The sequence below is a fragment of the Nycticebus coucang genome, chromosome 22, assembly GCF_027406575.1.
Source record: "Nycticebus coucang isolate mNycCou1 chromosome 22, mNycCou1.pri, whole genome shotgun sequence".
In the NCBI taxonomy this organism is placed as follows: domain Eukaryota; kingdom Metazoa; phylum Chordata; class Mammalia; order Primates; family Lorisidae; genus Nycticebus; species Nycticebus coucang.
Genome location: NC_069801.1, coordinates 18,880,192 through 19,024,370, shown reverse-complemented (window position 1 = coordinate 19,024,370; position 144,179 = coordinate 18,880,192). Strand labels below are relative to the sequence as shown.

The 144,179-nt window shown below is 43.1% G+C and overlaps 1 protein-coding gene and 1 pseudogene across 1 annotated transcript; both read right to left on the bottom strand.

The window, feature by feature from the left end:
• Positions 1 to 38,319: 38,319 nt before the first annotated feature.
• CLIC4 (chloride intracellular channel 4) lies at positions 38,320 to 125,195 on the bottom strand. Its single transcript, XM_053576133.1, has 6 exons — positions 124,866 to 125,195; positions 78,902 to 79,011; positions 66,281 to 66,406; positions 55,465 to 55,571; positions 42,565 to 42,746; positions 38,320 to 41,833 (listed from the first exon to the last, which is right to left on the bottom strand). The coding sequence occupies exons 1-6, from the start codon at positions 124,935 to 124,937 to the stop codon at positions 41,669 to 41,671; spliced, it is 762 nt and encodes a 253-aa protein (XP_053432108.1). The 5' UTR covers positions 124,938 to 125,195; the 3' UTR covers positions 38,320 to 41,668.
• LOC128574982 (voltage-dependent anion-selective channel protein 1-like) lies at positions 63,164 to 66,250 on the bottom strand (annotated as a pseudogene).
• Positions 125,196 to 144,179: the final 18,984 nt, after the last annotated feature.

The window sequence follows — 144,179 nt, the reverse complement described above, 5'->3', positions numbered from 1 at the left end:
CCCCTCCTGAGATTTTTATCTAAGGCTGCTCTGCCTGGCTTTGGATCCACTTCATTGGTGATTCTGCTTCCGGCCACCTCCCTTGCCTGGGACCCAGGGCAGGTCTCAGCCAGGTCCCTCCTGCCACTCCCTGCTGATTCCTGGGATTCAGGCCTTTGCCCCCAGCGGATTGTGGGGAGGTAAGGCGGCCAGAATCAAGTCTCAGAACGGATCTTCCTGAGGTCTCCGAAGAGTCACATAAAGACACAGTTAACCCTGCAGAGCTCATGCAAAGCCACTTGGCACTGTTATCTCATTTGTACCTGTGACTTTTGCAGAAAATGACTTTTCCCAGGACAGCCAGGCAGGCAGCTTCAGAACAAAGCTTCCCCCTTCCTGGCCTTTTATCTGCTCATTCATTCAAGTACTGACTGGGTGTTCGCTCCCATGGCAGAGGCATGTTGGGCTTTGGGAAAACAAGCGTGATTAAAACACTGTGGAAGAAGCTCATGGTCAGGCTGGGAAGGCAGTGCTGCCTCTGGGACAGTCAGCACAGAGGGGTGCCCGAGGTACGACCCTGAAGGCCACCTTGAAGGGTTCCCAGAGGGCACAAGCCCAGTCTCCACCTGCACCCGGGAGAGGCTGTCCAGAGCACCCCGATGTGGAAGCTGAGGCTCCTCCCAGCAGCCAGACTGGGGCCAGGAATGGTAACACGCGACTGACCCACCCGAGAAGCGGGCAGACTCCACCTGTGTGGACCTGTGATGACCCATGAGACTGCTGGCTGCAGGGACGTCCAGGCCCATCTGATTTCTGGGCCTTCGCCACCAAGATAAGCTGCTTCTCACAGGAAAGCCCCTCTAAAGAAGATGTTTAAAAAATGAATATACTGTATTTCGGTGATTCTAAGAAGTACGCTTTTTCACATTTTCATATCTCTGAAATCGGGGTGTGTCTTACAATAACTGCTGGCCAGGGACGTTCTGGAGGGAGTTGTCACTGCCTGCTCATGCCCAACGTGAAATCTACTGGGATTCTGTGGCTTGGAAGAAAGTCCTGGGAACAATAGAGGAGTATTCCACCCTCTTGGAACCAATCGGCTGCAGGTGTGGGGTGGGGAAGGTGGTCAGCCAGACACGTTTAGCAGCATTCCTCACATGGGAGCCAAAAGTGGGCCAGCACTGCACGGTGGCAGAGCCAGCACAAGAGCCCAACGCAGTGGCTGGTAGCCACCGGCAGATTCCTTTAAGAAATGCCACTTCAAGTCATGCCTCCCTTGGTGGAAGGGTTGGGAGACCACAAAGGCACCTTCCGAGAAGCTGGAAATCTCTCTGGATGGGTAGTGACACTCAGTGGTGTGTTGGTAAAGCAGATCTCTTAAGGGGGGAGGGGAAGCCCTGAACTGTAGCATCTCCTGATGGCCAAGACGCAAATTCTCCCATTACCATAGATTTTAAGTGGCCAATAGTTTAGAAACTAGTTTGCCAAATTTCTGAGATATTTAATAATCCTAATGTCACACCTATAATCCTAGCACTCTGGGAGGCTGAGGCGGGTAGATTGCCTGAGCTCAGGAGTTCAAGACCAGCTTGAGCAAGAGCGAGACTCCATCTCTACTAAAAATAGAAAAATTAGCCAGGTGTTGTGGTGGGCACCCAGCTACTCGGGAGGCTAAGGCAGGAGAATCACTTGAGCCCAGGAGTTTGAGACTCTTTTTAGAGCGACAGACTCTGTGTCAAAAAAAGAAAAAAAAATCCATCAAGTATACTTACCGTGTGTAAGCTATCCCTCAATAAAATATTTTTAAAGAGAGAGAGAGAAATTTTTATTACCAACACTTGCTGGCACAGAGGACACTACTGTATGAAAAATCATGGACTTCAGGGGCGGTGCCTGTGGCTCAACAGAGTAAGGTGCCAGCCCCATATGCTGAACGTGGCAGGTTCAAACCCAGCCCCGGCCAAAAACTACAAAAAAAAAAAAAGAAAAGAAAAGAAAAATCATGGACTTCAACTACTCTGAGTCAAATTTTAAATGTGAAATTTATTTTCATATAAAATTCATTTCATAGGTCAGGAGCAGTGGCTCACACCTGTAATCCTAGCACTCTGGGAGGCTGAGGGAGGTGGATCGCTTGAGCTCAGGAGTTTGAGACCAGCGTGAGCAAAGTGAGACCCTGGCTCTACTAAAAATAGAAAAACTAGCCAGGTGTCGTGGTAAGCACCCGTAGCCCCAGCTACTCAGGAGGCTGAGCCAGGAGGATCACTTGAGCCCAAGAGTTTAAGGTTACTGCGAGCTATGATGACACCATGGCACTCTACTCAGGGCACAGAGTGAGATTCTGTCTCAAAAATAAAATTAAATTAAATTAAATTAAATTCATTTCATATAAATTTTTCTTTTATGCATAGACAGCATGATATATATATGATGCATATACATACAAAAGATTCTTTTAATAAGTATAAAATAAAAAATGCTGAGTGATAAGCAAGTATTGCATCTTATATCCTTAGGTATATAAAATAGTGCTATATCTATATTCAATGATGTCACAGATTTGAACTATAGTAATATATATTGTTAAGTTTTATGGTTGTTCTCAAGAGTTGGTTAGAACATTGAACCAACAATCAAGACTAACAGATGAGTTCTAGGTCTGAATTTGCCACTGTGTGACCTTGGGCAAGTCAATTGTCCTCTCTGAGCCTCAGTTTCCCTACTTCCAGAATACAGATAACAATAATAACAACACCTACCTGATTGGGGCTGTCATGAAGAGTGACACACCGTGGGCAGAGTGGTTTATTGCCATGCTTCAGCAAGGTGTGTGGAGAGCTCCACAAAGGCAGCTTGTGTCATCACTGTCGTGACTTAGCCTCTCTGAGCTTCCGTCAATCAAATAGACCCAGGTCCCAGGTTTGTTGGGAAGGTGCACTGAGCTAAGGCATGTACCTAGTGCGCTACATGCTAGAAAGTGCTCTGCTGGTGAAAAGGGCTATTGAGGGCAGTCTAAAGAGTGTACACAACAGCCATGGGGACACATGGCTGGACATGAGACCATGAGTGGACACCATCCAAAGGGAACCACAGAAACGGTGCATCACGTTTGCCCCCCACTTCCACATGTGGAAACATCTGCCAATCTGTGGTCAGATCTGCTCTCCCAGCCTGGACTCTTGGCCATTTCAGAATGAAGACATGGCGGTGGGAATGGGCACCTTGTCTGCAAGGGGCTGATGCAGAGCCTTGGACAGACTATGGAGTCAAGGGACCAGACGCTGACCTGGAGACATTCCCAGTGAGGCATCTCACACAATTCCCACCCTGCTGTCGGCTATACTGTGGCAAGACCCTGTTGCCCTGTGGCCAGGAAAGTGGCCTTCACAGCCAGAAGAGGCTAGGACCTACTGGCCAAGTGGTCCTGGGCATCTTCCTCTCTGAACTTCAGGTTCCCCGGTGGATAAATGTAGATACCATATCTACTTTGGGGGTTGTTAGGAGAATTAAATTAGGTAATGCATACCAGGCATTTAAGAGACCTGGTGGCAGACATCTTTAACTTAGTGCCTGCGCCGGGAGGGCAAAGTCAGGTTCGCCAAGTCTGTACCCCGATGACTAGGTGGAACAAACAGGGAAATTCATGTTGAACATCATGTAAACTACATCAGGCTAAGTGGAGAAGAGAGCACAGGTGCCATGGAAGGACACAAGGGTACTGTCACTCAACATGGGGGTGCAGGAAGGCTTCCTGGGAGAACCGAGCCTTGGCAGGTGAGGGGGGGGGGTGACAGCAACACACAAAGGGCTCCTTCTCCAAAAACAAAGCCCTGCTCTTCAGGTTGGGAGTCACAGGAAACCAACGTTTCTTCCTTATTTTGAGCCAAACACTCATACTCAGCTGGCAGCAAAACAGGCCGTTGCCACCACCATCATAGTTAGAGTGAGCTCCCCGGCACCCAAAGCATTTAAAACACAAATAGTCACAGGGCCAACCCTGGTCCTCTAACCTCAAATACATTCTCTCTGTGCTGTGAGGCCAATGTCTGCAGGCTGCAGTGCCCAGGCTCTCTTGCCAGCCAGTTTCCAGTGGGTTCTGCCGATGAGGAGTGCTGGAGGACATGAAGGAGGGGTGGGCATGAAGACAGAAGCTGGGGTGCCCCCTTCCCCAACTGCCTTGGTGAGCTCACCGGTAGCGATCATGTCTCCTCTGTGCTCCACCCACTCCAGTAATCCCCCTGCTGACCCAGCAGCCCTAGATCCTGAGCTTTGCTAACCCCACACCTCCTGGCCTCTCCATCCTGGGGTATTGACAGCTTCTTGTAGTGGCTAATCTCTGGGTCAACCCAACACTCTCTCTTTGGCTTCTGAGCTTCACCATGACCGGTGTGACTCGCTCCTTGTACTAAGTCCCTCTCTCTGCCATACCTAGAATGTTTCTGCTTTCTTGTTGGACCCTGAGGGACACAAGTCCTTCCTGTTGCTGCATGACAGGCGTTCAAGTTGTGGACAGGAGGCTGATCTGGAGGGTCCTCTGCAAGACGGAGAGTCTGGGCTCAGCTTTGGGTCACCCAGGCATCCACGGCCCCCTCCCGTCCCATCCAACTTCCTTCTGAGGGAGCAATGGACGGATGAGCTCCACCCGTTCAGGCAAAAGTTCAGGAGCAGAAACTGCAACCCCCACCCTAAACTGCTAGAACAGCCCATTAGCCTTCTCATGGTTTCCTGGTACAGAGACAGCTGGTCCTGACAGCAGAGAGAAAGGGCACAGAGAGCTGGGCAGTGCCTTGCCCCGTGGCTTTGGGTAATAGATGGGTGTCCCACTTGCAAGCCAGAGAAGGCTTCTGGTCCCCTCTGGACCAGCATTCCCATTTGAGGGTGACGAAACTGAGCTTCAGACGAAGGAAGTGACTTTGTCAAGGACTCCAGACGGTGAGTGTCAGAGCTGTGGCTGGAGTCCAGGCCTCTGGCAGGGCAGGGCTGTTTTTTGCCTCCTGGCTCATCCTATCCCTGGCACAGCTTTACAGGAAACAAGGGTTCTCAGGTGACACTGCACATCAGACAGCAACTCTGAAGGTCCTGCCAGACTAATCTTAGGGGCTGCTGTGTCACATTGAGCTCCTTTGGGGGCTGCGATGGGCACCACCTTCTTTTAAGAATAGTTAATAACGTTGCTTTCAAAATTTGATTTTAAAAGTAAGAATGCAGTTGTGTGTGTGTGCTGCCATGGAGTGTGTCCTTGATAGATAAGCCATCAACGTGTGTTTTGGCAGGAGCTTTACAGTGTGGATGCGCAGATAGAGACACCCCGGAAGGAGCTGCCTCAAACTAAGAGGGGCAGAGGTGAAAAGCAGTCTCACCTTTTCCTCTACACATTTCTGATTCATTTCACATGTTTACAATGAACTTCTTTTTTGAATTAAAATAGACTTTTTATTTTTCAGAAAAATCCCCATGGTTTGCTGGGGTTACCTCTGATCCAGCCTGACCCTCTTCAGCTAAGGTAGGGAGGCCAGAGCCCCACCTTTGCACTGGGGGCAGCTGGGGCTGTGCTTATAGGAAGCTCAGAGAATAGGGAGAGACAGAGAGCGAGGCTGGAAGCTGGCGACAGCCATGGAAGCAGATAAATCCACCCTGTGCTGTAGAACCAGGAAGCCAAAGGCCCCGCCAACATATCTGCATTCTGTACCCAGACTCTTTGTCAAACCCCACATGGAAGAAGGATATGGATGAACAAGAGGGTTAAGAAGCGGGAGGTGCAAATATCTTTGTTATGATGTGATTTTTGGTCTTCTGGGTACATGCCCAGTAGAGGAATTACAGGATTGAATGGCAGATCTATTTTTAGATCTCTAAGTGTTCTCCATATATCTTTCCAAAAGGAATGTATTAATTTGCAATTCCACCAGCAGTGCAAAAGTGTTCCCTTTTCTCCACATCCACGCCAACATCTCTGGTCTTGGGATTTTGTTTATTGCAGCCCTATTCATAATTGCTAAGTCATGGAATAAGCCCAAATGCCCATCGATCCACAAATGGATCAATAAATTGTGGTGTATGTACACCATGGAATACTATGCAGCCTTAAAGAAAGATGGAGACCTTACCTCTTTCATGTTTACATGGATGGAGCTGGAACATATTCTTCTTAGTAAAGTGTCTCAAGAATGGAAGAAAAAGTACCCAACGTACTCACCCTTACTATGAAACTAATCTAGGACCTTCATATGAAAGCTATAACCCAGTTACAACCTAAGAATAGGGAGAAGGGGGAAAGGGAGGGGAGGGAGGAGGGAGGGAGGTGAAGGGAGGGGGATTAATGGGATTACACCTGTGGTGCATCTTACAAGGGTATATGTGAATCTTAGTGAATGTGGAATGTAAAGATCTTAGCAAAATAACTAAAAACATGCCAGGAAGGCTATGTTAACTAGTGTGATGAAAATGTGTCAAACGGTCTATGAACCAAGTGTATGGTGCCCCATGATCATACTAATGTACACAGCTATAATTTAATAAAAAAAATAATTAATTAATTAAAAAATCCCACCAAAAAAAAAAAAAAAGAAGCAGGAGGTGAGGAGGGTGAGGGCTGGAGCATCACATGGGGAAGGGCAGGAGGCCCAGGGAGCTGTACTTGCAAGTGGATCAGGTGTGTGATGGGCTCCATGCAGTCCCAAGAGAAAGGACATGGACCTGTGGGAGGAGGCCACCAATATATGAGTTTGAGCTCTGTGCCAGGATGAGCTGCTAATACATCTGCCCCGGATGGGACGAGCTGTCTTGAGAGGTATGGGAGTGAGTGCCCCGTTATCAGAAGATACCAAGTTAAAGCTGGGCGCTGCCCGGGATGCTATAGAGGTGAGTCCGTCACAGGATGTAGGAGTGGATCCTTTGACCTCTAGAGGCTCTTTCACTTCAACAGTCTATGATTCCATGACTCAAGGACCCAGGACAGGGTCAATGAAGGTAAAGGCCCTCATCTGCCAAGTCCTCACTATAGGTCACGCACTATGCTGGAGGTAGGGGAAGGAGTGCTGCAACTCTCCACATGCCACAGATGAGGAAAGAGGGTGTCAGAGTGACACTGATTCCCACCTGGTCCTTCCAGACGGATTCCACTGCCTGCAGGGGAAGTGGGGGGGTCTAATCACACTCCTGAAATGTCACACGGTCATTCCTGTCTAGAAAGGCAAATGCCTTGTGCTGAAATTTTTTAGTATTCTAACTTTGAAAAATATTTTAAGCCTTCAGAAAGTGACCAGAGGCTGGGTGCGATGGCTCATGCCTGTCATCCTAGCATTTTGGGAGGCCAAGGCAGAAGGATCACTTGAAGGCAGGAGTTTTGAGGTTACAGTGAGCTATGATGATGCCACTACATTCAAGCTGGGGTGACAGAGCTCTGACTCAAAAAAAACCCAACAACAACAACAAGAAAAACACAAAAAACTAGAATATCCCTTTCACCCCAGCTGGCGATTATCAACATTCTGCTCCACTAGTGCTCCATCTTGGAAAAGCTACATGCAAGTTGTTTGTGGAGCCATGTGGAAGTATAGTGCACATCTCAGGACCTTGTTCCCCAGGCCTCCTAAGAACAAGGCCCTGTTACATACCTGGAGCAATGATCATGTTCAGGATAGTTCATGTCAACACAATATGACTGCCATTGCACCAACCATCACAACACTCTCCTTGCCACATACATGTTTTCAATATGCATCAACAGCTTTAGGCTGGGTTCTTGTTCTCCCTCCTATTTCTACCTGCCTGCATTTCCTGGTCCTTGCACATCCCTGTGGTGCACAGTATGCCTTGCTCTGCTGTATTTTTTCACCACAGACAAGGCTATGACGAGCCTAGCTCGCAAGTGCCCAGCCCAGCTCTGCTCAGACTTACTCCGCACCCAGTCACCTGCAGCTCATGAGAAAATGCGGAGTCTGGCTCATGGCTCACAACTGCTGGGGGGCCTGGCCCAACCCTGAGAGGTGCTGACACTTTAGTCCACGGACCATACTTTGAGCTATGAAATCCTTGTGGGTAAACTTGTACAGAGAGATAGATGGTAATGACAGATAGATGATAGATAGATAGTTTTTTGGATGGTGGGAGTGGGGAGTGGGTTGGACCCAGTTGCCATTTCTTATAGCTCAGGACCTTAATGTCACTGAGTAGGGCCAGTCTGAGCCCCACAACGGCTGCCCTATGTGTCCACACAACCATGAGGACCCAGGCTATGTGCCCCAGCCAGACTCCCCTTCCTTACTTTCCACAACATGATCAAAGCTGAAGCAGCAGCTCCCCGTGGTGAGCACAGGTCTCTTCCGTTTTCCAGCCACAAGCAGCAACCAGAGGTCCTTTCAGACCAGCCCTCCAGACAGGCTCCAGACACCTCTTGGAGAAAGGGATCTGGTGCCTGGAGGAACATTCCCAAGTGGAGCACCACTGTCACAGACCGGCAGCCTGTCCTCAACTCAACCCTGTTTGTAGCCAAAGAGATGGAGACGCAGAGAGGTTAGGTGACCTGTCCAGCTCCCACCAGCCAGAGGGATGGAAAGACTAGAGCCCACTACCCGGGAATGGTAGGCATGAAGCCAGCCGTCCAGGGGGTTGAGAAGGTAAGAAAGCGCCCGTCAAACCAATTGCACTGGGGAGGAAATGGCATTTTTGGAAAGATCCGTCTTGTGAAGATCATGATTGTCTGGGCCTGGAACTGGCCATGTCTCCGGCCCCGGCTTATCTATTGTCCTGATGCGGACTGCTGTGCTACCTTGCTTGGGATCAACTCCCCTTAGGTGCCTGAGGGCTTTTTGTCTTAGCAGAAGGGAGAGAGAGAGAGAAACAGTCTTAGTAGGAGGAATCTTAGCAGTCTTCTTAGAGCAGGACGCTGGGCAGACACCCCGGAGGCAGGAGAAGCAAGGGTCAGAGTGAGCAAGCCCGTAAAAGAATGAGAACTGACCCCGGACTAACCGCTCCTGCTCCTGCAGCTACTTACAGACGTGATCTTGTGGCTATTTGCACCACAGGTGTAGAGACTGCCAAGCACTGATGTTCTCGTCTCGCGTGCTCTTGTTAAGGAAAGCCGAATCTCTTCCCCATGCCCTTATCACCAGGGTGTTGTCTTACCGAGCTGTTGTATCACAGGTGTTTCTTATATTTACAGAGTATTCCGAGCTTAACTCTCACTTCTCCTTTATATGGTCTGCTGCACACAATTAGTGAATGGATCTTAGATATTGGGATATTTTAAAGGTGTGGGAACGTCAGGCCAAGCAGTCTAAACTCCCACCTCTGCTAGCGAGAGGCGCTTCCAGGATTCTCCCAAAATACATTCCTTAGCCTCTTGGGAGTGGCAGCAGCCCCTGGCAGTGTGATCTCAACCCCTCTCTGGCCTGTCAGTGTCTTCCTGAATCTCTGGACACAGAGGCACAGATTCCACGGGGCCCTGGCTCTGCCCTTTAATCCTGCTGGATAGGGCGGGGGAGAGATTCAGAGCAGGTGCCCCACCCTCCTGCCTGCTGGGGGACCTGCCTGACAGCACCTTCCTCCCCTGTTCCAAGCAAAGAACACCCGGACTCTTGAGTCCCTGCACGCAGGCTTCCTCACCTGCACCAGCTCCCACCTGCCTCAGGGAGAAGAGCTGTACAATGCTGACCTCCACCGCTCGGCCTCTGTGCCAATGTCACCTCATCAGAGAGGCCCTGGCATTTGGCTCAGCAGCCTGCTCCATCAGGCCATCCCCTGTCCTGTTCTGGGTCTTCATCGCCCCTTGAACTGTCCCACTGGTTTACCCGCCGATCACCTGCTCCAGTCACTCAAAAGTAACCTCCAGGGTCTGGGCACGGTGGCTCACACCTGTAATCCTAGCAGTCTGGGAGGTGAAGGTGGGTCGATTGCCTGAGCTCAGGGTTTTGAGACTAGCCTGAACAACAGTGTGACCCCATCTCTACTAAAATAGAAAAACTAGCCAGGCATAGTGGTGGGCTCCTGTAAACCCAGCTACTCAAGGGGTTGAGACAAGAAGATTGCTTGAGCCCAAGAATTGGAGGTTGCTGTGAGCTATGACACGGTAGCACTCTACTCAGGGTAACAGAGTGAGACTCTGTCTTAAAAAAAAAAAAAAAAAAGCAACCTACAGGGACTAGGACCTCATCTGTTGTGTTTGCTGCTATATCCTCAGATCCTAGAAAAGGGCCTGGCATGACTTGTATTATAAATGCCCATTTCAGGAGTGAACAAACAGTATTTACAATTCACATGGCGTTTTCACAGCTGTAACATCCTTGATTCACTCAAGCCCACAAGGTAGGCGACTTCTCATCCACTTTGCAAATGAACAAATTGAGGCTCAGAGAAGTGAAAGGATTTTCCTGAAGTCACACAGCCAGAAAGTGGCAGAGCTAGGACACAAGCCCAGGTCCAAACCCTTTGTTCTCCCTCAAGATGGCATGAACTCTGTTCCTGGTAGCATGTGGCGTGGACAGTGTCTCCCCCTGAGTTAGGAGTCTGTTCTGAGTCCCTTGTCCTCCCTTGACCAGTTGTTGCAATCAATGTCCATTTAGGGACTAATCATACTCCCCCACGGTCAGTCACACTCGGGTTCGCCATCTGCTTCTTCCTTTCCTGGCGGTGTGAGACTGGGCAAGTCACTTCACCTCTGTGGACTTTAGTTTCCTGATCTGTAAAAGGAGTAAAATCACCACCCACAAAGGCTGCTACAGGGTAAGAGCTTAATAAATGGGGACTGTTGTTAATTTTATTTTATTCATATACATACATTAGAATATTTTCAATACAAAAGTAGATACTCAGTACCAACTAGTTACAAAAGTTTAAAATAAAAGCTAACAAGCTCCTGGCTACCACTATTGGTAGGACTATTTTGGTAGGACTGTTCCAGGGCTGTTTTTGCCTCATCTAGAGAGAAAGAGAAGGGTATTAAAACCCTAAACATCATATCCTGTATCGCTCAGTCCTGACTTGATTTGGTCTCAGGAGCGTCCACATTCTTTATCTTTTAAGGATGGTTCTGCCAGCCAGGCGAGGTGGCTCACACCTGTAATCCTAGCACTCTGGGAGGATCACTTGAGTTCACGAGTTCAAGACCAGTCTGAGCAAGAATGAGATCCCCATCTCTACTAAAAATAAAAAACTGAGCCAGGAGGATTACTTGAGCCCAAGCGTTTGAGGTTGCTGTGAGCTGTGATGCCACAACACTCTACCAAGAGTGACAAAGTAAGACTCTGTCTCAAAAAAAAAAAAAAAAACAAGGATGGTTTTGTGCCTCCCACCTTCTGCTTTGACCTCCACATGTCTGTGACATGAACTGGGCAGGCAATATCCTCATTTTGTAGATGGTAAAATTGAAGTTCCCAAAAGTAAATTGACATCTGCCCAAGGTCATGCAGGGAAGAAAGGGCCACATACCAAATCCAGAGCTCCAGATGGCTGAAGATGTGTCCTCTGGGAGACAGACTGCTCAGCACAGTTTTGTTTTCATTCATTCATTCTACCTTTGCAAAGGGCACCCTAAGCTGGGCCTCCAGCTGGGATAAAAATAAAATTGCAGTAGTGACCTATGCAATTTGCATTTCAGCAGGGAGCTGAGAAGCCCACAGCGGCTCCGCACACAGATTTCACAGAGATGAAATCTTCACTTCTATACAGTTTATAGTGTAAGAGACTGCAATAAAAAATAAAATAACAAACCAGTAGCATCCACAGGCAGAGGTGAGCCCAGGGAGAAGCCAAATGACAACGTGTGTGTGGGCTCTGCCCTTAACCTTGCCGAATGGCCCTGTCAGGCAGCCTGGGACACTTGGGACCTGAGACGCCACTCCCAGGCCAAGTCTCAGAATGTAAAATAGTAAAATGGGGGAAGCGTGGAGCTGTCAGCAGTGCTCAGGCCCCATTAAGAAGGCCTCAAAACCCCTGAAGGTCATTTCCTCCTGCACAGTGGGTGTATTTATTTTTTATAACTGGCCAAATGCAGGGGGGAAAGCCAGACTCCAGAGCGGAGAGGCCGAGAGAGAAAGGGGAGAAAAGAAAACAGAATGTGAAGTGGTGTTTTATGAACAGCATTAAATCCCCCTCACACAATGAATCACGGGGCCACTAACGAGGACGACTCCGCAAAGTCTAGGGAAGGGAGTCAGGGGACACTCGGGAGAATCGGATCAATGGGGAGGAAAATGCACGTGTGCTTGGGCACGTACAAACACACACACAGCTGTTCAGAGAAGAAAGGGTGGGGAGAGACCCTGTACCCTACAAGGTTAAAACTGGGAACTGTCCCAAGATGAATCCCTGCGTGTGGACCCTTCCTGGTCAGGCCACAGGCAGCAAGGGCCTGTCAATACTCAGCTTAGCTCCCAAGGGCCCCTGGCATCATCCTCACCAGCAGGAAGCACGGGTCTCACATTGTCCCCACTGTCCCTTCCCATAGAGCCCAGGACTTGGGCCTGCCACAGATGTGATCTCTCTCTCTCACGCACCAGCTCATTTACATGCATGCCACTTTAACTCCTTTTTCTCTGGTTGGGGGGCAACTTGACCAACCACCAAAAGTTCCCTTGTGTCTTCTCCAAGCTTTGCACAAGTGTCAGCCCTCAGCCCTGGGCCACAGTAGGAGGCAGCTCCCCTTCCACACCCGTGGTGATGTTTTGGGCCTTGGGGAAACTCACGGAGACTCTGGCACAGTGCCTGGTTCAGAGCCCCAGTAAATGGGCAGCTGCCTTTCAGCATCACTGTTACCTTTGCAGGTGAGGACCTGAGAGGGCCCATGTGAAGGGTGAGAGGGAAGATGGAGCCAGGATGGTTGGGGAGGGAGAGCCAGGAGAATAGCGATGGGTCAACAGCTATGAGAACCCGGGTCTGACGCGAGGGACACAGAGGAGGGATTGGCCGTAGAGTCCGGGGCAGTGTGAGCCTGCTGGTGTGGGGCCTGAAGTCACTGTAGGTCCCCTCAGCCAGGAAGGACCACTGGATGTGGACACTGGACCCTGCAAGGATGGGTCAGTGCACACACCACTGAGAATGGGAGAGGGGAAATGCAGGTCCAGTGAGCAGAAGGAACAGAGGTGGCCTGGACACATGTCTGATGTCCATTCAGTCATCCACAGAGACTTTGCCTCCAACTGTTGACCCTGGGCACACCACTGATCACTGCCAGTCTCATTTTTCTCTCAGCCTCTGGGACACTTGGAGTCCCCATCTCCTCCTTCAGCTGCTACCAGTTGTCCCTACCCACGGTGTCCCTTCCCCATAGCCATTCCACCTCCCCCACTTCCTTCAAGACACTACCGTCAAAACTTCCATGTGTTGTAGGTTAGCGGCTGGCAAGAATTTCTACTCCTTGCCTTTCCCTCCAAAACAAGCCAAAAGGAGTCACCACGTAAGTGCCTTTGTGGTCTGCTGCCTGAGCTTTAAACCCAGTCTGATTTCTTTTAGGGCCAGGTACACAAAAACATCGCCTTATCTGACGATTGAGAAACAGCCGCGGAGTTCCAAAGCCGTGGTGAGAGGTCTGTTCAGAAGAGGTAACACGGCAAACCCCAGACTGGTGAGTGCAGGTTAGAAGTTATTCGAGCCCACACCCCACCCGCCCCTTTTAAGCACCTCTCCAGTCTGTGGAGGCTCTGCGGTGAGTGTGTCAGCATTGACAGCAGGTCCTGCCAAGAGGGAGCGCCCATCTGAGTGCCCGCAGCTGCCCTCTGGGGCAGGGGTGGCGTGAATGGTCCCTTGTCTGAAGGGTGGGCCTGGGAGGACGGCAGCAGCTCAGAACTCTCAGAATCTACCATGCTGTCCTGCTCCTTGAGAGAATGTGAGCTGTGGGCTTCAGCAGCTCCAATGCTGGCCACCAGCTCCCCAGCCCCCATCATCCTTCCAGGACCAAGTTCATGGCCAGGGTAGGAGGAACCAACAACATCACCCCATGTCGTGTTCCCCAGCCCACCAGGGCAACTGGCTGACCAGGATAGCCAGGATAGCCAGGTGCCTGTCTGCACATGGGGGGAGAGTGATGGAACTAGGTCCCTGTGTGGGGTAGAGAACTCCACAGAACTCCTGACCCCTGCCTGCTCCTCTTCTGACCTCTAGGTGATACACCCTAGGTCCCTAGGTCTCCACCCTAAGGGACTTAAGGGTCAGCAAACCCTCTCTGACGGTGGCAGAGAGAGGGCGAGAGCCCTGAGTTTCCATGTGCTTCTGCTATCCAGTGATTGTTAACCAGGAAGGGAGGCGCACATTTGGCTACTCAGACCCCACCCCAGGCTACTAAACAGAAGCCCGATGCCCTGGGCATGAGTCCGGCTCCTGGGGACCCCTAACGATGGTGGGACATGCTTCTTCAGACACAGTCCCAAGAGGCAATAGATCCAGGACAGAGCCCTCATGCAGCCTTGAGCAAGAGACTGAACCTCTCTGAGCCTGTGTGAGCCTCATCCCTAAAGTGAGGGTAACACTGGAGCCTGTTCCATAGACATGAGATCATTCCGCACAGGGATCGACACAGACTAACCACACAATATATGCCCCTGGACGCAGAGAGCCCGCTGGTAACTGCTACCTCACCTGCTTTCAGGTCAGAGGACTCTCTCTCTGCCCCATCCTGCTGGCCGAATCACCCCCGCCAGTCAGGGTTCCCCCATAACGTTCTATGGCTTCTGCACTACACGAAGTGCTGGCGCTGGAATTGAGGCCAGAATCCAACCAACTCCACTACTGAGCAGTGCTCTGGAATACGAGCTGTGTCTGTGGGAGAACAATTCCTAATCTGCCCCAAAGCTCCTCACGAGTAGCAAGTGGTGCTGCGGAGCCCTGACTGCACTTGCTCCAGCCTCTGCCTGTCCCAGAACCTGGGACAATGTCTCCAGCCCCAGCTCAGCCATGCTGGGAGCCAACATCTGGCTCCCAGACAGGAAAATACCCCAGTTCCACCCCATGCCTCCATCTCCAGGCTGTGGAATCTTTGGTGTCTCTGACTGACATGGCCACTGTCATTGACGGGGTTTGTAGGCCCGGGACCAGGGAGAAAAGGAAGGAGCTTCAGGTATGGGGAAGAGAGGAGAGGGTGAGCCACTGGAACTTGGGAAATTAAAACTCCATTTACTGTTAGATGGAGTTAGAAAAGGATTATTGGGCCGCGTGCGGTGATTCATGCCTATAATCCTAACACTCTGGGAGCCCAAGGCAGTTGGATTGCCTAAGCCCAGGAGTTCAAGACCAGCCTGAGCAAATAAAGACCCTGTCTCTATTAAAGATAGAAAAACTAGCCAGGCATTGTGGTGGGCACCTATAGTCCCAGCGACTGGGGAAGCTGAGGCAAAAGGATTGCTTGAGCCCAAGAGTTTGAGGTTGTGAGCTATAACACCACAGCACTCTAGCCTGGGCAACTAAGTGAGACTCTGTCTCAAAAAAGAAAAAAAAAAGAAGAAGAGGAAGGATTATTACTTTTCTTAGGTTTTAGATTATGTAGGAGAACTGCCATATTCTTAGGAGATGAATGTTGAATTCTTTAGGGCTGACGTGTCATGATATTTCACTTACTTTGAAAAAATATATATTTTTATATCTGGAGACTTTTAGAAGTCCATGGAAAATAGAATTAACAGATTTAAAAAATAATAAACTTCTCAACAAGACAGGCTTTTTGTAAGTGATGATACCCATCATTTAGTCCATCTCTAAAGAATTGAGGGCCCTGGGGATTTAATCATGGCAATGCAGTCTTTTACACATCATTAAATAATGAAAAATGGGTTCCCTTTAAAGATCTGTTTAAAATTAGGAAACATAAAGAAGTCACAGACACAGTCCCTTGTCTGAAGGGTGGGCCTGGGAGGACGGCAGCGGCTCAGAATTCTCAGAATCTACCGTGGTCCATACTCTCCTGTTCCTTGAGGGAATGTGAGCTGTGGGCTTCAACAGCCCCAACGTTGGCCGCCAGCACCCCAGCCCCCATCAGCCTTCCAGGACTGAATAAGGAGCTGAATCAGGACTCTAAGGTGCTGCCTCATGATGTCCCAATGCAATCATCGCCCTTGGTTGAGGAGAGGCATGAGCAGGAGCCTTGACGTGTTGGAGAAGGACTCTCCCGTAAAGCCTTCCTGGGTGTTATTCCGCTAAAGCTTTGGCTAAATGTTTCCCAAATCATTGTCATGATAGGCAGATGTTATCATTATTTGGCCCTCCAGAAAGTCAACAAACAAAATGCCTTGAGCATCCTCTAAAACTGCTGCTGTGACTTTTGCTCTTTTTTTTTTTTTTTTTTTTTTTTTTTTTTTTGTGGTTTTTGGCCGGACTGGGTTCAAACCCACCACCTCTGGTATATGGGGTTGGCGGCCTACTCCTTAAGCCACAGGTGCCGCCCTGTGACTTTTGCTCTTAACCAGTCCACTTTTGTTGCAGCTGGACCACTTCTGCCTCTTGGTAGCCATGGCTTTGACTGTGTCTTATCTTCAGGATTGTCCTGGTGAAGCTGAGAGAGGATACCCAGGGAAAGTAAAGTCTAAAAGAAAAACAAAAGCGAGGCGGCACCTGTGGCTCAGTGGGTAGGGCGCCAGCCCCATATACCAAGGGTAGCGTGTTTGAGCCCCAGCCAAACTGCAACAAAAAATAGCTGGGCATTGTGGAGGGCGCCTGTTGTCCCAGCTACTTGGGAGGCTGAGACAAGAGAATCGCCTAAGCCCAGGAGTTGGGAGTTGCTGTGAGCTGTGATGCCATGGCACTCTACCGAGGGCAACAAATTAAAACTCTGTCTCAAAAGAAAAAAAAAAAAAGGCTTCTCAGGGAAGCCCAAGGACACTCCTGCAAGGTCCTCCTCATGGTTACCCAGCCCTTAAGAATTTGTAAAACTTAGCATCCTAGGTCCTTGAAACTAACACACATCGTTTGCTTCTGCTTCTGTAACCCTACACATGATTTGACACCTCCATTGAGAAGTAACATGGTAATTCCTTTGTCTGTCTACTTGTAAGTCCAACAGGAGGGCAGGCACAGAGCTGATCAGGGGACTCATCACTTTAAGGTTGACGGCCTGCTGAGTTTTCCCATGGGCAAATCAAATTCCTTCCCCCATAATCTTTGGTGAAAGTCTATTGGTTTCAATTCGCCAGTCCTGTTTCATCTCCTGATAATTTTTTGAAGAAATGATTCAGGGGAGCAGTGTGAAGAAGAGGCGAGAACGACCCCGGACCGACCAAAGCTCGCGCGTCGCTGCATCCCTGCGTACAGCACCTACGTCCCGCCGCCACTGCCACCATGCCCAAGAGAAAGGCTGAAGGGGAAGCTAAAGGAGATAAAGCCAAGGCCAAGGACGAACCACAGAGAAGATCCGCAAGGTTGTCTGCTAAACCTGCTCCTCCAAAGCCAGAGCCCAAGCCCAAAAAGACCCCTGCAAAGAAGGGAGAGAAGGTGCCCAAAGGGAAAAAGGGAAAAGCTGACGCTGGCGAGGAGGGGATAACCCTGCAGAAAACGGAGATGCCAACACAGACCAGGCCCAGAAAGCTGCAGGTGCTGGAGACGCCAAGTGAAGTGTGTGCATTTGTGATAACTGTGTACTTCTGGGGACTGTACAGTTTGAAATACTATTTTTATCAAGTTTTATAAAAATGCAGAATTTTGTTTTACTTTTTTTTTTTTAAGCTATGTTGTTAGCACACAGAACACTTCATTGTTTTTTGGGGAAGGGGCATATGTCACTAATAGAATGTCTCCAAAGCTAGATTGATATGAGGGAAAATGTTTTTCCCTCTAGTTTTGAGAGACTTCCTCTTGGCTCCCAAGAGGAGGGATTCCCTGATGTTGACACACAGCTACCTTGGCACAAATGCCTTGTGGTATGGAAAAACTAATGTGTTTTTATGTCCTATTCTCCCTCAGTCTTCAGCATAGTCTTAACTCCCTTAAACCCAGTCACCTCTTGTGACCTAACCCCCAATAATTGGTTACCAGTATATCAAGGAATCTGGACTTTTTCAATAATACCACTGAGATGCATCCCTCAAAAGAGCAGCGGTTCCATTTGTAGATTGTTGGATCTTCAGATAAATTCTACCATTTTCATTCCATTTCCTGAAAGTTAGGGTCGGCTTGTGAAAAGTTGTTAAACAACATGCTAAATGTGAAATGTCAACCCTCACTCTAAACTTCCCTGTTCAGAGCATCAAATGAAGACTTCAGTGGGTTTTATAGTGGCTTTCTGATTTTTGGTAGAACATTGAAGAAGGGAGTTTGAAAGTTGTTGTATACTGTTAACGATTGTCTGCCCATGTCCTGCCTGAAATACCATGATTGTTTATGAAAAGTATCTTTAATAAAGCTGGATACAGTTTGGCTTGGGGAAAAAAAAAAGAAAGAAAGAAATGATTCAGGACCTTGACTCCATTTGTTTACAATTTCCATCAAAAGCTCTGCTAACTTCTCTGCAGAAGATCTAGACCCGGCAGTTTTGACATCTGTCATGTAGAAAGACCGCTCGACTTTAAGTTTTAAGTCAGAATTGTGTAAGCTGAATCTGTACATGGTACTGGCTTTTGTTCCTGCTGATAATCATTGGTCCTCTTCAATTAGGAAATAAACAAGACAAGTCTTTTTCCTCAAACATGATGCAGATGGCCTGTCACTGTGGGCTTCCTCTTCAACATCACCCCATCCCCTCCTAAGACAAGTTATCCATTTTCAAGCTGACACTTTATTTGGGGCATTGTCCCCATAAACTTTTTTTTTTTCTTGCAGTTTTTGGCCAGGGCTGGGTTTGAACCTGCCACCTCCGGCATACGGGGCCAGCGCCCTACTCCGTTGAGCCACAGGCGCCGCCCCCCATAAACTTTTTATAAAGCATCAGTGATTTCACTATTCTTCCAGTCCAGCTTCATCATAAATTTGATGTTTGTCCTTGCTTTGATTGTAGCAGAATCATTTTGCCGCTTACTGGCTGTGTGACCTTGAGCAAGTTACCTAACTGCTCTGTGCCTTACCCATCTCTAACCTGGAAAGATGATAATAATGTGGGGATTAAATAGTGTGCAGATTAGAGTTGATATGCGTGGAGCTCTTAGAACAGTGCTTGTCAGATTGATGTCTTTCCTTCTCAGTGCCTCAAACTAAATTCTGTTCAGACATGTCGCAACAAATTAGTAAGAGGGCTGGGCACGGTGGCTCACACTTGTAATCCTGGCTCACACTTGTAATCCTGGCTCACACTTGTAATCCTAGCACCCTGGGAGGCCAAGGTTAGTGGATGCTTGAGCTCACGAGTTTGAGACCAACCTGAGCAAAAGCAAGACCCCATCTCTACTAAAACTAGGGAAAAAAACTGAGGCAAGAGGATCACTTGAGCCCAAGAGTTGGAGGTTGCTGTGAGCTATGACGGTACAGCACTCTACACAGGACGACAGATTAAGACTCTGGCTCAAAAAAAAAAACATGAGTTAGTAAGAGCTTATTTTGATGCTAAAAATTTTGAAATCCATGCCTTGGTTTTTCATAATATGCATTTTCTATGAACTTTTGGAAGCCCCCTTGAGTGTGGATGTGCATGCACGTGTGTGTAGGGAACACATAGACAGGTAAAACAAATATGGCCATGTGTCAACAGTTATTACATCTGGGAGGGAGTAGATAGATATTTTTTGGACTATTCCTGCACTTTTTCTGTATCTTCACTTTTTTTTTTTTTTTTTTTGTCTCACTGTACCGCCCTCGGGTAGAGTGCTGTGGCGTCACACGGCTCACAGCTACCTCCAACTCCTGGGCTTACGCGATTCTCTTGCCTCAGCCTCCCGAGCAGCTGGGACTACAGGCGCCTGCCACAACGCCCGGCTATTTTTTTTTGTTGTTGTTGCAGTTTGGCCGGGGCTGGGTTTGAACCCACCACCCTCGGCATATGGGGCCAGCGCCCTACTCACTGAGCCACAGGCGCCGCCCTTCAAATTTTTTTTATAATAAAAATGTTTAACTAATTTTTGGTGAGAAAGGGCCTCCAGGTCCATCTACGTTCTTGTTGTTTTCTCTCTACCCTCGACTTCTGTCTTAACCTCTGTCTTAGGCAGGGAATAAAATTAGGCAGAACTCTGTCCCCTCTGGGTGCTGGGAGGAGGGGTCTTCCTGGAGTGACACATTAGAGCCACTCAGAAGGGCCGACCGATCACTGACTCTGCCTCCCAGAGTAGCTGAGGATGCCCGGCTTACGTCCCCCTCACCCTTTCAGCCTCTAAACTACTACTTTTGGAGTGAGAAACATTGTAGCAAGATGCCTAACTGCCCATCAGTAGGGGGCTGGTGGCATGAATTTACCCGCTGTAAACTTGTACATTCAGACATGAAAGTGCACCCGTGATGTTGTGAATTAAAAAAGCAAGTTGCAGAACAATATGCATGATACGGTGCTTCAAAAATAAAATATTATATGGAAATGACCATTGTGTATTTCTAAAGAACGATCCGGAAGGTGGCTCAGGGAACCGTTCACAGTGGTTTCTTCTGGAGAGGGAGATTAGGGGGGACAGGGGAAACTTTCACTTTTCATGTCAAACACTCCTGCATTTTTACAAACTGCTGACAATTCTAATGGTGCATGTCTTAGGTACTTACTACCCTCAGGCACGGTAACAATACTGTCTAATACTCACAGAGCACCTACAATGTGCCAAACACTGTTCAAGGGCTTCGTGCATATTAACTCATTTAATCTGCACACAATTTAATCCCCACGTTATTTTTGGGGTTTTTTGAGACAGAGTCTCACTTTGTAGCCCCAGTAGAGTGCTATGGCGTCAGAGCTCACAGCAACCTCAAACTCTAGGGCTCAAGCGATTCTCTTGCCTCAACCTCCCAAGTAGCTGGGACCACAGGCACCCGCCATAGCGCTGGGCTATTTTTTAGAGACAGAGTCTCGCTCTTGCTTAGGCTGGTCTTGAACTCCTGAGCTCAAGCAATCCACCCACCTCAGCCTCCCAAATTCTGGGATTACAAGCGTGAACCACCGCACCTGGCAAATCCCCACATTATTATCATCTTTCCAGGTTAGAAATGAGTGAGGCACAGAGAAGTAACTTCTCAAGGTCATACTGCCAGAAAATGGCTGAGCTGGGATTTCAACCTGGACTTCAACTGAGGGTGCTACTACAGCTCTAAGGTCACCTCAGAGGCCTCTACCTGTGTGGTTTCACACTCTCTTGGGGCTCCTTGCCTCATAAAATTACTCTAGGAGATCTGAGGAGGCTGCCAAATGGTTCAGGTGCTGAAGTGATGGTGAGCTGGTGGGAAATTTGTCTTCTTCTCTTTTTAGCTCTTCTTAGAAGACGGTAAGGCCACCGGAGAAATAAAGACGTGCACACAAAAGTTAGCTACAAAGAACTTTTTCTTTCACAGGCAGGCAGCTCTCATGCCACGCAGTGTTACACCTGGAAAATCAAGGCCCAGCTGCTCATTTAACACATGAGGAACTGAGGCCCAGAAACAGGAAGTGCTCAGAAGGTGGAAGAGTCTGGGGTGGCCAATCCCCAAGGCCAGAGCTTTGCAGAGGAAAGGGGAACTCCTGGTCTTCCCTTTTGCAGGTGGTGAGGACTTGAATCTTGAAATCCTGTCTGCTTCCACACCTACAGCAAAGACGTGACCAGTTCAGGGACCCCCATCATAGCTGGGGGACTCCAGTGCTCACCCCATGCCCAGCATCGAGGGGGCCAGAACAGAGGTGTCACCCTACCCTGGAGTCACACCTTAGAATTCTGAGAATAAGAAGTGTCCCAACACCCAGGAGTAGACACACCCAAGTGTTAACAGTGACAGCTCTGGGGCGTGAAATTGTGGGTAATTTTTGTTTCCTTCTTTGTACTTTCCCACAGTTTCCAAATTTTTCTCTGGTGAACATATTGCTGTTATAAATAGAAAAGAAATACTGTACTTTTTTTTTTTCTTCAGGAGAAACCAAGGACATATCACAGGAAGTTTTTTAGCCACTGAGTGTAAAATGTGTGAACTAAGAAGAGAAACAGGAGCGAGAGAGAAGGGGAAACCAGCGTTTTCTGGGTGCCCACACTGCGGTAAGTATGATGCCAGGAATGCTCCGTATATTATCGCCTTGGTCCTCACAACTACCCTGGGAGTTGGGTGCTACGATTCCTATTTACCGATGGGGACACTGAGGCACACAGATACGAAGGTACAGCCAAGTTCGCTCGGCTGGTACATGGTAGACCTAAAATTCCTGCAAAACGCCTGCTCTTTGTACCTCACCTTGGCCTTTCCCCAAGGTGGCAAGAAAGGCAATTGCAAAACCACTTTGGTTTGAAAACATCAGTGATCTTTTGGAAGAGTCTAGTTTTTCACAAAGCACCAGGCATCACTTGGTTGGAGTTTGGAACAGTAGTGTTTACTATTTGCCATTTTCTGGTCTCACTTTCTCACCCTTGGTAGAGAGCTGTGGTGTCATAGCTCACAGCAACAGCAACCTCAGACTGTTGGGCTCAAGTGATTCTCTTGCCTGAGCCTCCCCAGTAGTTGGGACTGTAGGCGCCCACCACAACACTCGGCTATTTTTAGAGACAAGGTCTTGCTCTGGCTCAGGCCGGTCTCAAACCTGTGAGCTCAGGAAACCCACCCACCTCAGCCTCCCAAGTGCTGGGATTACAGGTGTGAGCCACAGCGCCTGGCCTTCATTTTCTTGACTACAGAGGATCATTTTGTGTCCTGGGTATAAACGTTTTGTCCGGCAGCTTTATGGCCTAGCACAGACCAAGCTGAGGTGGACTTGGTCTGTTGGCTTGCCATTATAGCAGCCCTGAAAATCGCTGTAATCCTTTTGGCAACAGTAACCACAAATGGGCTGAAATCGTATGACTCAGGCATCCCACTCCCAGGGATGGATTGATTTCTAAGAACCACTTCAGAAGTAAGAAGCTGTGTGCATGAAGATGTTCATGTCCGTATTAACTACAATAGCAAATAATTTCTTTCTTTTTTTTTTTTTTTGTAGAGACAGAGTCTCACTTTATGGCCCTTGGTAGAGTGCCGTGGCATCACACAGCTCACAGCAACCTCCAACTCCTGGGCTTAAGCGATTCTCTTGCCTCAGCCTCCCGAGTAGCTGGGACTACAGGCGCCCGCCACAACACCCAGCTATTTTTTGGTTGCAGTTCAGCCGGGGCCGGGTTTGAACCCGCCACCCTCGGTATATGGGGCCGGCGCCTTACCGACTGAGCCACAGGAGCCGCCCAATAGCAAATAATTTCTGGCATGACCACATGATGGAGAATGCCAGAAAACCTGGATAAGCAGCAGAAGCCCCTAGAAAGCCCCCAGGAAGCCTCTTCTCCTGGTAGTCACACCTTGGTGAAGTCCCCTTGCACACTGGATTGGCCTGGTGTGGTGACCAGTAGGATGTTATGGAAGTGACCTTGTGGGACTTCCAAGGACAGCTTGTGAAAGATGTTGCAGCTTCTGCCTTGGTCTCTCTATCACTCTCTCTGGGAGAACCCAGCCACCATGTCATGAAGAAACTCAAGCCACACCATGGACAGCCCACATGGGAAGGAGCAGAGGCCACCAGCCACCAGCCATCAGCCATGCGAGTGCCTCCTCTTTGAGTTGGAGACCTCTAGCCCCAGCCAGAGGCCCGCAGCCTCATGCAAGGCCCTGGGCCAGAAATGCCCAGCCCAGCTTCTGTCGAAATTCTTAACCCACAGAAACTGTGAGAGAGAATAAATGTTATTGTTTTAAGTCATCAGGTTTTGGGGTAGTTTGTTCCACGGCAATAGATAGAATAGATAGACGCCTCCTACAATGGAAAACTGTAGGTGGCAAATGATCTATTTATTGCGACACACAGCAATGTGAATTTTATTTTATTTTTATTTTTTTATTTTTTGAGACAGAGTCTCACTTTGTCTCCCTCAATAGAGTGCATCACAGCAACCTCAAACTCTTGGGCTCGAGTGATTCTCTTGTCTCAGCCTCCCAAGTAACTGAGCCTAAAGGTACCTGCCACAATGCCCAGCTATTTTTTTTTTTTTTTTTAGAGATGGAGTCTCGCTCTTGCTCAGGCTGGTCTTGAACCTGTGAGCTCAGGAAATCCACCCACCTTGACCTCCCAGAGTGCTAGGGGATTACAGGCGTGAACCACCGTGCCCAGCCAGCAATGTGAATTTTACAGACGTGATGTTGAGCAAAGGGATCAAATGCTAAAGAGGACACACATCTTAGTCTATGTTCTGTTGCTATAACAGTATCACAGACTAGGTAATTGAAAAAGAAAAGAAATTGACTTCTTACAGTTCTGGAGGTCAAAGTTGAGAGGCTCCATCTGATCAGGGTCTTTTTACTGCTTTAGCAAGAAAGCAAGAGCCTGCCAGCTCAGATCTACTTCCCTAGAAGCCACCAGTCCCATCGTGGGAACCACACCATGCTCATCTTCACGAGTCCTCATTACCTCCCAGCGGTGCCACCTCCAAACACCATCAACATACAGGGTGTCCATAAAGTTCGTGTGTAGTTTTAAATTGCACCTTATTTTAAACTGCACGTGAACTTCATGGACACCCTGCAGGAATTGAGGGATTAAGTTTCCAACACATGAAATTGAGGAGACACAGTCAAACCACAGCAGCATACTTCATGAGTTTATTGACCCGAAGGTCAGAAATAGTCCAAATTAATCAAGGTAGCGATTACCTCTGGAAGGGGCAGGTTAGTGACTGGGACGGGTAAGGAGAGGACCTCCGACTGCTGGTGATGGTCTCTTTCTTGACCCTGGGACTGGTGACGTGGGTGCACTTTGTTTCCAAGAATTCAAACTGTACATGTAGGATGTGTGTGTTGTGTCCACAGAGACAATTGTGTATTTCAGTAAAAGTGATTTAAACGATCGTTTTACGCCTCCCGTATAAAACCTAGACACATATGATCAGGCTCTGGTCAGTGAAAAGGACAGAACCACAGGAGAGTTGGTGTGATGATTTGCAACCCTGTAAAACGCACACCCACACAGAAAGCAGGGTGGAAAAAAATGGAATGTTTGTGTTGGGAGGCCAGGATTCTGGGTAATTTTACATATTGAAGTATTCCACTTAAGAACATATTATTGTCTTGTCAAGGAGAATGAAAAAAAGGACCAAGAGGTATAACACATTTCCACACGATGTCTAACCAGAAAGTAAAATACAGTCCTCCAAGTAGTAAGCTTTTCCTTTCCCCCAAAATCTGGCCACCCAGAATAGCTCCTTTCCAGAGATTTCACAATTTGTTCAACAAGTTGATTCTGTCTCAGCAGGATCAATTATTGAAACTACCGTTTTCATTAGGGCTGAAAAGTGGAGGTCTAACTTGCAAGGTTCGCGGTGCAGCTGGGCTTGGAGGGGAGCCGTGCCGAGCAGAAGGGGAAGGTGTTGGTGACATGGTGGGCAAACAGGCTGTAAGGACCAATCTGCTGTGAAGTCAGAAGGAAATTGGCAGGCCTGGAGGATCCTTCCTGTTGCTGGCAGCCCAGAATCAGAGAAGAAACATCATCAAGACAGCTGCAGACTCAGAAGAAGGGGGCGATAACTCTCTCAAGTTTCATTAAGCCAGGGGTTTTCAACCCTTTTTATCTCGAAGCACACTGGAGCCAATAGTTCAACTTCCAGGGCACACTTAAATTATGTTGATCAAAAAAAAGAGTAAAAAAGGAATATACTTACTGTGCTTTGAACTTCTTTAGGAAATAATTTAATTAATGATCTTTAAAACTTTGCAGAGCACACCTAAGATCCTCTGTTGGAAATCACTGGACTAAAAGATGAATTCTGCATTTCCCATGATAGCTTTCCGGAACAGGTCCACATTGTTCTCAGTAGAAATCAAACATTTTAAAGACATGGTAAAGACACAGAATCTGTTTTGCAGACCCTCCCATATGCCATTTCCTGCACAAAAATTTTCAATGACTCTCCTCTTCTGTGACTCCGCAGGTCCATGACTTGGGAGGCCGAGGTGGGTGGATTGCCTGAGCTCATGGGTTCAAAACCAGCCTGAACCAGAGTGAGACCTTGTCTCTAAAAATAGCTGAGCATTGTGGCGAGCGCCTGTAGTCCCAGCTACTTGGGAGGTTGAAGTAAGAGAATGGCTAGAGCCCAACTGTTTGAGGTTGCTGTGAACTATGATGCCATGGCACTGTACTGAGGGTGGCAAAGTGAAACTCTGCCTAAAAAAAAACAAGGTGTCCCTGAAGTTCAACCTACCAGGCACCCAGGAAGGTGTCACCTCTGGCCTCCTTCACCTGGAAACTTCCTCCACTCCTGGTCTTCACAAACGACTTTCTAAGCTTTGAAGCTGTGGAAGAAACCACAAAGGAAATGTTTGACAGATCTGTGCCACATAAAAATTTAAATATTTAAAAATACAAGCAAAATTAAAAGGCAAACCCATGAGAGGATGTTTGCAGCAAATGCCACAAACCAATAGTTAAAACCCTTACTTTTAGAAAGAACCCACAAAAGTGGATAAAAAAAGATGAAGATGTCCACGAATACAAAGGCAAAATCAATAAAAACAAATATAAATGACCAGTAAATATTGGGAGGGGGAGAATTCTCAGTGTCTCTTTTTTTATTTTTTCTTTCCTTATTCTTTTCTTTTGCTTTCTCTTCTTTACACAGGTAGAAAATACTCAACCTCTCTAAGGGCCACAGAAGTGTGCATAGTAATGAGATAATATTAAGTGGGCAAAGGTGCTGCTCATTGCACATGAAAGATGATATTGGGGCTCGGCACCCATAGCTCAGTGGTTAGGGCACGGCCACATACACCAGGGCTGGTGGGTTCGAACCCAGCCCAGGCCTGCTAAACAATGACAACTGCAACAAAAAATAGCCAGGCTTTGTGGCAGGCCCCTGTAGTCCCAGCTACTTGGGAAGCTGAGGCAAGAGAATCACTTAAGTCTAAGAATTTGAGGTTGCTGTGAGCTGTGATGCTACAGCACTCTACTGAGGGTGACATAGTGAGACTGCGTCTTAAAAAAAAAAAAAGATGGTATTGGTACAGGCACTGGGGATGTTTCAACTGATAACATAAATCTGCAAGCCACTTAGTGATATTTATCAAAAGCCTGGAAAATGTTCTTACTTTTTGTCCACTTTTTTTTTCCTATATCCTCAGAAACTTTCTCGCAAATAATGTCGTGATCTTTATCAATCTGCTTAGAATGTTTGTATTTCTTTTGGCTCCTATTCCTTTTTTTTTTTTTTTTTTTTTTTGAGACAGAGCCTCAAGCTTTTGCCCTGGGTAGAGTCCCATGGCATCATAGCTCACAGCAACCTCGAACTCCTGGGCTCAAGCAAGTCTCCTGTCTCCGCCTCCCAAGTAGCTGGGACTACAGGCACCCGCCACAACGCCCAGCTATTTTTTGGTTGCAGCCATCATTGTTGTTTGGCGAGCGCAGGCTGGATTCGAACCTACCAACTCAGGTGTATGTGGCTGGTGCCTTAGCCGCTTGAGCCACAGGCACCGAGCCTTGGCTCCTATTTCTGATTATTTCCTCTGAAACCTTTAAGTTGAAATACAGCCGAAGAGCTTGTGTTCAAAGGCGTCCACTGTAGTGTCAATGTGCGATGCAGCTTAGAAAAGCTGGAAACACCCCAAATGTCCTGCTGCCAAAAATGAATGAAGCAGTTAGGATGAGCCCTTGTGACAGAAAGCACTGAGCGAATAGTATCACAATCATCAAGTTTCAGAGGGCATGGGAAAATGCTTACGTGCTGTAACCAATTTGTAATAGAAATTAAACTCTAAAATTCTTAAAAAAAAAAAAAAAAAAAAAAGCCCTGGCCAACAGGCTGGAAAACACTATAAATACATTGCCTGTGGGTGGTGAATTTGGGGGAAATTTGTGTACGTGTTCCTTTACTCTTTTCTGTACTTTCCAAAATTTCTACAATACGCAGAATCACTTTGATAATCATTTTAAACAGCTAAAAACCTGTAAAACAAATTCTCCTTGATGCTCTGTTCATTTTCTAGTGAAAAGATCCCTTTATGAATATGCGCAAAATAGACTCGATAAATATTTGTGAATGATTGAATGAATAGTACTTTCGGTCTCTGGTGAATTATTTCTCACCTTCTGCTTTTATTGCCTGGTTATCTGTGTTCACGTCTTTTATCCCGTGTGATCCTGGAGGCTCCTGAAAGGCAGAAATGATGTGTCTCCATTTATTCGCATCTAGCCAGTGAGATGGCACTAAACAGTGTTCCGTTTTTCTTTTTTTTAGAGACAGGGTCGTATTCTGTCTTCCATGGCAAAGTGCAGTGGCACAATCATAGCTCACTGAACTTTGTTTTGTTTCGTTTTTTGCAGTTTTGGCTGGGGCTGGCTTTGAACCCACTACCTCTGGTATAGGGGACTGGCGCCCTACTCCTTGAGCCACAGGTGCCACCCAGCTCACCATAACTTTGAATTCCTGGGCTCAAGTGATCCTCCCACCTCAGACTCAGCTGGGCACCACCACACTCAGCTAATTTTTAAATTTTCTGTAGAGACAGGCTCTCACTGTGTTTCCCAGGCTGAACTCAAACTCCTGGCTTCAAGCAATCCTCCTGCCTCCGCCTTCCAAAGTTCAGAGATTATAGGCCTGAACCACTGCACCTGGCCAACAGTGTTACTTTTTAATGAATGGAGCAGCCCACCCAATTGTGTTTTAATATAAGATAAACATAGTTTTAAACATGAGATCAAAACTCTGGATGCCAAGGATTATCTGTTAAACCTTACGAAGTCAGGGAAAGCTCTAAAAGCCAACAAAAGGAAATAAAGATGAAGTACGAGTCCCCACCTGGTGGCTGTCACATGTTTATGCCTAATCCCCAGAACACTGCCCTCAGGAGCCCCCATTCTGCAACTAAGGAGCTACAGAGCCTTGGCAAGTCACTCATTCTTAGTTATTTCCTCTGCAAGACAAGGGTACTAAAGTATTCCCACCTTGATGTCACCATGATGTATAAAAAGCATCTAACTGTGCATATTGGTTTAGAATATCAAGTTGAATGTTAACTTTGGAATACTGCAGAACTTTTCTTTAAAAACAAACTATTGATAATCAAATCAATACTGTACACCAGTGAGTTTGGCTTCATTTTATATTTTATTTAGATTTATTTAAGTTTTTATCAAGAATGAATAAACAATAATAGTAAAGCTCAAGATTCTGGAAAGGCCATAGAATTCTTAAAGGATCTATAAATTCAGATGAGGAGCAATTCTACAGTAAATTACCTAAAAGAATAAGATGCGATCATGCTTTTAAAAGTGTTTCCAGGGAAGGAGGGAATGGGCTTTCCTTCTCCTGCTGTTTCCTGGACTGGGAAACCTCTGTTTATCTGCCTCAGGCTGTTTCACTGGCTTACAGTGACCTCTGCAGACAGCTGGGAGTTGCAGGAACATCTCTGAGTCAAGGAGGGGCCCCTCTTCCGCCCCTCCTTTGAGAGGTCCCTTCTGCCCTCCTGGTCCTCCCAAAGTATCCCCTCACCACCCAGGACCCCCTCTTTTACACAGAGAATGTGGCGCCAATGTCCTTGGCGCACCGAATGGAACCAGCCAGCTCTGCTTGCATCGCCCCCACCCGGCTCCCAAACTTCCCGCCAGAAAAGCCCACGTGGGGAGCTCCTGGTGTCTTCACAGCTGGGCCAAGAAATGAGCCTCCCTGAGTCCTCACTTGTGCCTCTCCCAGCACGGGGAAGGTGACGGCGTGGAACCAGGGCCAGAGTGAAGCCCTGGAGCCAGATGCCCTCAACTCCCAGCTGTGTGACCTCGGCATGATCTAACCTATGTTTACGTTCCTTACCTAAAAAACAGGGATAAGTGATAACCTCTCCTTCAACAGGTTGTTGAGAATATTAAAAGACTGGAAACACACACACGTATCTACACCCCTTAGCTCAGTAACTGGCACATCAAGTTTAATGAAAATTTGTTCTTCTTGTTTAAGGAAATCAGAGAAAAGGAAACACTTGAAAAAATTGAGGTTTCTCCATTTCTTATAAAAAATAGCATCAGAAATGTGTTCCTGGCTTTCTTTTTTGACCCCCCAAAATGCCCCAAAGCCATCTCTCTCCTCAATGGACGCCACTCCTCCTGGCAGGGAAGCAAGTCCCTTTGAAATCAGGGACGCTGTTGGAACGGGAGACTGTTTTCCTAGAGACGGTCGGTTCCACTGCAGCGGCCTGTCTTATTCCGAGGCGACCTGCTTTGCGTCTGCAATGTCGCCTGCGTGCGCTCGGGAGAGCAGAGGCGGGCGCAAGCCGTAGCGTCCCCCGGAGGCGTTCAGGGGCCCCTGGAGGGGGCGACAGAGGCGGGGCGCGAACAGCCCCGGGACTAACCGCAGCGGAGCCCCTCGCCCTGCCCCGACGCAACTGCCACCGGACCTGTCAGTTGTGCCGGCCGAGCTCTTCCTCCAGCTGCGCGGTCCCCGGCCAAGAATGAAGGGTGTGAAGAAGTGCAAACAGTCCGGCCTGATGGCGCCAAAGCCCACGGGCGACCTCAAAGCACCGGGCGGCCCCCGCCCCGCCGGGGTGTGAGGGGGCCCCGGCCCCGGCCGGCGGGAGGCGCGGAGGTGTGATTAGTAGAGAACATCGGTTCGACACAGGAAGGAGGGAAGGAGGCCGGAGGTGCCTTTGCAACACGCGGCAGCCCTGACAGATCTGATAAAGAGGAAGGAAGCCCGCGACGCTGCTGATCAGAGCTGACAGCAGCTCCTCAGACTGACGAGGACCTGCAGCTGTCCCATCCGTTTGCAAAAGTGGCGTTTACAGGAGGGGAACCTGCGCCCCCTGCTGGTCGTTCTAAAATGTACCATCTGGTGACTAAAAAGCGAGCAAGGACTTAGGGACAGAGGCCAGCTAACAGCGGAGGTTTTAAAGCTGTCTTGGTGGACGGAGAGCTTGTCCGGGCCTGGGAACTCTACCTTCTGCTTGTCGTAAGAGGCCTGCCGCAGAGGACAAACACAGGAATAGATGTGCGTCAGCTAAACTTCTGCTTACCAGGCAACCCAATTATCTTACTCGTCGGGGCTGGGGAGCCAGGTCCACCTAAGCAGAAAAGCAGACACACTTCCAAAGTATGTCAAGCCCGACCTGCCTATTGCAGCTTTATTCCATGAATTTTGGCTCTGTCATTTATTAGCTATGCGACCTTGGGTAATTTTCTTAACCTTCCTGTGCCTCAGTTTCTTAATCATAAAATGGGAATACTAGTCTTTTCCCATAGGATTGGTAAAAATTCGTTTCTAGTACATAATAAGCACATGTTAAGTTTTAAAAATTAGATGCCAGTGTTGGTTGTAGATTTGTCTGAACTTATTCTGGGGATTTTCTTGCTATCTTTCAATTACTGATTCTAGTTTAATTCCACTGCGGTCAGAGAACACATTGTACATTCCTTTGAAATTTGTTGAGGCTTACTACATGGGCCAGCATATTTTGCTAAAAGCCCCACATACACCACATACACTTGAAAAGAATGTGCGCCTGCACTTGCTGGCTACAGCGTTCATACATGCCAATTAGGTCCGTTGGTTGTTACTCAAATCTGCTATTGCTTACTGTGTTCTTGTATTTCCTGTTTCATTTACTGAGAGAGCCATGTTAAGACCCTTCGATTATGATGCTGGATGTGTCAATTTCTCCTTTGACCTTGGTCAGTTTTTGGTATTTAAATCTATGTTGTTAGATAACATAGAAATTTTTTAAAATTTCAGATTCCTATGAGGGTACACACGATTAGGTTACAATGTTTGCATTTGTTAGGTAAGGTCCCTGTTGTAGCTGTGTCCCACACCCAGGAGGTGGGCCATCTACCCTTACATGGTGCCCATTAGGTGGGAGCATACGAATCCCCCTTCCCACCCCATCCTCCAATTTCTCTTGTGTGGACAGGTATTAGTTTGTCTGATACATAGAAATTTAGGACTGTTATCTTTCCCTAGTGAATAAACCTGTCATCATTATAAATGTCCTATAGTATAAAATGGCCTCCTTCATCTCTTATAAACCTTTATGCCTCAAAGCCTACGTTGTATGATGTACGGAGTAGCTACATCTTTTTGTTTGCTGTATCTATGTAACTATTCCATTAACTTCACCCTTTCTGTCCCTACACCGTTTTGTAAATTGCACGTGTCAGGTTTTGATTTTTTTTTTTTTTTTTTTTGAGACAGAGCCTCAATCTGTCGCCCTGGGTAGAGTGTTGTGGCATCACAGCTCACAGCAACCTCCAACTCCTGGGCTCAAGCAATTCTCCTGCCTCTGCCTCCCAAGTAGCTGGGACCACAGGCGCCTGCCACAATGCCCACCTGTTTTTTGGTTGCAGCCGTCATTGTTGTTTGGCAGGCCCGGGCTGGATTCGAACCCGCCCGCTCAGGTGTATGTGGCTGGGGCCTTAGCCACTTGAGCCACAGGTGCCGAGCCAGGTTTTGATTTTTTTTTATCCGGTTAGACAGATTGTTTAGTCCATTTAAAATTAATATAATTACTAATAACGTTGAGTTAACCTTTTGCTGTCCAATTTTTTGTTCCTTTGGTCCTCTTGTCCTTGCTTTTGGATTAATTAAATTTTTTTCATCTTCTATTTCCTCCTTGAATCTTAGATTTTTGAGTTATTCTTGTATTTATTTTAGTACTCTAGAAATTACGATAAACATCCATGATTTATTACAGTTTTCTCTAATTAGGACTTTTACCACTTCCCAAATAATGTCATTAAACTCCACTTCCTTCCATTACTGTTGTTATACATTCTGTAAAGTACGTAACAAAAGTATGCTTCTTGACATTATCATTACTTAAATATCAGTATTCTTTTGCATTTGTCTATGTATTTGCCCTTCCCAATGCTTTTCATTTTTCCTTTGGGCTCCACACTTTTATCTGGAGTCATTTTCCTTTAGGCTGAAGTATGTGTATTTCCTGAAATATTTTTTGTAGCTCAGCTTTTGTCTGTCTTGAAAATGCCTTATTTTTTATGGGGGCAAGACATGATTGCAAGAGGGACTTTACCTAACAATTGCAATCAGTGTAACCTGGCTTATTGTACCCTCAATGAATCCCCAACAATAAAAAAAAAAAAAATCACTGTAACTAAGTTCCCTCATTAAATGTTGTAATATACAAAAAAAAAAAAAAAAGAAAATGCCTTATTTTGCCTTCAGTATTGAGAATATTTTTACTAAGGAATTCAGAGTTGGCAGAATTTTTTGAAAGCTCTATTTTTTTAATTTCAGGTTCAGATGAGGGAACAATGAGGTTACAATGTTTGCATTTTTAGATGAGGTCCCTGTTGTAGTTGTGTCGTGAACTCAGGTGTGTCACACACCCCCGCATTTGTGCCCATTAGGTGGGAGCACACCAATCTTCCTTTCTCTCTTCTCCTCTCTACCCCCAACTTGAATTAAATTGAGATTTTCTCTTGTGTGGGCGGGTATTAATTTGTCTACTGGCTTCATATTGGTACTGAGTACATTGGTTACTTGCTTTTCCATTCCTGTAATACGTAAGAGAATGTTCTCCAACTCCATCCAAGTTAATACAAAAGATATAAAGTCTCCATCTTTTCATGGCCAAATAGTAGTCCATGGTATACATATACCACAGTTCATTAATCCATTCATGGGTTGATGGGCACTCGGGTTGTTTTCACATCTGGGTGATTATAAATTGAGCTGCGATGTACAATCTAGTGCAAATGTCCTTACGATAAAATATTTTTTTTTCTTCTGGGTAGATGCCTAGTAAAGGGATTGCAGGATCAAATGGAAGGTCTATTTTGAATTCTTGGAGGGGCCTCCATACTTCTTTCCAAAGAGGCTGTATTAGTTTGCAGTCCTACTAACAACGTATGACAGTTCCCTTCTCTTGGTATCTGTACCAGCATCTGCCGTTCTGGGACTTTGTGATGTGAGCTGGGGTTAGGTGATATCTCAGGGTGGTTTTGTTCTGCATTTCTCTGATGATTAGGGACGATGAGCGTTTTTTCATATGTTTGTTGGCCATTCGTCTTCTTCAGAGAAGTTTCCGTTTGCGAAGTTCTTTGAAGATTCATTCTCCTATCTTTTGGCTTCCAGTTTCTAAAAAGTCAGCCATTGGTCTTACTGTGGCTCCTCCAAACATGAGCTATTTTTCTCTGCCTGGCTTTAGGACTTTCTAAGGTTTCCAGCAGTTTGACCATGACATTCTTACGTGTAATTTGTTTTTATTTCATGTGGGCTTTGCTGAGTCTCGGGGATCTGTTGATTGATGTCTTTCCTCAGCTTTGGGAGGTTCTCGTGATTAAATCACTTCATGAAATACTGCTCGCACCCCATTCTCTTTCCTTCTGGAACTCCATCCACACATTTATCATGTCCCACATCTCATATGCACTGTTCTTGTTTATTGTATCTTTACTTTTTGCTTGTTTTGATAGTTTCTACAGCTCTATCTTTAAGTATAATACTAATACTGTTGCCTGCTGTGTTCATTCTGCTGTTAAACGCTTCCAAGGAGCTCTCTCTAATGTGTTTTTTAGTTCCCTCTTAAAGTTCTCTTGTGGCATAATTTACAAACCATAGAATTCACCCATTTTAGGTGAACAAAATTAAATGATTTTTAGTAAAGTTAGAGTTCAGCATGGATCAGCACTTTTTTCCTTTGAGGAGTATATTTTAGATGATGGTTAAATTGAATTCTTATCTCAAAACTCAAGAAAGGAAACCCACATCACCAGCTTTGCCAATCAACCTGTCAATACCCTGATTATTCAAAATGGTAGCAAGACAAACTGCTCTTACAATTTTTTTTTTTTTGAGACAGAGCCTCAAGCTGTCACCCTGGGTGGAGTGCCGTGGCATCACAACTCACAGCAACCTCCCAACTCCTGGGCTCAAGCGATTCTCCTGCCTCCGCCTCCCAAGTAGCTGGGACTACAGGCGCCCACCACAACGCCTGGCTATTTTTTGGTTGCAGCCGTCATTGTTGTTTGGCAGGTTCAGGCTGGATTCGAACCCGCCAGCTCAGGTGTATGTGGCTGGCGACTTAGCTGCCAGCGCTGAGCCTGCTCTTACAATTTTTTGAGAGTAATTTATATACCATAAAGCTGACACAAAGTATACAATCCAGTGGTTTCAGTATATTCCCAGTTGTGCAACTACTTCCAATATCTAAAAACATTTTCACCACCTCCAGAAGAAATCCCATACCCAGCCAGTAACAGTCACTCCTCATCTTCCCAACTTCTGGCAACCACTTATCTTTCTATAGATTTGCCTTTCATGAACACTTACAAGTGGAATCATACAATATGTGGCCTTTTGTCATCTGCTTTCTATTTATGGCTCAATAGTATTGCATTATACGAATATACTGCATTTTGTTTATCCATTTATCAGATGAACATGTGGGTTGTTTCCAATTTGGGGCCATATGAACATCCATGTTCAAGATGCGCAGACACGTTTTTAATTATCTGAGGTATATAAATCCAGAAGTAGAATTGCTGGATCATATAGCAGCTCTACTTTTGAGGCTGTCTTCCCAAGTGGCTGCACCATTTTATATTGTCACCAGGATTGTATGAGGGTTCCAATTTTCTCTACATTCTTGGGAACATCACTGTCCACTTTCTTGATTATAGCCAGCCTAGTGGAAGTGGCACCTTATTGCACTTCACTAATGATGAATGTTAAAATTTTCACGTGTTTATTGATCATTTGTGTATCTTCTGTGGAGAAATGTCAATTCAAATTCTTTGCTTCAAATTTTTTAATAGGCTTGTCCTTTTAAATTATTTTTTTGAGACAGAGTCTATGTTGCCCTCCATAGAGGGCTATGGCATCACAGCTCACAGCAACCTCCAACTCTTGGGCTTGAGTGATTTTCTTGCGTCAGCCTCCCAAGTAGCTGGGACTACAGGCGCCCACCACATTGACCAGCTTTTTTTTTTTTTTGATGTTTAGGTGGCCCAGGCTGGGTTTGAACCTGTCAGCCTTGGTGCATGTGGCTGGCTCCATAACCACCGTGCTATGGGTGCTGAGCCTGTCTTTCTAAATTATTGAGTTGCAAAAGTCCTTTATATAGTCTACAGGGTGTCCCAAAGTCCATACATAGGGAAAATTGGAAATTGTAGTTCAATGTACCTTTGTTTACAAAATTTTAAAAGGGTGGCCAACACACACAAGACTATTTGATGGTCAATCCCACCCACTCCCACTCCAACCCAGGCAACTACTTTCTGGGTATATGGACAGGCCTCTCCCCCTAATGAAAATTTGTCTCCTAAATATTGTAAGCCAGGGGTCCTCACAGGGGCCAGTTTACTGTCCCTCAGACCGTTGGAGGGCTGGACTATGAACAAATTCCTATGCACACTGCACATATCTTATTTTTTGAAGGAAAAATACAAAATGGGAACAAATACAATCACACGGCCTCATGTGACCTGCAGGCCGTAGTTTGAGGACCCCTGGAAGCTTATATATTTTGCTCTGCTTTTTAGAAGGCCTAAGCTTAGCCTCTACCATGCCATGCACGGCTTTGGAGTTCAGCAAATGTCCTGCGTGAAAATTAGTCATGAATTTGGGATGTCTTGGTGTCCAATGCACCCTCTAATCAAGAGTTTTGTGATTTTTTTCTCCAGTAGAGCCCCCACTGCATGAGCCAAACCCAATCCTCAGTTCTGGGCCCAGAATCAGCAAATGCCCTCAGGGGACAATCAGTTCTCCTCAGAAGAGCTTGTCCTTCTGAAAATCCAATTCCTTAGTCCTTATTGCTTGCACAGTGTTTTGGTGTTTAAAATATCATCTTGGTTTGAAATCCATTTGCACCCTGTAAGAATGGACTTAAAAATACTGCTGGGCATGTGTGCTGAAAGTACATTGATTGCTCAAATATAAGGAAATGGCCCAATGAACCCGGTTGTGGGAGGGGAAAGAGGAAACAAAGCTAGTCAGATGTGAATTGTATCTGTTGTAATAAACATGTTAAAAAATATATATATCATCTTGGTGTTTTAATGTTCTTCTCTGCTTATTGCAGCAGTATTGTGTTGCTGTAACCTCTAACCTACCCATCAATTACTTTAAGTTTTTACTAACTCTTGAGATCTTGTTAGACAAGTTCCCTTTCTTTTCCCACCTTCAGATATAAATTGGCTACTTAGGGACATGTATCTTCCATGTGAATTTCTGAAATTCATTTATTTGACACAGATTTGAAATTTTCTTTTTCTTTTTTTGATTTTTAATTTCAACTTCCTTGTTCATTCTTCTTCGTTTGAAGTACTCTTTTTTGTCTTCCTCTGGCGATGTTCTTGATATTAGTAGAGACGGGGTCTTACTCTGGCTCACTGCTGCTCTTACTGGTCTCGAACCTCTGAGCTCAGGCAATCCACCCGCCTCAGCCTCCCACAGCACTGGGACTACAGGCGTGAGCCACCACACCCGGCCCAGATTTGAAATTTTCATGCTTTTGACTTCTCCATTCATGAATATGGTATATCTATCCAGTGAGTAGATTTTCATTAGGTCTTTCAATGTCTTGTGCTTTTCTCCATAAAGCAAGTGCACATTCTTTGTTAGATTTGATACTAAATAGCTTAGGATCTTTATTTTTTAAAGCAATTTTTGTTTAGAATAGGTTAATATATTCATCAATTTGGAAAAGCTCAAGTACACATTAACGACTTCCCACCTATTTCCCTCATTCATCTAGTTTTCCTCCAGAAGAAACCAATGTTACCAATTTCTTTATTAACTTTTAAGATAGTATTTGTATGCAGTAATTTTTGTACCTCAATCTAGTATCCGGAAATCCAGATGAATTTTATTATTAATAATTTGTAGGTCATTTTGGATTTTATGCACACATGTTATCATTTGCAAAGAATATCATTGTCACTTTTTTTTCATCCCTCATTCCTTTTATTGGTCTTACTGCATTGGCTAGGATATCTCTAAAGTAGCTGTGGAAAGTAGTTAGACGGCAGCTAGGATAGAGGGCAACCTTTCTTACTGCTAACTTTGTTTCCTACATATATATGACATTCAGTGTACAGTGTTGGCAGAAATATTTATCAGTTTAAAAAAAGTCCCTAAAAATAAGAAACTTAGCAAGAAGAAAAACTATTGCTTAATTCTGTCACTCCAAAATAAATAATTGAAATATTTTGTCATATTTTCTTGAAATACAAAAAAAAAAAGTCCCTATGGCCCAATTTTGCTTAGAATGAATATCATGAGAATGTTTTTATCAAATTATTTTTGCACATACTGAGATGATCATATGGTTTTCTCCTTTCAATCTATTAAAAATGCTGAATTGCCCATAAGAAAAAAAAAAGTCTCAAAACAATTTTACCCCAAATTGTTATTTATTTTCATGAGGTGAGGGGAAAAAAGAACCGTTTATGATAGTGAAAATATACTTTATTTCTTTTTAATACAATAGCTGCCAGCAATATACTGGTATTGATGTTCCAGAGAAAAAAAAAAGTACAAGCATTCTACAATAAGCTTTCATTTGCTTGCTTGAGAAATTCTAAAGAAAATACTTCAATTCTGTTAAACATTATGGCTTGAAGAGTTGAAATTTTTTCCATGATAAAAATATAATTTTAGTGGCCCAAACCTTGATCATTTATAAAAGCTGGAGTAAAGAATGTCCATATATCAATAATGAATGCTTCCCTCTCTATGAATTAAATACTGGTTTATAACAAGTGTTAAGAAATTGGTAAATCAATAAACTTGATGAAATGTGTATCAAAGTATTCATGAAAAAAATACATTTTTATTTCTTCTCATTTTTACTTGGTAATATTCTCTAAATGGATTTTTTAAATGTACAGAAATAAAAGCTATCTACATATAACTCTGGAGAGATTCAAAACTCAACAGAAGTTAAAATGCCTATATTCTAGAGTTGATCCTCTTAGAGTAAGAATAAATGTCAGAAATCTCTTAATCACACATAGATTGCTCAAAGATTTAAATTAAGAAAGCCAAAGTTACCAAGAAACCTTATTTGAATTTCATCACAAATTTAACAGTCCCAGTAACAAAGATAACTATATAGAAAACCTGCACCTATATCTGAAAAGGGCAGTTAATATCAACTGGAAGAGAAGAGAGCCCTCCAGCTGCTGAATACAAAAACTTCTCAGAATCCCCTGGAAAAGGGTAAGACCTTCCATTCAGACTCCGAACTCCTTACTGAAGTATAACACAAAAGCTATTTCAATGAGGGGGAATTCTTATTTTTAAAAATAAAATCAGATGAGGTCCATTATGTGAGCCCATGAAAATTTTTATGCTCCAAATCTTTTAAGATTTTAAGTGAAAATAGACTAAGGTAAAAGAATGCGGTAGGATCATCTTTGTCTCTACAGTTTTTGTCCACCTAACACTTTCATTGGACTAAATTCTCTGATAAAGTAATAATAAAATCTGTCTTCACAGAGAGAGAAATAATGCTGCCTTTGTCAAAGTCGTAAAATACCTGCCTTCCTTGGATATCCAGATAAACAGCCAGGTATAATCCCTGGATAACTAAAAACAATGAAGAGACTACATATCCAGAGTGAAAACACTCTGAGTTTCAGAACGGGTTTCCCCCCCCACTCTATTTTGAGGAATGGAGCTCTTTCCTGTATCAGCCCTCTAGCCCTCCAGCCCTCCACTCTGCATTCACTGGTAAGAACAGATACCCACTTCTGTCAAATCTTTTTTGTAATTTAAGCTATGAAGCAAGGTTCAGTATCACCTGAATGACAAGTTACCTCTATTTAAAAAGTGGATTCAGAGTGGTGATGATGCCTGCCTGTGGACTGATACCGATGGGACACTTTCACCCACTGAAGCCACTGCAACATAATTTCTCAATAGGTAACTGGACAGTGCTTTCTTCCTAGAACCAGATAAATCATCATCCAACATTTAAGTAACAAAAAGACAGGGTGCTCAAACTTTTGATCAGCAGTAAGGAGTGCTAAGAAAGGTAAGGTAAGAAATCTCCCTGGGCCAAATGGATACAATATGGAGCTTCTCTTTATCTTTCTATACTAAACTAATTATTGATAGATTTTTTTTTTTAAATACCATATATGCTTATAAAACTCAGGCTGCTTCCATAAAGCCAGTGCTTATTAAATGTTAGCATACCAAAGAGGGAAAAACATTGCCGTTTTAAGCAATATACTTAAAATTTCAAAAAAAAACAGCCTATAAGAAATAGCACTTTCTATACAAGTTAGGTATAAAAACTGCAAAAGTATTATAGTCACAACCACAGTTTTCAGGAGTACTCAGAAAGTCCTTTTTCTTTTTAAGAATAAATGCATAGCAAATTTTTATTTTCACCAAGTTCATCTTCTATTATTAGAGCACAAAAATTGCTAGTTTAGGACTTGAATCTAAAAAGAAACAAAACAAAACATGCAGAATGCTATTTCTCAACATAGCTGTAGAAAAATTTAACTCAAAGAAGTGGAATGACTGAGACCAGGCAGGACTACAGTAAACAGACGCTCTCCACAACTATAATTTAGTCCAAAAGGCGTGAGCAATCCTCTCCACAAAGTAGGGGTGAAATAACAAAATTGATAATCTGTGCTTTATCTTGTTTTTAATATAGGATGGGCAATGCATTCTTCAGACCATCTACATTAAATATGCTTTAGAAACAAAATTGTACTTGCTATTTTGACAAACTCACCCTTCATTCTTTACATTAATTTCTGTATTTCTACATTACTAATAATTGTACTGCTACAGCTAAATCAACTAAGGATCAGTTTATGTAGTGTTGCTCCAAAGATCTACGAATAGCAGGCTCTATGCTTACCTAAAAAGGAACTTTTTAAAACAAAGGAAGAAAGAAATAATGTTCCAATAAATGGCACTGGGCAAAATATATATAACAAACACATTCAGACAGAGTCTCAGGTGCCCCTCAGTTACTATTATAAGGACAAAATGCTTGCAGAAGAATCTTGAGAAAAACCACCTCTCCCTCTAAACGTTTACCTTCTACATAGTGTTAGCTGTTTCAACTGAGAAGAAGGATAAATGCTTTCAGGCAAAAGTGAAACATCTACAAAGCAAAACAGCACAATCTGTAGTGACTTTCTGCAGAAGGCTCTCTTCTCTGGTGGCAATACTCCTTAGTACATATCCAGGATAGACTAAATTGAAACAGAATATTTCTGATACAGTAGCAATCCTTTCATATACTCTACTAAATATTATAAAATTTCGAAAAAATACATAAATATTCCTTGTACCATGGATTACACACCAGTTTGGGACCGCCTGATGAAGTCATGGCTACTATTTAACAGTTAAACATTGCACCTCAAAAGTTCTGCCATCTGTACACAGGGAAGGGACACAATGGTTAGGGCTCCTGAGAGATGGCAAATTACCTCTAAAGTGAAAAGTTTGTGATGGAGTGTCTCCAAATTAGAAGCGAGGAGGACATGGGTAGAGGAGGTAGGCAGGGTGAAAGGATTTTGAAATAATACTGCTTAGGAGTGTATATTTTAAGATAACTACTATACCTTGTCTATCCTTGATCCTAATCTTGAATAACTGCATGTTCATGCAAAATACAATTTCTACTCTAGGAAGAGGAGCAGACTGTTAAGAAAAGCATATTCTTAAGGGAAGATGTGAAGATATCTCTGTCGTGAAGTGCTATTTTACTTGGTCAGTCTTTTGGCTACATCACTATATGCTATTTCAACCTCCTTATCACTGGGACAGGTATTGGTGAACTCATCCCTTTTATATGCATTCGTTAAGTATCTCCAGATGCCAGTCATTCCTTTTGGAATATCAAAGTTGCGGTATTTCTTGGCCACCACCTGAAATACGAAGAGATCAAAAGTTAACGGATTTATTTTCCATGTCTTGTAAATGAAGCATATCTCTGATTTTAGAGACTATTATCAGTGCCATGAATCTCTAAGAATTGCTTCTCTTTGAAAAGAAATCTGTCACCATGATTCTAACCGGAGTTTTAAATAACAACCAAGACTGTGAGCTACACCAGGGATCCCAAAAATAACACCTGCCTTGGACGTCCAGAAAGACAGCCGAGGGTAATAATTCAATAAACACTTTAACACATACACGCATACTAGATCTCTATTTTTCCTGTCTTAGATCTTCCTGCACCACAGTGCTTATTACTATTCTACTTAGCCCCGTGCCTACCCAGTGTTTCACATAATAAAGGCCTTGATATTTTTTGCCCTGAATGGAAAAGGTCAGGTGATCACAAAATAGAATTTAACCATAAATTTGACGACATAAATCAGTATAGCAAACTCCAATTCAAAGTCATCTATTACATCTTTGAATTTGAGTGCAGTTACAGGAAAAAAATTCTTCTCATATGCCTCAATTTTAAGAAATAATTTTCCATTTAATGAATTCTAGAGTATTTAACTATTGCCTAAACCACACTAAGTTACACTATTTGGGGGGCTGCTAGTCACATGAGATGGGGAATGTTTTAAGCACAAAGGAGGTGCGACCTTAGCAAATGCAACCCTAGGTAATAGCAATGTCACACCACAGCCCACAGAACTACCTTGACAATATGCAGTTTGGGCAGCAGGTTGCAATCCGCTAAAGTCATTTCATTGCCATCCAGAAATTTACGTGTAGAAAACTTAATGTCCTCCATACTATTTTCATCAATTTCATCAGGGAGTGGAGAATTCAGGTAGTCATCCAGTTTCTGCAGGGTTTTCAAGAGACCCCTCTCGAGCGCTGAAAAAAGATGGGAATACTGTAAGAAGGAAAACCACCCAAGCCCCAAAGGGGAAGCATTATCCTTTCAGTCAGTGATTGTTCCCAACTGACATCAGGTACCGCAGAGCAAGACAAGTTCCTGGTCCCCTAGCACCTATATACAGGGTGGGAGGACGAGGCAAATTTGTTTAGGCGAATGTATAAATAAGCATGGTAGTTTCAGGCAACAGTATTTATAAAAACTTGTGTTTTTTGTTTTTGTTTTTTTGTGGGGTTTTTTTATGGTTTTTGGCCGGGGCTGGGTTTGAACCCGCCACCTCCAGTATATGGGACCGGTGCCCTACTCCTTGAGCCACAGGCGCCGCCCTATAAAAACTTGTTAATAACTAAATGCCCCATACATGAACACAGGTGACATTTAAACTGGAAAAATGGGTGGGAAAAGGCAAACATATTAATTCAAATCAAGGAATTTTGCAAAGATTCTTGCCTTCAATTTTAATTCCTGCTTCCCCAGGAGTAACTGGATTCACAACCAAGAAATGTGCTAAGAAACTCCAAAAACAAACAATTTAAGCAGTAGGCCTGGGATGTTTGCACTATCTTTTAAAAGATAAAAGCCAAGCCAGGGCCAGTAGTTCACAACTGTAATCCTGGCACTCTGGGAGGCCGAGGCAGGTGGATTGCTTGAGCTCAGGAGTTCAAGACTAGCCTCAGCAAGAGCGAGACCACATCTCTTTAAAAAAAAAAAAAAAAAATAGCCAGGCATTTGGCAGGTGGCTGAAGTCCCAGCTACTTGGGAGGCAGAGGCAGAAGGATAGCTTGAACCCAGGAGGTTGAGATTGCTGTGAGCTATAAGATCACTGCAATCAACCTCAGGCCAACTGAGTGAGACTCAAAAAAAAGCCAAGGATAGCATTATCTTATACAAAAGGTATAGAGGTCTGATTAGAATTCAATTTACAATACTGAAATGGGAGATTCTTCAACCAAATAGATTAAGATGCTATGATTATTAAGAATCAGAAATGGGACAGCGCCACCACTGTACATTTGGAAAGTCTAGGTTAGTGGCCCTTAGCAGAAAGGGAACAGGAATGTCATTAGAGAGGAAAACGGAGTAACAGCAGATGGACCTTCTTACCCTTTACCTCCTAATCCCCCTTCCCCTCTCATGCTCAAAATAAATGAATTCACACTGATTACAGTAACTTGCCATAAAAGAAAGTAAGTATCATGAGATGACAATCCATGTAGTTGTAATTTGAATAAAGTTGGGCCCTTTAAGGAAAAAGGTAAAATTTTAATGCTGCATATCTGATATTTCACGGGCAACATAAAAATGCTCTAACCCAATACCTCTTCTTCCAAATTGCTGCCACCCACTTATCCCTTGGTCCCTTCATGGTAGTCTGGGCAACAGGTAGTAGTCTTAGTTAGGTAAGTGGCTATAGGCAGGATGAGGAATGAAGATATTTTTAGAGATAAACCAACAGAGCTCGGAAACCAAAATTCATCTGGAGAAAGGGGAGCAGATATATTCAATAAAATATAACTTGAGTCTCTACCACGTGCCAAGTCTTGACTTATTTATTTAATTTATTGAGACAAGAGTCTCACTTTGTCACCCTTGGTAGAGTGCGGTGGTGTCATAGCTCACAGCAACCTCAGACTCTTAGGCTCAAGTGATTCTCTTGCCTGAGCCTCCTGCGTAGCTAGGACTACAGGCGCCCACCAGGATACCCAGCTATTCTTAGAGACAGGGTCTCTCTCTGGCTCAGGCTGGTCTCAAACTCCTGAACGCAAGTGATCCACTTGCCTCAGACTACCAGAGAGCTAGGATTACAGGTGTGAGCCACCGCTCCGGCCCCCAAGTCTTGTTTCAAGCATTGATAAATTTCATGTTTAAATACAACATAAAAGGTTCCTAATTCTCAGAGAGTTTTAAGAAGTGCAAAGAAGCTAGGCAGTAACAACACCCAGGGTGAATGCTGGTGCCATTTACTGAAACAATTACCTTCCTAGAGGGAAAAGAGCCTTAGAGGATGTGGAGATGAGTTCAGTTAATGTGCTGAGTTTGAGGTGCCTGCAAAGATAGGTGAGACGTCCAACAGACAAGCCTTCACTGCCACAGACTGGGCTGGAACGATATTTGGACGTCCTGACATAAATGAAAAATGAGACCACGGAACAAAGGAGTGGCAGAGGGCCTAGAGAAAGCCCAAAGGAAGGTCATACAAAGGGAAGGGAGGAGGAAGACTCTGCGGAGGAGATTAAAAGGGAAGAAATACACTCAATGGAATCTCAGAATTCAAGGCTGGAAATACCTAATCTTTCCTACGAGGCAGACCCTACAGACGGCTGTAGCACTGGATTCCACCTGTATGCAAAAATACAACCGATTTTTATAAAGATCCTATATCCAGTAACATTGCTAATTCGCTTTTTTTCTTACAGTTTACCTGTAGATTCTTTTGGATTTTCTACATATACAGTTTTATTCTTTCAGAGTAACTACATATTCATTCCTTTCTTTACAATTCTCTTAACTTCCTTTTTCTTGCCTTATTTAATGGCTAAGTACTGGCTCAGACTACTGGTAAAGTGCTAAGTAGAAATAGTGACAGTGGGCCTCCTTTTCTAGTTCCCAATCTTGAGGAGAAATCTTTCACTATTTTCTCGTTAAGTATGATGAATCCTATAGTTTTTTATAGAGTTTCCTTATCAGGTGAAGGAAGTTCCCTACTATGCCTACTTTGCTAAGACTTTGGAAAAAAAAAGAAATGAGTACCATGACTAAGTATTAAACTTTTATCAAATGCTTTCTTCTGCTTCTATTGCAATGGCCATGTAATTTTCCCCTTTATTGGTCTGATGATTTAAACAGATTTTTGAATGTTTAAATAATCTTCCATTCCTGAGTGAAACTCCATTCAGTCGTGTGCCATTATCTTTTTTCATATTGCTGGATTTGGCATCTGTGTTCAAGAGAGAGACTGTCAAAGGCTGGGCGCAGTGGCTCACGCCTGTACTCCCAGCACTCTGGGAGGCCAAGGCAGGTGAATTGCTTGAGCTCAGGAGTTTGAGACCAGCCTGAGCGAGAGCAAGACCCAGCCTCTACTGAAAGGAGAAAAACTAGCCGAGCGTTATGGGGGGTGTCTACAGTCTCAGCTACTCGGGAGGCTGAGGCAAGAGGATGGCTTGAGCCCGGGAATTTGGGGTTGCTGTGAGCTATGATGACACCATCGCACTCTACCCAGGACAACAAAGCAAGACTCTATCTCAAAAGAGAGAGTGAGATTACAGGTGCAAGCCTTTCTTCTGATGTTCTTGGGTGGTGTTGTTATCAAGGTGGCCCTTAAAAAGCAAGCTGGAAAGTATTCCCTCTCTCTTCTGTTCCCTGGAAAAGCACGTGCAAGTCTGATGCTACTTCTTCCCCAATGCTTGGAAGAACTCACCGACAAAGCCGTCTGGATCTGGAGTTTCTTGTTTAAGTGTAAGATACAAGACTATTCACATTTTCAATTCCTTCTTATGACAATTTCCTTCCACTGTACTTTCTGAAAATTTCTCCAATAGTTTCAAATTTATAAGCACAAAATTTATCATAATATTCTTCGAAAGTCATTCTAATGTAAGATTTGTAGTGATCCTTTTTTATTCCCAATATTGGTTTTTGCTGCCTTTTCTAACTTTTCTTGATTTTCCTTAAGGATTTGTCAATTTTTATTTATGAGACTTTTCGAAAAACCAGCTTTTAGGGTGGCGCCTGTGGCTCAGCGAGTAGGGCACCGGCCCCATATGCCGAGGGTGGCGGGTTCAAACCCAGCCCCGGCCAAACTGCAACAAAAATATAGCCGGGCGTTGTGGCAGGCGCCTGTAGTCCCAGCTGCTCGGGAGGCTGAGGCAAGAGAATCGCGTAAGCCCAAGAGTTAGAGGTTGCTGTGAGCCGTGTGACGCCACGGCACTCTACCCAAGGGCGGTACAGTGAGACTCTGTCTCTACAAAAAAAAAAAAAAAGAAAAACCAACTTTTAGCTTTGTCAATCTATCTATGTTTTCTATTTCAGTATATTCTGCTCTCTGGTATTTCCTTCCTTCTACCTTCTTGGATGGAATTTGCTGGGTGTTTGTTTGTTTTTTGAGACAGAATCTCACTATGTTGCCCTTGGTAGAGTACGGTGGCATCAGAGCTCACAGCAACATCAAACTCTTGGGCTTAAGTGATTCTCTTATCTTAGCCTCCCAAGTAGCTGGGACTATAGATGCCTGCTGAAGTGCCTGGCTATTTTTTTTGTTTCAGTTGTCATTGTTGTTTGGCAGGCCTGGGCTGGGTTCAAACCCGCCACCCTTGTTGTATGTGGCTGGCACCCTAGCCAATGAGCTACAGGAACCGAGTTGAATTTGCTATTCTTTATCAAACTAAATCCTCACAGTGGATACTTTAAATCACCAATTTTTAACTCTTCTATTTTCTAATATATACATTTAGAGACATAAATTTCCTTCAGGCATAGCTTTAGCCATATCCCACAAACTGAGACACATTATTTTTTTGGTCAGAGAAACATTCCGTATGATTTCAATTTTTTGAAAAAATTTTTAATCTGTTTCACTGCCCAACTTTACCGTCAATTTTCTTTTTTTTTTTTTTTTTAAAGAGATTTTATTTATTTATTTTTTGCAGTTTTTGGCCAGGGCTGGGTTTGAACCCGCCACCTCTGGCATATGGGGCTGGCACCCTACTCCTTGAGCCACAGGAGCCACCCTACTGTCAATTTTCATAAGTGTTCATGTGCATCTGGGGAAAAAAGCATATTGTGAAGTCGGGTTTAATTATTGTCTAAACTATTAAATTTATCTACTGAATTCGTTAACTTCACACACTATATTTTTAAATTCTAGGCCTTCCATTTGATTCTTTTTTGTAATTTCCACATGGCTAAAATTCACCATCTTCTTTTATTTTTTGAGCATATGAAAGTTATTTTAAAGGTGGCGCCTGTGGCTCAAGGAGTAGGGTGCTGGTCCCATATGCCGGAGGTGGCGGGTTCAAACCCAGCCCTGGCCAAAAAACCACACACAAAAAAAAAAAAAAAGTTATTTTAACATCAGTGTCTGGTAAGTGAATACCTTTTAGTTTGCAATATACCTTTTAAAAGGTATTAGTTATGTTTAGTTCAAGATATGAACTCTTCTAATACTAACAGACTTTGTGGTTTTTTTTTTTTTTTTTGCGACAGAGCCTCAAGCTGTCACCCTGGGTAGAGTGCCGTGGCATCACAGCTCACAGCAACCTCCAACTCCTGGGCCCAAGCGATTCTCTTGCCTTGGCCTCCCAAGTAGCTGGGACTACAGGCGCCCGCCACAACGCCTGGCTGTTTTTTGGTTGTAGTTGTCGTTGTTTGGCAGGCCTGGACTGGATTCGAACCCGCTAGCTCTGGTGTACGTGGCTGGCGCCTTAGCTGCTTGAGCTATAGGCGCCAAGCCTACTAACAGACTTTTTAAGCTGTTAAATTTATAAACTCAGGGTTGGTTTATATTTTTTAAAAAAAATCACATACATCCTCCTCCTAATTCTTGTTATTAAACTAAATCATCATTCTTGCTTCCCTGACTAGATGTTCTTCAAAAAATAGAGCATGTGCTCGTTTCGCCTAAAATTCACGGAAGTCACTTAAGAACACATCAGACGCTTGGTGAACACATAAGCCCAGACTATGGAAGGCCAAGAACTATGTATAAAAGTTTTGGGTTTCTTAAAACGTTGGAGATGATTCAGAAAGAAATTAGGCGAAAATGCAGAAGGAGAGGGCTGAACGAGCCGGCCTGCCGCCTTCCTCCCTCTCTCCCCTTCCTCCCTCTCTCCCCTCCTTCCTCCTCCCCTCCCTTCTTCGTCTCCTGTCTGTGGCTCCTCGCTCTCCTCACAACTGCTCTTTTCTCCACCCGTAAATGTTTAGTAAACGCCTGCTGTGTGCAAAGCATTGCTCCAAGAGCTGGAATGTAGCAGTGACAGACAAAACTCCTTCCCCTTGTGGGGGAGGCCTATGTTCTAATGGGGGTAAAACACACAATAAATAAAACCAGTGACTTTTACAGCAAGCTGGATAAAAGCAGCTCTTTCTTTCACCCAGCTCTAGCTAACTGAGTGGTTTTTAGCAGCCACTCAGTTGTTTGTTTATATGGGAGAGCTTGGTGAGAGAAGAAGGGGTAACTGGACAATCTTGAACCTCTAGAATCACAGTCAGCAAAAATGATGCAGGCGTTGTGAGAGTTCCAAGAAACTGAGAATGAGTGAAGGAACTGCGGGTAGGTACGCGGGGCTCCTCTCCCTCGCTCACTGAGACGGCTTCCCACTGTTTCAAGTAATTCATTCTCTTTGATTCTCTCTCAATCTCTCTCACTCTAACTTGCTGTATCTTTCTTGCCAAGGGAATATTTAATTTTTAAAAAAAAGGCAAAAAAAATGTAGAATGAGTACGTGAAAATGTAGACTAAATACTTTTAAAGTCAGATAAATGAAGAAGTATTTGTGCCTGGATGTTGTATCTTTTGTGGGAGTGGGAATGAAGCAGACGCTGCATATTGCTAGAGAACACAACAGTCTTTTAAAATATAAAGAAGAACTGGTAATATCGTTTACTTGGGTAAACATCAAACCAACTGGAATGTGTTGCCTCAAGTGACAAGATCAAAGATCTATTTTATTAATAAAAGATCACCCTGGGCGGCACCTGTGGCTCAACAGAGTAGGGCACTGGTCCCATATGCCGGACATGGCGGGTTCAAAGCCAGCCCCGGCCAAAAACTGCAAAGAATAAATAAATAAATAAATCACCCTAGCCATAGCCATGATTAAACTTCCTTATTTCTTAGAGGAAATGTAAGCAGCAAAAGACACTGAAACCCAGTAAAATGCAGCTGAGGCATTAGGAGGGTTCAATGAGAACTAGAGAAGTTATGGGGAATTCAAGCCATTTAAAAAATAAAAGATTAAAAACGCAAAGCTATAGCTGTAACTTTTTGCTAATTACATGCAAGGTAGTGATGATGCATATAGATAAACGAAATGTAAAGTTTATAAATTAAAGAGAATGTGTGTCCAATATGAGGAACAGCCAAGTTAATAGAGAGTTCAGGGCATGATGAAAAAATTTCCATGGTTATACCAAAAGGAAAAAGAAGAAAAGGAGAGAGCAGAATCTCAGGGTTACAAAAGAACTAAAAGATTCAGTATGCTTCCTATTAAAAACAGTGAATATAGAATAAATAGTTATTAGAGTATAGGAACTTGTTCTCTGATCAGATTACAATGAACAGAACCTTAGTCTCTAAGGAAGACAATGACGCCTGAATTTTTTTTTTTTTTTGAGACAGAGTCTCACTGCATTGCCCTCAGTAGACTGCCGTGCCGTCACAGCTCACAGCAACCTCCAACTCTTGGGCTCAAGTGATTCTCTTGCCTCAGCCTCCCAAGTAGCTGGGACTATAGGCACCCACCTTAACGTCCAGCTATTTTTTGGTTGTAGTTGTCATTGTTGTTTGGGCTGGGTGTATGCGGCTGGCGCCCTAGCCACTGAGCTATAGATGCCGAGCCTGATGCCTGAATTTAAACACTATGATTATTATTATTATTATTATTATTATTATTATTTGTGGGTTTTGGCGGAGGCTGGGTTTGAACCCACCACCTCCAGCATATGGGACTGGCGCCCTAGCCCTTTGAGCCACAGGCACCACCCTGAATTTAAACACTAAAATAAAGTCTCACATGCAACTTGAGTGATACGGCAAGTATGAGTACCTGATCCAAATTAATCCTTTTCCTGAATTACTTCTCAAACATAAAAATAAAATATCCCAAATTTATAAGGTTCATATATGTCATAACGTTTTACCCCTAGACGTAAGGCACCACACTGATAAAAACTAGCAAGACAGCACATTATAGTGTTCTTTCTATAATTCTCGACTTAGCAAAGCACTTTTATTTATTTATTTTTTTTTTTTTTGAGACAGAGTTTCACTTTTTTTGCTTTTGGTAGAGTGCTGTGGCATCACAGCTCACAGTAACCTCAAACTCCTGAGCTTAAGCAATTCTCCTGCCTCAGCCTCCCAAGTAGCTGGGACTACAGGCACCCGCCAGCCCTGGTGCATGTGGCTGACGCTCTAACCACTGAACAACAGGCGTCCAGCCAGCAAAGCACTTTCAACGAAGTTTACAATACCTGACTAGAACATTAGTCACGCAGTTGTAAATTGTAAATCATGCTTGTCAGAATAGAGTATACATGTATATTAATTGAAAACAAAGAATGATGAATCAGTTTGATACAAATTTTATGTATCGACACAAGGTATTGACCAACAAAAACAAAATCAGAGGTACCAAGAGGTGCTAAACAGCACCATTCAATTAAGTTTTAAAGACTAATATCATCATAAGGGAGTATAAAGTTAGTTAAAAAACAAAAACAAAAAAAAACAGGGTAGGCACCTGTACTCAGTGGTTAAAGAAAAAAAAATCAAATAAAGAATGTTGAGGTTAACCACTGGGGGGCAGTAGCAGGCCAAAAGAAAATAGCTCCTCGTCATGTATAAACTATTTTCAAGTAGCATTATTATACTCCAATAACCCTGCTGATATCTCTAAAAGCCTATTTCAAAAGCTTTCAAAAAATCAATAAGTGCAAAGAGGTTGACATAATCAGCTTAAAATTAATTATGAAAATTAAAACACCCCTTTTACTGAGAATACAACCAAAGAAACAAGATTCACACCCACCATCGCCAGGGTGTGGGGAAATGAAATCTTCCATGTTAGTAGGAATAGCAACTGGTACAGATTTTGAGAATTTGACAAAACACAGCGAAATTTAAAACGGACAAATCTTTTACTTGGAATCTAGCTCAAGGACATTCACTGGCGGCTCTGTTTGTCATAGCAAAAATCACTTGAGACAATCATTAGATGCCTATCAACAGGGAAATGGGTCAATAAAAACCCATATTGTAGAGTACTAAGCAGAATTTCTAAAAAGGGAAGTAAACCTGTATTTTGATATGGAAGGGTTTCTACCACATAAGTGAAAAAGACAACTGCGTGTGAATATGCACACAATACTCATTTACAGAAAATGTTCGCAAAATTACACAGAAAAAAGGATGCATGCAAAATTGATGGAAAGGTCATGTGATGTGATTAACAAGGGGCAACGATGTTTTATTAAATTTATTTCTCAACTATTTGAACTTCAACAAGCATATATCTCTTGCTTGTATGATCTGAATGAGTAAAATTCAAGGCAGAAAACATTCAATGTAACAACAGTGCTTCTGTTAGTGAAACGTAATCTAATTCATGACGAAGTCGACAAACACCAAAAATTATAAGCACTTACATGAATGAAACTATACAGCAGAACCTCTATAAGTTGACCACCCAAGGGACTGTAACAAACTGGTCAACACATGCAGGTGGTCAACATAAGGAACTAGGCCTCCTGTACTGACGTACATGTGGTTCATGTCAAGTCTGTGAAGATTAGGTCAACTTAGGGAGGTGGTCAATGTAGGGAAGTGGTCAACGATGAAGGTTCTACTGTGTTTTAAAGCTACTGCTAGGTTTAATAAAGGGTAATCGCAGGGTAATAAAGGTAATTACAGGGTAATCAAAGGGTAATCAGTTTTAAAGGCTAGACTTCCATCACTGGAAAATGGAAAAAGGTAATGGGTATCTAAAGATGATTAAATATGCAATACAGTTTTATAGCTATGATGATAAACAACCATCCTCTGACTCCCAATACTTTACCTGAGAAAAAGCAAGAGAGCAAGTGAGAAAAAGAGGAAGAAAAAAGGTTTGGGGGGGGGACAGAGGAGAGGGAGAGCAGAGGTAAAGGGGACAGAGGGATCCTGAGTATAAAGGAGCTAATCAAAACCTCTCAGATTCCTTGCCTCCATTTAAAAATAGGAGTTTGCCTTCATTTCTCTCTGAAGAAAATACAAATGCTAGTTACTTTTGATATCTTAATAATTACATAAATTAGTATCACAGAATTGAAAAAACAGGAGCTGAGACAGATCATATACCTAATCCATTCCCATAAAAGAAATTACCCATTAGTTGCTCTTCTAATGTTTCAAAGGTTACACAAACTTTACTCCCAATCAACCTGAACACATTACTAAAAGAATTATGTATTTTGTCTTTCATCAGTGTTTCCTTTTATTTTATTCTTTTTTTTGGCCAGGGCTGGGTTTGAACTCGCCACCTCCGGTATAAGGGGCCGGCACCCTACTCCTTTGAGCCACAGGTGCCACCCCTTTTATTTTATTCTTTAAACCCTTTTACTTTATAACCCTGTCTAAGCACACTGGCCCTTCAAGTTTCACTGTCACCAAAACTGTAGCATGCAGGTATCTGATGCCTTAGTTAGAATTAGGTCCTAAAAGGCCTTAAAATTGCCCAAACATACTGGATTTTATAAAAAAAAAAAAAAAAAATACAACAGGCTAATAAAACAAATCAAAGGCTTATCTACTCTGATTCACCATGTAAAATGACAAATATATCTCTGTGTAAACTGTCAATATTTGAGTGGGTGTTTGGGGAAATAAGGAGGTGAATCACTAATTCTTAGCATTAGTAAAGGCGTTCCATTGCACCAAACAGATACAAGACTTGCAGCAAACATACAAAGGAGAGACTTCTTAAGCTCCAAAGTGATTTGAAACACTGCTTTCTAAAGTCTCATGGCAGTGACAGGTCTCTGTGGAAGTTGCTTGGCAACTGGAATTTATTTACCAAGAGGTAATTTTATATAAAGCCTTCCAGGTTATGCACACTAGTAACACACTATGTTGTTTGTTCTTCTCAGTTAGAACATTCTGAGGACAGCTAATAGTAGGTGGCTACTTAAGACAGTAACAAATAGATAGGAAAAAATAGAATACAAAGTTATACTTAAATGAGTCACTTTTTCCCTTGTCTTCCCTCATCTCCCAAAGCAAAAGCAAATACATTGTATTTCTCTCTCTTCCCCACCAAGTGTCAGAAGAAATTCAACCACCTTCCAGCTCCCAAAAGTTGCATAGGGAAATAAACACATCATAACTTTAACTAAGATTACTCAAAGAACCATGCGGTAAGAGAATCTGGATATAAAAGGATAGTTTTACTAGAAGTACACACAGTTGGCCTGCATGAGGAAGAGTAAAACAGGAAAGACAAAAAAAAACAGGAAAGACACCATGCCAACCTGAGGGACAGGGAGACCCCGTCTCTACCAAAACTAGAAAAATCAGCCAGGTGTGACAGGCATCTGTAGGGCCAGCTACTCAGGAGGCTGAGGCAGGAGGATGGCTTGAACCCAGGAGTTTAAGGTTGCTGTGAGCTAGGCTGAGGCCATGATGATACTCTAGCTTGGGCAACAAAGTGAGATTCTGTCTCAAAAAAATAATAATTAAAAAATAATAAAAAGGAAAGACATTGTAGAAAGGAGGACTCCTATATAAGCATTTACTTAGTGTGTATATTGCTTAGGGAGAAACATCACTCAGAAAAAAGGCCAATTACTAAAGAAAACTACTTCCAAACCAAGGCAGCTACTGGAACATGTTATAAGATATAAGCCAGGTCTGAGTACCAAAATTTTTCCCTGTCCTTCACCAGAGAAAAAATTTCATGCAGTATTATTCCAGAAACCAACAGCAAAGGACAATGAAATTCAATGCTGTATTATAAAACGCTGCAGTCTTTAAATCGAATGGTAAAATATAGCCTGAATTGCTTGGAAATCTGCCTACTGAAATAATGCAAGTATTTCACTTTTTAAAAGATATTTGTTCTTGTTTAGCACAGATTTTTCCCCTTTGGATTCTTGTTCATCTGTTGCCAGAAACTTGCAGTCAAAAGAACCACACCCAAGCGACCAAACTATCTGAAACTACGATAAATTATAATATTTTTAGAAGCCTGCTTTACTGGTTATTACTGCTACTTTTAAATAAACACTAATGATCTCTATAAAGATTTCCCCAGAGAAAACAATGGTTTAACATCCCAAAGAGAAGAAAAAGGGATATTACTGAAAGTAGTTAATTCACGGTTCATTAAATGGAGCCTTTTTAAAGAGACTTCCATTCGCTAAGTTTGTTTGGTAAATGAAATAATAAAATGACTCCTTTAATAAATAAAGGAACATTGCACCTATACTACTTACATAATTCTCACCATGAAAATATGACTTGAAAATAAAATTCTAGTTTTAGAATGCAGAGAAATTTGGAAGGCTAGTGAGTCTAATTACTTTCTTAAAGCAACTCCAAAAATTGCTCTTTAAGGGTAATTAACACACAAAAAAAAACTCAGGCTGATTTTGGGCTGCTGACAACAAAGGGCAAACAAAACGTTTTGTAATAGTTTAAGTTGAACTCCATCAATCCATTCCTAAATCTTCGCATAGCTTCCTTCACACTAACTTCTCAAAAGACTGTAAGAACAATTAGATTCGGTAAACATTTTATCACCTACCCACCACATGTACTGTGCCGCTAAAAAGAAGCACAGAGAAAAAGCAATTTGAAGACTTACTCTATTTGTCATCAAATTTCTGATCAACTCTGAAAGACAGTTTTTAATATTTATAGGAATGCTGAAGTATTGGTTTATAATCACTGTCATTGTCTTCTGTTGTTCATTTGTTGTCGTGGCAATTCAATTTTTTGTTTTTTACCTTCATTAGCCTCTGGCCTTGAATTCTTGATATATGCAGAGAATTTGGCAAAGATGTCCATTCCAGCAGTATTTGACTCTGGGTGTTTTGGTGAAAGCTTTAAGTACCTAAATAGGAAAGGTGATAGATTACAAATCCTTCAAAGATACATTAAGGTAAGTTTTCTCAATCAACAAACCACAATGCTAGCAATCACTAGACATCTTTTAACAGTTATTACTCTAAGAAATGCCATCAGCTGTTTCTTCCTTAGGAAACAAAGCTCTGAACAGTTCACATATTAATATTCTGGCAACGACAGGGCATCGACAGTCCACCTCCAACAGATAAATTGAGATGCTGGGGAGAGAGCTGACTTGTTCAGAGATTTGTGCCAAGCCAACGGGCGTCTTGGAATGAGCTCTCTGGAGCAGCATGGTCCAAGAGAACTTCCTGAGATGACGGAATTGTTCTCCAGCTTCATTGTCCAATATGGTGGCCATTAGTGCCGTGTAGCTATTTGGATACAAATTAAGATTAATCACAAAATGAAATATTCACTTCTTCAGCTGCACTGGTCACATTTCCAGTGCTCAGCAGTCACTGGACAGCACAGCTCTAGAGCCTTCTCAGACACTGCTGCCAAATCAGACCCTTAGTATGCTGTGCACTGAGCCAGCGCGGTGCAGCGGGACCAGAGAACCCTGACAGGAGGGAAAAGGCCTACTTTGGTCAGGCATCTTGATGACCCACAGCAGGTAAAGGACAAGAACTGCTGGTGGCAGATCATTCACTTCAAACCTACACCCTGGGACTTGCAAAATCTCCGGTATAGTACGGTTAAGAGTATCAAGAGCAATAGGAAAATGGGATGTCAGAAATGAAACTGAAGCATGCTCTGTTACGTTGTTGCAAAGTTTTTCTGCTTTGAGAACAGACAGGGCACAGAAGCTTTTTAAAAACACATCCCCCTGTATTTTACATATTTAGATCTCAAACACACATACTCAGTGTGTATTTCTCCTTCAAACTGGAAAACACATGTGAAAGGGCTGTTCAGCAGGGCTTGCACCCGCTCCAGAGAATCAGGACTAGCAGAATGCAGGTTTAGTCCCATTTAGGGAAGATAAATCAGTGTGGAAATGTCACTAGGAAATGGATGTGGGGACAGCAAGGCTTTAGAAAAAATCTTACAATGAACCAGTTATTGCGGTTTATTAAAGACGCTGTTTTGCCAGTTTTCTTTAAATGAAAAATGAAGATGAGGTCGTTTTGTTTGTTGTTGGGGATTCATTGAGGGTGCAATAAACCAGATTACACTGATTGCATTTGTTAGGCAAAGTCCCTCTTGCAATCGTGTCTTGCCCCCAAAAGGTGTGGCACACACCAAGGCCCCACCCCACTCCCGCCTTCCCTCTCTCTGCTCTTCCTTTCCCCCACCGCAACCTTGTCATCAATTGTCCTCATATCAAAATTGAGTACATAGGATTCATGCTTCTCCATTCTTGTGATGCTTTACTAAGAATAATGTCTTCCACTTCCATCCAGGTTAATACAAAGGATGTAAAATCTCCTTTTTTTAATGGCTGAATAGTATTCCATGGTGTACATATGATGAGGTCGTTTTTGAAAGAAACTTAGTTCAGTTGCAAGTTGTGTTTCAGTTTAGTTTTTATATTCCTGCTTCTTCTGTTTACTTCTTTTAATTCAGTAAGAAATGTATCTTCTAAAAATGCGGCATGGTACTATACCAATAAGGAGGATGTAAAATATCTGTGGAACACCTAACTCAAGGTATCTTTCTTTTTAGTAGGACTACCTAGTCTACCAGTAGGAGACTCAATTATCTCTCAGTTTTTAAGCTTAAAGATTTCTCTTATAAACACATTTATTTACATAAAGCATTTTTCAATGAAAAATTATAGTAAATGAGTTTCACCCAAGTTCATATACCTATGTCTGTCTATATTTTTCCTCCTCCTAACTGCAGAAGTTTCCACACTCTTTCTCCTATTTTCTTTTTGCCTGAGCTGAAAAAGTTAATCCCAGGTCCAACAAGCCTGGACTTCCCTTGACTATAAAAACAACCAGCCTCCTGAAATGTTTGTGCTGCTTGTAATACACACCTTCACTGATCCATTGCAAACAAAAATAGTGCAGGGAACAGAAGTGCCTTTTCAAACATCTATGTTTTCCTCTAGCCAAGTTTCCCAAATTAGTCTTCTTTTCCCCAACCAGTATTTAACTGCACCCACTTTTTCTAATGAAGTAAACCTCATAATTCTCAAAATAACTTACAGGAAGGCAGGTCTGAATTACCAATCATTTTATATATTCATTTTTATAATTCTTATGATTATTGAATGGGGTGTAAGGATGAGCATATAAAAGCATATCTCCTACTGTACTTGTAAAAATTCACAAGAGCTCCAACTAGAGAAACATCTTGGTGAACCAGTAAAATGAAGGATGGGCGGCACCTGTGGCTCAAGGAGTAGGGTGCCGGCCCCATATACCGGAGGTGGTGGGTTCAAACCCAGCCCCAGCCAAAAACTGCAAAAAAAAAATGAAGGAGGGCTTATTATCAGCATATAAAAATAGATGCTATTGGGTGGTGCCCGTAGCTCAGTGGTTACGGTGCTGGCCACATACACCAAGGCTGGGGAGTTCAAACCCGGCCTGGGCCTGCTAAAACAACAATGACAACTGTAACAACAACAAAAAAAAAGCCAGGCATTGCGGCGGGCACCTGTAGTCCCAGCTACTCGGGAGGTTGAGGCAGAGAATCACTTAAGCCCAAGAGTTTGAGGTTGCTGTGAGCTGTGACACCATAGCACTCTACTGAGGGCAACACAGTGAGACTCTGTCTCAAAAAAAGAAAGAAATCATGTCATTTGCAGCAACACAGATGGTCATTACCTTAAGTAAAGTAAGTCAAACACAAAAAAACAAATATCACAAGTTCTCGCTTATATGCAGGAACTAAAAAAATTGAACATGTAGAGATAGAGAATAAAAAAATAACAAAGACTGGGGAAAGTGAGTGGAGGTGGGGAGATGATGCCCAGAAGTGGTTAAAAGGTGTAGACATACAGTTAGACGACTATACTTAACAAAAACATGAACTCAGGTGGCAGGAGGTGGATACCCTAAAACTCTGATTTGATCACTACACTTTATACACATACAGCAAATTTTTTGTGCCCCATAAATTTGCACAATTTTTTAAGAAAGGAATACTATAGCTAAAAGAGAACATGTACCCCAAATCTCTCATTTTGCCTAAAAGGAAGGAAATTATGTTCCAGAAAGCGTACACACTTGACCCCAAAGTCTGTCGGGTAAAAGTGTGAACAATCTAAAGCTCAGACACTTTGTCTACAGGTCCAGTGTCTTCTTTTTGTCCTATTACAGGTCAGATTCTCTCTAATAGATCAATCAAACTAAACTAGTAGCTCTACATTCGATTTTTTTTTACACCTTCCGCAAATATTATATTTTAATTCATCCATTATTATTAATTTTAGCAAATAGCTTGATCAAGCAATAATGTTCAATTATTGTGAGCATTCGCCTTAACATTTCACAAAAAGAGAGGCAAATAATTCATAAAAGCCTACTTGTGAATGGCAGAAGAGAAATGATCACCCAGGGTATTTAGACTTTTAGTCCTGACTAGCTAGGAATACTTGTATGCTTTTGGGAAAGATCGCAAACATTTTCTCCTATCTTTTATGTTAGTACAAAGGCTGATGACACAGCCTACTAAATAATCCGTGTAAATTCTTTTACTGCAGTTCTCATTTGTAAAAATGGGTTAATAACACTTTACTGGGAACTCTCTTCCAAATTTATTTACTTTCTTTCTATACCAGTGTTTTTCGATCTTTTTTTATCTCACGGCACACTCGAACCTGTAGTTGAACGTCTGTGGCATACTTAAATTACACTGATCAAAAAAAAGAGCAAAAAAAATATACATTTTTCTTCTTTCAAAAAATTTAATGACCTTTAAAAATTTTTGTGGCCCATCTGACGTCCTCTCACGGCCCACCAGTGTGTCGAGGCATACCAGCTGAAAATCACACCTCTAGTCCAACACTTATCAGTAAGTTAGCCAAATATACAGGCCTGTTTCAGTTAAAAACCCAAGTTTCAGAGGTTTTTGGCAAAGCAGTTCCTTCATTCAACTAAGAAAAATACAAATATACTTTCCTCGGAGAAGAAAAAGTTCACATTGAACCCTGTAGTTACAAACTCCAGCAAATTGGTTCAAGCTTTCCATTTGTCTCTGAATTTTAAACAACTGCAGAGTAGACAATTGCTTGCATTTATGTTTGTCAAGACTAAGTCAGGAAGTGCTCACATAAAAACACTGTGTTCTCAGTATCCCTGAAAGCCAAGAAACATGTCATTTCAAAAGCTAGATTCTAACCCACCAGCTTGCACAACTCTTCTGTTCTCTCATCCTATCTAGAAAAGAAAAAGGCTTACAAGCAGCTCAGACAGAGGATCAGCAACAGAGACCTGAAGACCACACTGTCCTAAAGGGAAAGACAGCAAGGACGGTCCCTGGCGCCCTACGATACAGAGCAACAGAGGAAAGGGAAGGGAAGGCAGGTGGTGATGCAGAAATGCTTCCTCCTCCTATCCATCCTCTATAAACAATTGTGCCGGAAAGAAAGAGAGGCCATTGGATTAGCATTGCACATTACAGGTGCAGAGCCCACTAAAGGGACGGCAGTCCTGCTCCAAACCTGCAGGTTCAACACATACAAATACATAAAAATTCATCAAAAGTTAAGCTTCACCCTGTTTTAAAGGATTGCACCAAATTACGTTTGATAACTACCTTCAGTCCCACTTGCTTAGAGTCAAGTAAACTAACTTTGATTTCCCTCCTACCCTTGTCTTTAAACTTGAGCTAGCCTTAAAAAAAAAAAAAAAAAAAAAAAAAATTTTTTTTAGACAGAGTCTCACTCTGTGCCCTGGGTAGAGTGCCATGACATCCTAGGTCACAGCAACCTCAAACTCTTGGGCTCACATGATCCTCTTGCCTCAGACTCTTGAGTAGCTAAGACTGCTGGCAGTGGCCACAACGCCTGGATGATTTTTGTATTTTTAGTAGAGATAGTCTCTCTTTAGCTCAGGCTGATCTTGAACTCCTGAGCTCAGGCGATCCACCACCTCCACCTCCCAAATTGCTAGGATTGTTATAGGCATGAGCCACCACGCCGGGCCTGGCCTTAACCCTCTGCACTCGGATGTCGAGTGTGACGACACGGTTAGCATCAGTAGCAGCTCGTACATGAATGTTTCAAAAAAAATTAAAATTACTCTTTGAACGTATCAATAATTTGAAATATAAAAAAATCCAAATAAATAAGTTTGTATGAAAAGAAACTCCAGTTTTTTATTCTACTGCCGCGCTTTGTAAAATCTGGGGTATTTAAAAAATTAAATCCCGAGTAGAATAAAGGAATCAAGAAAAAAGCAAGCAAGTGCAAAGGGTTACATTTTTTGCTCACTAAAGCATAATCCCAACTATGGACGTAACATTTTGCCTCTTTCATAAAAGCTAAACACAACGAAATGAAAGGTGGAAGGCAGAAAAGTGAGAAAACACAGACTTTTGAAGTCATATTGAGGTGGCTTCAAAAGTACCCCAGATCTGCCACCACTAATTGTGGAACCATAGACAAATTATTTGAATTACTGAAGTTACTACATAAAGTCTGTGTGAAGATTAACTGAGATAACCCACAAACTCATCCATAAGCACTGTGCATAGCACACAGTAACAGCAGGAGCACTGGCAGCATCAAAAATCCCTTCCAGTAGGCCAGGCGCAATGGCTCACGCCTGTAACCCTAGCACCTTGGGAGGCTGAGGCGGGTGGATTGCTTGAGCTCAGGAGTTTAAGATAAGCCTAAGCCAGAGTAAGACCCCGTCCTCTTAAAAAACAACAACAACCAAAAAATAAATAAATAAACTCTCCTACATAAAGGGAATTATTTTTTTAAGACAAGAGTCTTGCTTTGTTGCCCTCTGTAGACTGCTGTAGCATCACAGCTCACAGCAACCTCAAACTCTTGGGCTCAAGTGATTCTCTTGCCTCGGCTTCCCAAGGAGCTGGGACTTACAGGTACTCACTACAATGCTGGGCTACTTTTGAGAGACAGGGTCTTGCTCTTGCTCAGGCTGGTCTCAAACCAGTGAGTTCAAGCAATCTGCCCACCTTGACTTCCCAGAGTGCTGGTATTACAAGCATGTATGAAGTGAAATTTTAAAACTTTAAATCCTGAAGAGAGTTTCTAAATAAACTACAACACAAAAAGAGAACACCCCTATGGAGAATTTTAGCATGTGGTGAACACTCAGTTAAATACTTCCAAGTACCTAAACTGAAAGAAAAGACCAGCTCTAGCTATGGTATCTCTATAAATATGCTCAAATAAAACAGGGCAGAATGTATTTTTGTTGTACGAGACTGAGAATATGAGAAAATATCTGTTTGAAGCGGTATAGGTGTTAGCACACTGATTTAGAAACATAAAATACACTAGGAAGAATTTACACAATAAGGACTTCATTAGATCCTTCTCCTGGAAACTAGAAAAAAAAGAAAGAAAAGTAAGTACTTCAGATGATGCTTTAAAAAATAAAGTTTCCTTCACAGAGAATGAATAAGTCATTCAAATTGTTTCTCTATAATTTAACGTTGATACAATGATTTATAGTAACATGAGAGGAAGGTCACTGTCAATTAGCGTCTGAGAACAAGTTGACAGATAAGGAACTTTGTCAGAGTTGACAGACTGTTAAGAATAAAAGGGGATCTAGTTGGTCCAGTGATGCCACAATCTTTCAAAAGTGATTCCCACTAAGTTGAATGCATGTTCGTGACAGCCCTTTACTGATGAATGTGAAGTTTCAATTTATATTTTGCAAAGATCCTAGTTTTGATTTACTGGTATTCTAATTATATGCCTGGCCTGGAGGAAAAACGTCAAGATAAAGCTTCATTAACGTTGGTCTGGAGATACATTACTGAAGACGAAAGAAAGGATGGCTAGGAATCCAGGAAAACAGAGATAAAAGAAGTTTCAGGCTCTTAGAAGCACAGGAAGGAAGGCAGAGGACAGACTTTTAGAATTAGTATTAAAAAAAAAAAGATTAAGGAAATAAAATTTTAGACTTAGCACAAGATTGCTAACTAGAGGGCAATTCTGCTCAACAGAATGATGGGCTCATTGTAAGCATACTTCTAGCAGCCTTCCTGCTGCCTTCCCCAACCCTGCACAACAGGCTTCAGCCACTTCACTGGGTCCCCAAAAGAAAGACTATTCAAAATGACTCTTCTGCTCTGGAATGAGCAGTGATCCATTGATCCGCTGTTCCCGTGTCTCTTTCCCTCTCTTCAAGCCTCTCTAGTCCCAGAGACACAATATTGAAATTAGGCCAATTAACAACCCTATGAGGGCATTAAGTGTTCAAGTGAAGGAGGATTCACAAGTTTTGTCACTTTTTTTTTCCTTTTTTCAAGACAGAGTTTCACTTTGCCGCCCTCGATAGAGTGCCGTGGCGTCACACAGCTCACAGCAACCTCCAACTCCTGGGCTTAGGTGATTCTCTTGCCTCAGCCTCCCAAGTAGCTGGGACTACAGGCGCCCGCCACAATGCTTGGCTATTTTTTGTTGCAGTTTGGCTGGGGCTGGGTTTGAACCCACCACCCTCGGTATATGAGGCCGGTGCCCTACTCACTGAGCCACAGGTGCTGCCCCTGTCTTGTCACTTTAAATTGAAAGCTAGAAATGATTAAGCACAGAAGGAAGGCAACCCAACCTCCCTGATCAATCAGTAACCATCAACACCAAGGCAGAACCCTTCACCATCTAAAAGATGATGACTCCCTGGAGATTCAGATAATTTTCTAGGAATAAAGTATTTTTTAGACATATTGTTACTGCACACTTAATAGACTACAGACAGGATAAAGATAAATTTATAGGCACTGAGAAAGCAAAAAGTTTGTGTCACTCACTCCATTGTGATACTCATGGTATTGCAGTGGTCTAGAACACGCCTGTAATGTCTCCGAGGTATGCCTGTAATTGTTTTATTGTTTTTCCAATATTTTATTCAAGTTTTATTTTAAGCAATGTTAATTACAGAATTTGAAGGCGGAGGATCTAATTCCACACAAAATGGAAGACTCTAAAATATACCCATTAAACCGCTAAAAAAAAAAAATAAATTGAGTGGTGAGAATACAACAGAAGTCCAGTTTAGACTGGACTAAAGTGTTGTTACCACGTGATTACAATCACTCAGACTTCCCAGGTTATAGCTAGGGATCCTAGAAGCTATTCCATACTCCGGTGCAAGAGCGAAAAACCACAACACAAGAAGGAATTAAGTCCTGAATTATTGGCTTCACCACATCCGCTCTCTCCATCCCAAAATGGCACGAAAGAAACAGCTACCACAGCTACCACACCTTGCAGACCTTTTGGTGTAAAAGAAGTGAAGATAGACTGAGTGGGAAACAGGTCATGAAGATTTGTCTAAAAAAGTCCCTTTGGGGTGAGTTTGTACATATCATCAAGCAATAAGCCTCTCATTGGTTAGGAAACCAAGGTTCAATTCAAGAAGTCACAATTTCATTCATTTACTCAGTATGAATTTACAAAGCATCTACACATAAGCAGCTTTCACTTGCAGCCATTGCTAGATAAAAAAGAAACCTGGCATCTCTAAAGAAGCCACCAAGTTCCCCTCAAGTCTACAGCTGAGATCTTTTTTTGGAATCAAGTTTCTTCCGTACCTCTGAAAGGGTAACACCTTTCCTTTTTTTTTTTTTTGGAGACAGGGTTTCACTAAGTCGCGCTCAGTAGAGTGCCATGATATCACAGCTCACAGCAACCTCAAACTCTTGGGCTTAAGTGATTCTCTTGCCTCAGCCTCCCAGTAGCTGGGACTACAGGCACCCGCCACAACACCTGGCTATTTTTTTGCTGTCATTGATTTTCGGCAGACCTGGGCTGGATTTGAACCCACCAGCCCCGGTGCATGTGGCCAGCGCCCTGACCACAGCCGCCGAGCCTGAAAGGGTAACAGTTTAAAGCTGAATCATCTTTAACCTGGAGGTCTAACACAATATTGAGCAATACTTGCATCCCAGATATACGACATTAAAAGATTACACTAAGGGTGGCGCCTGTAGCTCAAAGGAGTAGGGCGCCAGCCCCATATACCAGAGGTGGCAGGTTCAAATCCGGCCCTGGCCAAAAAATGCAAAAAAAAAAAAAAAAGATTACACTAGATTCTGAAGGTAGCTATGCTGCAAAATAGTTTAAAATTAAACCAGTGTACAGTATTCATTTATACTTGAAATCCCGATCCTAGACCAAGCTTGTGGCCACTTGCATTGACATTCTTGCCACCCAGCAGAGCTGACAGTGTCAGTTTGATACCTGACTTTAGGGTCTAAATGTATCCTAACCTATCAGACTGGAGTTGTGCACTTTAGCTGAGAAGCAGGTGTCAGGGTCGAGCTGGCACTTTGCTGCTATTCCAAAGCAAGTGTTAATGTCTCCTGCTGTTCACGTAAGATTGACAGAGGTCTCCAACTTCTTGTTCACCTTCCAGTAAATGGAGCCACCAAACTCTGTCCTATCATTCATATTAGTGTGAAGCTGGAATTCACTGGTCTTATAGCCAACTGCAAAGTACTTTGGGTCACTTGGGACTTTGCTGTCTCAAAATTCATCTGGTGGCCAGCCAGCCCTCATAACCCAGCACCAGAGTACCCCGCATGGAGGGCCTCATAGTCCAAGTGTTCCGCTTCTCCAGCAACATCAAGCCATATTGGGTCCAGACTGCTTTTCGCTTTGGTGGTCTCAGTGTTGGCTGAGCCTGAGCTTGTAAATTCCAATCCATTCTCAGATTGTTCCTAAATCAAGTTTTATTAAGCCAAATCCACAGCCCTGGGTGAAGACATCCCTGGCAGACTTGCCAAGATCAGCATACGTCGGAGTCGGGGGCACAGCCATAGCCTGCTCAGAGGCTGGTGGGCGGAACCAAGAGGAGGGGAGCCCCTGTAATTTAGAACCCTCTAACCCAATAATCCCATTCCTTGTAAATATATCTCCGTGTGGAGGAGAGTAAACGTCAAGTTAACTAGCAAGAAAGGTTTGGGTCAGAGGAAAAGAAACATCCATTTGCAGGATAATGAAACTAGAAAAGCCTAATGCATTGAACCTATGTCAGGATTATAATGCGATGCAAAACTGCCTATTTGCAATTTAGGTAATTTTCATTACAGTATTGGCAAGACCTGGATATCTGGAACACCTCAAGAAATTAAGTCAATAAAAACTCTGAAACCCAGGGACACAGTCTGAAAAGTCAATTCCCTTGAATCGTATCTTTAGAAAGTTACCTTTAAAATGGACTGAGAGCAAATCCCACAGCAACTTGCTCCCCACTGCTGCTCAGACACTCGGGCCGCCTCCAGCGGGAGTGTGTCCTCCTCCAGCCCTTCTTCTGCCTAAACTTCTCTCTCAGTTTGGGGTCCACAGCCTGCAAATAACCAGTCTTTCCTGACCTACAGCACAGAGTCCCGCCTTTTTAGTATGGCTTATTGACCTAGCCAGAAATAACTTTCATAACTATAGCAATAACTGTAAGAAACTGAGAAGGGAGTCCTAGTTGATCCAATTAATGCTGTGAGAATTTAATTTAAATAACATCAGAAGAAAGGTCTCTGAGGACACATAAGACAAAGCTTCAGAGAGGTGGCAGTATTTCCATATGTATTTTCTTTAATACTCACTTGGGAGGGCATAAGACTTCTTCAAGAAATTCCTCAATCTTATTTACATCCGTTTTAACTTCACTGTTGAAAGTTATAAATGGTGGGTGGGTCCCGGGAGCCAAGTTCTGCAGGTCTGCAGGCTTCCTGTTAGGCAAAACAGTGGTCAAAATCAGATTACTTTTTAACCTAACTAAAAAGGCAACAATACATTAAATTCTCAGAGTGGTTCTACATTTTAAAGCCTATAAAAACGAATGAGAAACAGTATTTTTTCCAGTATAATAGCTCCAACAGCATTCTAGTCTACATAATTTATGGTAAGAATTAAGTAATTGATTTAATTACTTTATTATAATTCTTAAGTAATTAAGTAATTCTTAAGAATTAATTTAATTACTTAGCTATTATAATTCTTACCATGAATTAACAGTATTCCAGTCTACATAATTTATGCTAAGAATTAAGTCTTTGATTTTTTAACCAAAAAACAAAGTTCTTCATTCTTATTCCAAATTTAACTATGGTGCTTATTGGAAATGGTGGTAGGACGAAGAGGAGGGGGAACAACTAGGAAGTCAGTCTCTGGTCTAAACTCTTACACCAACTAATTATGCAAAGATGGGTAAATCATAACTTCTCCAGGACTTCATTATTTTGGCAAAATAAAAAAAGAGCAGTTGATTCCCGCAATCATTTTCAACTGTAAGATTTAAAAGTCTGGCATTACCTCTTTTTCATTTTCATAAAGTCCAAACTTAATAAGGAAAAAGATCAGCAGATTATGTATCAAAATAACTTCAGTCTATTAAAGATAGCATCACCAAAGGCAAAAGGCAACAAAATATATAGTGAGTCACAAAGGCTTGAAACCTGTATTACCTAAGGCTTTGTTCAAAAAGTCATCAGAAATCAAGCAGGTATGCATCAAAAGAAACTGATAAGAGATATTTATAGACAAGTGAATACATGGGGAAAATATTAAATAGCACAATTTTCAAAGGAATTCAAAACTAAACAACCTTCCTCCTATTAATCAGGAAAAACTGAAAATACTACATAACACTGTTAAAATGGTAAAAATTATTATGCTTACAATAATAGCAAGAAATATTGTTACTACTCGGTTAAAAAGCAAAATGAGGGCCGGCTGTGGGCCTCTATAATCTATAACCCTAGAACTCTGAGAGGCTGAGGCAGGAGGATCGCTTGAGGCCAGGAGTTCGAGATTAGCCTGAGACTCTGTCTCTGCAAAAAAAAAAAACAGAAAAAAGTAGCCAGGCACATTGGTACATGTCTACAGTCCCAATTACTTAGGAGGCTGAGGCAGTAGGATCTCTTGGGCCTAAGAGTGAGGATGCAGTGAGGTGTGATGATACCACTGCACTCTAGCTGGAGTGACAACAAGACTGCCTTTCCCTCACCCCCCAAAAAAATAAACTTTTGTAAAAGGGAAAATGAGGCTTGGCACCTGTAGCTCAGCAGCTAGGGCCCTGGCCACATACACTGGAGCTGGCAGGTTTGAACCCAGCCCAGACCTGCCAAACAACAATGACAACTACAACCAAAAAATAGCCAGGCATTGTGGTGGGTACCCAGCTATTTGGGAGACTGAGGCAAGAGAATTGCTTAAGCCCAAGAGTTTGAGGTTGCTGTGAGCTATGATGCCACAGCACTCTACCAAGGGCAACATAGTGAGACTGTGTCTCAAAAAAAAAAGGCAAAATGAGCCAGTTCATGTTGCACTGGAGAGCGTACTGGACTTCTAGCCAAACCTAGTGTGGTTATTCAAAAAGCACAATGGTTCCCCCAAGCCTGCCAATGAATTTTAGAATCAATAAGTGAGATGACCAGATATGGGGTGCCTCCTAATGATAAAATATGAAGCGTATAGCATCATGAAGTATTCCCACCAAAAAAAAAGTTGACCATGTTGTGGCGGGCGCCTGTAGTCCCAGCTGCTTGGGAGGCTGAGGCAAGAGAATCGCTTAAGCCCAGGAGTTGGAGGTTGCTGTGAGCTGTGTGAGGCCATGACACTCTACCGAGGGCCATGAAGTGAGACTCTGTCTCTACAAAAAAAAAAAAAAAAAGTTGACCATGAACCTAATCAAGCCCCTGGGGCAGCTGTTTCTCAAATTGTGATCCAGACGACCCTTTGACTAGATGGTCCACAGAGTCAAAACAATTCTCATAACACTAAGACATCATCTGCCTTTTTCACATTCTCTCATGTACATACATTGGAATTTCCCAAATTTACGTAGCTACCTGGCACATGATTTCAAAGGTAATGAATACAGAAGCCTAGTCTATTACGGCAGACATGGAAGATGTGCAAAAATATAAAACAAGGCCATGTCTCTGGTTTTCTTGTTTTGGGAAATATAGCTATTTTCCTTTTAAAGTATCTTTTTATAACAAGTAATAGGTTCGTTATTGTTCCATTTCATTGAATTAGTAAATAAATATTTTTTAGTTTCTCAGCTTTAATTTTTTTTTTAATTATTATTTATTTGGATAGAATACCATGGCATCATAGCTCACAGCAACCTCAGTCTCTTGGGCTCAAGCATTCCTTTTGCATCAGCCACCTGAGTAGCTGGGACTACAGGTGCCTGCCACAATCCCTGGCTATTTTTAGAAACACAGTCTTACTCTTGCTCAGGCTGGTCTCAAACTCCTCAGTTTAGGCAATCCACCTGCCTCAGCCTCCGAGAGTGCTAGGATTACAGGTGTGAGCCACCGTGCCCGGCCATCGGCTTTAATTTCTAACACAGTAAAATTGGTAGATGTAACTCACATAACTGAAAATTCTTTGAGGTATTCAATAATTTAAGAGTACAAAGGGGTGCCAAGACCAAAAAGTTCATTTACAAGTAATGGGGCTGCTGGAAGACAAAGTTATGTGATACCACAAGGATGTAATCAGCTAAATTCTGGCTTTGAGACAATCTACAGTTCAAGTGACTAGATTTTTACAAGTCGGTGGAATGAGGAAAAAAGCCGTAAGTGGGGGGGCTGTTGTAGATTTAGAAAAATATAGGTGATGTAACAACCAAATATAAGTAGAAATTATTTGGATTGTGATCTGAACAATCCAGCCAAAGATAAAAAGATACTTTAGAGGGCGGCGCCTGTGGCTCAGTGAGTAGGGCGCCGGCCCCATATACCGAGGGTGGCGGGTTCAAACCCAGCCCCGGCCAAACTGCAACCAAAAAATAGCCGGGCGTTGTGGCGGGCGCCTGTAGTCCCAGCTGCTTGGGAGGCTGAGGCAAGAGAATCGTGTAGGCCCAAGAGTTAGAGGTTGCTGTGAGCCGTGTGACGCCACGGCACTCTACCAAGGGCGGTACAGTGAGACTCTGTCTCTACAAAAAAAAAAAAAAAAGAATTTTCAATTGTAAACTCCAAAATCTACACTGAGCCCAGGCTTTCAATTTCCCCTGGTCTTACTCATTCATATTCCCACTCTGGTTCCATCTTTCACTTTAGGTTTAGAGAGTACCTCCTCTTTCCATGACTCCTTTCCAAAGGCTTGTCATCTGATTAACCCTCTTTTCTTACTTGAAGCCTTCCTTTTACCTAAGTTCTAGAATCTATCTCTTTTTCAAATCAAAGAAAAATAAGACATATCTCTCATCTTCTGTAAGAACCTAAGTTCCAAAAGAGGGACTTTTTAGGTAAAAATCTGACTTGATTTTCAACTCTGATTCTTTTTATATTTTTCCTTTCTTGATACAGGTTTTGTTCTGCTGCCCGAGCTAGGGTATCATCATAGCTCACTACAACCTTAAATTCCTGAGCTCAAGCAATCCTCCTGCCTCAGCCTCCCAAGTAGCTGGGACTACACCCAGCTAATTTTTTAATTTTTTTCAAACAGACAAGGTCTCACTCTTGCCCAGGCGCATCCTGATCTCCTGGCCTCAAGCCACCCTCTTTTTTTTTTTTTTTTTGGTTGCAGTTCAGCCGGGGCCGGGTTTGAACCCACCACCCTCAGTATATGGGGCCAATGCCTTACCGACTGAGCCACAGGCGCCGCCCAAGCCACCCTCTTCTAATCTTAATTTCATTGGTTCCTTTTGGTTATTCCTTTTTACTCATCATCCAGACCACCTGTTCTTCTCTGCACATTACAGGGTCCAGCATGTCCTAGGACCACAGTCATCTCTAGTCAAGTCATCCAGTCATATTCTCCACTCACAATTCACACTGGTTCCTCCTCAACTCAGGAAGATCTTGTATATACTCAATAATCTAGAAACCCTAACAGTTCAGGATTTATATATTTATTTTCAAATCTTAACATTGTAAAGTTTAAGAAGTTAAACAAACAACAATAAAAAAAAAAAAAAACAGAAAGAACAGTATCTCAAAGCAAGCAGGGCTAATAAGATTTGTATGAAATACGCCAGAAAAAGAGAACAAACAACACACACGTCTCCGATGGGGTTATGCCAGTGATGAGTAAGAAAGTTCTTTTAATCTTCTCATACACGAATCCTGATCACCTGGAAAACAATTTTCTCATTCCAAAGTCATTAAAAAAAAATCCGAGCGGCACCTGTGCCCAGTGGGTAAGGCCGGCCCCCTATACCTAGGGTGGTGGGTTCAAACCAGCCCCGGGCAAACTGCAACAAAAAAATAGCTGGGCCTTGTGGTGAGCGCCTGTGGTCCCAGCTACTTGGGAGGCTGAGGCAAGAGAATCGCATAAGGCCAGGAGCTGGAGGTTGCTGTGAGCTGTGATGCCACTGCACTCTACCGAGGGCAACAAAGTGAAACTCTGTCTCTTAAAAAAAAAAAAAAAAAAATCCACCAACATTTTTATAACAAATAGTCAATTAAAGGCCTAAGTGTAAAGTCATAATATAAGTCTGTCTTTCATATTTTTTCGTGAATACAGTAGAATCACATAAAGGGAAAGAAAGGTCCCAATGTTTTAAAATAATGGGGGCAGGAAGGATAGCTATTACATCTATCAATAATTTTTAAAGCTTTTAAGCTATCCAAACACAAATATTTATTAAAGGAGGGATAAGGCTAGCATAGTAGAGAACAAGGAACCAAAGACTGAATTAAATTTTTCTGAATTAAAAGTCTCACATTAGGCTCGGCGCCCATAGCTCAGTGAGTAGGACACCGACCACATACACCGAAGCTGGTGTGTTCGAGCCCGGCCCGGGCCTGCCAAACGACAATGATAACTGCAACCCAAAAATAGCCAGGTGGTGTGGTGGGCGCATGTAGACCCAGCTACTGGAGGGGCTGGGGCAAGAGAATCGCTGAAGCCCAAGAGTTGGAGGTTGCTGTGAGCTGTGATGCCACAGGACTCTACTGAGAGTGACATAGTGAGACTTTGTCTCAAAAAAAGAAAAAAAAAAAGAAGTCTCACATTAAATATCTCTGCCATTCATCAGCTACATGACTAAGTACACCACCTACTCTGAGTCTGGATTTCTTCATCTGTACTACCCTGTTTCCCCGAAAATAAGACAGTGCCCCATTTTAAGGTGTGCTCCCAAAGATGCGCTAGGTCTTATTTTCAGGAGACGTCTTATCTTTCATGTAAGTGGGTCTTATTTTCGGAGGATGTCTTACTTTCGGGAAAACAGGGTAGGGAGATAAGACTTGCTCTGCCTATACGTTTCTCTCACTAAAGTATCAAAAGAATGGAAAAGTAAATATCCAATGCACTCCATACTAATATGAAATCAATATATAAACTATTACATGCTCATAAGAACAATAAAACACAAATATAGTCTAGTATGGGGATGGGGGAGGGGAGGGAGGACAATTGGCAGAAGGAGGGAGGGCATGAGGCGGGATCATGCACCTTGTGAGGGTGTATAACATGCCCCCTGGGTGAGGGGCTCTTCTAGAAATGAAACTTTACCCTGGAAGGGAGAACAATGTAAACTAAAAATTGTACCCTCATATTAATTTGAAAAAAAAAAGAGAGAAAAAAGACTTGCTCTGCCTATAATGATCAAATCAAACAATATAAGTGAAAGTTAAAAGTATGCAAATGAAAGTCATTACTTTCAGTGTCACAAATAAAGCATTATGCAAGAGATAAGACTGCCAATGTTAACTTTAATAGAGCTGATGGTTCGTAATTGATTGTCTAGCATTAACTGATCAGTAATAATGAAATCTGATTAACTTAGAAGCATACATACAACCAAGGGAAGTGAAGTCAGGTATTTGATTAACAATTTTCCATTAATATTGGTGATTAGTAAATAGTCCAATTTGTAGACTTCGAATAAATGGACATGTTCTAAGCAGTGAGGTGATTCAATTACAAGCTACCTATCAACCAAATGGAATCTAAGATCCTTTAACTTCTAGTCCTCACCTGGTACTCAGGTGTTCTATTTGACCCACAAAGAGGCTCGTTTTACAGATGTTTCACAGCAACTTAACACTGCAGGAACTGCAGTTTGAGATAAATGAAACTGAACCGACAGGCAATGGCTAAAAATTTCAGGACACCTTTGCTTACATCATAAAAGGCCTTCAATAAATAGTCAACAATTCATTCATGCAACTCAAATATTTCTCTTAAGTGATATTTAGAAAAAGCTAACAACTGGGCGGCGCCTGTGGCTCAAGGAGTAGGGCGCCGGTCCCATATGCTGGAGGTGGCGAGTTCAAACCCAGCCCTGGCCAAAAAAATCACCAAAAAAAAAAGAAAAAGCTAATAACTGCACAGAACTCATATCCTGAAATAGGGGTGCAGATACCCTTCAGTGCTTTGGGGTTTTTTACTTCTAGCCTTCCTTATTACAGTAGTCTTCTAGATGAAATAAGTTATGCTGTTCTCTCCCATTTTGTTTCTAGATGAAGAAAAGCAAATAAAGAGAAACAAGAAACAGAAAGAGGAAAGGAGGAACCTTACAGGAGCTGAATTTTTTTTTTTTTTTGGTTGCAGTTGTCATTGTTGTTTAGCAGGCCCGGGCCAGGCTCGAACCTGCCAGCCTCAGTGTATGTGACTGGCACCCTACCCACTGAGCTACAGGCACCAAACAGAAAGCTACTATTTTAAGCAACTTAAGTAGCTTAATTTCAATTAAGAACTAATTCGGTACACTTCCAACAACTGGAGGAAGCTGAGCCGGTGGTTCAGTTCCAGCTGCATGGTATAAAATGAGCACAAGCACAGCTATAGGACATTGGGGCTGGCTCTTGAAGATGACCTATCTGTAACAAATTGACCTGCTAAATGTAGAAAGAAAAATTAAGTACATAGAACTTACCTTTTAAATTGAATTCCTTTTTGAAGGTGCTGATTTTCGAGGCATAAAATTAATTTGCACATATCAAGAGAATACTGGACACTATGTAAGCACATAATCAGAAAATAACCCCACCAGTTAACACTACAGAATCCTTTGTTTCAAAATACTTTACTACTGTTGATCATTCTTTTTTGTTGTTGTTGTTGTTGTTGTTGAAGTTTTTGGCCGGGGCCGGGTTTGAACCCTCCACCTCTGGTATATGTGACCAGCGCCCTACTCTTAATCATTCTTTACTACTAGATTTGCTATATTCTGGCTTGACTATTTTAGTCTCTAAATGAATGAATTAATTGGGGATTCACCAAAACTCATACACCAAGATTCCTAGTTACCAAATTTATCTGTTTGCCCCAACCAGTTTAAAGATTTTGCTTAAATGTGGTAAACTGCTAATCTCAGTCTACTGTAATGTCAATGTGTGGAACAGTATTTTAAAATCAAGTAGATTTCTATTGTCTATAAGATTTAGCATGATCTGTTTTTTGACATTATCTTTTACTTTTATTTATAAATATTAGTTGTCTATTTTTTGATACTTAAAAAAAATAGTAAGAAGTTAATTGATGACTCCATACTGAATCTCAGAGTCAAAGCATTTTATAATAGACAAACTCTTATTTGACAATGTGAATGTTACTTTCTTTGCATTATTATTATTATTGCTCAATATTTCGATGTGGCAATTGTCTGATTCCTTTCCTGAATGTATTTATGTTCGTTCATTCTTCACAAGGTTTTTGTTTCTAGTCCTTATCTTAAACATTGTTATTGTTATTAAATTTCAAGTCTTTTTAATTTTGTGAAGGCAAAAAAAATGGTAACCTAACACGTGTATATGTGAAAATAAAAAAATAAAACAAAATAGCACCCTTGAAAAGACTTCAAATATAGCTTCTGTAACATATTTTAAAAACACAGTTTAAAAGTAAGATTATACTGATAAGAGGTTTAGAAAAATATTCACTAATAATTTTTCTAGTCCCATCCTTAGTGGCCTCAACAGGAGATCCCCTTTGAAATCACCTTGAAAAAAACATGTGGCATGTGGCGAAGTTCTCCCTCTCTGCCTGCCTCTCCCCACCCCCACCCGCTCAAATTCACACACACACAGGATATGTGTGTGATTCAGAACGCATTCATAAAACACATTCATCTTGAAGTGTAGGACTGTTCTAATAAGGGCTTCAGTAGTGCATGTCAACTTCACAAAAGAAGAGAAATGGGAGTCTGCGCTTTCCTGACTGGCAAGCAGCAGGAAATGGGTCATTTCTTTGGAGGCAGGACCTCCGCCTTTCCCTTTAGTCTCTGTCATGTCTCATTCAAGCAGCTGCTACTGAAGATCTACCTGGAAATGCAAATGATTTCTCATTCTACTGAGGACTGTTTTCAGAAGGGTGGAACCACAGAGGCATGAAAATGAAAATAAAACAATCTGAAGACTCTGTCTGGGGAGTCAGATTTTCTTCTGAGTTTTCAAATGCCTTTTAAGCTATGCAGAAGTATTGGTTTCACAGTTCCATCATAACATTTTATACTATCAATATTGTTAAAATTTAAACTCTCACAATAATGTTCAAAGCTTTCTGTCCTTACGGTGGTAATCTCTGCGTAGGTCTGATTCACATAATATATTACACATGGTATGTTTACATTTGGAACAGAAGGAAGTCACTAGTGACACTGCAAAGAATGAGACAGTTTCAATGTTGAAGGTGGAAATGGGAATGGAAACATACATTTCCTTTTTTTTTTTTTTGTAGAGACAGAGTCTCACTTCATGGCCTTCGGTAGAGTGCCATGGCATCACACAGCTCACAGCAACCTCCAACTCCTGGGCTTAAGCGATTCTCTTGCCTCAGCCTCCCAAGTAGCTGGGACTACAGGCGCCCGCCACAATGCCCGGCTATTTTTTTTTTTTTTTTTGGTTGCAGTTTGGCCGGGGCCGGGTTTGAACCCTCCACCCTCGGCATATGGGGCCGGCGCCTTACCGACTGAGCCACAGGCGCTATAAGCAGTCTTCTCCAATACATTTATCTTGCAGAGAACGCCATAGAGAAAGGATTTTATTCACTGATAACGCAGCAGATACAGCTCCTTACAATAAAAAGCTCTTGGCTTAAAGTTATCATTTTTATCCCCATTTTTCAAAACCAGAGAAGTTTATCCCAACAGGTGTGTGACAACATAGGGCTGCACTCGGTTACCTCCCAGTCACCGTCTCAGTGTTTCTCTCTCTTTATAGGTAGACTTTTCTTCTTTGCCTTCCCTTTGCCTACCTCTCAAGCTCATCTGTGGCACTGACAGATTTAACTAAAGTCCAAGTGTGCTCTCAAATGCTAAGCTCTGAGTTAGGAACTTCTAGGCATAATGAAGATGGTAAAAGTCTTCACCTAAAGACCGTGATTACTGCAATGAACCTGTCCACCAGAAAGTATGGTACAACAATGAATTCTAGTCAATAAAAGATCTGAAAATAGTTTGAAAATAGTAAGAAGTGGTGCCCCGAACAGCATCTAGCATTTAGATGACAGTGAGGAAATGTTCCACTTTCCCCAAGGAAGATGAGGCAGCTTGCCTGCAGTCCCAGTGGTCTCTACCCTTGATACTTTCTATTACACCACGGTTGCTCCCCATTTGATGGCATCTTTATACCCCCAATTTTTAAATTTTCACCTACACTTAACCTGAAACTTTTGTTCAAATAGTGACTGATGTAAGTCTTTCTGAAGCCTGGGCATTTTTTTTATCTACAAGTTCTTTAATACAACTGCAGCATGAACAGAAAATTAAGTTTGGAAAGCTACAGCACCAAGGCTGCACAGGCAGGAAGCTAACGGGAGATTGTTCAAAGGTTCACAAGAGGCACCTGAGAACGACCAGCACAGTCATTAATACCAACTGAGACTCAAAGAGAACATGTCATACGGTGCCAGAACCAGAAATGGGCTTATTCTTATAGATGAAATGTCATGTAACCATCATTTTTTCAGAGCACAGAGTGAGCTTCTAAATAGTTCTCGGTGGTGTACCATTCATTGTTCTCCACTGGTTTGGTCTGGGATCAGTACTTTTCACCAAGAAACTAGGCAATTATCAAGAAAAGCAGAAAAATAAGCACTACAGGCATTTTCTCCCCCACAGATTTCTAAATAGTCACATTTAATGTTTTAAAATGAAAAACATATTACAAAGGTACTTATTACAGTATGTTTTATTCCTCTGCGAAAAATTTAGTATACATTATTTTTTGAGCACATGTTCACTCTCTTGGCATACCTCCTCTTTGAAATTTTGCTCAAGACTATAAGTGTGTAAACTCATAGAAAAGGTCTGGCAGGAGAAAGATCAAACCTAAAATCACATTATCTCTGTAAAGAAGAAGGTGATGACCAGGGGTTGGGGGTGAAAGAGACTCATTTTCATGCCTTTAGTTGCCCTAAGACCATTTTTTAAATCTAAGCTTTCTAAAGAATACCAAAAAATATAAGCTTCAATTTTAAGTGCTCTCTACCGTTGATTCTACACAAAGCCCTGGGAAATAAAGATACATCGCTGACATTTTCTGGTTATGAAGTCCTGAATGTCTATTTCCCATGTGCCACATAATACACATCTGCATATTGTATGTATGTGATCTAGGATGTGTATGTATTCCACATACACACAAATGCTCAACATATACACTTCACACATTTCCACATATACACTTATACGTACCTAAATCTTGAAATATTAGTCAATGTATAAGAATAACGCCTTTATAAGTAAGTCTACAAATGAGAAGAAGTAGATGACTTTGAATTAAGCACAATGGGTTCCCTTCCTTTCCCGACCTAGATTCCCATTGCTATGGCTCTCTTGCTGGTTGGTATGTACCACAGTCAAGCATTGTTCTGAGTAATTCAAAGAAGCCTTTTTCAAAGCATGGCAGTCACAGCAGTCAACTCACTTGCTCCAAGCCAAAAATGGAAGTGGAGAAATTCATGTATTTTAGGACACAGTAAGGGTGTGGGCCTGGTAGCATGGTCTATTTTTAGAAGTTATGTTGCAAGACTTCCTTTGTGAATGCATGTAGGGAACAAACAGTCATAGAAGGGTAACTTGCATGACTTATTCTTACAGGAGCTCTGTCCAACATAAACTAGGTAATGTCTTCCCAAGAGCTTGTAAGTTTTAACTCTTACCATACCCAAGAGTTTAATTCTACATGGAATATATATATAAATATATAACTAAAGCATTCCCTGTAAGATTTCACAGCTTATTTTTAATAAATAAATGTTTTAAGTCTGTAAAATTTCAAATAAATGCACTGGCAGTAGGAATAATTTTAAGGAACTGAAAAAGATCCAAATATGCTAACCTAGAGCTGGAAATGGCATGACAGCTCTCAGATAACCCCAGTATCTGATGCTGACAAAGGGAGACCATACGTGAATTCTGCCACACATCAAGTGTAGCCTGTCCATATTTTTTCCTACAAACAATTCATGAATCAATATGCTTATTAAGTAGTGAGCTGTACTGTGCATTTGTGTCAAAAGGAGTACATTTCCACTGCCAAGTTCTAGATTTTCCCATTGGCACAACTATTCTTAACGCTTGATTTAAATCTTTTGGGGAAAGAGACATATGTCCTTCACCTCAGACCTATTTGCTAAAGAACAAGAGAAGCTTAGGGCTCTTCTCAGCCCTCTCCATTATGGTCTGTGAGGGAGAAAGATACGAACAACTCCTAAACTAACAAAAACAATCAAACTCCTGCAGATAATTGCTCTTATTTTATAATATATTTAACCAAATGGGATTAAAAACATGTTATAGAAACTACTTTTATAAAGCAGTTTTATAAGTGAAATGAAATGAATTATAGAAAACTACTTTTTATTCTCTGGCAAGTAAATTATAAATTAAATGAAAAGTAGTATTCAGCCTCCTAAAAATTCCATGGTTAAAGATCCAGATGATATAGGTCACAGGTTTAGCACTTTAGAGACCAAGGTCATGTTTGCTTAGAAAATTCTTCATAGTTCCATGTTTACCCTGGAAAGGTCAGGATTTTACTGCATCCACACTAAAACTGAGTCCCTGAAGCTGCTCACGAGATTTAAGCTAAACATACAGTAAGTTCCTAAAAGGACTGAGTGGTCATACGTGATATACTGATATTGTGAGTTGTTCATAATATTTACAGAAGTCAAGTCCATAAACCAGCAGAACTACAACACAATATATCCTTTATGTGACATTAAAGTGAGGGGAGAAGATCATACTGGAAAAAAAAACACTGAAGTATATACTCTCAACTTAAATTGATCCCAAATTGCAACTGTGTCTTTCTTACCTTTTTAGGTCAACGGTGGTGACACTGAACACAACTCCTTTGAGCCAAAGAATCATGAAGAGCCTCTGGGAAAAGGGGCAGTTTCCTATGCTTTCACCATCACTGCCAGCCTGGAAAACAGAATTAAATATTAAAAAACAAAGTCAAAATGATAATACTCAAAGTTCTTTTTCTTTTCTTTTTTTTTTTTTTTTTAATTAAATCATAGCTGTGTACATTAATGTGATCATGGAGCACCATGCACTAGTTTCATAGACCGTTTGACACATTTTCCTCATCACACTGGTTAGCATAGCCTTCCTGGCATTTTCTTAGTTATTGTGCTAAGACGTTTACATTCCACATTTACTAAGTTTTCAAAGTTCTTTTTCTAAATTTTACTGAAAGATAAAAGAAGACAGGAAAAGTTGCACTGCGGAAGGAAGAGTGGGAATCTGGGTTTTCATTATTTTGCTCTTTCATTTGCCTCTATCTCTTCTTTAAAATGACCAGTCTAGCATAGCAATGTCCACAAGAACTTTCAGGATTGATGGAGATGATCTATATTGCCATTGTCCAATATGGTAGCTACTCACAACATCTGGCCAGGTAGTATTTAAAATGGGGCTAGCAGGCCGGGTCCAGTGGCTCACACATGTAATCCTAGCACTCTGGGAGGCTAAGGCAGGTGGATACCCTAAGCTCAGAAGTTCAAGACCAGCCTGATCAAGAGTGAGACTCCGCCTCTGCTAAAAACAGAAAAAACTAGCTGGGCATCCTAATGGGCGCCTATACTCCCAGCTTCTTGGGAGGATGAGGCAAGAGGAACGCTTGAGCCCAGGAGTTTGAGGTTGCTGTGAGCTATGACATCACCGCACTCTACCCAGGGTGACAGAGTGAGACCGTAGGGAGGCTAACTGAATTATTTTATTTTTAATTATGGTCACATGTTGCTTAATGATGGGGACACATTGTGTGAAATGGGTCTTACAGGATATTTCAATGTTGTATGAATATCATAGAATGTACTTACCGAAACCCAGAAGTATATGGGTTTCATACACTTGGCTCCTGGACTAAAATTTGTATACCATGTCACCGTATTGAATACTATAGGCAAGTGTAACACAATGGTATCTATACATCTAAATATAGAAAAGGCACAGTAAATATACGGTATTATAATCTTAGGTCATATATGCAGTCAGTCATTGATGGAAATGTCTGACGGATAATGCGGTGTGTGCTTGTAATTTAAATTTAAATAGCCACATGTGGGTAACAACTGCTATGCTGGATAGAAGATCAATTCCTAGGGGACACATATATCCTGCCTCAGGACAAAGACAGAGTCTGTCATGGGTTTATGAAATGTAAAACCCGGGCGGCACCTGTGGCTCAAGGAGTAGGGCGCTGGTCCCATATGCCGGAGGTGGCGGGTTCAAACCCAGCCCCGGCCAAAAACCACAACAAAAAAACAAAAAACAAGAAATGTAAAACCCATTTCTTGTTCTATCATACAGTATTCCTCTTTATAAGGCAACGTAAATAGGGAAACTTGTAAGTGTACCTGTCTCCAAAGAGTTAAATAAACTCCTCCCATTAAAATATATATATATTTGTTGTTAATATTCCGTATCCTGTTTTACACATTTCTTCAGGGAACAAGCAAACAACCAAACATATCTTTTTAATATGCTATTTCTAATCCTACTTAAGAAATGGCCGTTGATATCCCTGAGCTCAAAGACAACACAGAATTTTCCTAAAAATCGGTATAGAACAAATCTTTCACTCCCTTGTGTATGCCCCGAATTTAAGAAGGAGAGACTGGGTGAAGGGAACAGGGTAAGGAAAGGAGCGGGGGTCAGAGTGCAGGAAGAGAACATCTGACATTGCTCGAGACCAACACAGCCCGTTCACCAGGAAGTCTGCAGAGCACCAGAAATAGCACTGCAAAGATGCCGGTAAAAGGACTGTTTATTATCCCAAACCAACTCCCTCAAAAATTCACAACCATGTCAGTAAAATGCTACATCGGAAAACACTGTTAATTCCTTAGCTAATGGAGAGGTGAAGGGAGTAAAAACAGAAGAACAAACAAAAAACATATAAGGAGGATCTCAAACCCTACCCTAAAATCAAACTTAGGATAGTTATAATTGAGCTTGGTTTAAAATAGTAATAAGGGCGGTGCCTGTGGCTCAGTCGGTAAGGCGCCAGCCCCATATACCGAGGGTGGCAGGTTCAAACCCGGCCCCGGCTGAACTGCAACCAAAAAATAAATAAATAAAATAGTAATAAATGTGATCATTCTTTATCAGTATCAAAACATACACAGAATTTACAGGCAGTGAGTCATTAAGTCCTAATGCATAGAACTGCAACATGTATAAAAATTTACTTCCTGTGGCTCAAGCAGCTAAGGCGCCAGCCACATACACCAGAGCTGGCAGGTTCGAATCCAGTCTGGGCCTGCAAACAACAATGACAACTACAACCAAAAAACAAAAAGCTGGGCATTATGGTGGGTGCCTGTAGTCCCAGCTACCTGGGAGGCTGAAGCAAGAGAATTGCTTAAGCCCAGGAGTTGGAGGTTGCTGTGAGCTATGATGCCACAGCACTCTACCCAGGGTGACAGCTTGAGGCTCTGTCTCAAAAAAAAAAAAAAAATTTACTTCCTAAAGAAGGCCCAGTTCTTAAACTTTAGTGAGATTAAGAATAACCTAAGGAAAAAGTTTAAAATGGAGATCCCTGGGTCTCACATCCTATCCTACTGAATCACATTGAATCCTATTCCCTATCCTATCCCTGGGCCTCACATCCTATTCTATTGAATCTCCATTGCTAGGATGGAGCCCAGGAATCCTTATTTTGTTACAGGTACCCAAGAAGATCCCAAAGTAAAGCAGTACCTGCTGGATACAATCAATGGCATGGGAAGGTTAGGATGATGATTCCTTTCTCAGGGCACAAGCCAGTTTGCAAAACTAAATCATCTCACTATGGAACAAACTGCTACTCAAAGTTCTTTTGTTTGTTTTTCTTTGTTTGTTTTTTTTTTTTTTTTTTTTGGAGACAGGGTCTCATTCGGTCATCCAGGCTAGAGCACAGTGGTGTCAACACCGTTCACTCCAAACTCAAACTCACAGGCTCAAGCAATCTCTCTGCTTTTAGCCTCTTCAGTTGCTGAAACTACAGGTGTGCCACCATGCCCAGCTAATTTTTCTATTTTTTTTATAGAGTCAAGGTCTCCCTCTTGCTCAGGCTAGACTCAAACTCTTGGCCTTAAGCAATTCTCCCACCTCGACAAAGCACTAGGATTACAGGTGTGAGCCACTGTACCCAGCCTCAAAGTTGACCTTTTTAAAGATGCTAGCCACCCAGTCATAGCAAGGAACATTGGTAACAGACAAGTGAGTTTACTACATATAGGAAAATATTAATGCGCTACCTTTCCATACGGCCTGATGAGTATTTTCACACCAGGTTATGGGTAGGTACCCAAATTCTTTTTATCGTTGTTTTGCTTTTTTCCCCTTATATCTTTAACATGCTTAGCACCAGAGATTACAAGAAAAACTATTCCAAACTTGAAACTTATTGAAGGAACAGTAGTTTGGTAGACAAAGAATTAGTCTAACTCAAGATCTGCATCCCATTCCATTTATTAAATCTATAAAATTATAATTTCCCAAGCTACCCTGTCATAGTAGTGTTAAAATCATTAGAGTAACAAAGAAGACATAATAGGCTCAACGCCTGTAGCTCAGCAGCTAGGGCGCCAGCCACATATACCAGAGCTCGAGGGTTCGAACCCAGTCCGGGGCGGCCAAACAACGACAGCTACAATAAAAAAATAGCCAGGCGTTGTGGTGGGTGCCTGTAGTCCCAGCTACTTGGGAGGCTGAGGCAAGAGAATCACTTAAGCCCAAGAGTTTGAGGTTGCTGTGAGCTGTGATACCACAGCACTCTACCCAGGGAGACATAGTGAGACTCTGTCTCAAAAAAAAAAAAAAAAGACATATTAACATAGGTATTTGGGAACACTAGAAGCAGGCTGGAGATGAACAAGGACTAGCAACAGATAAAAGCCACCCGCCCATAATTTCCTACAACAGTCTGCACAGTGCATCCTAGGGCCTGGACATAATCTCAGGACACAAGACTGATCCATGAAGACCTGGTCAGGTGCGAATGCCCTTTCCGTCCACAGTGGCCTGACTGCCTCCTTTGTCTATCATTTTCTAGCAAATTTTCCTAACCTACATCTCTTTCACGTGCATCAGAAGTTTCTTTAACATCTCACAGTCCTCATATTCCTCCCTGCTCACACAAACAAAAGCATGCATACTTTTCAGGCTAGACCTGGAAGAATGTCTTTTATTAATTACTCTGCTGAAACTGATGACAAGTTTTACAAGAAACATTGCCATAACTAAGTTTTTCCAAAGTTTTAACAGCATTGGAAAATTGTGAGCTACTAGTCAGATGATTTTTTTTTTTTAAATAGTGTAATATGGAGAAATTCAGATTTCTGGAAGTTCCGAGTCAAAAACTTTCTCCTTTAATCAAAGTTGTACTGATAAAATTCCATTTTAACAAAGTTAGAGAACCAAAATTCCTGGTTAGGGTGAACTACATTGAATACAACCTATTGCTACAACTGACTGAGAGCACCGTGACACGGTGGAAAACACACTATACTAGGAGTCACAATACCTTCAACGCTACATCCACTTTTGTATCAACACAATACAAAAACTGACATCTAGAGCCAGTGTGGTGGCTCATGCCTGTAATCCTAACATCTGGGAGGTGGATCCCCTGAGCTTAGGAGTTCAAGACCAGCCTGAGCAACGGTGAGACCCCATCTCTATTAAAAACAGAAAAATAAGCCGGTGTTGCAGCGGGTGCCTGTAGTCCTAGCTACTTGGAAGACTGAGGCAAGAGGGTCACTTAAGGCCAAGAGTTTGAGGCTGCTGTGACATATGACACCAGGACACTCTGCCCAGGGTGATAGAGCAAGACTCTGTCTTAAAAAAAAAAAAAAACTGACATAAAGGTATCTAACAGTAGCACTGACATGGTTTTTTGGATGTTTGGCCCCTCTAAATCTCATGTTGAAATTTGATCCCCAATGTTGGAGGCAGAGCCTGATGGAAAGTATTTGGGACATGATGGGCAGATCCCTCATAAATGGTGTGGTGCCCTCCCCGAGGTAATGTGAGAATTCTCACTTTATTAGTTCACCCGAGAGCTGGTTGTTTACAAGAGCCCCCCTCTCCCATGCTCGGGCGCTGGCCATGAGACACATTTGCTCCCCCTTCACCTTCCACCTTGACTGGAAGCTCCCTGAAGCCCTCGCCAGAAGCAGATGCTGGCACAGTGTTTCTTGTACAGCCTACAGAACCATGAGCCAAATTAACCTCTTCTCATGTGAATTACCTGGCTTCAGGTATCTCCCTGAGAGCAGGGCAACACATACTAACACAAACACTTACGGAAAGAACGCCTTTATAAAATGCTTCGCTTTTCACTGCTTCCGACAGGAATGTATACTCATCATTTTTAAAACAAGTAAAAACAAACACTACAGAAAGTCAGCAGTGCCCTTGAACCATTCAGTAATCTGTTACTTATTCTTCCACGTGATTTTTTAACTTTTTTTTTTTTTGAGAGGCACTACTAAGCGCCACAGCCCAGTTCTACCGTCATTTCTTCTCAAATTCTTCTGGAGAGAATTTAATCACATGGCATCATCCAACTCAGGTGTCCTCAAACGTTTTAAACGGGGCCAATTCACTGTCCCTCAGACCATTGGAGGGCCGGACTATAGTTTAAAAAAAAACAACAAAAACCCATGGCTGGGCGTTGTGGCGGGCGCCTGTAGTCCCAGCTACTCGGGAGGCTGAGGCAAGAGAATCGCTTAGGCCCAGGAGTTGGAGGTTGCTGTGAGCTGTGTGACGCCACGGCACTCTACCGAGGGCCATAAAGTGAGACTCTGTCTCTACAAAAAAAAAAAAAAAAAACCCTATGCACAAATTCCTGCACATATCTTATTTTGAATTAAAAAAACAAAATGGGAACAAATACAATCACACCACCTCATGTGGCCTGTGGGCCGCAGTTTGAGGATCCCTGATCTAACTGTAAGAGAGGCTGGTAAGCGTGGGCCAGCCATACAACAGCCATATGAAGCATTAGGGAGAGTACTTGACACATAGTGAACACTTGTTTTTATCATCAATAAGAACATATTTTCTGGGCGGCGCCTATGGCTCAGTCGGTAAGGCGCGGGCTCCATATACCAAGGGTGGCGTTTCAAACCCGGCCCCGGCCAAACTGCAACCAAAAAATAGCCGGGCGTTGTGGCGGGCGCCTGTAGTCCCAGCTACTCGGGAGGCTGAGGGAAGAGAATCGCTTAAGCCCAGGAGTTGGAGGTTGCTGTGAGCTGTGTGAGGCCACGGCACTCTACTGAGGGCCATAAAGTGAGACTCTGTCTCTACAAAAAAAAAAAAGAACATATTTTCTTTTTTTTTTTTTTTTTGAGATAGGGCTCTTGCTATTTTGCCCTGGCTGGTCTCAAACTCTTAGCCTCAAGCAATCCTCCTGTCTCACCCGCCAAAGTAGCTAGGATTACATTGCCTGGACTTCTACATTTTTATTTTCTATGTACATACTACATTTTTCCTTTAAAACACATATAACTTTCATATGTATATTGACACTATATACAGTAGACCTTCCATAGTTGACCACCTCCCTACATTGACCTAAGTTGACCTAATTTTCACAGACTGGATATGCACCATATGCACTTTAGTACAGTGCAACTTACAGAGGCTCTATTGTCTAACTTTTTTATAATTTATATATTTTATTCCCAACTTAATATAATCAACTCTCAGAAGGCTATAACACTCCTACCAGGGTGTTGTCAGAAAAGGCCAAGGCAGAAACCAGGGCCTCCATCACCATCCTCAACTCCGACCTCTGGGGTGGGGTCAGAGGAGGCCTAACAGAGAGTCAACTCAGTCCTCTGATCATCAATGAGCAATAAATGAGGTCACCTCTACTGAGGTCTTAGTGGGATCACACGGGGAGCTGGAACTCCCTCCTATCTACCCCCCTCAGCAGTAATGAGGAACTTCCCCACCTCGATCTACTGGGGTCTTAGTGGGATCACACAGGGAGCTGGAACTCCCTCCTATCTACCCCCTCAGCAGTAATGAGGAACTTCCCCACCTCGATCTACTGGGTCTTAGTGGGATCACACGGGGAGCTGGAACTCCCTCCTATCTGCCCCCCTCAGCAATAATGAGGAACTTCCCCACCTCGATCTACTGGGTCTTAGTGGGATCACACGGGGAGCTAGAACTCCCTCCTATCTGCCCCCCTCAGCAATAATGAGGAACTTCCCCACCTCGATCTACTGGGTCTTAGTGGGATCACACATCACACGGGGAGCGGGAACTCCCTCCTATCTACCCCCCTCAGCAGTAATGAGGAACTTCCCACCTCGGTCTCGGACTTCTTTAGCTCCCAAGTCTGGGATGGATGAGACAAAAAAAAAAAAAGTCAGGAAACTCACTGCTATCTATTCTACCTTCCCAGAAGCAAAAGTATTACATTTAAAAATGAGAGGTACGTCTTTTTTTTTTTTTAATTGTTTGGTATTCATTAAGAGTACAAAGAGTTAGTTTACACTGATTGCACTTGTTAGGTAAAGTCCTTCTTACAATTGTGTCCCACCTGCAAGAGGTGTGCCATATACCATGAACCCCCACCCCCCTCTGACCCGCATCCCCAAACCCCACTTTGTAAAAGCTATTTATTTATTTATTTTTGAAACAGAGTCTCACTTTGTCGCCCTTGGTAGAGTGTCATGGCATCACAGCTCACAGCAACCTCAAACTCTTGGGTTCAAATGATCCTCTCGCCTCAGCCTCCCAAGTAGCTGGGACTACAGGTGCCTGCCACAATGCCCAGCTCTTTTTAGAGACTAGGTCTCGAACTCCTGAGCTCAGGGGCCCCACCTCCTTGGGCTCCCAGAGCTGGGATGACAGCTACCGAGTCAGGCCAAGGAGGCACATCCTAAGTGCACCTGGACTGGTATCTCTACCTGCTTGTAACAAGGCAGTGCACCCCATCTTCCCTTTCCCCTCTTTCCCCAACCCCCATCAGAGCAGTGTTAGAGAAGTCTTATCTGAGTGTCAGAGAAGTTTAAAACAGAAGGGCTAAACAAGATCCAGAATCTCTAAGTAGGAAAACCATCTGTCATACTACCCTGTTTCCCCGAAAACAAGACATCCTCCAAAAATAAGACCTACTCACAGGAAAGATAAGACGTCCCCTGAAAGTAAGACCTAGCGCATCTTTGGGAGCACATCTTAATATAAGACACTGTCTTATTTTCGGGAAAACAGGGTAGAACCACATCAAATTGAATGAAAAAAAAGAAAGAAAGAAAGAAAAAGGTCAATAGACATTAACACCAAGATGACAGGGATGTTATAATTACTGGACAGAGATTTTAAAGCAGCCATGATAAAATTTCTTATGCAATTATGAATAGCTTGAAGTAAATGAAAAAAACAGAAGAAAGAATCAGTGAACTGGAAGACAGAACAATAAAAATCATCCTGTCTGGACAACGGAGAAAAATGAAGACTGAAAATGTAAGACTTCTTACATACTTCTTAACCTTCTGTGGTTTGATGCTATCCATCTAACTTCCAATTCTGAAAGCACCATTGTATGCTATTGCCAAAAATTTTACATCTAGAATTTATTCTGTAGAAACACTTATACAGATATCCAAAGATCCAAGTAAGAGGGAAGAACATTGAAACATCATTGTTTGTAACAGCAAAACACTGGAGACCATCCACGCCCTTCAGGAAAAGGTCTGTTAAAGTACAAACCATCAGGATCCGCGCCAGTGGCTGAAGCGACTAAGGTACCAACCACATACACCTGGAGCTGGCAGGTTCGAATCCAGCCCGGGCCCGCCAAACAACAATGACGGCTGCAACCAAAAAAAGTCGGGCACTGGGGCAGCACCTGTGGCTCAAAGGAGTAGGGCGCCAGCCCCCGTATGCCAGAGGTGATGGGTTCAAACCCAGCCTCAGGCAAAAACTGCCAAAAAAAAAAAGGCCAGGCATTGTGGTGAGCGCCTGTAGTACCAGCTACTTGGGAGGGGGAGGCAGGAGAATCACTTGAGCCCAGGAGTTGGAGGTTGCCGTGAGCTGTGATGCCATGGCACTCTACCCAGGGTGACAGCTTGAGGCTCTGTCTCAAAAAAAAGGACACAGCACCACCAGAGGATGGGCATCTAGGCTACCCATTCAACCTTTGCAGACATGAGTGAGGGTGAGGCCAGCTTTTTCTGTGGTGTTTGGAGTAGAGCACTTAATGTCTGAAACTTTTTGTTCTTGTGTGGGCTGCCAGTATTTTGTTGGGGTTTTTCTGTTTGTGTCTGCTAGTGTTTCCAGGTTGCTGGATGCTTCTCACTACCATCTATACTATCTTCCCAGATGCAGAAGTCTCTAATCGGAAATAATAAATTTTAAAAGCAAAACTTAAAATGCATAAAATGTGGTATATATCTACACAGTGGAACGTTATTTGGCAATCAAAAGAAACAAAGTATTGATACACATTATAACTTGAATAAGCTTTGAAAACATGCTATATGAAAGGAGCCAGTTACAAAGAACTTGCGCATCTGAGAATGGGGAGTCGGGGTGGGAGGAGATACTAGAACCAATCCTTCCGCCCAAGATGCTGGGGGACAAATGTATCTGGCTCCATTTATATGAAATGTCCCAAAACAGGCAAATCCAGAGACAGACAGATTAGTGATTGCCTAGGAACTAGAGGGGAGGGTGAGTGACTACCAACAGATACTGAGTTTCCTTCTAATGTTTTAAAATTAGACTGATGAATCCTAGCACTCTGGGAGGCCCAGACAGGTGGCCTGCCTAAGCTCACAGGTTCAAAACCAGCCTGAGCCAGAGTGAGACCCTGTCTCTAAATATAGCCGGGAATTGCGGCAGGTGCCTGTAGTCCCAGCTACTTGGGAGGCTGAGGCAAGAGAATCACTTGAGCCCGAGTTTGAGGTTGCTATGAGCTATGACGTCATGGCACACTACTGAAAGTGTCTCTGTCTCAAATAAATAAATAAATAAATAAATTTAAATAAAAACAAAATTAGACCAATGATGGCTGCACAACATTGTGAATATACCAAAATTCACTGACTTATTTATTTTAAAGGAGTAGATCATATTGCAATATTAATTATATCTAATAAAGCTGTTTTTAAAAATGTACAGATAAGGGTGGTGCCTGTGGCTCAACGAGTAGGGCACCAGCCCCATATGCCAGAGGTGCTGGGTTCAAACCCAGCCCCGGCCCAAAACTGCAACCAAAAAAAAATGTACAGATAAGATTATATGTATAAACACATGCTAGAGAAGATTTTAATTTGGATTATGTAAACAGTTTCAAAATTAGGATTTCATGTTACAAAAATACACATGCCCTACTGTTCTGTTAAAAATTAGAAAACCCAAATAATTACAGAGAACACTGGAATAATCCCGCTGACACAGAATAATCATGAATTTCAGGTAATGACAGAACCTTAGCATTCATTGGGGTTTTGTTCTTAAAGGGGGGTATTTTTTCACTTGCTGCCTGATGCACACTCTCCCGCACTCACCATGCCTCCCACTAGCTGCCCTTCCTCCCTTCAGACCTCTGTTGTCATTCTTCATATATTTCTTGGTATATTGCATAATACCCATACTTAATCAGAAACTGCTGGATTAACTCCTACATTGCAGAAGGGTCAGTAACAGATGCCATAAATATTTTAATGTTTTACTAAGTCAAGATTAAGGAACTGCTCTCTTAGCAAACCTGGTAGAATCAGTCTTTAAACACCCAACAAGCTTTACCTTCATCCTTCTCTTTCTTTGTGCTTATGGAACTAGGGATGAGATGTGATCACGACTCAGGTAAAAAGACAGAACAGTTGAGACCTGAAGCTAAGAATGGCTTCCTAACCATTATGTTATTTTCCTCGACACATTTTCTAGGGACTGTATAGAACGATGTGTTGCTGAAAGAATGAACTTTAAAATTTTAATACCCCATTTACCTTTTTTTTTTTTTTCCTGAGACAGAGCCTCAAGCTGTCGCCCTGGGTAAAGTGCTGTGGCATCACAGCTCACAGCAACCTCCAACTCCTGGGCTCAAGTGATTCTCCTGCCTCCGCCTGGCAAGTCGCTAGGACTATAGGCGTCCACCAGAAAGCCTGGCTATTTTTTGGCTGCAGCCGTCATTGTTGTTTGGTGGGCCAGGGCTGGATTCAAATCCACCAGCTCAGGTATACATGCCTGGCGCCTTAGCCGCCTGAACTACAGGCACCGAGCCCCCATTTACATTTAGTGTGGATTCTGTCCATCTAAATTAGCTGTCAGAGTACACAAAATGACCTGCTTTCATTCAGATTAACCTTAAAGTCACAAAACAAGGTTAAGTGGGCAGTCACTTGGCATTAACAATCTATTTCTTCAGAATTTTTGCTAAACACATGCTGAAACCAAGGTATGGAGTTGGTATAATAAGCTGTTAAGAGTGGTATCATCCTTCTACAAGTCAGTCAGAGATGTTTAAATAAAGTTTGGAATCAGACATATCTTGGTTTAAATCCTGACTTCACTGTTTAATTAGCTGTGTAATCTTTAGTAAATTACTTAACACTTGTGCAACTTAATTTGCCACACCAAGTCATTAATGATGACCAAACCAGTTACGGTACACACAATTCCTGGCACATGGTAATTGTTTAATAAACCTTACCTGACTTCAAAGGTAACAACTCATGCAAAAACTCAAGGCCTCACAACAGGTTCTTCAGTTCAAGCACTTAGTCATTAAAATCCCTAGATTACTCTATTCTTTCAGAAAACATAAAAGAGCGGAAAGAATCTAATTATCTTCCATATAAAATTCTTGCAACTGACATACACGATGGCCCTATGCTTTAAAAAACAGTCTATATAAAGTTTAAATAGTCCACTAGACGGAAGAAAGCAAAGATAACATTTATTTAAGATGTTAAAAATCTCCAGTCCCGCACGTATATCATTGTTTCCTGGCCATAACTACATCACTGAACTAATTCGATAATATAAATTAAGTCAAATGAGATGTACTGTTAGAATTACTACATATCCAAGCTCTGCCTATGTAAATAGAATACAGTGAAGGTCAGGATATTGCAAAGACTTCAGTTGCTGTCATTTCCTTGTTCAGCATCATGAACTCATGAAGTCAACTCTCCAGATAAAAACCTGGCCAGTCTAGAGAGGAACTGATTAGTTTGAAATTACATGATAGATACCCATCTACCAGGCCTAGATGAAACTATAGGACAGGCTGTTAGAGTTCACATGGAACATTACCTTACTGAGGATGAACTCTGCGCTCTCCCAAAACAAGCTCTTCAGATGTATTAACCTAGTTAATCCTTATTATATCCTCTCACTCAGCAGAGGATGGTAGTTAAGAGCACTAATCTAGAGCCAGACTCTCAGACAACTCCACCACTTCCTAGCTAAGTGACTTTGAAAAGGTGATTTAACCTCTCTGGGCCTGCTTCACTCTTCTATAAAATGGGAATAAGAATAGTAACTACACTTCACTGGACTGTCAAGAGAACTGAATGAGTGACTACATAGAAAGGGCTTAGAAAGCTCGGCCCTGTAGCTCAGCGGCTAGGGCGCCAGCCACGTACACCAGAGCTGGTGGGTTCAAATCCAGCCCAGGACTGCTAAACAACAATGACAACGGCAACAACAACAACAAAAAATAGCCGGGTGTTGTGGCAGGCGCCTGTAGTCCCAGCTACTTGGGAGGCTGAGGCAAGAGAATTGCTTAAGCCCAAGAGTTTGAGGTTGCTGTGAGCTGTGACGCCACAGCACTCTACCCAGGGAGACATAGTGAGACTCTGTCTCAAAAAAAAAAAATCAAAACCGCTAAGAAGTTTGTCCCATGGTTAAACTTTGAATTCCTGATGATGCCTTTGGACTCAGCCCTTTGTAGGCCAGTAACCTTGTCGCTGTTTGTTAGGGTCAGATTTAGTAAATAACAGTCTTCTTCTTCCATGCTATCTTGCTTTTAAGACGTACTGAAACGTAAATCAAACCATCTGAAAGCCCCATAAGACACAGACATTCAAGTTCAAGCATTTTCTTTTCTACACAAACTAAGAAGCAGATGTAAGCACCTTTTAATGCAAAACAGTACAACATTAATGTTTCTAAAAGTTTAAGACCAGAGTGGCACCTATGGGTCAGTGGATAGGGCACTGGCCCCTATACCAAGGGTGGTGGGTTCGAACCCAGCTCCGGCCAAACTGCAACAAAAAATAGCCAGGCGTTGTGGCGGGCGTCTGTAATCCCGGCTACTGGGAGGCTGAGGCAAGAGAATTGCCTAACCCCAGGAGTTAGAGGTTGCTGTGAGCTATGATGCCATGGCACTCTACCAAGGGTGATAAAATGAAAATCTGTCTCTAAAAAAAAATAAAAATAAATAAATAATAAAAGTTTAAGACCAAATATAATATCAAGGACAATTCTAATAATCCAGACTTTTATAAATAAAGTGCTATAGGATGTTTATATCCAGTTCAGAAGAATAACTATACATTTTCATTATTGTATTGTGCTACTAAATGGCTTATGGAGGAATGAAAGATTATGTGTGACATTAGGAAACAGGACCAATACCTGACTTGCAAAACAGGCTAGATTTTCCACTTATAAGTTATTTAACTAAGGGCAAGTCACTTAAACTCTTTGAGTCTTAATCGTCTTTTCTGAAATGGGAAGTGGGGATGGAGAAATTTACAAAATAACTATAATGTAACAATATTACATGGCCACACATGGTGGCTCACATCTGTAATACTAGTGCTTTGGGAGGCTTTAGTAATAACTTTAGTATTAACTAGATTTCTCAGTCAGGCATGGTGGCTCATACCTATAATCCCAGCACTTTAGAAGGCCAAAGCAGGTGGACTCTTTGATGCCAGGAGTTCAAGATCAGCCTGAGCAACATAGCAAGACCCTATTGCAGCGGTTCTCAACCTATAGGTTGCAACCCACAGGAACTATATCAAAGGGCCGCGCCATTAGGAAGGTTGAAAACCACTGCCCCAAAGCTACAAAAGATTTTTTTTTTTTTTGTAGAGACAGAGTCTCACTTTATGGCCCTCGGTAGAGTGCCGTGGCCTCACACAGCTCACAGCAACCTCCAACTCCTGGGCTTAAGCGATTCTCTTGCCTCAGCCTCCCGAGTAGCTGGGACTACAGGCGCCCGCCACAACGCCCGGCTATTTTTTGGTTGCAGTTTGGCCGGGGCCGGGTTTGAACCCGTCACCCTCGGTATATGGGGCCGGCGCCTTACCGACTGAGCCACAGGCGCCGCCCAGCTACAAAAGATTTTTAAAAATTTAGTTGAGCACAGTGGCACATGCCTGCAGTTCTAGCTTCTCTGGAGGCTGAGGCAGAAGGATCCGTTGAGCTCAGGAGTTCAAGCTAAAGTGACCTGAGATCACACCACTGCACTCCAGTGTAGGCAACAGAGAACACCCACCCTCTCTTAAAAGAAATAACAATTATATATACAAGATATGTTCCTACTCTTAGAGAAGATACACTAAAGTATTTAGGAGTACAGGATCACAATGTATACAACATATAAGTGAAAGAGCAAATAAGAAAGCAAATGGAGTAAAATTAATAATACACAAATCTGGGTCAAGTGTGTTCTTTGAATTGTTCTTATTCTTGAAACTTGTCTATAAATTTTAAATTACTCTAAAAAAAAAAAAAATGTGGTTCTTTAAGGTCAGGCACAGTGGCTCATGCCTATAATCCTAGCACTCTGGGAGGCAGAGGCGGTGGACTGCCTGAGCTCAGGAGTTTGAGACCAGCCTACTCAAGAGTGAGAACCCGTCTCTAAAAAATAGCCAGGTGTGGCTCGGCACCCAAAGCTCAGTGGTTAAGGCACTGGCACATGCACCCGGGCTGGTGGGTTTGAATTTGGCTCAAACCTGCTAAACAACAACAACAAAAAAAGCCAGGCATTGTGGCGGGCGCCTGTAGTCCCTGCTGCTTGAGAGACTGAGGCAAAAGAATCTCTTGAGCCCAAGAGTTTGAGGTTGCTGTGAGCTGTGACACTACAGCACTCTACCAAGGGCAACATATTAAGACTCTGTCTAAAAAAAAAGAGTAGCCAGGCTTTGTGGCAGCACCTGTAGTCCCAACTACTCAGTAGGCTGAGGCAAGAGGATCGGAGTTTATGAGGTTGCTGTGAGCTATGACACCACAGCACTCTACTAAGTGCAACAGTGAGACTTTGTCTCCAAAAAGAAGTTGTTCTTTAAACTATTAACCTACTGTCCATTTCAGTCCTAATAGTTTCTAACTGTATTATAGCTCACTTTTATTGAACTATTTATATGTTACCTTTAAGGGCAGATAAAAATCAGTATTTCAAAATTAAAATTTTTTTATGGGTGGCGCCTATGGCTCAGTGAGTAGGGCGCCAGCCCCATGTACTGAGGATGGCGGATTCAAACCCAGCCCCGGCTGAACTGCAACCAAAAAATAGCCGGGTATTGTGGTGGGCGCCTGTAGTCCCAGCTGCTCGGGAGGCTGAGGCAGGAGAATCACAGAAGCCCAAGAGTTAGAGGTTGCTGTGAGTCCTGTGACATCATGGCACTCTACTGAAGGCAGTAAAGTAAGACTCTGTCTCTACAAAAAAAAAAAAAAAAAAAATTTTTTTTAGTCAGGCATGGTGGCTCATGACTGTAATCCCACCACTTTGGAAGGCCAAGGCAAGAGGACTACTTGAGCCCAAGAATTTGAGACTAGTCTGGGCAGCAAAACAAGACTCTCCCACTACCCTCCCACCCCTGCAAAGTGCAATTTATTTTATATGCACTCAACCAATTATATGAGGACTTACACTAAACACCAGAGATCAGAGAAGCTGTAATTCTTTCCTTAGTATATACATACAAAGAAGAAGCTGTATATTCTTCCCTATACCCTACAAAAATTATCTGAATAATTCAAGAATTTGAGAGTACACTAAAAGAAAACAATTTCAATTTAGGCTACAATGAAACTCTAAATATACCATCCAATCTTATCACAGCTGAAATAACACTTGTTTAACATCTTCCCTAGTGTCATGAACATGCCCCAATAAATCAGGGCTTTGAGAGTTTCAGTTTTGTGGGTTTGCCAGTGGCTCCTCCTCGAGTTGGTGGTTCAGCTTCTAATAGTACCCTTGACACTCTCTTGCTTTAGTCTAAATCATTCAATTAAGAAATTATTAAGAAATCATTCAATTAAGAAATCATTCAAAGCTACAGAAAAATATATCTTCTTGGTGGGCACCTGTGGCTCAAAGGGGTAGGGCACCAGCCCCATATGCCAGAGGTGGCAGGTTCAAACCCAGCCCCGGCCAAAAAGAAAGAAAAAATATATATCTTCTCATTGTATTTTTAAATGTTAAAAAGGGAGGGGCCAAAAAAAAAGTAAAACTAAAATTTACCATGCTTACCTATCTGAAATAACCTACTAAAATCTAGTTATTACTAAAGTCATCAAGATTCAAAGTTACTGTTGTTGGAAAAAATAGCTAAACTACACAATTCGGCCAGCTGTTTCAGTCACAGCTGAGTGACTGCGTGAACTACCTGTCTTTTTATGCCACCCCTTTCCACCCACAACCATCCAAACACAGTTAAGCCTGTTGAATAGGAGAGATGATTCACCCTCTTCTAGTTTCAAAGGTTGTCTGTTTCCTTTCATAAATGAGCAAATTATGATTCAATTACCTAATGCAGCTAATAGTTTAATTAAAAAAAAAAACCCGTAAATGCATACAATAGTCTTTTAAGATGAGCTGTGCATAGTGATACATGTCTGTAGTCCCAGCTGCTCAGAAGGTTGAGGTGGGGGGTGGGGGGGTGTGGCTTGAGCCCAGGAATTCAAGATTGCAGCGATCTATGAGTGTACCATCGTATTACAGCCTGGGCAACGGGAGAGACTTTCTCACTAAAATATTTTTTGAAGGCTTGGCGCCTGTGGCTCAAAAGCAGCTAAGGCGCCAGCCACATACAGAGAGCTGGGGGGTTCGAATCCAGCCCGAGCCCACCGAACAACAATGACGGCTGCAACCAAAAATATAGCCAAACGTTGTGGCAGGCACCTGATAGTCCCAGCTACTTGGGAGGTGGAGGCAAGAAAATCGCTTCAGTCCAGGAGTTTGAGGTTGCTGCGAGCTAAGATGCCACGGCACTCTACCCAGAGTGACAGCTTGAGGCTCTGTCTCAAAAAAATATATATTTTTTAATTTCCCCACCGATGTCCTTTAGGACCCACATTACTACTCCACACTTCCTCCCTTTCATACTATGCAAAATGACCACAATAATCTGGCCACTTATTAAAATCACATTTTCCACTTGAAATGTCCACTGCTACCACCTGTCCTTTAGGTCAAGCTCAAGTCTCATCTCCACAAAACCTTTCTAGATCTCTCTAGTTCAAACCAATTACCTGACCTCTCAACTTCTATCCCAGATTCTCAAATTCTGTCAACATAAATCATGAGAGGACCAGGTCAAAGTATGGATTCTCCTTCCTTCCTTTCTTTTTTTTTTTTTGATACAGAGTCTCACTTTGTCGTCCTTGGTATAGTGCCATGGCGTCACAGCTCATAGCAACCTCCAACTCTTGGGCTTAAGTGATCCTCTTGCCTCAGCCTCCCAAGTAGCTGGGACTACAGGCACCTGCCCCATGCCTGGGGGGTTTTGTTTGTTTTTTTTTTTTAAGAGATGAGGTCTTGCTCTGGCTCAGGCTGGTCTCAAACTCATGATCTCAGGCAATCCACCCACCTTGGCCTCCCAAAGTGCTCGGATTACAGGCATGAGCCACTGCACCTGGCCAAAGAATGGATTCTGAACCAGTTGATCTGGGATGGTGACCAAGATTCTGCATTTCTTACAAATTCTCAGAGAACAGCAAGTCTGTATCATTTATTTAACAATAGAGATTTGTCTTGTTGATCTCTTAAATTGTTACTGTGTATTAATTACTACTTTACTATTTTTGTCTCTGCACCCTATCTTCTGAGCTAGACTGTAACCTCAATGAGATACATATTTTTAACCTTCCCTTAGGAGCTGCCCACAGATGCTTTACTACTTACTAGCTGTCTAATGACTGGCTAACAATAAAAGCCTTTGAGTTGCAAAGACTCCAGTTTTTCAGTACAGAAAAAAAAACTTATCAAATCTTTCTAATAATTTTTCTCAGGAAATTAAATTCATCTTTCTCAAAAAGTTAAATTAAGCCTCCAAATCAGCTTGGGACAGAGTTAAACCACAGAAGCCAAAAGGCTGCCTGCCCAACATCCACTGTCCTCCTTTTTCCTGATGACAGAACTTCTAAGTTTTGATCAGGTATCCATCCATTCCTCCCTTACCCAAAGAATGCAAGAAATAATGAACCAGCCCCCAATTCTAGGGGTAATTCCTGACTGATTCTAAGACAGTCATGATGGCTCACTCCCCTTGCCAGAGACTGACTTAGGCAAAATCAGATGGCCTGGCTCTAGTCATAGTCAGACGTTCTCCTAGGAAAAGTTTCTCCCTCAAAGATTCCAGAAGAGGAAGAACCCTTGAATGGAAAACCTGTGGCTGCTGTGGCCAACTTGATAGTAGCCTGAGGCCTCAGCACCAGATGAGGTGAAAGCCAAGAGTCACCAAGAGGCGAGCCCAGGTCCCTGACGGACCACCCGCGGAACAGCCTCCGACTAGACTTCATTAGATCCGCTTCCTTAGTAGTTAAAGCCAATGCGAAGTGGGGTTTTCTGTCATTCACAGCCGTTAGCATCCAAACCAATATCAGCATTTATTTCTACTTAAGACTCACAGGAAGAATGAAAACATTAAACTGTGTTAATGAATCAAAAAGAAAACTCTTGGTCTGGGTAGCATTTGCCACTGAAATTCTTTTTTTTTTTGAGACAGAGCCTCAAGCTGTCACCCTGGGTAGAGTGCCATGGCATCACAGCTCACAGCAACCTCCAACTCCTGGGTTCAAGCGAGTCTCCTGCCTCCGCCTCCCACAGGCTGGGACTACAGGCGCCCACCACAGCGCCCAGCTATTTTTTGGTTGCGGCCGTCATTGTTGTTTGGCGGGCCTGGGCTGGATTCGAACCCGCCAGCTCAGGTGTATGTGGCTGGTGCCTTAGCCGCTTGAGCCACAGGCGCCGACCCTGCCACTGAAATTCTAACTATGAGCTGTCTTTCCCCATTCTCATAACATCTGCCAGAACACCACTTTGCCTAAGATCCAGATACATTTACTCAGCCCTCAACACTACTTACCAAGACCCTATTATCTCCCCAAGCATAAAGTGAGACCCTGTCTCTACAAAAAAAAAAGAAATGTGTGGATTAAACTGAATTGGGATGATACAACCCTGAAGGTTTACTGATGGTCTGGATATGGGAAGTGAAGTAAAGAAATCAAGTAACTCCTACATGTCTAGTTTGAGCAGTGGGGTGAAGGAAAGCGTCCAGGTGGGCGTGAGGGGTGGAGGGTGGACAGGGAAATCCATTCAAGGGATACTGCAGACATGCAGCTCCAGCTTTCACATCTAGAAAATACTTCTCAACTGTGGGAGGCTACAAGCCAAACTTAACACTGTCTGCCTCAGGACAGATTTGGAAAGAGGTAAGGGACAGGCGTTATTAACTTTGTATGTCTTTATCCCAGCTGCCTTTTTATAATGAACATGTTCTGCTTTTCTTTTAGTTTTAAGAAAATTAGAAAATGCTCCAAATGTTTATACATGGTAATCTTATTCCTTTCCCTAATCAGTGCCAAAATGTGAAACGGTTTAAATTTAAAAGAACTTTTGAATGAATGTTGAATGCAAAATAGTCACTCAAAAACTAGCTGAAATAACAGGAAATTAATGTCAGTTGAGAAAAATTATTTTTAATATTTCCATTACTTATTTTAAGCGTATGGAGAAGATGAAAACAAACGCCTGAATTTGGAAAAAATCAAATCTGAAATGTCTCAGCCAGAATCATTTTTTAAAACAAAGTGTCAGGTTTACAGTAACCAGACTTTCCATCTAAGCACACGAGAGCCATAAGGCAACCACCACAAGTTCTGCCTGTTCACATTCACTCACCAAAGCCTAAGACAAGAGGAGCAAAGTCTATTTTCAGAATAAATTATAAACCACCTAATTAAAAATATTGATTGGTTTGGAGGCAATATCTTTTTTTATAGAGGTTCCATCCTTCTTTCTTATAAATTCCTCAATAAGATATTCTCGAGTGGGGAAAAAAAAATCTGAATGATGACAAGAAAGAAAAAAAAATGACCACAGTCTTATTTCCTAGCTAGAGCAACCTTAATTTTATTCCCCATATCAATTGGAATAAATAAAAATATCACCAAAACTGTATGGAAACCATTTATTGAGCAGTTTATTTCACATTTGATATGCACTATATCAATTATACTTCAAAAAATATGGAATTAGGTATTATTTTCTTCATACTTCAGATGAAGAAACAGAGCTTCTCGGTAACGTGCCATAGGTCATACAATTGAGAGGGAGAACTCAGTTTGAGTAAGTCAGATGTGGTGGTATGTGACTTACAGCCCCAGCTACTCAAGAGGCTGAGGTGGGAGAATCTGTTAAGCTCAAGAGTTGAAGATCAGTCTGGCCAACAAAGCAGAAGAAAGAGAGGGGGAAGGGAAAAAGAAGGGGGGAGGGGAGGGGAGGAGAGGGGAAGGGAGGGAAAGGGAGGGCAGGGGAGAGGGAGGAGGGGAGGAGAATGAAAGAGAGGAGGAGAGGGAGAAGGAGGGGAGAGGAAGAAGGAGGGGAGGAGGAAAGGGAGGGGGAAAGAGAAAAGGGGAAGGAAATGAGGGGGAGGGGAGAGTGAAGGGGGAGGGAGAAGGGGAGGAGGAAGGGGAGGGAGGGGAAGGGGAAAAGGAAAAAAAGGGGAGGAAAGGAAAGGGGAAAGAAGGAAAGGGGAAAAACAGAAAAGGAAAAGAGGAAGGAAAGGAAAGGAGGAAGGAAGGGGGGAGATGGAAGAAGGGGGAGGGGAGGGAAAAAGTAATAAAAGCCCAAATTTTCCCAAATAAAGATAAATGTACAGATTCAAGAAGTTTCACAAACATCAAGCAGAATTAAAAAGCCACACTTAGGTATGTCATAATTAAAATGCTAAAAAGTCAAGTATAAAAGAAAATAAGGTAGCTAGAAAAAAATACACTGTAACAAGAGAATAATGAATTGAATGACAGTTGAATTCTCATCAGAAATAACAACAGACCAGAAAACATGGAACCTTTTTAAAGTGTTGAAACACAAATAATAAAATACAATTTCCAATCCTACTCCAGCAAAAATATCTTTAAAGAAGTCAAGATATTTTCAGATAAAACTACATAGAATTTGACTGACATTAAAATGAGTTATTTTCAGAAATAATGTACACTAAAATTTATTACTATATTAAGCCATGATTATTTTATCTAAAAAAAGAAACATGCTCCATTATAACTAGTTATTCCCAATTGAGTCACCTAAATAAAAAAAAAACCTAATGTCAAACTTTTTCACTGTCTAATCTTCATTTTTTAGTATCATCTAACCCAGAGGTTCTCAACCCGTGGGTCGTGACCCACAGGAACTGTATTAAAGGGCCACGGCATTAGGAAGGTTGAGAACCACTCTACCAAAGCTAAATTCACTAACTGCCCTTATCAACTGAAGACAAATATGTTAGGGGGATGGGTGAAATTCTTCTGCAAGTCAAAATCCAGCAACCTATTTTCCCTAAGGGCAATTTTAAAATATACATGCTGTAGTACAGACTAGATTCAGAAAGAATCCTGGAAGTACAAGAAAGCAAGGATGTTTTCAAGAAATATCCCTTTTCCCCCAATCTATACTTACAGCAGCTACCTAAATTAGGTGGGTGAGAGCTATTTCTTTTTACTAACAAGTTCTCAGACCAAGTTCTTTGACCAGACATTCCACCAGGAGTTCAGCAGCAGAATCAAAACTCTGATTTCTGGGCTCGGCGCCTGTGGCTCAAGCAGCTAAGGCGCCAGCCACATACGCCTGAGCTGGTGGGTTTGAATCCAGCCCAGGCCTGCCAAACAATAATGACGGCTGCAACCAAAAAATAGCCAGGCGTTGTGGCAGGCGCCTATAGTCCCAGCTTCTTGGGAGGCGGAGACAGGAGACTTGCTTGAGCCCAGGAGTTTGAGGTTGTTGTGAGCTATGATGCCATAGCACTCTACCCAGGGCAACAGCTTGAGGCTCTGTCTCAAAAAACAAAAAAAAAAACCTCTGATTTCTGGCTGGGCATGGTGGCTCACACCTGTAATCCTAGCATCTTGGAAGTTCTAGGCACGAGGATCAATTGAGGACAAGAGTTCAAGACTAGCCCCAACAATGGAATACCTCATCTCCACAAAAAAGGAAAATTGGCTCAGTACCAGTAGCTCAGTGGCTAGGGCACCGGCCACATACATGGGAGCTCATGGGTTCGAACCTGGCCTAGGCCTGCTAAACAATGACAACAACAACAGAAAAATAGCCAGGTGTTGTGGCATGAGCCTGTAGTCCCAGCTACTTGGAAAGCTAAGGCAAGAAAATTGCTTACGCCCAAGAGTTGGAGAGTGCTGTGAGCTGTGACACCACAGCACTCTACCTAGAGAGACATAATGAGACTCTGTCTAAAAAAAAAAGAGAAAAAGCATAGGCTTGTTTAAAAAGAATGTTTTGTAATTTAAGAAAAATTACATTTTAAGTAAACAAAAGGAAAATAATTCAGAGTGTAAATAAGGTATGTGAGGGGCTTTCAAAGCCAGAATTACATGATATATGGATATGCACAGAAAAACCAGCTGTAAGCATTTACATCACAATATTATTTAATAGTTAAATTCTACAAATGCCTAAAAACAGTAAATCAATGATGATAAGAGTGAATAATAAGTCATGAAAACGCTATAGGATATTTTAATATAAAATATTAGCACTTGGCGGCGCCTGTGGCTCAGTGAGCAGGGCGCCGGCCCCATATGCCGAGGGTGGCAGGTTCAAACCCGGCCCCGGCCAAACTGCAACAAAAAAATAGCCGGGCGTTGTGGCGGGCGCCTGTAGTCCCAGCTACTCGGGAGGCTGAGGCAGGAGAATCGCCTAAGCCCAGGAGTGGAGGTTGCTGTGAGCTGTGTGATGCCACGGCACTCTACCGAGGGCAATAAAGTGAAACTCTGTCTCTACAAAAAAAAAAAATATATATTAGCACTTGAGGCTCAGTGCCCATAGCTCAGTGAGTAGGGCACCGGCCACATACACCGAAGTTGGCGGGTTTGAGCCTGGCCCAGACCTGCAAACAACAATGACAATTGCAACCAAAAAACAGCCAGGCGCCTGTAGTCCCAGCTACTTGAGAGGCTGAGGCAAGGAATGGATTAAGCCCAAGAGTTTAAAGTTGCTGTGAGCTGTGACACTACAGCACTCTACCAAGGGCAACATAATGAGACTCTGTCTAAAAAATAAAATAAAAGAAAGAAAGAAAGAAAGAAAAATTCTAACTTAGAACAGTTCTGTCTGCCTTTTTTTTTTTGGAGACAAGAGTCTCACTCTGTTGCCCTGGGTAGAGTACCATGGAATCATAGTTCACAACAAACTCAAACTCTTGGGCCTGAGCAATCCTCTTATCTCAGCCTCTCCAGTATTAGGATTACAGGATGTGCTACTATACCTGGCAGGTTTTGCTATTCATTTCAGTAGAGATGGGGTTTCGCTCTTGCTTGGCTGGTCTCGAACTCAAGAACTCAAGCAATGCATCCATCTCAGCCTCCCAGAGTGCTAGGATTACAGCTACTATGCCCACCTGTCTGCTACATTTTAGACACAAGAAACAAAAATCTTTCTTTAAACTTTACCTTTCAGGAAATTAATTTGGAAAATACAGTATCTTTCTGGTCAAAGAATTCACTCTTGAAATATTTTGCATTTTCTCTGGCAAATTACCTCCATTAGCACTAAGAACTTTTATTAGCTCTGTATTTGTTTTCTAAGAGAGTGCTTCTAAATAATTGGATCTGACTTTGGAATCTCAGGCCTCAACTTTTTGTCTGGACCTAAACTTTTTTTTTTTTTTTAATTTATTTATTTTTATTGTTAAATCATAGCTGTGTACATTAGTGCAATCAAGGGTACAATGTGCGGGTTTCATATACAATCTGAAATATTCTCATCAAACTGTTCAACGTAGCCTTCATGGCATTTTCTTAGTTACTGTATGTAGGCATTTGTATTCTGCATTTAGTAACTTTTGCCTGTACCCATTCTAAGATGCACCGTAGATGTGGCCCCACCCATTACCCTCCCTCCACCAAAACCTCCCCCCTCCCTTCCCCTTCCTTGGCTCTGGGCCTAAACTTAACGCAAGCTACCTTAGTATATAAAATAAATCCAGACTAAATTGGGTTGATACTTACTTTACAGATGAGAATAATAGCAGATCAGTTATGATACTTACAAGAGTTGAACTGGCCATCCAGTTACATAATTGCAAGATTCTAGTCCTCTAAACGAATCTGTTATTAAGTTGAGACCAATGGCTATAGAGTGAGTAACCAGTCATAAAACCCAAATTATATGTCTCAAGTTCACTGACTGAACACTACTTTTATCTCTGGGCTTTTACCATGAAGTTATATAGAACACAGCACCAAAAACAAACCTGATACTCTCTCATGTGCTCCTAAGCCCATACTACGCATACCAATTTGCAAATAGAGGTTAAGAGATGCTTACAGAATTAATAGATTATCTCCTGTATATCAACGTTTATGGCAGATGAGAGATATACAAGATGAAAAAAAAAAATAAGAGATTCCTGATCCCTTAAAATTCAGATTTTAGCCTGGAAGATGTGATGAAAGATTCAGATGAGTGGCAGAATACAAAAATGCATAATTGGGGAGGCTGAGGCAGGAGAATTGCTGAAGCCCAGGAGTTGGAGGTTGCTGTGACCTATGTGAGGCCACGGCACTCTACGGAGGGCCATAAAGTGAGACTCTGTTTCTACAAAAAAAAAAAAATGCATAATTGATTCAGACAGATAGTAGAAAAGATTAGTTCTGCTCAGGGAGCATATATAAGGTCCTTGCAGAGAAGGATTCAAAAGACATCAGAACTGAGCCTTGCAGAACATTTGGTTCATGACTTCAACTATCATAAACTAAACGTTTTACAGTTAGTTGTATCCCAATTACATGCTATCAACACATATAATTCTTTTCTCCAGAAGCATAGCACATTTACAAGTAAGTGTCTCAAGTGACATCTTTGAAAAGGGCTCTCAGAAGAAGCACAAGAGCTAAAACAGTTACTGTGAGAATGCTTCTGGGGACTTTTAAAAGTCCTTCTTTGAAAGCAACATGTAGGCGGCGCCTGTGGCTCAAAGGGGTAGGGCACCAGTCCTATATGCCGGAAGTGGGGGGTTCAAACCCAGCCCCGGCCAAAAACCACACACACAAAAAAAGAAAGCAACATGTACTCTGGCCACAAACTAGAGATTGATTCCAGCATTTTGTTCTTTTACAATTGCTAATGACCAGCTAATCAGAAGAAATTTTATTACCACTTAGCCACACTAAGATCTGACAATGATTAAAAACTGAATAAACCAAGAAAATACTAAGTAAAAGAGATGTTTCTTAACAATTTACAGGAGATGAGCCTGGCCAACAGTAAAAGTATGTGTGACAAAAGACTCAAGAATAAAAACCAACTTAAAGCTCGGCACCCTTAGCACAATGGTTATGGCGCCAGCTACATACACCGAGGCTGGCAGGTTTGAGCCCAGCCCAGGCCAGCTACACAACAATGACAACCTCAACAAAAATAGCCCGGCGTTGTGGAGGGCTCCTATAGTCCCAGCTACTTGGGAGGCTGAGGCAAGAGAATCGCCTAAGCCCAAGAGTTTGAGGTTGCTGTGAACTGTGATGCCACAAGCACTCTACCAAGGGCAACACAGTAAGACTTTGTCTCAAAAAGAAAAAAAAAAAAAAAAAACTTAAAAAAAAATCAGTGACAAAAAATAAAATAATAAAATAAATAAAATAAAATAAAATCAGTGACAGGAAAATGACAGGGCCCAGAAATTAAAGAAACTAACATATTTATAAGCTCCCATCAAGCAAAGGCATGAATAACTAGCTTCATACACAAAACAACGCGTGCGCTTCTTTATAGAAAGATTCCTTAAATGGTTTGATTCTTTTGTTGTTGTTTTTACAGGGTAAAAAGCAGACAGACCATAGGACTAATCAGTTTGGTAAGTGAGCCAAAAGTAGGGGGAAAAAACAGATCCCAGAGCACCGGCTGATCTCATTAGCTCTGCTTAAGAAACTTTATAGATGTGACTTCACTCCTGGATTACACATCTATATTTAGTTTATACCTAATATGGATAAAGTACTGAACTAACAGCCATTTCCTCTCTCCACGAAAAGAAACTTCCTTGCTTTTTTTTTTTTTCCAACAATACAAAGTGTAGACTCCTCTAAAGAGTGTGGAAAAAGAAAGAAGGGAGGTGGGAAAGCTCAGAGAAAAACATTAACAAATTAACATGTAATTTTTGTTAAACTTGAACCACTTTGACATTTCTAAATTGGAAAAGAATTCTAAAATCAAAATACTATAATGTTCAAATGGGGATCCTTAACCAGCTTATAAATAAACCCTTTAAAGCACTTCACAAAATACTAATTAACCAGGCCCCAGAAATGCAAATAGGTGAGGTAATGGAAATTTTAGCTTCCTTTCAAATTTTACCAAGAGAACTGAAAGCCAACAACCAAAATCATCCAAGGAACCATCTAGGCTCACTGTTTTGTTATTACATTCTAGAAGTATCCTTAAATATGCAGAGTTTTTTACTTTTCAGGGTAAGTGAAAACAGTACATAATGAAAACAAAACTATTAAGTAAACACTCAAGTTTCAAATAAAGACAAAGAACATAAACAAATTAAAAAGCTTTTAGTGGCTAAGAATCAGCCTCTGGAATCATAAAGACCTAGGTACAAATTCCAGCACTGCTACTCACTGGCCCTGCAAAAAACCGTATTGACAGTATCTATTTTGGAGTTTATATGAGGATTTAATTAAGGTAAAAGACTGGCACATTGTTCCTGGCCCACAGTAAGCACCCAACACTATTACCTTATGACAATCTGGCTTTAACAGGGAAACAAAAATCTAGTTGTTTTTTTTTTTTTTTTAATATATTAGTTTACTCTTTCCTGTGTAGGAATGAATTAAGTAGTTTCGGGAAGTTTATAAATCATTATAAAATGAAGGATTTTAAAGTCACTTATGATCCTTTTCATCAATTATCATTTATTGCCAAGCCAAAGCTTTAAGCTTTATCCTATTATGGTATAAAGTAGGAAAAAAAAACATACTTTTTTTTTTTTTAAGATCATCTCACTCTGTTGCCCAGGCTAGGGTGCGGTGGCTTCAGCCTAGCTCACAGCAACCTCAAACTTCTGGGTTCAAGGGATTCTCCTACTGCAGCTTTCCAAGTAGCTGGAACTACAGGTACCCACCAGGACACCCACCTAATTTTTTCTATTTTTTTAGTAGAGATGGATCTCACTCATGCTTAGGCTACTTTCACACTCCTGAGCTCAAGGGATCCTCCCACCTTGGCCTCCCAGAGTGCTAGGATTACAGGCATGAGTCACCACACCTGGCCCTAAGGTGAAACTTTTTTAAAAACAACAATAATCATAGGGTCTATAAACAATTGGGAGACTTCAACTCTACCCTTTTCCCTTAAAAGTTGCTAAGAATAAAACCTGTAAATCTATATAATCTCAGTTTCCTCTCCTACAAATTAAATAAAAAGAATTTAATCTTGTCCTCTTCTTCTGAGATAATACTTAAAAATACCTAAATATGTCTATATTTCCCCTAAAGAAATAGATAAATGCTAGTTAATACATGAACAGTTCAACTTTATTAAGTATCATTTTTTTAAGTCAAGAAATAGTGAAATTCAGCATCACAGAAAGCCAAAATCCAATTCAAAAGCACTACTACAGAACCAATAAATTCTGTATGTCCTAGATTATTCCTCTTTACTTTTGTTTTTTCACTTTAAAAAAGAAAAAAAAAATGAAGATCAAATTTTATAAGTATTTAGAAAGTTGGTAATTATCAAAGATACTCTTAATTTATACCTGAAATATGTTAACAGGCAGGTGACTCATGTTAAAGTACCACTCCTTCTAGATGAATTTTCAAAATTCATCCCAGTGGACCATCAGATCTTCCTTCTTCATAGTAAACAAACGTAGGATGTGACTTCTTAAGATAGCAAGCCATAAAACATGGAAGCATATTCATCTATTACTGTGTCACACAAAAGTTTATAAGTTCAGGCAGCTTTCTTTATATTAAGATAGTTTGCTTTTTCATTTGGTGCAAAAGTATGTAAGGAGTCTCATATTTTCTGGAAAACATTAACATAAAATATGGGCGGCGCCTGTGGCTCAGTGAGCAGGGCGCCGGCCCCATATACCGAGGGTGGCGGGTTCAAACCCAGCCCCGGCCAAACTGCAACAAAAAAATAACCGGGCGTTGTGGCGGGCGCCTGTAGTCTCAGCTACTCGGGAGGCTGAGGCAGGAGAATCGCCTAAGCCCAGGAGTTGGAGGTTGCTGTGAGCTGTGTGACGCCACGGCACTCTACCAAGGGCAATAAAGTGAAACTCTGTCTCTACAAAAAAAAAAAAAAAAACATAAAATATAACCTTAAAAATTAAAAAAAAAAAAAAAGAAAGAAAGAAGAGCTGCTGATGTGAATGAACTAAGATGTCAGAGTCCAAACCAATAGTCCCTCAGTTACCTAGTGAAGTGTCAGCAGCATCACGGGGCACTGAAGTTAATTCAGAATAAATTCAAGTCCAGCCATAGACTCTTTTTTGTACTAACCCTGCTCTTCTGATAAAGAATGGAAAGTGACCCAATTGGTTGTAGTGGCAGGCTGGTAGATGTTCCTCTTAGATAGCTCCAATATGTTATACGGAACTTATAAACGAACCACAGGCCAACACAGGCTTAAAATTAACACTGCACTCCCAAAGGCAAAACAGTAATAAGCAAACAAGACTCACTACGCATCAGTGTAAGTGCTAAGTGCTTTTCATATAGTAGTGCTTTCCTTATATTAACTCTTTTACTCTTTATAAAAACCCCAGTGGAGACACCAAGGCAGCTAGTGAAGGGTAGAACAAGGATTCAAACACAGGCTACAAGACTCCACAGCCCACACTCTTAAACACTACATTGTAACAGGAGCATTAACACTAAAGATCCAGTCTTCCATATGACAACTCAATTGCCTATTTGAAATATTAATTCTAATTATCTTTAAAACAGTCTGACGTGCCTAAACAGAGAATAAAAATGATACTTCAAATCTACAATCATACCCTAGCTCTAACTCTGGGATCTCAGATCACAACTATTCCAAAGGACAGGATAAAAAAACCCATACGCGCAGTATCAAAGCAATATTACAACACAGGGTCCCTGCTGAGTCCTCAGGACAATAACTCCACCACAACTCTTAATCCCAATAGCTGTCAAGCCACGTGTTCAAGGCCAAAACACAATCCTCAGCTCTCCATTCAATCTTTTTTACTTTGCAAGGAAGAAAATCTGTTCATTTCAATAAAATAAGAACCATTTTAAGGCACTAAATCAAAACAGCAAATATGAACTGAGCCCAGTGATTTGCATCACCCTTTCAGCCTGTTTCTCTGGCTTCTTGTGTAAGTATTTCTGTGAACTTAATAGGTATTTGTTTTCCCAATCACGTGATCCTTTTTTTTTTTTTTCTTTGAGACAGTCTCACTTTGTCGCCCTGGGTAGAGGGGTAGAGTGCTATGGCATCATAGCTCACAGAAAGCTCAAATTCTTGGGCTCAAGCAATCCTCTTGCCTCAGCCTCCCAAGTAGCTGGGACTCCAGGCACCCACCACAATACCCAGCTATTTTTTTTTTTTTTTTTTTTTTTTTAGAGACGGGGTCTTGTCTCAAACTCCTGAACTCAGGTAATCCACCCGCCTCAGCCTCCCAGAGTGCAGGATTACAGGGATAAAACACACTGCTCGGCCCCACTCAGGTGATCTTTTCTTTCTTTTCCCATCACCCTTCTCTGGAATCAAGCCTGTGCAAGGGAGGGGTGGGGGGAGCTTCTATATATTCCTTCAGCAAACATTTCTTGAGCAACCATCAAATGAGTTAATACATGTAACGCAATTAATATAGTAGCTGGCACATAAAAAATACTCCATAAATGTTTATATTAGTTCCGGTAAGCATGAAATACTCTTCTATATATTTCTTTTATTGCATGCATTTAAGAAATGAAACAGAAAATAAGCTTCTATTCTAACACACAGATCGTTCCAGAAGTGAAAAAGCCTCTCAGTCAGTGAGTTACAATGACTCCCATGGAAAATATTTTCCCGTGAAGATCACTGTGTATTTTCCTTCCTACATTATAGCACCTATCTGAGCTACTGGAATTTAAGGGTACGTTTCTTTGTTTGTTTACCCAGTCCTACAGTGGTTCCTAGTACTTAGCGGGCCCTTAGTAAAGTTGCTTGTTTAACAAAGGATTGCTTAATTTGTACCTTCTCTAGATTTACAAAAATAACTGCAGTGAGAGAGGGCACAGATACAAAGTAAATACATTCAAAGGAATTTGGGCTTTATCGTGGGTCCTAAATCTGCTTGAGATATTATTTTTAATAAAAGACGAAGGAGGGTGGCGCCTGTGGCTCAAGGAGTAGGGCGCCGGTCCCATATGCCGGAGGTGGTGGGTTCAAACCTGGCCAAAAACCACACACACAAAAAAAATAAAAGACGAAGGAATCCAATTTTGGCAAGAATCAAGATACTCCAGCATCACAGCCTTCCCTTCTTACTATCCCATTTAAAGGGATTATCTGCCAGTAACTCCATTTAGAGAAACATCGGCCAGTACTAAAGGAAGGAAGCAACGATACAACTTCCGAGAAATGCCAGAAGTTACCAGAAGCATGCAGGGGAATTTAACAAGTCAAATTAAATGGTGAAGGGCAGATTTTATTCAGGCTTGAACTTCATTTTATTTATGGGGAAGAACGCTCTTAATTCCAGCATTAGAGAAAAGATACACCATATGTTTATCTTGTGGAAAGTTTATCTTGCAAAACCTAACTGGACATGTGCCATCAAGAGAAAATTCTTCATACTCAACTTTTGACTTTGAAGATATTGTAACTAAAAAATACCTAATTGTGGGCGGCGCCTGTGGCTCAGTCGGTAAGGCGCCGGCCCCATATACTAAGGGTGGCGGGTTCAAACCCGGCCCCGGCTTAACTGCAACCAAAAAAAAAAAAAATAGCCGGGCATTGTGGCAGGCACCTGTAGTCCCAGCTACTCGGGAGGCTGAGGCAGGAGAATCACTTAAGCCCAGGAGTTGGAGGTTGCTGTGAGCTGTGTGAGGCCACGGCACTCTACCGAGGGCCATAGGGTGAGACTCTGTCTCTACAAAAAAAAAAAAAAATCTAATTGTAAGCAGTACTGTGCCATACTTAAATGTCTAGAGTCATATAAGGTTTTATTACTATGAACTGGGATCTTTTCCAACTAAGTACTGTCATTATCAGAAAAAGTGAGTGAAAGGCTTCTGAGAAATTCTAAACTTGGTGGAATGCTACTATATATGCCAGCAATCTCAGCTAGTCCATGCTTTGTTTTCTGCCAACTACTCCCCAAATACCACTCTTAAACAGGTATCCCTTTTTCAAAAGATACGATTTAAAAAATATATTTTTAGCCAACTATAATTAGCAACAATAGGGTTAGGTCTACCAATTCTACTTAAGGTACTCACTCATTCAATGAAAAAGATCTGGTCTGGCACAGTGACTCATGCCTGTAATCCTATCACTCTGGGAGGCCAAGTCAAGTGCTTGAGCTCAGGAGTTCAAGACCAGCCTGAGCAAGAGCAAGACCCTGTGTCTAAAAAACAGCGGGGCGCTGTGGTGGGTGCCTGTAGTCTCAGCTACTTGGGAGCCTGAGGCAATAGAATCACTTGAGCCCAAGAGTTTGAGGCTGTTGTGAGCTATGACACCATGGCACTCTACCAAGGGTGACCAAGTGAGACCCTTGTCTTTAAAAAAAAAAGAGTTAAGACCCCATCTCTACCAAAAATAGAAAAACTACCCCAGCATTGTGGTGCCTATAGTCCCAGCTACTCCAAAGCTGAGGCAGGAAGATCTCTTGAGCCCAAGAGTTAGAGGTTGCTATGGACTATGAAGCCACGGCACTCTACCGAGGACAACATAGTGAGACTCTGTCTAAAAAAAAAAAAAAAAAAAAAGCGGTGCCTATGGCTCAGAGGAGTAGGGCACCAGCCCCATATGGCGGAGGTGGCGGGTTCAAACTCAGCCCCTGGGCCAAAAAAACCCAAAAGAGACAGAGAGAGTCAAAAAGCAAATCTCCCAAGCAGAAGTAGCCCTTCCCATAGCCTTCCCCACCTCAATTAAAGGCATCATCAGAACCATCTCTGACTCTTCTTTCTCTCATCAGTCCATCAGAAAATTCTGTTATCTCCATCTTAGAAATATATCTAGAATCAGACCATTTCCTACCTTATTCCAAGCTACCATCATTTATCTCATGCCTGAATTACTGAAAAAACCTCTTTGAATTAGGCATCCTTCTTCTGCCCTTGCCTCCATGTTCCCTATTCCACAGGGCTAAAAGAAGGTCCTGTTAAATCGACACAGAACCCCCATCATTCATTCTCTATGCTCCTTAGCCTACTTCACTTTCCTTTGTAGCACTTAATCACTAAATGAGCTATGCTTATTGTTTGCCTCCCCCAACCAAATACGACTGCCATAATGACAGAGACTCTTGTTCACTGGTATATCCAAGGACCTGGAACAGTATTGCAACGTTTGTTAAAAAGTGAATGAAAGAACAGATATAATTCCAGCAGAAGAACTTAGGGATAGGGAAGGAGTTGGAGAAGCCAATCTCCCATGTACAGGGCATGTTCAAGACCAATCTAGGTAGAATATAAGGTATATTTGCAGCTGTAGTGGGGATTAAAAGTAGAAATACAAGTTGAATCATGAATGCCATATCAAGAGTTTGCACCTAATTCAAAAACAATTAGGGAAAGTACAGTCCATTCAAGATTTGAGGCAAGAAGTATCCATTCTAGACAGATTAAAATTATTCAACATGCGACTAATTATTGAGAGAAAAGATACACGTTTCTTTAAACACCTGATAATAAACTGCTTAATAGATTTCAGTAATACTATCTATCCTTCATCTGTTAGAATGCAATATGAGGCCGGGCGTGGTGGCTCACGCCTGTAGTCCCAGCGCTGTGGGAGGCCGAGGCGGGTGGATTGCCTGAGCTCGGAGGTTCAATGCCCATATGAGCAGCAGTCAGCCCAGAGTAAGACCCCGTCTCTACCAACAATACCAAAAACAGCCAGCACCGCAGGAGAAGGAAGAAAATCACCAGAAAAGGAGTACTTCAAACAAACATGAACAAGCACACTGAAATTAAAAATAAAAAAAAAAAGAATGCAATATGAACATTTCATTCATCACTAAGTCAATTATCTCATTTAGTCTGCCACTTAAACCATTTCTTAAAGCTTTTTTTTTTTTTTTTTTTTGAAACAGTCTCACTTTATCACCCTCGGAAGAGTGTGGTGCTGTTATAGCTCACTGCAACCTCAAACTCTTGGGTTCAAGTGATCCTCTTGCCTCAGCCTTGATGAGTAGCTGGGACTACAGGCACCCGCCACAACAACCAGCTATTTTTAGAGATGAGGTCTCACTCTGGCTCAGGCTGGTCTCAAACTCTTGAGCTCAGGCAATTCACCCACCTCAGGCAATTCACATGAACCACAGTGCCAGGGCTACCACATTTACTTTTAAAGGGCATGATACATACAAGTGACTATACCAGGAAGCAGAAATGAAATGACATTAACTTTTCTATTTATTTATGAGACAGAGTCTCACTTTGTTGCCCTCAGTAGAGTGCCATAGCATCACAGCTCACAGCAACCTCAAGCAGCTGGGACTCCCAAGTAGCTGGGATTACAGGCACCGGCCACAGCATCTGGCTATTTTTAGAGACAAGGTCTCACTCTGGTCTCCAGCTGGCTCCAGCTGTCACTCCTGAGCTCTAGCGATCCACCTGCCTCAGCCTCCCAGAGGGCTAGGATTATAGGCAAGAGCCATTGCACCCTGCCCTATAACCTATCCTATTTTGTTGTTCTTGTTCTTAATCGGGCCCAGGCAAGGCTCGAATCCACTGTCTCTGGTTTAGCAAGGCCAGTGCTCTAATTACATTACTTTTCAAACGTAGGACCAATATTTAAACTAAAATAGATTTATACTAAATAATACTTATGCTAAGTGATTAGAAAAAGTATATTTGCAATCAAAAGCTCTACTGACAATAATAAAATGTAAATAAAGTATTACTGATAACTAGCAACAATTTTTATATAATTTAATGATGAATCGAAAAGCCCTAAATATTTTTGAAATCAAAATTTTGGATTCCTATGCTAACTAAAATATACTGTAACCTAGAATATCAAGACTATAAAACTGGGCGGCGCCTGTGGCTCAGTGAGTAGGGTGCCGGCCCCATATACCGAGGGTGGTGGGTTCAAACCCGGCCCGCCAAACTGCAACAAAAAAATAGCCAGGTGTTGTGGCAGGCGCCTGTAGTCCCAGCTGCTCGGGAGGCTGAGGCAAGAGAATCACATAAGCCCAAGAGCTGGAGGTTGCTGTGAGCCGTGTGACGCAACGGCACTCTACCAAGGGCAGTAAAGTGAGACTCTGTCTCTATAAAAAAAAAAAAAAAAAAAAAAAGACTATAAAACTGAACGCTCTTCATAAGTTTAGATCTTTTTGTATGTGTCCCGCCCCAAGAAGTGTGCCATACACTGTGACCCCCACAAACTCCCCCCACTCCCTCATTCCCCTACCCCCCAGCTTGTATTATATCATCTCTGCTTTCATATTAGAATTGAGTACACTGGATTCTTGCTTCTCCATTCTTGTGATGCTTTACTAAGAAGAATGTGTTCTACCTCCATCCAGGTTAATACAAAAGATGTAAAATTCCATCTTTTTTAATGGCTGAATACCCTGTTTCCCCGAAAATAAGACAGTGTCTTATTTTAAGGTGTGCTCCCAAAGATGCGCTAGGTCTTATTTTCAGGGGACGTCTTATCTTTCCTGTAAGTAGGTCTTATTTTCGGAGGATGTCTTATTTTCAGGGAAACAGGGTATACACATACCACAGCTTGTTAATCCATTCCTGGGTTGGTGGGCTTTTAAGCTGTTTCCACAGTTTGGTGATTATAAATTGAGCTCCAATAAAGTCTAGTGCAAATGTCCTAATTTAAAGCTCTATTTTTTTGTTTTGAGACAGTCTCACTTTGTCACCCTCAGTGGAATGACAGGTTTTTTTCTTCTTCTGGGTAGATGCCTAGTAATGGGATTGCAGGACGGGCAAAGTCTAAATTGACTTCCAATGCAAGGTCTAATTTGAATTCTTTGAGGATTTTCCATACTTCTTTCTGAAAAGGTTGTATTAGTTTGTAGTCCCACCAGGAGTGTAAAAGTGTTCCCTTCTCTTTACATCCACACCAGCATCTATCTGTAGCTTTGAGACTTTGTGATGTGGGCCATATCCCTCAGGTTAGGTGGTATCTCAGGGTAATTTTGATTTGCATTTCTCTGATGATTAGGGATGATGAGCATTTTTTCTTTTTTTTTTTTTTTTCTTTTTGAGACAGAGTCTCACTTTGTCGCCCTCAATAGAGTGCCATAACATCCCAGTTCACAGCAACCACAAACTCTTGGACTCAAGTGGTTCTCTTGCTTCAGCCTCCCAAGTAGCTTGGGGCTACAGGCACCCACCACAACGCCTGGCTATTTTTTTTTTTTTTTTTTTTAGAGACGGGGTCTCGCTCTTCCTTGGGACTGGTCTTGAACCCATGAGCTCAGGCAATTCACCCACCTCAGCCTCCCAGAGTGCTAGGATTACAGGCGTGAGCCACCATGCGTGATTGATGAGCATTTTTTCATGTTTTGTTAGCCATTTGTCTGCCTTCTTTAGAGAAGGTTTTATTCATGTCTCTTGGCCAGTAATACATGGGATTGTTGGGTCTTTTCTTGTTGTTAATTTGAGTTCTCTACAGATCCTAGATATCAAGCTTTTGTCCAATCTGTAATATGCAAATATCTTTTCCCATTTCGAAGGAAGTTTAGATCTTTGAAAAACATTTCATTCCGGGTGGCGCCTGTGGCTCAGTTAGTAGGGCGCTGGCCCCATATACCGAGGGTGGTGGGTTCAAACCCAGCCCCGGCTGAACTGCAACCAAAAAATAGCCGGGCGTTGTGGCGGGCGCCTGTAATCCCAGCTGCTCGGGAGGCTGAGGCAGGAGAATAGCGGAAGCCCAAGAGATAGAGGTTGCTGTGAGTCTTGCGACATCATGGCACTCTACTGAAGGCAGTAAAGTGAGACTCTGTGTCTACAAAAAAAAAGAAAAACATTTCATTCCAGTATTGGGTATGTTATATTCAAGACCAAAATTTAATTTCTTAAGCCTAACCACCTACTTTTTTCTCTAATTAATCTGTGTAGTCTGTTCTCACAGCTACCACTCTTCCACTTTTCTTGGGTAGCACAATAACCTAATCTTGTTCACCTTTAGTTTCTTTTTTTTGGTTTTTTTTTGGCCGGGGCTGGGTTTGAACCCACCACCTCCGGCATATGGGAACGGCGCCCTACCCCTTGAGCCACAGGCGCCGCCCTCATCTTTAGTTTCTAATGAACATTCATTCTACTAATCTACCACCTTGTCCTAACCTCAAAAATAAAGTAATTGGGGGCAGCGCCTGTGGCTCAGTGAGTAGGGCGCCGGCCCCATATGCCGTGGGTGGCGGGTTCAAACCCAGCCCCAGCCAAACTGCAACAAAAAAATAGCTGGGCATTGTGGCGGGCACCTGTAGTCCCAGCTGCTCGGGAGGCTGAGGCAAGAGAATCGCGTAAGCCCAAGAGTTAGAGGTTGCTGTGAGCCGTGTGACGCCACGGCACTCTACCGAGGGCGGTACAGTGAGACTCTGTCTCTACAAAAAAAAAAAATAAGTAAAAAAATAAAGTAATTGGTTGTTAGCAGAGGAAAACGTGCAGAGAACTCACAAATCTTTAAAAACTGTTAACTACTTCAGCTTATCTGCTTGGTCTTGTATTATCCAGTGTTGCTCAGATTCTCTCTTTTGTTTTTTTCTGCTCCCACACATACAAATAAATAGCTATGTTGCACAGTGGTAAAAATGCAATACTTAAGTAACCACAGATGACTGACATTTTTACCACCCTATTATAATGAGAACTAAATCTTTTCATGAGTTATTTCACACATAAAGCTGGAAGTAACAATTTTATTACAAAAAAAATAGAAGAAAACCTGCCATACTCCTAGCTTAGGGATACAATTATACTGTATTTCAGCTTCAAGAAAAACAAATCTATAAAAAACAAAATATATGCACGATGAACTCAGATCAATACCTGGCCCTTGTTCTAATATTATTACTTGTTTGAAACATTAATGTTAAAATTTAACATACTCTATCTTTGACATAATTTCCCATCACAGTCTTATCTACATTAAATTGTCACCTTTCAGCTGGGCACAGTGGCTCACTCTGTTGCCAAGCTAGAGTGCCATGGCGTCAGCCTAGGTCATAACCACCTCAAACTTCCGCGCTCAAGCAATCCTCTCACCTCAGCCTCCCAACTAGCAGGAACCACAGGTGTCTGCCACAATGACCTGCTAATTTTTCCTATTTTTAGTAGAGACAGGGTCTTGTTTTTGCTCCAGCTGGTCTCAAAACTCCTGATGTCAAGTGATCCTCCCATTTCAGCCTCCCAGAGTGCTAGGATTACAGGCATGAGCCACCACGCCTAGCCTTAAATTTAGATTTCTGTTAAATCATATTTGGATAGTTTGTTATGACCTAAATATTATCTTCCTTTAGGAAGTCCCTTTCCATTCTCTCTAAGAGCCTATAAAACAGGCAAACTCATCCTAGCCTATTCCTTTACTTAATCGAAATCTTAATCTTCCCAACTCACACCTTAATCACACTTCCCATCTTGCCTAACACATTTCCCTTTTATGGATTCAGGAATTCCCTATTCAGGAGACCCCAGAACAGAGGCTCACTGATTTAATGAAAAGGAAGTGAGAAAGTCTTGCTCACCATTTTACTGGCTTCTAGACACCTCTCTATCTTTCCAAACCAACTGTGACTTTTCCTGACAGTGAGGCCCTGCCAACTGCCTCTCATCTCATGGGTTCAGTCCCCTTGCCTCAAAACTCCTGCCTCTTCCTCATTCTGGACCCCTTTCTCTCAGAATTTCACATCTAACCAAAATCATCACCTTGGCCTTTGCAAAATGCTGCACTGTTAGGTCTTCAGAGCTATCCAGCTGAAATAAAGTTTTCGTTAACTTCACATTTTACATTCATTTCTATCTCCTGAATCTTCCCCTCTAGAAAACTCAAATGAATATCAACTGGATCCAAGGTAATACTGTCATGATATTGAATTAGTTTTTGTTCAATTATTACAACAGTTCTCAGCATCATTTACTATAGAAAATCTATTCTATTTGTTCTGTTTGGGGAAAAAAGAGGACTTTTGCCCTTGAAACAAATACAAAAACTCTCACTTTAGACTATCAAACCTTCCAAGTGTACAATCCATTTGCACTTTCCCAAATGCCATTGGGAAATTTTTTTTTTTTTTTTTTGTAGAGACAGAGTCTCACTTTATGGCCCTCGGTAGAGTGCCGTGGCCTCACACAGCTCACAGCAACCTCCAACTCCTGGGCTTAAGCGATTCTCTTGCCTCAGCCTCCCGAGTAGCTGGGACTACAGGCGCCTGCCACAACGCCCGGCTATTTTTTGGTTGCAGTTTGGCCAGGGCTGGGTCTGAACCCGCCACCCTCAGCATATGGGGCCGGCGCCTTACCAACTGAGCCACAGGCGCCGCCCGCCATTGGGAAATTGTTAACAGATAACAGCCCAAAGAATAGGGAAGTGTAAAGTGACTAAAAGATAGGAAAGGGCGGCGCCTGTGGCTCAAAGGAGTAGGGTGCCGGCCCCATATACCGGAGCTGGTGGGTTCAAACCCAGCCCCGTCCAAAAACTGCAAAAAAAATAAAAAATAAATAAAAGGACAGGAAAATATATTAACAAAAAACAAAATTAGGTTTTAGAAGCCCAATCCTCAGCTTTTATTTTTTTTTTGCAGTTTTTTTTTTTTTTTTTTTTGGCCAGGGCTGGGTTTGAACCCGCCACCTCTGGCATATGGGGCTGGCGCCCTACCCCTTTGAGCCACAGGCGCCACCCTAATCCTCAGCTTTTAAATAATATGTCTCCCTGGTACTATAGATTTATTCCTGGTTCCTCCTTCTTTCGAAGACATTAGTTTTCAATTGTTTTCTGTATAAGTTTACAAATGATGTCAAAACTAGGGTGGCGCCTGTGGCTCAGTCGGTAGGGCGCCAGCCCCATATACCGAGGGTGACAGGTTCAAACCCGGCCCTGGCCAAACTGCAACCAAAAAAAAAAAAAAAATAGCCGGGCGTCGTGGCGGACGCCTGTAGTCCCAGCTACTCAGGAGGCTGAGGCAAGAGAATCGCTTAAGCCCAGGAGTTGGAGGTTGCTGTGAGCTGTGTGAGGTCACGGCACTCTACCGAGGGCCATAAAGTGAGACTCTGTCTCTACAAAAAAAAAAAAAAAAAATGATGTCAAAACTAGCACTCCCAGCTCAGCACCTGTAGCACAGTGGTTATGGCGGCGGCCACATACACCAAGGGTGGTGGGTTTGAACCCGGCCCGGGCCAGCTAAACAATGACAACTACAACAAAAAATAGCCAGGCATTGTGGCGGGGCCCTGTAGTCCCCGGTACTTGGGAGACTGAGGCAAGAGAATCGCTTACGCCCAAGAGTTTGAGGTTGCTGTGAGCTGTTTGCCAGGGCACTCTACCAAAGGCAACATACCGAGACTCTGTCTCAAAAAAATTAAAAAAAAAGAATATAGTATTTTCACCGGGCCAGGTGGCTCAAGCTGAGGCAAGAAGATCACTTGTGCCCAGAAGTTTGAGGTTGCTGTGAGCTATAACACCACAGCACTTTACCGAGGGCAACATAGTGAAACTCTGTCCCAAAAAAAAGAAAGAAACTTCCATTGTAAATTAATAATCATAACAGCTTAAACTACTCTAATTAACACACACAGATTATTAGCTTTAATCATAAGGTTGCTGAAGGGTCATAGTAATTACTATGTAATAGTAATAATATTACTATTATTATTTTCTGATATTGGAATTCAAGAAACTGAAGCACTGAGAGCTTAAGAAACTTGCCTGCCACTTCACAGAAGCCAAATTCAAGTCCAGCAGTCTGGCTCCCGGGTCTACGTACATTAGAAACTCCTGTCAAATAGCTTAAAAGGAACAGTTATTCCCATATGTTATGCTACCCTGCACCAGATTAACTTTTTACACCTCTTCCAATCCCAGCAGCTTGGTGACTATTTGCCAACAATGTGCCACTGGGAAGTTGTTGAAAAAAGCAATCTGAAAAACAGGGAACTGTAGGGAGACTGAAAGGGTAAGAAAATATATGTATTAACAAAAACCAACGTTAGGTTTTAAAACTTTATTAAACATTATAAATTGGCGGCACCTGTGGCTCAAAGGGGTAGCACGCCAATCACATATGCCGGAGGTGGCGGGTTCAAACCCAGCCCGGGCCAAAAACCACAAAGTTAAAAAAAAAAAACTCAATTTACAATCGCCAAAATGTGGAAACAGCCTAAATGCCCACCAACCCAGGAATGGATTAACAAGCTGTGGTATATGTATACCATGGAATACTATTCAGCCATTAAAAAAAATGGAGACTTTACATCCTTCATATTAACCTGGATGGACGTGGAAGACATTATTCTTAGTAAAGCATCACAAGGGGAAGCATGAATCCTATGTACTAAATTTTGATATGAGGACAATTAATGACAATTATGGTTATGGGGGGGGAAACAGAAAGAGGGAAGGAGGGAGGTGGGTGGGGCCTCGGTGTGTGTCACACTTTATGGGGGCAAGACATGATTGCAAGAGGGACTTTACCTAACAATTGCAATCAATGTAACCTGGCTTATTGTACCCTCAATGAATCCCCAACAATAAAAAAAAAAATATATATATATATATATATATATAGTCCCAATTCATGATACACCAAGTTTATATTCCAGTCCATAAAATGAAACTCTACAAAGGGATTACTTCCTAAACTGAGATCAGAAGTATCATCATCACATCAAAGCTACTTAGAGGGTGGGGGCGGAAGGGAATGTCACTAGGAGCTGGGCTTATACAAGCAAAAGAAAAATCGAAAAATCTAGTCTCTTCTCAAATTCTCTCATTTTGTGGTTCCAAAGTTCATACTTAGTTTTACCCACACAGAAATCTTGGTTCCCCAAATTCTAGACACGGCCAGGAAAACACACTGGTGGAAAATATGGCAAATACATGAAAAGATGAGAAGTATTAAGTAATGGAGAAAAAAGAGGTAAGCAGTGGCGTGGTGGCTCACATCTGTAATCCTAACACTCTGGAAGTCCCAGGCAGGTGAAATGCCTGAGCTTACACTCCAACCTGAGCTCAGGTTGGAGACCAGCCTGAGCCAGAGAGAGAGAGACCCTGTCTAACGAAAGCTGGGCATTGTGGCTGAGCGCCTATAGTTTCAGCTACTCAGAAGGCTGAGGCAAGAGAATCACTGGAGCTCAAGAGTTTGTTGCTATGAGCTACATGATGCCAGGGCACCCTACCAAGAGTGATAAAGTGAGACTCTGTCTGAAAAATTATTCAAAAATTATTACATAGTACATATTTTGATTTATTCCCATAAGATTAGTCTATTAATATCCCGACTGTGCAGATGTGCAAAGAGAGGTTTAAGTAATGTGCCTTGGGATACACAATTAGTAAATTAGACCAGAAACCCAGGCAGTGGTCAGATTATAACAGACCTTATACTATGTCCTTGCTAAGGAAGGGTCTGAACTTTACCCTATTGGTTGGTGGTTCCACAGCGGAAAATATACACACCTACCAGGCCCCTCAGTTTGAGGAAGAGAGAATCTCTACTATTGAGGATGACTGCCATCTGCCACTGTAAACCTTTTTTACTAGTGGGAGTATATCCTATCCTCTAGACGTCAAGGTAAAAAAAATAACAGGAAACTGCTATTTTACAAATGATGGAGTTACTGGGTTCAGAGGCAGACAAATCCAAAAATAATACTCAACAAGAAAGGAAATGGACCTGTGAGATCTGTCGCCATTATTTGAGAAGGTCCTAGTCTATTTCTCTTCAACTTAAAACTCAGTCCTAGGCGGGTGCAGTGGCTCATGCCTGTAATCTCAGCACTTGGGAAGCCAAGGCAGGCGTTGAGCTCATGAATTCGAGACCAGCCTAAGCTAGAGAGAGACCCCCACACCTCTAAAAATAGTGGGTGTTGTGATGAGTGCCTGTAGTCCCAGCTACTTGGGAAGCTGAAGTAAGAGAATTGCTTGAGCCCTGGAGTCTGAGGTTGCTGTGAGCTATGATGCCACAGCAGTCTATTGGGAGTAACAAAGTGAGACAGTCTCGAAAAAAAAAAAAAACAACAACTCAGTCCTAGACAAGTATTAGATTTAGCTCAATACCCCATTACACTCCTCTGCATCCCCTCTTAGCACCATAACCAAATTTTAAATTTCTATAAATTCTACATGCTTCAAGTATAAATAGCTTCCTATGACAAACTCAGATACGTCTTGCTAGAATAATTAACAATGTTTAACACATCACTCTGGAGAACCACAGCCTCTGCCCCCTCACTGCTTTCAAAATAACTATATTTACAAGGGTATTTTCCCTCATTTGCATTTCCTACACATAAGTTCTGAGAAGCAATCAATAAAATCCTTTACCACATTTTACCAGTCCCTTTTTTTCCTTTCAATCAACTAACCTGGTCTGTATCAGTGCAAAGTTCCAGTTCTGATTTCACAAAATAAGGCGTAAAGAGGAAAAACAAATTGCCCAACCTGGGTTATACCGAAGTACAGAACTGTGACTTGAGCCCCGGCTCTCTGCTCCCAAGCCCAGTGAGAAAGGCTTACAAGTAGTGGTAAGCAGGATGTTTTCAAGTGATTCACAATACAGGAAAACTGGGAAGGGTTATGCCAGTTGTCTCGAGTTTGGGAAACAGCGTACCGCACTCCTCTCCTTCTAATTTAAATATTAAATCGACAGCAAGCGGAGCATTGAGCATTGATCACTGCCTTTCCAATTCTTTTTTTTATTTTTTGAGACAAGAGTCTCAAGCTGTTGCCCTGGGTAGAGTTCCATGGTGTCACAGCTCACAGCAACCTCAAATTCTAGCGCTTAAGCAATTCTCTTGCCTCAGCCTCCCAAGTAGCTGGAACTACAGGTGCCCACCACAATGCCTGGCTGTTTTTTTGTTTTGTTTTGGTTGTAGTTGTCATTGTTGTTTGGCAGGCCTGGGCTGGATTCAAAACCGCCAGCTCCGGCGTATGTGGCTGGCGCCCTAGCCTCTGAGTACAGGCACGGAGCCAGCCTTTCTAATTCTTGTACTTCATTTTTCTTGTCTTACTGTATTGCATAGGTCCTCCAATACAATGCTGAATAGAAGCCATACTGATGGTATCCTTATCTGATTCTTAGTGCTGCTTCTAAAGTTTCACCATTAAAGTATCAGGTTTTTTAAATTAGTTGGTATACTTTTTTTTTTTTTTTTGGCAGTTTTTGGCCAGGGCTGGGTTTGAACCCGCCACCTCCAGCATACAGGGCTGGCGCCCTACTCCTTTGAGCCACAGGTGCCACCCCTGGTATACTTTTTTTAAATTTATGGAAATTCCTTCTTATTCCCAGCTCAGTAAAAAAATTTTTAATGATTTCTGACCCACCCTTTTCCCTTCTCCATACTGCTTTCCACCACCACCACCCCGTACCTTCTGTTTTCTCTCATTTTTGGTTCCTTTCTACATTTCTCTGCTCCTCAAAGTACTATATCTGCCACCCAAAGTAACGGAGACACTTTGATATTCTGGGAGTTCTACACCTGTCTGCTGTTTCAGTTTCCTGGACTAAAATGTTTCTGAAACTGATCATTGCAAGAAAATCCTAAAACAAACACTGCCTAATCATTTGCTGATCATGTCTTCTCTCCAACTGAAACACGTCCCTCTATAGCTTCCTTTTTTTTTCAGCCGGGGCTGGGTTTGAACCCGCCACCTCCGGCATTTGGGAACGGCGCCCTACTCCTTGAGCCACAGACACCGCCCTATCTCTTCCTTTCTTTAAAATAAAACCTCAGTCATTTAAGGTAAGGGTACAGAACACAGCCTTGAGAGGGACTCTACCTAACAAATGCAAACATTGTAATCTAGTTGTTTGTACCCTCACATTAACCTGAAATAAAAAATAAATAAAACAATGAAATAATAAAAACTCTGGGAAACACAGAACAATACATTTCTCCATTCTTGTTAAGTTTCCAGTATGTTGCCTAGCTCTGAATGAGCCTAGCTTTTTCAGTTAAGTGGCTGAGAGAATCTCAAAGATTTTTAAAGAAGTTTTAAGGGAAGTAGCTAGATCCAGATGTTTATAACTACCACTCTTTCGTCCTGGCTAAACTGAAAAATATTTAAAAAAAAAAAAAAAAAAAGGAAAAGGTTAGGGATAGTATTTGTACGCAAGTAAGATAGTTCCAGGATACAAAAGCTGAAGAAAAGACAAGGGAAAAGTCAACCCTTTAAAGCCCGAGCAAGTTATGAATTCTTTCCTTCATCAATTTCTTTCAAAACAAAAGGGCGCGCGCACACACACACACACATATTTTCTTTCCCGAAGCAGCAACGCCAAGGGGGAGAAGCCAAAATGTTGCATCATACAATTCTGCGCTTGAGAAACAAGAAAACCAGACGGGGGTAAATACCTAAGACAAAAAAAAAAAAAAAAAAAACTCAAGCTGGGAATCTCGGTCTTTTCCCAAAGGTCTAGGAGCTTGTGCTCTTCCGTAAAATTTTTAAGATTAAATCAAAAATTAAAGTTTCAGTTTCTTGCTGACGGGCAGCAAAGGCTCTTTCAAAAAGCGTTCAAAGAAGTTCAGTTTATCGTCTGACGACTGGCTCGAGGCTCCCCCGCCGGAGTGGCCTGGAGGGCTCAGGGGTGGGTGGGTGTCAGGACTCCCGCCGGCCCGAAGCTGGGGATGCTCGTCCCACCCACGGGCTCTCCGGACCACCGACACGCTGGACGCTGGTCCCGCGTCCGCCGGAGCCCGTGCGCCTGGAGACGGTGACCGCTGCCCCTTTCTGGGGCTTTCTGGGGCCCGGGTCTCCACCCCAGCACCTTCGACGAGCCCTCGGAGGCGGGAAGGCGCGGGTGGTCCCGAGACAATGGGTCGCCGTCGCTGGAGCCCGCAGCTCTCCGCTCAGACCCGGGTGCGGGCGCCGCGCGAGGGCGCTTCGGAAAAGCCCCGGGACACCGCCCCCCGCTGCCCCGGCGGGCGCAGGGGGCTCGGCCGGGTGGGACGACGAGGCGACCGCTCACCTTGACGAAGAGCTCGATGAGGGGCTCTTTGTCCTCCTCCTTCAACCCGTTCAGTGGCATCGACAACGCCATGGCCGGCTCGGCTGCGCTCCGCGAACGACGGCGACTGCTGCGTCTGCTCTGAGGCTGCTCTGGCTGAGGGCTCCCGCCGCGCTGCGCTGGCTGGACAGTCGGGCGTCAAGCTGGCAGCGACCTGCACTCCTCAACACTTCCCCACGCCCCGCGCGCGACTCCAAAGCGGCTGCAGCCCGAGACGCTTCAAACGGCGGGGCGGGGCTCAGGGGGCGGAGTCCTTAGGTGGGCGGGGCCACGGCTGGGTGTCTCTGGACTCTCCGAAGTCCTGGGGAAGTGGGGCGGCCGGAGCTCAGGGGCGTGACCTAGGATGGGGAAGGCGGAGGAACAACTGTGGCGCGGGCGGAGGGTCCACGGCGGCCTCTCGAATGGGGCGTGGCTTAGACTGGGGGCTGGATCTTGGTGGGTCGTACAAAGCTCTGGCTCTAGTGGGCGGTAGGCGGAACTCCTAGCCACGCCTGTCGAGGGGGCGGGAGGGAAAGTCCCCAGGGGCTGGCGCCTGACACTGCCTCCCTCTGCAGCGCCGGCGCGTCCTCCGCAGCTGCTGCTGGTACAGTGCCAAGTGACCTCATGCCTCCGCCCGCCTGGGGAGGCGAAGAGGAGCCTCCTGTCTCCTCCCCTGCTGCATCCCCCAGGACTAATCGCCGTTCCCCGCAGCGGCCACTCCCAACTCCCTGTTTTACGCCGAGCTGCTTTTTCCAGGACAACTTACTGGAAAGTCTTCATCGCCTTAGAATACCTCTTTCTTCTGCCTCCGACTTCGCTTTTCCTTTTGACTCTCCAAGTCTTTTTAATTTGGGAGCCAGCATATTCACAGCTATCTATAAAACTCAGCTGTATTTCAGGCTCTGAGTGAAGCCCTGGGTGATAAACAATTTGACAAGCTCCTTCTCCTACAGCTTACAGTCCTGAACTGCCACCCCAATGCCTGAAGGCTATTAAGGACCCCCCCCCAACTCATTATCCATGTTGTTCCCCCTACCTGTACCAATTTCGTTCACCTACTCACCTGGCAAACTTGAGTGCATTAGAATCACCTGAGTGCCACGCTCAGTACTGCTTTATGCAATTGTCACATTTCTCTGGGAAGGAGAGAAATCCACATTTTAACAGGCCCAGGACAATTCTGAAGTAAGTGGTTCTGAAACCAGATAAACTGCAGTAGGTTTTAAACTCCCAAGGTCAGGGGCTATGGTTCTTTGGTGAGGCACAGGGTAAGCACCTGTTCCCAGTTTACTGCTGTTGATCGCCTACGGCAAATTTCCTCCTCTGGAAACAGTTACTTGTGCCCTCTTTGGACTTTATGTAATACTTAACTCACAGCTACCCCTCCCTACTTCCCAGGTTAGGTTGAATAGTGAGTTTCAGGAGGCCCGGACATACGTTTGTTTCCACATCCCTAGTACATAGCACGTATCAGAATGTTTGAACACATTGAAAGTATGCATGAAAATACAGTGAAATTTGCAGGTCAGTTTCTTCCTCTGCCAGCCCAAAGCAAGTTGCTCAGATTTTCTCAAGGGACTCAGGTAAAGAGACCCTGTACCCCAGTGGTTAGGAACACGTGCTCTGGAGTAGGACTGTTTAAGTTCAAACCCTGACACTGCAATGTCCTGAAAATCCCTAAGCCTCCGTTTCATTGTTAGAGGGGGATGGGCCTAATTACCAGTGCTTGGCTTGCTCAGTCAGTATGGCTGTTATCTGCACTGGGACTTGTTCTGTCCCTACCACTCCTGCAGGCTAGAATGGCATCATATTCAATTTTCTCTGTGCCTATCTGGTTTATTGAAAAGAAATAAATTCTAGGAGGCTCCCTCTAAGATGGAGACTTGAACCAACAAAACTGAGATGACTCACTGGACTCTGAACGGAACCCAGTGTTAATTTTTCACAGAAGCATAAACTGAACCAAAGTTTCTTTCCAGCTTCCCCCACTCCACCCTGCCTGAAAAGGAACCAAAATGATGAACCAGTTCAAAGTCAATCTGAGCTGGAAAACAATCCAGCAGAACCTCAACATGCCTGAGAGTTCATAAAATTCAGTTTGAGTCAGCAAATATTCCCTGCGGTGAGGGTCTGGGGCAGGCTCCACCTGAACTCACAGCACCAGGGTATGGATGGAGGAACAGAACCCTTTCAGGGTTCATCAAGCTTCATTGACTGAACACAGCTCTTACCCTGGAGGGAGCCAGTAGGCATTTTCTTCCACACAGCCCTGAGATGGTAAGGACCTCCAGAACCCCTACTGACCACCAGAAAGCCACTAGGCAGAGGCTGAACTCAAAACCTGTGCATAGAAACCTGGTCACAGTCACACTTGTGGTCTGCCAATTTCCCCAACAAGGCTCACATGGATAGGCAGAGCAATTGGGACTGGGGAGGGGAAAAGCAATGTTTGTGCCGGGGAAGGTCCATAAGTACTTTGAAATGCGTGCCTATTTTGCATTATTTCCTCGTGTTTGTTTTTATAACACACAGAGAAATCTTGAAGAAGGGTGGAGATGTGCCATTCTCCCGAACACACCTCTGACCTCATCTCCTACCGCTCCCCCTTTTGCTCCCCACCCAGCCACACCAGCCTCCTGTGATTCTTTTTGAATACGCCAAGCACACTGTTGTCTGGGGGCCTTAGCCATTGTTCTTCCTCCTCTCTGGAATATACTACTCTGAGAATTCCTGAAACTCCCACTCCCACACCTCCTTCAGGTCTTTGCTTAAATGTCACCATCTCATAAAGCGTGTGCCACATACTACACTACGCAACAGCTCGAGGTGTTTCTCACTCCACCCTCTAACATTTATCCTACTCTCTGATTATTTATCTGCTGAATGTCTGTCTCCCCACCCCCCAACTAGAATATAAACTCCAGGAGGTCAGGGACTTTAGTTTGGTTTTGTTTGTGTCTATAGTCCAAGCTCATAGGACAGCTCACGGTACAGAGTAAAAACTTACAGAGTGAGTAACCACACTGTGTTTGCACTATGGTTTCATGTACCCCTGGCATACTCTTTGGACCATCCAGTTCTCCCAGTCTGAGAAGTTAGAAGCCAGGTGGTTTATACTCATGATCGTCTCTTCACAAGGGGTCAGGTTTTCCAAAGGACAGGGGTGGCCCCCTCCAGCAAGCCTCCCCGATTGTGTAGCATTTGTCTGGATTCTACATCACCTATCAGGGAGGTAAGGGTGGTATTGTAGTTCTCCCTACCAAAGTGCCTGATGCCCAGTTTGGGCAAGTTTTTCAACCCAAGGAAGTGTCCTCATTGCTATATCTGGGCTTAGAGGAGGCTGAGGCAGGAGGATTGCTTGAGCCCAGGAATTCAAGGACACAGTGAGCTATGATCAAGCCACTATACTCCAGCCTAGGTTAACACAAAGCAAAACCCTGTCTCTAAGAAAACTTGTAGGGGTGGTGCCTATATACTGGAAGTGGCGGGTTCAAACCTGGCCCCGGCCCAAAAAAACTGCAAAATAAATAAACAAATAAGTTTTTAAAAAATTATAAATTAGACACCATAAGAGATTAACAACTAGTAAGATAAAACTATTGAGTAAAATAAGAGTGACTTGAACACAAGCACTGTGATACCATGACAGTTGTTCTGATAACCAAGAAGGCTCCTAAGTGACTAAGGGGCTTAGAGAACATGGAGATGCCGGACAGAGGGACGATTCACCTCCCCAACAGACTGGAGCAGGGTGGCCTGAGATTTCCACATGCTCCTCAGAATGGCTTATTTCTGAAATTTTTCATTTACTGCTTCCAGATCATTTTTCACCACAGGTAACCAAAGATAGCAGGGGACAACTGAAGAACAGAACCTACCTCACGAAGCCTTTGTGAGGATTAAATGGGATAATACACATGGAGCATTTAATAATGAGCATTTAATCTGAAAACCCAAAATCAGAAATGTTCCAAAATCCAAAAATTTTTGAGTGCCAACAAGATGCTGCAAATAGAAAATTCCACACATGGGCGGCGCCTGTGGCTCAGTCGGTAAGGCGCCGGCTGCATATGCCGAGGGTGGCAGGTTCAAACCCAGCCCGGGCCAAACTGCAACCAAAAAATAGCTGGGTGTTGTGGCGGGCGCCTGTAGTCCCAGCTACTCGGGAGGCTGAGGCAAGAGAATCGCTTAAGCCCAGGAGTTGGAGAATGCTGTGAGCTGTGTGAGGCCACGGCACTCTACCGAGGGCCATAAAGTGAGACTCTGTCTCTACAAAAAAAAAAAAAAAGAAAAGAAAATTCCACACATACGTTCTTAACACAAACTTTATTTCACGCACAAGATTATTAAAAATATTATGTAGCATTATCTTGAGGCTTTTGTATAAGGTGTATAGGAAACATAAATGTTCTTACACTTGAGTCTCATCCTTCAGAATGTTTCAAAATCCAAAATACTTTTGGCCTAAGTATTTTGAGTGAGGGAAACTCAACCTGCACTACTATTCATATCAAAGTCTTCTTCCAGCCAGGTGAGGTGTCTCATGCCTATAATCCTAGCACTATGGGAGGCCGAGGCAGGTGGATTGCTTGAGCTGACAGGTTCGAGACCAGCCTGAAAAAGAGCAAGACCCTGTCTCTAAAACTAGCCAGGCTACCTCTTGATTGCACAAATGTACACAGCTATGATTTAACAATAAAAAATGAATAAAGTCAATACCAAAAAAAAAAATCCACACAAAATTCATATAATCCTAAATTATAGAAAATTCTACAAGCAAACCCAACAGTTAAATGCAACTGATGATCTAGCTGCAGGAAAATTAAAAAAAAAAAACAATAGATATGCATAATACTATAACAGAGCCAATAAAAACACACTCCGTTGGGGATCCCTAGGCGTTCTTTTCTTGTAGCGTGATGAGAATAAATGTCATGATTATTATTTAAAATAAATAAAAATAAAAATAGCCGGGCGTCGTGGTGGGCACCTGTAGTCCCAGCCATTCGGGAGGCTGAGACAAGAGAATCACTTGAGCCCAAGAGTTTGAGGTTGCTGTGAGCTATGATGCCACGGTTCTCTACTGCAGGTGACAAAGTGAGACTATCTCAAAAAGAAAAAAAAAAAAGTCTTCTTCCTTGGTATACTGCAAAGCTATTGGAGGGCAAGGAACCTTACCATACACAACTTTACTTAAAATATTTAATTTCCTGACCAGGCACGGTGGCTCATACCTGTAATCCTAGGACTCTGAGAGGCCGAGACAGGTGGATTGCTTAAGCTCAGGAGTTCCAGACCACCCTGAGCAAGAACGAGACCCCGTCTCTACTAAAAATAGAAAAACTGAGGCAAGAGGATCCCTTGAGCCCAAGATTGGAGGTTGCTGTGGGCTATGTGACGCCGTGGCACTCTACCCAGGGTGACAGCTTACAACTCAATCTCAAAAAAAAAATTAATTTCCTCACACGAAGCATTGATAATTATACTATCTCCCTTGTAGCATTGTTGTGGATATTAAACAAGCTAACAGACATACACGTAAAGCATATGATACTACACCTGGCATCTAGTATGTGCTCAATAAATGTTAGTTTCTATTTTGTTTTGTTTTGTTTTTATTTTTTATTATTTTTGCAGTTTCTGGCCAGGGCTGGGTTTGAACCCACCACCTCCGGCATATGGGGCCGGCACCCTACCCCTTTGAGCCACAGGCGCCACCCAAATGTTAGTTTTTATTAATGCTCTCCTATGCCTAACTCAGTGCCTGGCACATACAAGAATGCAATCACATCAGACTGAGTGAAATAATAAAATAAATTTCAAACATTATCTTTTAACCTCCCATCTCCCTACACCTGTCATACAGGTGCTTAATTAGTCATTGGTGGTACCAGTCAACCCAGCTACAGAACGTCCCAGTTTAGCTTTGAACTTCAACTGTGGCCCTACCATGTGAATTAGTTCCTATAATAAGGAACTAATCAGCCTTCATGCCCAGCCAGGTTTTTTTTTTTTTTTGCAGTTTTTGGTCGGGGCTGGGTTTGAACCCACCACCTCCGGCATATGGAGCTGGCGCCCTACTCATTTGAGCCACAGGTGCCGCCCCTTTTTTTTTTTTTTAAGTCAGTGCTTCCTACAGACAAAGCCCTATCAGTTAGGAGTTGTAATAGAAGAAGATATTTATTTATTTATTTATTTATTTATTTTTATTTATTTTTTTTTTTTGTAGAGACAGAGTTTCACTTTATGGCCCTCGGTAGAGTGCCATGGCATCACACAGCTCACAGCAACCTCCAACTCCTGGGCCTAAGCGATTCTCTTGCCTCAGCCTCCCGAGTAGCTGGGATTACAGGTGCCCACCACAACACCTGGCTATTTTTTTGTTGCAGTTCGGCCGGGGCGGGGTTTGAACCCACCACCCTTGGTATATGGGGCCAGCACCTTACTGACTAAGCCACAGATGCCGCCCAGAAGAAGATATTTATTAAAAGCAACCAAAAATATATAAAAACCTAAGAAATGGGGCCAGGTTCAGTGGCTCACACCTATAATCCCAGCACTCTGGGCCTGGCTGAGGCAGATGGATTGCCTGAGTTCACGAGTTTGAGACCAGCCTGAGCAAGAGTAAGACCTCGTCTCTATCAAAAATAGAAAAACTGGCTCAACCCCTGTAGCACAGCAGCTAGGGCGCCAGCCACATATACCAGAGCTGGCGGGTTTGAATCCAGCCCAGGCCTGCCAAACAACAATGACAACTACAGCCGGGCAGCGCCTGTGGCTCAGTGAGTAGGGCGCCGGCCCCATATGCCGAGGGTGGCGGGTTCAAACCCGGCCCCGGCCAAACTGCAACAAAAAAATAGCCGGGCATTGTGGTGGGCGCCTGTAGTCCCAGCTACTCTGAGTCTGAGGCAGGAGAATCGCCTAAGCCCAGGAGTTGGAGGTTGCTGTGAGCCATATGACGCCACGGCACTCTACTGAGGGCAATAAAGTGAAACTCTGTCTTTACAAAAAAAAAAAAAAAAAATGACAACTACAACCAAAAAATAGCTGGGCATTGTTGCAGGCACCTGTAGTCCCAGCTATCTGAGAGGCTGAGTCAAGAGAATCCCTCAAGCCCAAAGAGTTTGAGGTTGCTGTGAGCTGTGACACCATAGCACTCTACCCAGGGTGACAGCTTGAGACTCTGTCTCAAAAAAATGAAATAAAATAAAATAAAATAAAAATAGAAAAACTAGCCAGGTGTGGTGGTACTTGCCTATAGTCTCAGCTAAAAAAAAAAAAAAAACTTAAGAAATGAGAAAGTGGGCGGCGCCTGTGGCTCAGTCAGTAAGGCGCCAGCCCCATATGCCGAGGGTGGCGGGTTCAAACCCAGCCCCGGCCAAACTGCAACCAAAAAATAGCCGGGCGTTGTGGCGGGCGCCTGTAGTCCCAGCTACTCGGGAGGCTGAGGTAAGAGAATCGCTTAAGCCCAGGAGTTGGAGGTTGCTGTGAGCTGTGTGAGGCCACGGCATTCTACCGAGGGCCATAAAGTGAGACTCTGTCTCTACAAAAAAAAAAAAAAAAGAAATGAGAAAGTATCTTAGTATGTGTAAGTTCCAAGCAAACTCCATTTGAAAAACTTTTCATGCTTTTGAGAAACACATATATGACAGAATACGTACATATTTACAAAAAACTCTGAAAATACACAATAAATGGAGGACCCTCAAAATCATTAGGATATTAGATCTTTCTATATTGATCTAAAATGTAATGTGATACCTGTATATCATATTTGCACACCTACATGTCATTCATTTCTCTCTGGAAAGATACACAAGAACTCAGTAACAGTGTTTAATCCCGGAGAGGGGAACTGACTCACTGGGGATGGAGGCGTATAGCTTTTTATTTATTACTGTTTTATTTTGTAACTTTTGCCCTATGGGTATGTATTATCTACCCAAAAGTTGATAAAGAACAGTTGAAAGAGCCTTCTGGGTGCAATCAAGCCTAAACTTATGGACAGTCACCTTTCCAGTTCTGCCGTAGGGAGGTATGTGACCTCAGGCAGGCCTTGTCCTCCCTGCCCTATATTCGGTTTCCTTCCCTGTCACACAGTTGGGTAGGAGCAAAACTAAGACTAGAACTCACATCTTCTCACTTTGCAGCTGACTTCTTTCCCTGGCAACCAGCTGATGCCCTGCAGGGTACTGGTCTTCTCATGGGCAAATTCCCTGCCTGACTCTTCTCTCTCTCTCTCTGCATTAACTCTCCATTAAAACCATCTGGGTGCAATACAGATCCGTTCCCCCGGGAGCAGAAATCCTACCCTCAGCCCCTTTCTGCTCTGCTTACTCGTCTGGAGACTCTCTCATCTTGGGGAAGTTACAGGTTTCATTTTGTCACTTGGAAGCTGCTCCAGCCAGGAAGAGAACCCAACTTGACTGGAAGCCAAACCCCTAATTGGATTGGATTCCTGTGGAGGCCATTAGCCTCTCACTGCAGCTTGGCAGAGAGGAAATACTTTCTTCCCCATCCCAGCCCCCACTCATATACATGGCAGCCAAGATCTTCCATAGCCTACCACCCACATGAGGTACCGTATTAAGTTTCCAACTACTATTACTCTCCTTTTCATTAGAACAACTTTGTGCTGTTTCCAGACACCAGCAAATACACTATGTGCCAGCCACTGTGCCAGGCCAGAACAGACATCATCTTGACTCTCAAAGATTACATTCTACTTGGGAAGACAGACAATAAAGAAATACCCAGGGAAGAATCGCGTAAGCCCAGGAGTTGGAGGTTGCTGTGAGCTGTGTGAGGCCACGGCACTCTACCGAGGGCCATAAAGTGAGACTCTGTCTCTACAAAAAAAAAAAAAAAGAAATACCCAGGAAAAGCCAGGTGCGGTGGCTCACGCCTATAATTCTAGCACTCTGGGAGGCAGAGGCCAGAGGATCACTTGAGCTTAGGAATTTGAGATCAGCCTAAGCAAGAGCAAGACTCTGTCTCTACTAAAAATAAAAAAAACTAGCCAGGCATGGTGGTGAGTGACTGTAGTCCCAGCTACTCAGAAGGCTGAAGCAGGAGGATTGCTGGAGTTCAAGAGTTTGAGGCTGCTGTGAGCTATGATGACACCAAGGCACTCTACTCAGGGTGACTCTTTCTCTGAAAAAGAAAAGGAAAATTAGCACTCTGGGAGTCTGGATAGCCTGAGCTCAGGAGTTTGAGACCAGCATGAGCAAGAGTGAAACCTCGTCTCTAGAAAAACAATAGAAAAAACTAGCTGGGCATTGTGGTGGGCACCTGTAGTCCCAGCTACTGGGAAGGCTGAAGGAAGAGGGCCGCTCAAGCCCAAGAGTGTGAGGTTGCTGTGAGCTATGATGATGCCATGATACCGTATTCAGGGTGACAGAGTGAGACTCTCTTAAAAAAAAAAAAAAGAAAAGAAAGAAGAAAACAGGTAAATATGCCTAGGTCAGGACAGAGCTATAAGGCAGAGGAAAGCAGAGTGAGGGGAGGGGAGACAGTTGAGGGCAGGGAAGAGGGACAGCCTCTCTGATAAGATGGCTAAATGAAGACCTACAGGAAGCCAGAACCATTATCTGGACAAACAGTGCTCTAGGCAAAGGGAACAGCGAGTGCAAGGGCACTGAGGCAGGAATTTCCTTGTGTGTTGGAAGAACAGTAAAGATGCAGATGAGGGATCCAGGTCTGAGAGTTTGGGTCATTTGTTTGCACAGAACCCCTGGCACCCATTCAGCGGCTTTTGTCCACCTCTTGCCTAGTGAATACTGAAGAATAGCAGAAGGTTTAGGAAAACTTACTTGGATGGATAACAAAAATCAGCCTGTGATGAATGAATAACCCATCCCCAAAAGAAAAAGATGGCATTTAGGAAGATATCCGTGACTATATTATTTATAAAAAGCAAATGACTAAGAAAAATATCTTAAACTGCCAATCATTAGAACAAATAACTAATGTTTGTTGGTGGCATGTGATGCCTTTTTAAAAAATTTTTTGGAAACAGAGTCTCCCTTTGTCACCCTGGGTAGAGTGCCATGGCATCATAGCTCACAGCAGCCTCAAACTCTTAGGCTTAAGACATCTTCTTGTCGCAGTCTCCCAAGTAGCTGGGACTACAGGTGCCTGCTACCATGCCTGGCTATTTTTAGAGATGAGGCCTTGCTCTTGCTTAGACTGATCTCAAACTCCTGAGTTCAAGCAATCCACCGGAAGCAATCCACACGCCTTGGCCTCCCAGAGTTCTAGGATTACAGCTATGAGCCACCTTGCCCAGCCTGCATATAATGCTTATAACACTCTACAGTGTACACTGTAATGTCTACACTGAGCTTCTAAATATGAGGAAACTAAGGTTCAGGGAGCATACAGCCCAGGGTTTAAACACAGGACTAGTTACATGCTCGTTTCCCATTCTAGACCGTAAGCTCCATGAGGCCCATGTTTATCTTCATTCCACTCTATGGCCAGCCCATTGCACACAAGTTGCCTCAAAGTTTGTGCTCAATTGGGTGGCACCTGTGACTCAATGAGCAGGGCACTGGCCCCAAATACCAGAGGTGGCGGGTTCAAACCCAGCCCTGGCCAAAAACTTCCAAAAAAAAGTTTGTGCTCAAAAAATGTTGACTAAGTGATTGAAGATCTTTATCTTCAAAGCCTGTTCCAAGTCTAATATACTGCTTTGCTTCCCTATCAGAATATGGTTCATCCATTCATCGAAACATTCTTCAGCTATTAAAAATCATAGTTGCTCACATAAAACATAGTTCATCTATACAGATGGACTAATACATAATCATCAAAAATCATGTTAGACGACAGGCACCTGCTACTACTCAAAAAAAAACTGATGTTGGAGGTTGCTGGGAATGGAGCTGCTAACAGGCTAGGCACTGAGTTGGTCACCAAAATGATGACATTCTGTGGCTGGTGGCCTCAGCTCAGTGCGACCCACTGCTCCATTAGTTGCCATCCCCACTCCAACCCCACCCCAGCTCCAACTTCCCAGCTAAGCCCAGAATAGCAGCCTGGAGGCTCAGGAATAGCAATAATTATCATCATTTTCATCTTTATCACCATTATTATTATTAGAGCCTACACTATTATTAAAGGTGTATTGATCACTTACCACAACATGTGTGCCTGATTGAATGCATTGCATACGTAACCTCACTTAATGCCTATGATATGAGTTGAGCATTATTTTTTTCTGCCATTTGGCAGAGGAAGAAATTGAGGCTCAGAGAGATTTTTATCACTTGCTCAAATCAAACAGCTGGTAAGTGAGCCACCAGCGCTGGGATTTGAATCCAAGTCTACTGACTCCAGAGGGTGCACTTTGCTGTCCTGTCCTTTCTCTATCCCATCACCTACCTCCACCTGTGGGCAATGCCCTGGGAATAGCAGTCTTCCCCCCAGATGCCTGCTCTACCATTTGTCCTTGGACCTCAGGGCATGGGTATGACCTTCAACACAGAGAAGCAGTTCCCACCACAAAGCTGAGGGCCCTGCTTAAGACGAGGTGCCCAGTTACTATGCCTAAAGGGGCAGAGACAGCTAGCAGTTGCTGCAGGAGAATCCCAGGTATGGTCCACTTCCCCGCTGCTTCCCTGCAACATCAGAGCAAAAACCGGCAATATTCTCCAGTCATAAAGTTTGGTTCGAATAAGGACATTTCTTCTCCATCGCTGGATGCTCATGGTTCATTTATTTGGTACTTTGAGGCCTGAACAATCAGTCCTTTAGATCACAGCTTGGTAGCGCACGGGGCCCAAAGCTGTTTGAAAGTCAAGCTGGCAAATGTATTTTTTGAAAGCTGACAAGGGCCCTTTACGCTTCAAAAGAATAAATAAGTTCCCTGGCTCTGAGCTGGACTGAGTCTCAGCAGCCAGAGACCTGGTGAGCGCAGGGAGCTGTAGAGGCAGCAGGTCTGTGTCTTCCCAGCTGTGTCCTACGTTCTGGCAGTCCACCTGACTCACTTGCTGGTGGCTCCAGTGATGCTTGGAGGCTCTGGCTTGGTTGGTTGGTTGGGTGGTTGGTTTCCCACGTGGAACACCCCTAATCTCCTCACATAGAGCTAAGCCTCCTGTCCACCTCAGGTCCTTGTGTGGAACACGGGGTATCACTGCATTGTTCCCTACTGTGTCTACAAGCAGACTAGGGGCAGTTGTGATGGGAGGACAACATCAACCTTGTCTGAGCTGATCACAGATGTGGCTAGGGTCCTGAGAGTTGAGCCCAGGGCCCGTCTTTTTTCCCACCTGGTTCACCTCTTAGTTTTGGGATGAGGTTCTGGAAAGAGTCCCTTCTTCCTCTGAAACTGCCCACAACCTTCAACTGTGGGATCCACCCTCCAGTAGGGGGACCAGAGTCCCTGGATTCATCCAGTGAGGCTCCTCAGGGTTGGGTGAGGAGGTCCAACCTCCACAAACCCACCTCTTTCTAAGATCATTGGCTGCTTGGAGCATAGTGCTAATAGGTCACGCCCCACATGGGGTGAGGATAACAAGGAGGACCAATTCCTGCTGATGAGAAATAAACCCTGCAAAAATCAGCAGGAAAAGGATATTTACATGACCTGAAAGTGGCCCCGCGATTGCTCATTACTTGCATGGGGTAGGGGGAATTATGACTTGTGCAGTTGAAAAACCAGACCACCTTTAACCTGGTGATCAAAATTAACATCACCCCGTTCAGGCAGACAGACAGCAGGCACTGCTGGAGGTGATGCCCTGAAAAACACACAACGTCACTTTTGTGACAGTCCAGCTCACATGCACAGCTGCATCTGATCATGCCGAGACACCAGACACACCCAGATCCAGCAACATCCTGTAAAATAATTGGTTTGCATTCTTCAGAAGTTCAATGTCAGGAAAGGCAAAGAAAGGTGCAGTTGCTGTTCTAGATTAAAGTAAAGAGACATAACAATTAAATGCCATACGTGATCTCGGACTGGATCCCTCCCACACTAGAGGGAAAAGAGTACCAGAAAGAATGCTACTGGGTCCATTCATAGAATTGGAATATGGGTAGAAGATTAAAGAATTGAGGGCGGCGCCTGTGGCTCAGTCAGTAAGGCGCGGGCCCCATATACCGAGAGTGACGGGTTCAAACCCGGCCCCGGCCAAACTGCAACCAAAAAATAGCCGGGCGTTGTGGCGGGCACCTGTAGTCCCAGCTACTTGGGAGGCTGAGGCAAGAGAATCGCTTAAGCCCAGGAGTTGGAGGTTGCTGTGAGCTGTGTGAGGCCACGGCACTCTACGGAGGGCCATAAAGTGAGACTCTGTCTCTACAAAAAAAAAAAGAAAAACGAAGAATTGAAACAATGTTCAAACTCTTGAATTTAGTAGCTATATTGTGGTCAGGTAAGAGGATCACCTCTTTCTTAGGAAATACATATTGAAGTGTTAAGGGGTAAAGAAGCCTGATGTTTGTAAGCTATTCCAAATTTGTTCAGAAAAAGTGGAAATAATTACGTGTGTGTATTTATGTCTATAGCTTCCTATCGATCTATTTATATATCTGTAGCTAGCTGCATATCTCATCTGTCTATCAAGAAAGAGAAAGAAAAAAAATAAATGTGGCAAAAGGCCATACATTTGATGCATCTAGGTAAAGGGTATTTAAGGGTTCTTTCTCTTATTCTGGCAACTTTTCTGATGCTGAATTTAAAATGAACATCATAGAAGTTCCCGAGGGAGAGGAAAGCTGGATCCCTAGCTGACATCCAGGGAGTCTTCTCTCCTGTTTGGCCTTAAGTGAGGTGACAGAACTCGTTTTATTACTTCTCTCTTTTTAAGGGCTTTTTTGTGAGTTGGTTGGTTTCCCTTTTGCTAATGACCAGGAAGATGCTCCAACCCTCTAAGATCATCGCCCTGGTGCTAACCACAGTGTCTGGCTGTGGGGGTTGAACCAGGAGGCATCAGCTCACCCACTGCACCTCTCCAAAGTGAAAATTCTGCGTCTCTAGGCCCCACATTGGGAAGTGAAGGAGGAGGAAGTGCTGTTATGATTTCTTCCTGGAGAGACTTTGGTCCAGCCTCCCCCCGCCCCCCTTATCTTTGGTAGGCCTAGAAATCAGCTGAACCAAGAACTACCTTTGCTATCTCTGCTCATCAGGGAGCATTTGAAGACACTTGCTAAGCACTTCCCATTTGTGAAACAAATGGCTGGGTTTTTTTAGGGGTTTTTTTTGTTTGTTTTTTTGAGATAGAGTCTCACCCTGTTGTCCAGGCTAGAGTGCCATGGTATCAGCCTAGCTCACAGCAACCTCGAACTCTTGGGTTCAAGCAATCCTCCCACCCCACCCTCCCAAGTAGCTGGGACTACAGGTACCCACCACGAGGCCCAGCTAATTTTTCTATTTTTAGTAGAGATGGGGTTTCACTATTGTTCATGCTGGTCTTGAACTCCTCAGCTCAAAGGATCCTCCCACCTCGGACTTCCAGAGTACGAGGATCACAGGCGTGAGCCACCATACCCCCTAGCTGTTGCTTTTCTGAAGAGGCAGTGTGTGCGGTGGTTAAGGACCCCAACTCTAAATTCGGGTTGCCTGGGTCAGGCACTGCAAGCGCTCAAGCCCCACATCTTTAGTCCACAAGCACTGGAGACCTGGAGCAACCTCATCCCTCCACGTGCCTTGATATCAGTTTCTTCCCTGATAAGCAGGAACAACACACTGTCTCCCAGGCTGGTTGAAACTACTGTGTGGGATGCCTCATGTAAAGGGCTGGCACATGCCAACTTCTCAACAAATGTGAGTTATTATTAACCACAGGCTCTGCCCTCCTAGAGTTGGGCAACTGGTCAAGAAAATCACAGTTTTAAGAAGTAGTATCAAGGAAGCCTGGTAACTGCTAGGTTGGGGAAAATACAATAGAACCTCCACAGCTGACTACCTCCCTGCATTGCCCACCTCTTTAAGTTGACCTAATTTGCATTGGCTGAATGTGCAGCACAAGTACATGTCAGCACAGTAGGCCTAGTTCCTTATGTTGACCACCTTGTTATGTTGACCAGTTTACTACAATTCTGGGGGTGGTCAACTTACAGAAGTCCTCTGGTGTATGTAATTCCCAGTGCAGTGGAAGCACAGAGGAGGGGCATCTATCTTAGTCTGGAGTGAAGAAGAATCAGAAAGGTTCAGCACCCATAGCTCAGTGGTTAGGGCGCCTGCCACAGGCACCGGAGCTGGTGGGTTCGAACCCACCTGATTCATAACAACGACAACAACAACCAAATAGCCGGGTATTGTGGCGGGCACTGGTAGTCCCAGCTATTTGGGAGGAGGCTGGGGCAAAAGAATTGCTTAAGCCCAAGAGTTTGAAGTGCGGTGAGCTGTGACAGCACTCTACCAATGGCGACATAGTGAGACTCTGTCTCAAAAGAAAAAAAAAAGAAAAGAAGAATCAGAGAAATTTCTCCAGAGGCAGGAATGTTTAACACAGATATAAACTGAGCATCTGGATGTGCCTGAGACAGCTCTGTGTCTCACAAACACCACAGGGAACCCAACAGAGTCTCTGTTCTCACAGGATTTTCATTCTAGTGGGAAGTCAGGCCATGTCACAAATAGACAAATAAATATATCAGGAGGTGTGCCCTGATGGGAACAAAAAAAAAAAGCAGGGCAAGGAGTTGGAAAGTTTACCCATTTGCGAAATGTGGATATAAGGATGGACACATAAAAAGTACTAGCAGCACAGGGGCTGGCATGGAGTGTTAGATACTTCACATGCTTTGCAAAGGCTCAGGAAACGTTCATTGATTTGAATGAATTGTTTCATTTGTTTAAAAAGAATTGTTTGAGAGCCTAGCATGTACCACACTCCAAGCTGACATCAAGATGCCCTGACCCAGACACAGTGTTCCAGAAGCTCATAAAAGTCCAGCAGGGGATGCTGAAAAAACAAGCAATTCCAAATATTGCATGATAAGAACCAAAAGTTTTTATATGTTTACGATGTGTTTATTAGGTACCAGGCACTATTTTGAACACTTTATCTGTATCTGAGTTGTTTTTTTTGGAGACAGTCTCACTCTGTTGCCCCTGGTGCCATGGTGTCATAGCTCACAGCAAACCTCAAACTCCTGTGCCTCAGTCTCTGGAGTAGCTGGGACTACAGGCACGGGCCAATCAGTCTGCCTGGCTAGTTTTTTTCTTTTTAGTAGAGACAGGATCTCACTCTTGCTCAGGCTGGTCTCGAACTCTTGAGCTCAAGCAATCCACTTGCCTCAGCTTTCCAGAGTCCTAGGATTACAGGAGTGCCACCACACCCAGCCATTTTTGTCTGTATTAAGTCCTGTCATCTTTCTCCCCACCCCCCGCAGTTTTTGGCCGGGGCTGGGTTTGAACCCGCCACCTCTGGCATATGGGGCCAGCGCCCTACTCCTTTGAGCCACAGGCACCGCCCTAAGTCCTGTCATCTTTATAACTCTATGAACTAAGCATTGTTTCACAGATGGGGAAACTGAGGCATGGAGAGGTTTAGGTAATTAGCCCAGTGATGTAAGTCAGTGAAGGAGTGCTACAGCTAGACTTCTGCACCAGGGAAGGCCAGGGTGTTGCTGGAGCCCAGAGGAGGGGCCCCTGGCAGGACCTGTCAGTCTTTTTGGAGAAAGGCCTATCTAAGATGAGGTTTGCACAATGAGTAGCTATTAGCAGGAAGGTAGGGGAGAAGGGCTGTTCAAGAACAGTCTGTGCAGAGGCCTGAGGTGAGAGAAGGCAGGTCCCTTCCATGCCCAGCCATTGGTCTGAGATGGGGGAATGGAGAGGGGATGCGGCTGGACAGGAGGGCAGGGCCCAGCCTGGCACGGCCTTGTACTGCCCTGAGAAATGCAGCCTCTCCCTGGTGGGGAGGTGCAGGGAGGCATATAGGAGGACAAGCAGAAGGGGTTCTTTGTAGTTCTCTTCCCCGAGCTGCAAGGCATCCCTGCAGTGAAAATAGCCTCTAGGCTGGGAGGCTCCCTAGGGCAGTCAGGCTTGGGGACTTCCAAGCACAGCCAGAATCTTCTCCAAAGAAGTGTCTCTTAAAGAGCCAGAACAGGGTTTTTCCAAACAGTAGTCACCAGGACTCAAGGAACCAAAATTGCACCCAAAGACTTCAAAGGTCATGTGTTTGGAGGGAGTCTTGCTGATCTGCAGAATGATGAAGTGGCATTTAGAAAATTCAAGCTGATTGGGCGGCGCCTGTAGCTCAGTGAGTAGGGGGCTGGCCACATACACAAAGGCTGGAGGGTTCGAGCCCAGCCCAGGCCAGCTAAACAACAATGACAACTGCAACCAAAAAATAGCCAGGTGTTGTGGCGGATGCCTGTAGTCCCAGCTACTCAGGAGGCTGAGGCAGGAGAATCGCTTAAAGCCAAGAGTTTGAGGTTGCTGGGAGCTGTGACACCACAGCACTGTACCGAGGGTGACATAGTGAGACTCTGTCTCAAAAAAAAAACAAAGGAAAAGAAAATTCAAGCTGATTACTTAAGACGTTCAGGGCAAAAACTGCTTGACTTCCATGGTTGGAATCTTTTTTTTTTTTTTTTGTAGAGACAGAGTCTCTTTATGGCCCTCGGTAGAGTGCCGTGGCCTCACAAAGCTCACAGCAACCTCCAACTCCTGGGCTTAAGCGATTCTCTTGCCTCAGCCTCCCAAGTAGCTGGGACTACAGGCGCCCGCCACAACATGGTTGGAATCTTACCTGTGACAACATGTGTTGTTCTATGGTTAAAAAATGGCAGACTGTGTGGGCGGCGCCTGTGGCTCAGTGAGTAGGGCGCTGGCCCCATATACCGAGGGTGGCGGGTTTGGACCCAGCCCCGGCCAAACTGCAACAGAAAAATAGCCGGGCGTTGTGGCGGGCGCCTGTAGTCCCAGCTACTCGGGAGGCTGAAGCAAGAGAATCGCTTAAGCCCAGGAATTGGAGGTTGCTGTGAGCTGTGTGAGGCCACGGCACTCTACCGAGGGCCATAAAGTGAGACTCTGTCTCTACAAAAAAAAAAAAAGTAAAGTAAACTTGCTGAAGAGGCCCACGTTTGAATTGGGAAAACTCATGGAGCTTCATGGGGAAGGTAGTAGTTCTGGAAAAGCTACTGAAGATGAGACAGGTGCTAAAGTTGAACAAGCTGATGGATGTGAAGCACCAGTCCAAGAATCTGTTTAAAATTGAGGCTTTTATCAATGACAAATAAAGAGTCCTATTGGGCGGGGTGGGGGAAGAAAAAGAGCCAGAACAGTGAAATGGGGTAGGGGGCTGGGGGGCAGCAGAGATAGAACCCCCTTGGGGACTCAGTGGGGATTTCAGAGTATGGTCTGGTTTTTCCTCTTGACTTAGAAAAAAGATCTTTTCCAAGAGGTTAAGCAAGCTCGTGGTGTGATAGGCAAATAAATAGTTCAAGCAGTTCCATGGATCCTATAGCACAACGACAGCCCCTCTCCACTGGCCTCCTTTCTTCCAGGTCACCACGCTTGCTTCCTCAGTTTCCTGGGTTGCCTTCCAAAGACATTCTGTGCATCTACACATAAGTTTATGTAGATCTAGCCCCTGGAGGAATTTTAATAATGGATTTTATTGTTCTTTTTTTGGCTGAGAGTCCATTAAAAGGTAAAATATGTTCGTTGTAGAGAATTTTGAAAAAATAAAAAAAAAAAAGGCAATCACTGCTCACATTTTCAACTCAGGGTTTCTGCTTTAATAAGAAAAAATATTATCTTTGAATGACGTGGTAGAAGGTAGCATTGTGTTCTCCGTAGCAATCAATCTGCCCTCTCCTACTGGCTGGAAGTAATGAGAATTATTAATCATTTTCTCCATTTCTTCAAGTGAGAAAATGGAGATTTGGAGAACCTAAGTCCTCTGAAGGATGATTCTCCTTTGGAGAGAAAACATCAGTTTCCTGGTCTCAAGCCTGAGGAGGGGGTTAGGTTTAGACAATGGTCACCTCTCTGCTCACCAGAGACAAAACCTAGCTTCTGGCCTTTGTCTGCCAGATGAGAGCCCCTCTGCTGAGGGCCCCACCAGCTGCTGTGACTCATGGCATGACGCACTGGCCTGATGGGACGGGGGCTTGGCCAGGGTGGTAGAGGGCATGTTGAAAGCACTGGCTTTGGGGTTAGACTGCCTGGTTTCATAACTTAGCTCTGCCCTTGTAAGCAGTGTGACCTTGGGCAAATTACTTAACCTCTCTGTATGTCATTTTCCCCACCAGCAAAATGGGGGATTTTACCACCACCTCCCCCCAATAGATAGAGCTATCATGAGGATTCAACACCTGGGAAGTGCGCACACACAG

Coding starts and splice junctions, on each gene's coding strand:
- CLIC4 (XM_053576133.1), bottom strand. CDS start 124,937: ATGGCGTTGTCGATGCCACTGAACGGGTTGAAGGAGGAGGACAAAGAG. Junction 66,407..78,901: donor ACCACCGTTGACCTAAAAAG/GTAAGAAAGACA, acceptor TTTGCCTAACAG/GAAGCCTGCAGACCTGCAGA. Junction 55,572..66,280: donor GAAGTCTTATGCCCTCCCAA/GTGAGTATTAAA, acceptor TTTCCTATTTAG/GTACTTAAAGCTTTCACCAA.